Raw genomic sequence first — 144,179 nt, forward strand, 5'->3', positions numbered from 1 at the left:
GTTGTCAGTATCGGCCTATAAGTATTGAATCGGCAGAAGATCGATATGATATTAATCGATTCACTTGAGAATAGGAATCGGGATGATTCATTGGCCAAACGATTCAGGGCCGATACGGATGCTGGTTTTCATCTTTTATCATCATTCATCTGCAGGGCCTCTAAACACAACATTTTTTGTTTATGTTGAGCGATCTATTTTGTATGCTCTAGATGCCCTTAGTCTAGAGCATCAATGGCTCAAAAAGAAACTTTTGATACCCGTTTAAGATACAAAGAACCCCATTATTGTGTTTGATAGACCATTCATCTTGTAGATGAACGGTACCAGTGAGAGCTATAGATTGGAAGTGGAAATCGTGACAGAAGCTTTTCATGTGCATCCAGAATGTTCCCAAGGGTAGTGACGCATCATGATTGTAAGTTCTGAAAGTACTGCAAAGGACTAATGCATAGCACTAAAGATTAGTACGACCGATTTTCTTTCAATATTGTTTGATTCTATGCAACACAATAATCACTTTAGAAAATTTTAAGACCCTAAAATTACGAACAAAAATAAAGAAAATTTTAAGTCCCTAAAATTACTATATGAAAAATAAAGACTTCAAGACCTGTATTAACTACATAAATGTAATCCACAAATTCTAATTGGAAGAAAGTTAGATACAAGAACACAAATGGAAGGTCAAGGAGCAAGCCAATGTGGAAACCGAAACAAATTTCCAAAAGCCCGAAAAAACCCCCACAGAATATTGCAAGTTTGCAAGGGGTATCGTACCCGCAGGTGGCATCCTCCAGCATGGACAAAGACAAATTGTTGTCATTGCCAAATACCTCCAAAATAAGAGGAAGCAGGCTAAGGTTAATAAGTTGGTAAACAAATAAATAATATATATATATACACACACCAGAAGATGTTAATTAACTAAAAATATGTGAATGGAGTGTGAGCTGGGCATTTTCGATGTTTTTTTGGTAAATCCAACCTTGCAGATGCATTTAGCATGGTTTATTTGCTAGGAATAGACTATTAGATCATGTACTTTAAATGAAAATGTGATTGAAATGCTTGAATATTTATGAAAATTCTGAGTTAGGTGATTTTAAAACCTTAAAAGATCCTTCCTATGCATTGCAATTGGATGATCCAAAAGTCTATTTCTATAAAACCAAGCATCTAGACAGTGGTGTAGCTAGGATTCATGTGAGGGGGGGGGGGGGGGGGACAAACAGAGGTGTAGAAAAAAAAATATATTTGTGACAATTATTAATAAAAATCTATTTCATATGGACAAATCAAACTATTGTTGCAGTCAGCGTTGGGTTGGGTTGGGCTAGGGTGGGCTACAAAAATGGATAAAAATCTATTTCATATGGAATTAGGGCTGGGCTAGGCTTGGGCTTAATTTTTTTTTTAACTATTTCGGGAGGCAGGACTGGGCTACAACCTGGTCAGAGTATAGACCATAGCATACATCAACGAACCTACTGTCGAAGCATAGAGAATTTTCTGCAGCTCGATTCCTTCTTCATCATTTGCAGGATATTGACTTGACTAAGTTTAAAATGGCCTGCAAGTAGACAATTAACAGACTTTGCTTTGTCCATGTTGAACTTCTCAAGAACCTTTCTGATATACTTTTCTTGAGATAATCAGATCAACCCATGCGATCTGTCACGAACGATTCTCATCCCAAAAATCTGTTTTGCTGGACCTAAATCATTCATGACAAAGGTCTCACTTAGCTCCAACTTTAACTTGCTAATCCTGCTGATGTCTTGGCTCACAATCAACATATTCACATAAAGCAAAAGAATGATAAAATTACCATCTGAATTTTTTTTCACAAATACACAATGGTCCGTGGAGGTTCTTGAGTATCCATGCTCAGTCATAAAGAAATCAAATTTCTTATACCACTGCCTTGGTGCTTGCTTCAATCCATACAAGTTCTTTCTCAGCTTGTAGACTAACTGCTCTTTACCCTTGTCAATGAAGCCCTTAGGTTGCTCCATATAAATTTCTTCATCTAAGTCACCATGCAGAAAAACAGTCTTCACATCAAGCTGCTCAACTTTCAAATTCATGCTTGCAGCTATACCGAGCACATTTTTTAATTTTTTCATATTTTTATCGGTCAAATATCGACAAAATATACAAATTAAAAATTGAAATATATATAAAAAAACTAATATATATATATATATATAAGGATTATTTTCCTTGAAATATGTTAAATACGTTGATATTTTCAAAATATCACAAAATGTCAACGTTTTGAACAAGTGGCAGAATGGGTTAATATTTGGTACTATTGAGGGCATGAAACTACTGAACTGAAAATCACAGGTTCAAATTTTTTTTTTAGAGAGAGAAATAGGTTTAGGCTTTATTGACTCGATCTGACCATATAGATGTGATTAGCATGGTTTGTTTGCTAAGATTCAAATCTTAGATCGTGTTATTTCATCTAAAAATATGATCTTTTTGAGTGGTTGGATTTTAGTGTATTATAAACCAATGATTTTTGAAGCGTTTAGAAAACCTATCTACAGGTTAACATCATACAAAACTCAAAACTGATTTCCTATTAAACAAACCTTGTAGATCGCATCCATATGAATTTATAAAAACAAAAAAAAGATGAAAAATGGTGATTTATATACTCAATGGTTTTGTGCCTACAATAACGCCAAATATTAACCTTGGCAGAACATACTGATATTTTTTAAAATAACACTTTATCACACAATTATCAGTTATCAATCAGTAGCAGCAGTTATCCTTTCTCGTTGAGGGAAATCCCATCGTTGCTTCTATAAAGATGAATAAACTCTGTAAGCCAGCTGTTTATGTCTTAATGATCAACGAAACTGATTACTGGGATGAAAGAAAAAGCAATATACATCCATACAGGAAAAATGATATATTGGCTCACAAATGAAACTGGACTTAATAAAATTCATTGTTATTTGATGCCAAGTAGAAAGTTCTGAAGGTTCTCTACCCAAAAGTGCAGTTAAATCCTTGTTCTTTCACTTAAAATAAATTTGAAGCCTTTTTTGTCAGATGTATTGTACTGTGTATGTAGATCTTACATTGGAAATATAAATTTGAAAAAGAAAGTACATTCCTCACAAAGCTTTGAAAGAATCGTAGAACTGTTAGTTTCATGCTTTAATTGAAAGCATCTTTATTCGGAAGTTTTTTTTAATAAGCTTCCAATAACTTTTTTTTTTTTTTTTACGAAGGAACCCTCACCAAGAACTGGGTCACTTAATAGTCATGCCTCTCGCCGAGGTAAAACTCAGGGTTGAGAACACGACCAACTCAGCCTTACATGCCCCAACCATGATAAAGCTACAACAGCTCACATGCGCCAGCTGCTGGATTTGATCCTGGGTCTTCGGCTTGGCATAAGACCCACCTGACCACATGGGTAACCACCATGGTGGTAAGAAGCTTCCAATAACTATGGTTCAGAAATAATTAATAATTCATGATATAACAAACGTTGCTCAATACAACAAAAAATGATCGCGTTTAAAAAGAACACAGGTCAAATTCATTAATTTGTTAGTCTTTTTTTTTCATAATTCGCCTTCTGACTTGGGAGGTTTGTCCCGGACTGGAGACAATGTCACCATCCTGGCGGTGGAAAACACCATGGCTAGGACCTTCACCCCCAGGGCCTATGCTAGGCTTCGGCTTATGCAAGGGGATAGCGCCCACAGTAGTGGAACCTGGACTGCCCATCTGACAGGAGAGGCCCGCTCCAACAAAGCTAATCCTTTTGGGGTAGAATTTATTACTCATCTGAGCTAGGTGTTTTCTAGGATTGACAACTCGGAGGCACATATGCAAACACCCTAAGAACCTTTTCACCTGGATTTTTTTTTTCAAGGAGACGGATGGGGAACACTTTTTGCAAGAAAAATCTCACATGAAAATTTTGAGTCATTTGTTTGTGGGAAACAGAATATTTGCAAACTCTGAGAAAGATTTTCACCTAGAAAATGCCTAATTTTACGAGGTGAAAGATGTTCATAGCTACGTAGGCTTACAGGCATGCCTTAAGGTGAGCCGCAGCTGTTTGATCCAAGAATCCAAGGGTCTTGAACTTTGCTACCTATCCTTTGTAGTTAATTTAGCAGAAATTTTAAACTTTCAGGGAAACATAGGAGTAAATCTCGATTCTATCTGCGAGAAATATCCTACTGGGCGTTGACAAAGACAGCTTTTCTCTCTCTCTCTCTCTCAGAAATTTTAAACTTGGAAACATTACATCTTTGAGAAATATCCTACTCGGAGTTGACAAAGACAGCCTCTCTCTCTCTCTCTCTCTCTCTCACACACACACACACACACACACACACACACACACATAAAAAAAAAAGAGGAGAAAAAGGGTCATGATCTAAAGCGTCAATATGAAAAAACAACAAACTTGATAAAAGGGCATACAAGGCTTTTGGATCCAGACTTGAAAAACGTCCCCACCTTAAATCATGTCGTCTTGGTGATTAGAAGACATTTTTTCTTCTCCAATGAATATAAAAACATGCAAATAAAGCACACATATCAGGTCATTTACTTCTAATCCTGGTTTTGGCATCATTTTTGTATAGAATGCCTTTTCATCTATGATTCTATTATTTTATACAGCAAATGCAGCGAACATGTTCAAAACCTCATAAAATTACAAGAAAGCATCGACTGCCATGGCAGGTAATTCACACATACAAATTAGCACACCACCCAAAAATACAACAAAATGCATGACTTCATACCAACTACAGTTCAATTTATTAGAGCTTCTTTTGCTGGACTCCCCTCGTAACAGGCATCTATAAAATGATATGCACAGCTTCTTGAACAAGGTCTTCCTGTATATTTGAACGTGGTTTCAGCAAACTTCAGACAAGGAAGCAGTTATCCACTGGTTCTAACAGATTATGTAGTAAATGAGAGAGCTTGGCACCAATATCAAGACCTCTCTCTGACATCTTCTCTTTCCGCATGCATAGCGTTGGTTTCATCAGATACGGCAGTGCTGCTCTCATCTGTAAATGAAAATTCTGTCTTATCTTGCCTAAACAAGTCACCGTTTTCCAAATTTGACAGCTTTTCTCTCTGCTCACCCTTGAGAAACTCCACAACCTCAGGCATTGTGGGTCTCTTCTCTGGTTTGCTCTGTGCACATAGTAATCCCACAAGCACAACTCTTTTAAGCTCTTCCGGATTATATTTCCGGTTCAACTTTGGGTCAGCCACTACATTATACCTCTTCTCAGAAGCCAAAGGCAACACCCACTCTACGATTGAGTGTTTCACTGTGCCATTCTTCGCTATGGGCTTCCTGCCACTAGCAAGCTCAAGCAGCAGAATACCAAAGCTGTACACATCACAGCTCTCTGATGCCTTCCCAAACATGGCATACTCAGGGGCAAGGTAACCATGTGTGCCTTTCACCCGAGTTGTAACATGACTTGCACCATCTGGGATCAATCTTGCAAACCCAAAATCAGCTACCTGCGCCTCGAAGACTGAATTTAAAAGAATGTTGCTTGCTTTGATGTCTCTGTGAATAATATGGGGTGTATAGTGGTGAAGATAGCTGTTCAGAACGAAGTTCGGAGATTTCAACCATCAGTCTCGTAGTCTCATACCAAAAAAAAGGAGAAAAAGCAAAGACAAATGTAAAAGAGATTTACGCAATCCCCTCAGAAGATCCAATAGCAATCTTCATCCGCTTATCCCAATCAAGGAGGCACTTGATTGAGTGCTCCCCATGAAGATGTGACATCAAGCTCGATTTGGGCATGTAGTCATACACAACAAGACGCTCTTGTTCTTCTGCACCGTAGCCACGTAAACTCAGTAGATTTTTATGCCTGACTCTACCCAGGACCTCAACCTCAACAGCAAACTCCATTTCTGCCTTACTGCTCCAAACCTTCAATCTTTTAACAGCAATCTGCAAAGGAAAAGTTACTGTTACAAGGATCATTTCAATAACAAAAATCAAAACTTATAAAGGAGGCACAATCCAGAACTTGGGTGAATTGACCCAACTTGGCCCAAGTTGCTAAACAAGCAAAGGGAGCCAAGTAACAAAGTCCAAGCCTCTGCAGACTTGGGCGACTTTTAGGTACAGCACGAATACGGAAGACAGTCCAACTCAAATCCATCATTGATTCAAAATTTTAATGAGAATATGCAAATAAATGGGAGCTATAGAACAGCAATTACCACTCACAACTAGAGCATATTGTTTCACAAGGAAACAGAAATTAGGAGCACGTCTGCTTGGCCCCAAATGTGAATTAATTCTCATGTGCCCCATTTCTCACGTGCAAGCAAACGTGAGAAAGTGGGCAGAGAGGTTTCGAGCTTTCAGAATCACATTAGCGTCCATCTACTCACTTCTCATGTGATTCCAAATCACATTGTCCACCTTGTGGTTTCAAATCACATGAGATGGAATCACATGTGATTTTGAATCACATGGGATGCAAGCAAGCATGCCCCTGATGCGCATAGGCAAAGTTTCAGCGTCACACCGACCAGATGAAAGCAAAGGTACTTCATAGGTTCATCAGTTCCGCTATTGGCACCATAAGCATAATTACCCTCATGTTCTCCAGTTGGCATGCATCAATCACAACCGAAGCTTAACATAAACCAGTTATAAAAATCAGAGCTGCTCAAAAATCATAATGCAAGCTTACACTAGTGAACGAATATTATGCATGTAATGAACACAGTGCATGATGAGGAAGAAAAATGAGGTTGCAGATAGGAGTAATAAGGTAGTTACACACGTTATGATCCTAGGGCCCTAAAGAGGATGATCGTAACAAGTTTAGCCTGTTTCAAAAAATATGGATGATGATCATCGGTGGCAGCTGCAACAGTACACATCTTCAGCTCATATTGGAACAACTAATCTAAAAATACGCGACCAAAGCTCTCTCCCTCTCTCTCTCTCTTACTCTTTAAATATATAATCACAGACATCAATATTTTCTAAACTATCAATTTGTTGTTGCAATCAACAACAAAGTTTCTAATCATGGACAAAAGGCAGATGTTTGACACACCCTTCAAACATTTGAAATGGTATCTGATGAAGCGAGATCGGAGCCCCAAGACACCTTAATTCGATTATTGAAAGACAACGAATTACAATGAAGAATAAAGAAAACTTTGGGAAATGGAAATAACGGCTCCAGTGGAAAAACAAATGCTGACAGAAAGAAAAAAAACAAATCCACAATCTCCTCCTATGTAACCCTAAGGCTGGGTATTTATAGACTGCATAATGGATCTGGATCTAGGGTCCAGTCCCTGGATCCGAGATTAAATCGATGCTACTGATGTGCTGGATCACCCATGTGTTGGAACGCTGTCGACGTGTGTGCTTCAGACCTTCGCTCGCTTGGAATAGGTACGCAGGGGCACGTCCCTGCATCATGGTACTGGACTCGCGATCGGATCCATCATCTGGGTCCGATCGTCCATCCCATTGGTGCCGAGATCCCTGGCCATGCTCGGGTCACTCTGTATAGGCCTGGCCCGGTCTTGCTCTGCATCATTCTCCCCTGGTTGGGAAGAAGTCGGCTCTGACGACTTATTGTCACCACAGTAAGCATATAGATCAAACACATTGAAGATGAAATGAAATGGGGATCTTCGAAACACGAGCTTAGATTAACAAGGGCAAGTGTCAAGAATGACACTAAAGCATAACCCTTAAAAAGGGTATAACTGGAAACAAAATAAAAATAAAAATGTATTCTTTATTGATATGAAAAACCAATTGCTTAAGAAGCATTGGAATAAAATACAAGAGGGGCTGCACCCCTTTATATACACAGCTGAAAGAGGACTCAATAGAGCTGTTGGACACAGTCCAACAACTCTATTTAGAGCTGTTGGAATGTGTCAGTCCAACAGCTCTATTAAGAGTTGTTGGACTGTGTCAGTCCAACAGCTCTATTGCTAGTCAAGTCTGGACAGGACTTGACTAGCAACAGTCATTCTAGTTCAAACTGAACTAGATGACATAAAGACAAAAAATAAAAATAAAGGAAAAAAATTACAGAAAAGAAAGAAATGAAAAATATATTTATATATATATATAATAATATAATATTATTATATATACATATATGTACAGTTTTACATTTTAACACTCCCCTCAAACTTACGGTACAATGAGCGAAAGTTTGTCTAAGAGAAAGTGAAATCGGGGAGCAACGAGAGGCTTTGTAAAGAAGTCTGCTAACTGATATTCTGAAGTGACATATGGCAGATCAATTATCCCGTGTAGATATTCCTCTCTGACGTAGTGAAAATCCATTTCGATGTGTTTGGTGCGTTCGTGGAATGTTCTGTTACTGGCAATGTAGATCGCACTTTTGTTGTCACAACACATTTGTGAAGCCTTTGTTGCTTCAGCTCCCATGTCAGCAAGCAGTCGTCGGAGCCAAACTACTTCTATGGTCGTGGTTGCCATGGCTCTGTATTCAGCTTCGGTGGATGAGAGAGATACATTCTGCTGCTTTTTACACCTCCACGAGATCAATGATTTCCCTAAAAAGACACAAAAGCCAGTGGTTGAGTGTCTGTTATTGGGATCACCTCCCCAATCAGCATCAGTATATGCAATTAAATCAAGAGAAGAGGAGGAAGATAAGAAAAGTCCTCATGAAAGAGATGACTTGATGTATCTGATAATACGCATGACTGCTCCCATATGAACAGAAGTAGGAGCATGTTGAAATTGACTTGCTGTATGAACAACATGTGCTATATCTGGTCGGGTAATGGATAGATAGGAAAGTGCCCCGACAAGCTGTCTGTAAGGAGTAGGGTCTGCAAGAAGTTCTCCATCATCAATCTTCATTTTAACATTAACAACTTCTAGAGTGTCAACTTTCTTATCATCAGTAATACAAGACCTGAAAACAATATCAAAAGCAAATTTAGTCTGAGATTATAAATATCCTCTAGGAGAATAAGCAACTTCAATGCCTAAAAAATATCTCAACAAGCTCAAATCAGTCATTTCAAAATGAGATTTAAGAAGTGTTTTGATTGTTTCAACTCCCTATTTATCGCTTCCGGTGATGATCATATCATCCACATAGAGAAGAAGCACAATGATCTCTGCATCAGAATTCTTAATAAACAAAGCAGTGTCAGTTAAACAGAATTGAAAACCAATATCAATCATAACACGACTAAACCTATCATACCAAGCTTTTGGTGCTTGTTTAAGTCCATAAAGAGCTTTTTCTAAGCGAATGACTTTACCCTTAGGAATACTTAGACCAGGAGGGGGTTCCATATATACTTCTTCAACTAGCTTTCCATTTAAAAAAGCATTTTTGACATCCATTTGAAAAATAGACCATTTTTTGATAGAAGCTAAGGCAATTAAGGTTCGGACAATAGTCATACGAGCCACCGGAGCAAAGGTTTCTTCATAATCAATCTCATATTCTTGAGCATAACCTTTGGCTACTAAACGGGCTTTATATCTTTCAAGAGTACCATCATTCTTGGTTTTAATTTTATAAACCCATCGACATCCTATAGTTTTCTTTCCTAGAGGAAGATCTTGAATATTCCATGTAGAAGCCTTTTCAAGTGCATCTAATTCAGCTTTCATGGCTTCTATCCATTTGATATCATTTTTTGCTTGAAAATATGTGGATGGTTCTTCATATGAATGAATTAATGCAATAACTGCCCTATATGTGGGTGAGAAAGACTCGTATGATACAAACTTTCCTGGAGGCCTCGAGATTCGGGATGATTGTCTAGTTAGAATGTTAGAATATTTCTCAAGTGCACATGGAGGATTAGACTCTTGTCGCCTGGAATATTGAATACTAGTATCTCTATGAACTTCTTCATTTTCAACATTAAGATCAGTAATTCTTTGATCATCATCAAAGTTACAGTCAAGGTCATATTCATCAGATGTTGATGTTAGATCTAGCAAAAAGGAGTACTCAGTGACGTCTTTTAATTTTCTAAAATCAAAGAAGCTCTCCTTTTCAAGAAAGGAAACATTTCTAGACACATATAGTTTATTATTTTTTAAGTCAAAACATCTATAACCTTTCTGGTTTTCAGCATATCCTAAAAAGGCATAGGGAATCGCACGAGGGGAAAGTTTATCATTTTTGTCAGTAAATATGAAACATTTGCACCCAAATATTCTTAGTCTAGAGTAGTTTGGAGAAATGTTCATAAGTTTTTCAATGGGAGTGATATTTTGTAACGAAGAAGATGACATCCTATTAATGAGATAGGTGGCAGTTAAGGCAGCTTCTGCCCAAAAGTCTTTCGGGACTTGATTTGCTATTAATAAAGTCCTAGTGGTTTCTATAATATGACGATGTTTTCGTTCTGCCAGTCCATTTTGTTGAGGTGTATAAGGACAAGATCTTTGATGTGTGATGCCATGCAATTTAAGATAATTTTGAAAATCTATGGATAAAAACTCTCCCCCTGAATCTGTGCAAAAAATAGTAATATCATTTTGAAACTTGTTTTTAACCATATTATGAAAAGTTTGAAAGTATGAAAATACTTCAGACTTATGTTTGAGAAAGTACATCCACGTATGTCGGGAGAAATCATCGACAAAAATAACATAGTAAACAAATCCTCCTTTAGAAATTACTGGTGCAGGACCCCAAACATCCGAGTGTATTAATTCAAGTGGTCTTGAAGAGAAAAAGGTTCTGTTCTGAAATGGTAATCTTTTCATTTTGCCGAGAATACAATCTTTACAATCAAATGATTCAGAGTTACAAAATTTTCCTAGATTTGGAAAATGTTGGATTTTGGCTATATGTGGGTGACCAAGTCTCTTATGCCACAGTTCCAACTCTATTTTTTGAATATTATAACAAAAAGTTTTCTTCGGCATTTCCAAAAAATCCATGTAATAGAGTCCTCCTTCTCTATGGCCTTCCCCAATCAGCTTGCCTGACTGGCGATCCTGTACCCAACAACCATGAGAAGAAAAAGAAATATTACACCCATAATCAGAAATTTGAGATACATATAAAAGATTTAAATTTAATTTGGGAACATGTCTAATTTCTAGAATAAATTTTTTTTTTGTTTTATAAATTTTTTTAAAATTTCCTATTCCTTCTATTTCAAGAGAAGTCCCATCATCAGTAAAGACCTTTGACACACTTGTTTTATTTTTAACACATTTGGATAGACTTTGATTATTTGGGGTCATATGAAAAGATGCACCAGAGTCAAGAAGCCAATAAACTTTACCTAGATCAGAAAAAGATGAGGTTGCTGCGCCGGTTGAAGCTTCAGATGAGGAAGAGGCACCTTTGATGAGAGGCTGAAGAATCTCCATTAGTTGGGCCAGGGAAACTGGTGCATCCTGATCTTTAGGCTCCGATCCAGCAATTGCAGCTCTTTTTTCTCTCAGCTCCTTAAGTTTGGGACATTGTGGCTTGTAGTGTCCCGGTTCATGACAGTGATGACAAATAACTTTCTTCTTATCATAGTCACCATTTTGTCGGTTAAAGTGAGGAGGCCTATATGATCGAACATGATTCCCTGGTCTAGACACGGCTAAAACGGAATCATCTTCAATTTTTAAAGAACCTTTCCGGAGACGATTTTCTTCCATTGTTAACTCTTCAATAGTTTCAACAATAGAAGGAATTTTTCCCCGGTGAAGTAGGGCCGATTTAGTGGTTTCAAATTCCGGCCTTAATCCAGTGATAAACTGGTAAAAATGTTCAGCATCGAGTTGTTTCTGACGAAGCTCGATGTCTTCGGCACAATGCCACTTTGGTTCTAAAAGGGAAAGTTCTTTCCAAAGTTCGGACAACACATTGTAATATTCACGAATAGTTTTGTCTCCTTGTGTCATCATTCAAACTTTTTCTTGGAGGTTGCACACGTGTGCAATATCTTTAAGGGAATACATATTCTTAAGGTATTCCCATGCCTTATCGGCATGATCAAATTTGGCAAGACTTGAGCATTTTTTAATGTCAACGCTATTGATAAGCCATGACATTATCTTCGCATGAGATATTCTTCATTCTTTCCATTTCTTCTCATATGAGGCAATAGCCTTGATTTTCTCTTCTTCCGATAGAGGGACCTCTTTATCTCCCTCCTTTTTAGTAAGAGATAGCTTAGGTTCCGAATCGGAACCATCCACAATCCCCCATAAGCCTTTTCCCCATATATGGTGCTTCATGATTGAAGCCCATGTTACATAGTTCGTATCACTTAGTTTCGTAGGCATGATGGTGACTTTATCATTGTCATCCAACGATTATAAGGAGAGAAAGAATAGGGATAAAAGAGAAACAAGAAGGAAAATGAAAAAGAAAAAAACAATACAACAAGATGTGAAATCTTCTCCAATGAAGTGATAAAACACTTCTCTTCAACTGGCGAACACTTTTGCAAACAGGCACGGAAACCGAGGCAGCTTTTCCTCAAGATTTAGTACTTTCGCGGCTCTGATACCATGAAATGAAGATCTTCGAAACACGAGCTTAGATTAACAAGGGCAAGTGTCAAGAATGACACTAAAGCATAACCCTTAAAAAGGGTATAACTGGAAACAAAATAAAAATAAAAATGTATTCTTTATTGATATGAAAAACCAATTGCTTAAGAAGCATTGGAATAAAATACAAGAGGGGCTGCACCCCTTTATATATACAGCTGAAAGAGGACTCAATAGAGCTGTTGGACTGTGTCAGTCCAATAGCTCTATTACTAGTCAAGTCTGGACTGGACAGGACTTGACTAGCAACAGTCATTCTAGTTCAAACTGAACTAGATGACATAAAGACAAAAAATAAAAATAAAGGAAAAAAATTACAGAAAAGAAAGAAATGAAAAATGTATTTATATATATATATAATAATATAATATTATTATGTATACATATATGTACAATTTTATATTTTAACAAAAGATAGGCGAAATGTGTCAATCGTCGGGCAGTTCAAGGAGGTAGGCATTCAGACCCGATCGCTAGAGGATCTTGAAAGGGCCATGCTTCTTAGGGCTCAACTTACCATAAGTACCTACTGGAAAACGCTCAGGACGCAGGTAAACCCATACTAACTGACCTACTTGAAACTGGACATCACGACGACCTTGGTCCACAAAAGCTTTGTAAGCTTCGTAACTTTCAACAAGTTTGGCTTGAAGTTGTTTGTGAATATCACACATGTACTCAACGGCATCAAATGCGTCTGGGGATGGGTCTTGGAGACTAGACACAGGTGCTACATCTACTACATGGGTTGGTGAACGCCCATAAACCACTTGAAAAGGAGACTTGCCCGTGGACCGGTTGATGAAACTATTGTAGGAGAGCTCGGCTTGCGGCAAGACTAGGTCCCATGTTTTGACATTCTCCCCAACTAGACTCCTCAGTAGGTTCCCTAAAGTGTGGTTCACGACTTCGGTTTGGCCATCGGTTTGCGGGTGGTATACAATGCTGAACTGGAGCTTGGTTTTCAATAAGGCCCATAACGATTTCCAAAAATGACTCATAAAGCGAGTGTCACGATCTGAGGTGATCGTGTGAGGCAATCCATGAAAGCAGACCACGTCCTTGAAGTAGTACGAGGCTACTAACGAGGCGTCAATGGTTCGCTTACACGGGACAAAGATAACCATTTTGGAAAACCGGTCAACCACGACTAGGATGGAGTCAAAACGACGCGAGGTTCTGGGAAGACTCACAATAAAATCCATGGAGACATGTTCCCAAGGCCGCTTAGGGATGGGCAAAGGAGTATAAAGACCGTTATTCTGACGTCGACCCTTGGACACTTGACACACTCGACAACTCTGGACAAACTTGACGTCTTTACGCATTTTGGGCCAAAAGTAGCATTCATCTAACAGTGTGAACGCCTTATCGTGTCCAAAATGCCCAACTAGTCCCCCTTCGTGTAACTCAGAAATCAATTGTAGCCTAAGGGAGAATGTAGACACACATAGCTTATTACCTCGAAACAGGTAACCGTTATGTATAGTGAATCATGGGTCTGTCGTGATGGTAGACGAGAGGCACCCTTCCCAGACCTGCTGAAAATCAGGGTCCGTCGGGTATAACTCCTTGCACTGCTCAAACCCAATGACCTGCACGGACATAGTCATTAAAAAACTATTATTCCTGCTAAGTGTGTCAGCTACCTTGTTCAGAGTACCTAATTAATGGCGAATCGTAAAAGTGTACTCTTGCAAGTAGGGGTGGCAATTTCTGACACGATCCGCCAACCCGACCCGCCAACCCGCCTCTTAGGCGGGTTCGGGTTGGGGGTATGCCAACCCGCCAACCCGGCTGACCCGTTTAATAAACGGGTTAGGCGGGTGGGTCAACCCGCCAACCCGTCTGCCCGACCCGTCAACCCGCCAACCCGACCCGTCAACCCGACCCGCCAACCTGCCTACCTGCCAACCCGATCCGTCAACCCGCCAACCCGACCCGCCAAACTGACCCGCGAACCTGAAAACCCGTTTACCCGACCCAACCCATTTATTAAATGGGTTGGCGGGTCGTGTCGGGTTACCCGTTTATTAAACGAGTCGGGTTCGTGTTTGCCACAGCCGACCCGTTTAATAAACGGGTCAGGTTAGGGTTGAGGTATGCTGATACGCCAACCCGCCAACCCGACCCGATTGCCACCCCTACTTGCAAGAAGTTGACCCACTTGGCGTGCCTCGCACTCAACTTCTTTTGACTGTTTAAATACTTCAATGCCTCATGATCCGTGTACAAGACGAACTCCTTATAAATGAGATAATGCCTCCAATAACAAAGGGCTTGTACAACGGCGTAAAACTCAACATCATAAGTAGAATATTGGCATTTCGACTGAGTCAGTTTTTCACTAAAGAATGCAATAGGCATGCGGTTCTGACTCAGGACGACACCAATCCCCACTTTAGAGGTGTCGCACTCAACCCCAAAAACTGCGCTAAAATCAGGAAGGGCTAGGATGGGGGCACTAGTCATTTTCTTTTTGATAAGCGTGAAAGCTTTGCCTGCGGCTGGGTCCAATGGAAACTAGTACCCTTTAGGAACTTCGTGATAGGGGCCATAAGGGTGCTAAAATTCCTCACAAAACGACGGTAGAAGGTGGCCAACCCATGGAAACTACGGATCTCTCCTATAGTCCGCGGGGTAGGCCATTCTACAATCGCTCGGACTTTGGCGGGATCAACCTTCACTCCATCAGACGACACTATAAAACCCCAAAACACCACGTTTGACGTCATGAACTCACACTTTTTGGCATTAACATAAAGCTTTTCTTTCCTCAAAATCTCTAGGACTTGACGCAAGTGACTCAAATGATCAGACACAGATGAACTGTAAACCAAAATGTCATCAAAATAGACAACGACAAACCGCCTGATACAAGGACACAACACTTGGGTCATCATATTCATGAAAGTACTTGGGGCATTCGATAACCCAAATGACATGACTAACCACTTATACAATCCATCCCGTGTCTTGAATGTTGTTTTTCACTCATCACTCTCTCAGATACGAATTTGGTGGTACCCACTTTTTAAATAGATTTTCGAGAAACTGGAGGCACCGGCCAACATATCGAACATGTCATCCAACCGAATAATGGAAAAACAGTATTTAACAGTTATGCGATTGATCGCCCTACTGCCAACACACATGCGCATGGACCCATCTTTCTTAGGAGTGAGCAGGGCGGGTATTGCGCAAGGGCTCACACTCTCACAAATGAATCCCTTTTGCAGTAGCTCTTGGACCTGCCTCAACAATTCGGCATGCTCGGATGGGTTCATGCGGTACGCGGGGAGGTTAGGTAGACTCGACCCTGGGACAAAATCTATGGCATGTTGCACCGCCCTCATCGAAAGTAGGTCATCAAGAAGTTCGTCTGGCATAACATCGCAGAAGTCCTCGACAAAGGGCACGATGTCCGCAGGAACGGGCAACGACGTACTCATAGACGGTTTGGCCACCAAGGCATAGCAATAACTGTCCTCCCTACAATGACTCAAGAAAGTCCGGTATGATAGGCCCGCGAGCAGAGGAACTCGCTCGGGTTTATCCACAGTAGAAAAACTGATCTCCTTGATAGGGAGGAGGATTATTTTATGCCCCTTAAAAACAAAAGAGTATGTGTTCCTGCGACTATCGTGAATGGTCTTGCGATCAAACTGCCAGAGACGTCCCAAAAAAATATGACATGCATTCATAGGGGCTACATTACACCACACCTCATTATGATAATGCTCCCCCATAGAGAATCTAACTAGACATCGTTGGGTAATGGGAACCTCATTTCCTCTTTTGAACAACGCCATCTTGTATGGTTGTGCCAGTTTTTCTGTTTTCAAATTTAGGGTGGACACGACACTGTCAGAAACCATGTTCTCACAAGCTCCATTGTCAATGATAACATCACACGCATGACTCTCACAATTGCACTTGGTTCTGAAGATGTTTTGCAACCATTTTGCAGGGGTCGACTCTCAGGGTGTGGTCAGGACATGACGAATGGACAACAAATTCTCGATGTTACCGTCGAACTCTACGACTTCGCCTTCATGCTCCCCCTCAACCGAGGACTCGCCCTCACTCTCACTATTTGACACTGACTCGACGATACCCTTTATGAGATGGGCATTCCTATTCATGGTGGGACACTTTGAGGCCACATGCCCTAACTCTTGACACCTAAAACAACAGATGGTTGACTCACTACGTTTGGAATTGGACTGGGTATGGTAGGTTGGCCCAGACTGGTCAGGCTTGCTGGGATCTACTTTTGGGGTAAGCCTTGAGTCTTCTTTCCTTGGGGAGCTCGCTCCCCTAGTTCGGAAACTCGACTTGGGTCGACTGGATGGGTCACTCCGTGAAACTCTATAGTCCTGCCTCCTTTTCAATTTTTCCTCCACATTCATGGCATAACTGCTAGCCTGATCCAATGACTCGAATGTGACGCAACTAAAATCATCAGAAATAGCAGGGCGGAGACCAGAAATATACCTCGTGACCAGTTGTCGGGTGGTCTCCTCGATCTGCACTCGCAGGGATAGGCGATGAAACTCAACAATGTACTCTGCCATGGTACGGGTGCCTTGACGCAGGGTCAGGTACTCCTTGTAGGCTCTCTCAGCGTGGTCTGATGGCACAAACTTAGTCTGCATCAATCTCTGCATCTCTTCCCATGTCTGCACACGTTGTTGCCCCTGTCGTTCCCTCGACCTTTGTAGCTCAACCCACCATGTCTGCGCTAGGCCCCTCAATCAAGTGGATGCTAGAGAGACACAACGGTGCAAAGCCACAGAGTGATAGTCGAAGAAAAACTACACGACATAGGCCCAGTCGAAGAACTGCTTGGCGTCGAATTGTCTCGCGAACTCTGGGAAGTTCAGCTTCACCCCGTAGGTGGAGGGGTGCTCTGGCGCTCTTTGCTGTCGAGGTTCTACCATTCCTGCAGGGTGTTCGTTCCAGAAGGCTTCATCGTCCATCATGGCAGCGTCATCTTCGTCACGGTACTGCTTGACTGGAGGCTGATGCTGACAGATTCCATTGACATGTGGTCGGCACTCAAGTTGCGCTGGCCCCTGCGGGATCTATGTAGCCACTGCTTGAAGTTGTCTCGGTCTGACCCTCCCTTGGGTGGGAGCCATCTGCGGTCGGCGTTGAGGCACCAGTATAGTAGGGGGTCCCGTCAACAGCGGAAGGACTGGTCGGTTAACTGGGTCTGGATTGGTAGGAGTGGGGTAGTATGGGTTTGGGTTAGGGGCTACGTCACACGGACTCGGCTAGGGAGGCGCCGCACCCGAGTCGACACGCCCCGACACGGGTGCGGCTTAGGACACATCCCGGACTCGGTCAACGAATTAAGGCTGAGTTCGTCCTTGTTTTAGACTCGATCAATGTTGACCGAGTCCAAAAATGTCCATTTTAGGGCAAAAAACAAAAAAAAAGATCTTTTTATATATTTTTTAAAAAATATATATAGCATGAGTCTCAAACATAAGCCCCAGAAAAAAAAATTCTGGGGGCACCGCCGGGGGGAGCACCCGGACCCCCGTTTCTGCAGGGGCAAAAGTACAATTTGCAAAGTTTGTAAAAACACTCATGCTGGTGCCAAACTTTAGAGGACAATATCTACATATATGCACACACTGGATATATATATAGCCATGTCGTCGTGTCCAAAATTTTTGAAATTGCGCCGCACCCGTATCGCACCCGCACCCATGTGACATAGGTTAGGGGTTGGGTTATGGTAGAAGTAGTGGGTCGGATATGGGGCAGGATTCTGGATCGGGGACGGTATAGCGGGTTGGGTAAGGTTTGGGGTCTGGTATAGGTAGTGGGTATGGTTCATGTAATACTGGGACGTCTCACCCGATTGGATCTGGATCGGGTCTAAACCTACACTATTCGTCGGACCCAGAATGGGATAGGTAGGATCATGGATCAAGTGGTGGTGGGTAAAGGCTTGGTTAGAACTCGATCCTTGATCCATAATATGATGGGTCTGGTTTTGACCCGACTCAAAATCAAACTAGAGCTCCGTCCGGGTCTGTTGTAAGATTGGGTCGGTCTTGGATCTCAATTGGGGTTCAAAATTATTTGGTTGGATCTGGTTCGGGATAGCCCGCGAACCAGACCCAACTGGGTAGGTTGGATAATGGGGCTCGAGGCTCGGACCCGCTCCTTGGGACCCAAAGAATGGTCCCCGAGAGTCAGGTATGGGCCCTGTTACCATAGGCTCCGGGCCGAACCCTGTCGGGTTTGGTCCGATCCACAAGGGACCACACCCCCCTACTGGTTGGTGGGTTGTGATCGAGCCCCCACGCACGAGCTCCGGGAGGGGCAATAGGTCAGCCCGGACTGACGCAGTCGCGCCTGCAGCCTGGCCCAACGTCACGCTCGGGCCTTGCAGGCCATGTTTGGCCTGCAGCCCCTTTGTCGTGGCTCGAGGCTAGGCCTGCGCACCCAGGCCGGTGCTGGGAGGTCCTTCAACGACCACCTGGTTCGGTTGGAAGGCACTGACCACCTGAACTGCAGCCATTACCGGGATGGGATTCAGAAAAGGTACTGTTTGCGGGGTGTTAGTGCGACCAACATCCCTGTGCAGACCCATCTCGATGCCATCCCCTTGCACGACAGACTGATGAAAGGTCGGTTGGACTGGGTTGATCGTTGTGGCATCTGCGGGACCGGCTGCACCGTCGCCCACTCTTGTTCCCGTCTTCAGCATATGTGTAACGTGCGTCTCCACCGGCGACTCGAGGACAACGATCCGACCTTCGATCCCATCCAATCGCTTTGACGCCGGCTACGTCCTTGCTTACACACAGCATATTTTCTTGGATCTTTGTCATCACGTCGATCATCCGCATCATGGGATCTTCATTGCCGGTACCCGATCCCTCTTGCTCCTTTCCGCTTGTATCGCTTCTTGCACCATACCGTCGACCAAGGAGGAGGGGCTGCGCTCTGATACCACTTTGATGCAACGAGATCGGAGTCCCGACACACCTTAATTCGATTATTGAAAGACAACAAATTACAATGAAGAATAAAGAAAACTTTAGGAAATGGAAATAACGGCTGCAGTGGAAAAACAAATGCTGACAGAAAGAAAAAAAATACACAATCTCCTCCTACGTAACCCTAAGGCTGGGTATTTATAGACTGCATAATGGATCTGGATCTCGAGTCCAGTCCCTGGACCCGAGATTAAATCGATGCTGCTGACATGCTGGATCACCCATGTGTTGGAACGCTGTCGATGTGTGTGCTTTAGACCTTCGCTCGCCTGGAATAGGTACGCAGGGGCACGTCCCTGCATCGTGGTATCAGACTCGCGATCGGATCCATCATCTGGGTCCGATTGTCCATCCCATTGGTGCCGAGATCCCTGGCCACGCCCGGGTCACTCTGTATAGGCCTGGCCTGGTCTTGCTCTGCATCAGTATCCTTGAAGTATATCATGCCATAGTAATCCTCTTGGGCACTTGCATGGAAGTGATTCTTTGAGCATGCATGAGCTGAATGCACTTGCTCATCCTAGTTGGTATAAAACATGAATAGGCAACAATATTGTAGAGGCATTCTCACAGATATAGGTGGCATTTTGAAAATACAATGATACTATAATGAAAAATAATTACAAATAAAAAATATTTTTATTATTTCAAAATATTAATTTAATAATATCATGATGTTATCTCATAGTCACAAGTATCGTTCAAGGTAATGTTTCGTTGAAGGTCTTTCTCGGAGAGAGTTTTAATAAGTGGTTTTTCTCAAGAAAATCTTGGGAGTTGTAAAATTTTAAGACATAAAAAAATAATGAAAAAGATAAGAAAATAATAAGTTTTGTATCATTTTCTAGGAAAAATATAAGGAAATAAGTCTGAAAAGTCTTTAAAATGTAAAAAATACAAAAATTGGGCTTATATAAAAATAAGAATATTTCAAAATTATTGTCATAATATTGTGATATTATCATGATATCTTTATTTCTGAAGATATTTTGCCAATATTATCAGCTGACATGAAATTACTGATAACATCACAATATTTTCAAAATATCGACGACATCGGTGACTCTGTGTTATCTATGGTTATATTATTACGATATTTTTTAAACTTTTCTATGTTTTTGTTGGCATTTTTTTAAAATAAAAATCTTGTTTTTGTTTTATTATTTTGTATAAATTTTCTTTTTTTACATGCCAAGATTTTCCCAATAGATTTATCAAAAAAACCTATAACATCCCAAAATTTTGCTTTCTAAGATATAGCCAAGAGCAGTTTGACTCTGTAGAGGTTCGATGATACCACAAATCAAGGACGAAAACATTATCAGTTAAACATGAGCAAGATAAGCAGAGAACAAAAAGTTGGATACAAAATGCCTCAAAGCAAAAGGGTCCTGGTGTTGGCACAATGAGATGTACAATCTTATGATTGGCACACTTTTATCATTGACAAAAAGAAACTAAAAAAAAAACTTACATAGCTACAATCTTTTATAATGAACGTTAAAGATCCAAGGCTTTTAAATGACTGTGGAAATAAAATGCATAACAAGAAATATCCAGCAGGATGCGTTAAGCATTTCTTAAAAAGTGATTCCTGCTAAAGCTTAATTCCAGGTTAGCTTAAAGCCCTAAAAAACAATCTCAGTAACTTCAAAAGCATAATTCAGGATCATGATTTTGTAACAGCAGTGACAGTTGATTATTCTCTACTCACACACAGGTAACTAAACGTGATGTTACGACTTTACGTTGACAGCATACCCTCATATAAAAGGACAAAATGAAGAAAATAAAGTTCTCATAAATATCTATCAGAAGTAAAAAAAATTGAATTGAAACAATGGTTTTCACAGGATAAGTATGACGGAGACATTGTAAATTCTTTCAATTACCAATATCTCAATATATTGTTAAAGATGGTAACGGACCACAATGCCATGTGTTCAGTTAAGTATCAAATGAGTAATAATGAACTCACAGGAACCACCAAATGCACTACTAAATATGCTACTTCCCATATATTAACTGTTCTCCAAAGCTTGCTCCTTCCACATGCAAACTCACTTTAAACCCTACTTGATTCACTACATGCCTTGCGTGAAACTTCATCCTTCAGTAGGAAGATCAGGCTACCAAGGGCTGGGCTGTTCACCCATTAAAGCAGTATGTGAGCTGTGTGCGCATGAACTAACCCAACAAACAAGGAAAGGATGCCTCTTGAGGCATCCGAGAATGATTTAAACCATATGAAGGGAAACCTTATATAGAGTTTATAACTTTATATGTCTTCATTTCCTGGTTGTTGTTTTTTTTGCGGGGCAGGGGGAGGGGAATGGCAACCAGCACAAGCACCTCTTTTTAACTCAAAAAGAAAAGCTTAAGAATGATCTTACTGAAACATACAATATTCTTGCAATAGCATCATGTAATGTGGAAAACCTGACAGTTCCTTCAGGGAACCCTGTGCTGCCGCTATACGAGAATATCTATTGAAATATTAATAATAATTCGCACTTACACTGTGAATTATGTCATTTATGAACCTGTAAACCCCTAACATTAGATGACAATATGACATTGATTATGCATCCATTGAAAATGAGACTATATTTGTCTTCACGATAATATCTGATTCATTTCTCAATCTATGCATGATTCCAGCATCTACCTATAGCATCGGGCATCCCTGAGACAAACAGGCAAGACTAGATTAACAGAAAAGAAGTCAGAAGGCACATGCAGTGTATCAAAATATGGTATTAGATCCACGCGTTACTAGCAATAAAACATGTACTCATTGGGCAACAAACCCATCATTATTGATTCATCTCAGATGGGAACTGATAAGGTTAAGGATTATAAACACAATTCACTACTTGGAAACACTCGAGCTTCCAACAGGTTTAGCATTTTATTGCCTCCTAAACCTTGTCAATATGATTGACCTCTAAATGTGCCTTCTGAAAAACGGACCACAACAGATACCCCTGATTAATTGGTTTCATTATGTAGCTATAATCGTGATTTTCGCATTAAGACCAACTATGGAGAGTTAGACAAAGTTACTTGTAACGAACTCTTCTAATAACAACAAGAGACAGCTAGCTGGTGGCTAACCCCGGAGTATATCACAGTTTCACAATAGTTTCTTCACCAGCCTAATTCTATCTTGATCATACTGTATGACCAATATGAAAAGGCTTATACACTAGATTACATGGCTTGGATATGAAACCAAGAAACAAGGAAATTTTGCTTATAAAGTGCAAATATTAATATTTATTCAGTGCAAATATTAATATTTATTCAATTTAGTTACTATTATCTTAAATGATTTCATATCATGTATATCCTTCCAGCAACAGCATCATACAATTAATGAAACCCAACTAACTCCATCAAACACCAAAAAAGAATGAGAGAAAAAAACACTGAAACAATGACACCCACAACAAGAGAGAGAGAGAGAGAGAGAGAGAGAGAGAGAGAGAGAGAGAGAGAGAGAGAGAGAGATCACCTGCGATCTATCCCGCAACACTCCCAAGTAGACGCTACCGAAGGCGCCTTCCCCGAGCTTGTTATCGTAATGGAAGTTGTTGGTAGCGGCGTGCAACTCCTCCAACGAGAATATCCTCCACGTTGTCTGCTTCTTCTTCTTCTGATTCTCCCCATCTCTCCTGCACGGCTCCAACCGCCCCTCAACGTCAATAACCAAAACCAGAAAATCCTCCTCTCCCCACCCCCACCCCCACCCCCACCCCCAACAAAACAAAACAACCCAATTCCCTTTCATCCATCAGAACCCAAACAACAAAAACCCAACTTCCAAACACCATTCAATCACTAGAACAGAGTGAGAGAGAGATTACCGCGAGGAAGATTTAACTCCACAAAATTTGAGACAAAATGCCATCTTCTTCAGCAGGGAGGAGTGGTTTGAGGGTGATCAAGAGTCTGAAGGGCGGGTTCTTCTTGAGGGCATACCCGTGGAATTCCAGAAGAGCATTTATGAGAGAGAGAGAGAGAGAGAGAGAGATGTCTTTCTTTGTTTCCGTGGAGGGAGGGTTTAACGGTAGTTGGAACTTGAATTCTCACCATAAGTCGTCTATTCCAACCACGGCAGTGTATTTCTCAACGTGGAAGTCAGACTTGATTAGGGGTATCGACGGGTTTGGTTGGGACCCAGGTGAAACCAGACTTGGATCAGATTTTCGGGTATGGTATCAGGTCTGGACCTGGGTCTAATTGGGTCTACTATAAGAGAAATCATACCCGGACTCGATAAAAACCACACGAACCAGACCTGAACCATACCTGGTAAAATAATAATTTTTATCATTTTTACATTGAAATTTCGTGGGTCTTAATCGAAAATCAGGCCAGGCCCGGGTCTGGTATAAAATTTCACAAACTATAATAGGGTCCATGTATTAATTGGATATTTGAGTCTGAACCCTAGTCTTAATCGAGTCTTCCTTTTGGTCACCATACCCGGACCTAGGGTTTGATCCGGGTTGGGACCAGGTAAATCTGGCCCATTGACACCACTAGTCTTGCTCAAGGAATTACCATGATAAATATAGATCTAGGTGGGGTCCCGAATGGGTTCCCATCTATTTGGGCCTTAATGGGTCTTACGAAATTCAGGATCAGGTATGAAATTGGATAGTTTGATCGGAGTTTTGTAAAGTCGATATACTTTTTCCAGTTCTCACCAAATTATGTTTGGTTGGATCGGATATGAATTTGTATCGTTTGGACGGAGCTGGTAACTTTTTTCTTTTTGGAGTAATCTTTCCAAATGGTTGCAAGGTTGGGAAGCTAATGGGCTCACCCCGGTCTTATTAGGTATTACTGAATCTTACATAATTGGTTGGATCTGGTTTGATTGGAATCAGACTTGGGTCTGGACATAGATGAAAAGGAATTTATGAAATCTGGATCAGGTAGCCTATTTGTCTTATCAACTACAAATTTTAACATTTAAATGTGTTTGGATGTTAATTGGATATGGATGTAAAGACCAAAAACTGGTATGACTAAATGGGTCTAGGAAGCCTTGCCAAACAAGACTGAGCGGGTTTGGTTGGTAGAATATATAATCCAAACCCATACCAATAACATCAATACTGCCAAATTACATTGAGCTAACAAACTCCTCGGATACCCCAACCGATGTCATTGCTCTTGTACTATGAATTGGCTTTGCCTTTTCTTCTTCTTCTTTCTTAACTATGTTAATATCAATTTTAATTATCTCTTTTTTTTTAAAAATTAAAGTTTTTTTAATCTCAGGAAATATCAGCATGTAGCAAAAAAATAAAAAGTGCTAAACTATATATATAACTGTAAAAATAATTAAATTATGAAAATATAAAGTAAATGCTTTGTCATGTGAATGCCACAATAAAATCTTGATTCTTTCAAAACATAGAAAAGTCAAACTTCGACCTTGACTTTCTTTTCAAAGAGTCCTATTAGTTTTTTTTGCCTGTTCTTACAAGCAGCAAGGACCATGGAAGGTCAAGTCTTGGTCCTAGGGATCCTATTAAAAAACCAGACTATTGAACTTAATTAAGTCCCTCTTGAGACTAAAGAAACCTAGATTGAGGTCCAGAGTCCAGGCCCCAATGGCCATGGGCTTGGGAATCCATGACTGACCCTGAACGGTCTCAGATTAGTCTTGTTAAACCAGTCTAGACTCTAGCTTGGATAGAGCTTAGCATCCCATCCATTGACAGCTCTGCTGCAGTGGGCCCTTGACCTCAAATACATGGGGATGTGTCCTAAACTCTATAGGACAACCACCTGCCAATGACATTTACTAGTGGGGACCACATGTAATTGAGAAAGCAAAAATGTCTAAAAAGTTTCCTGATATTTCACTTTTTAGATATTATTGAGAACTTTTAGGTTTAACTTCCACCGGACATGTGGGTATCTGATGCAAGAGCGGAGCAGAAGAACCGGGTTCATAAAGATCTAATTGGATCTTTGCTTTTTTTTCTAGCTTTTCTTCTGTTAATGGTTGAGATAGTTGTAGTTTTATAGCTTTTTTTAGTAAATTTGACAACAAATTTACGTCAGTGTCGATTACCCCACCTGGGGTTACCTCGCAGGGGGTGGTCTCAGTGAGAGTCCCTCATTAATATATATATATATATATATATATATATATATATATATATATATATATATATATATATATATATATATATATATATATATATATATATATATATATATATATATATATATATATATATATATATATATATATATATAGGAAATCTTTTAATACCCTTGATATGGAATCCAAGGATCTCTAGCCTAACACCCCAACCCGAAACATATCCAGAGAGCCTTGATGTTAAGGGCTTTCTTGGGGATCTCAGAGCAGGGTCCATTTGGAGAGTGCCAGGATCTGGCATGGTACCACGCCTAATTAGATGTTGATCCTTGAATGTGGGTTATTGGTGTGTCCGACCCCTTAAGTCTTTTTGGCAATAACCACTGAAGTCTTCCTTGACTAAGGCAAGCCCTTACTTGACCCTGACTAGCCTCTGACTCCTCAGAGTTCCAATGCATCACTTTAGCTTGATTCAGGGGGATGGTCACAATTAAGTCTTCAGAAAATTTATGAATATTATGTCTAATGTACGAATGTTTGAAAAATATGCAAATGAAGCATAAGTTCTGTACACACAAGTCTAATGTGAGAATGTTTGAAAAGTATGCAAATGAAGCATAAGTTCTGTGTATATATATATAGAGAGAGAGAGAGAAAGAGAGAGAGAGAGAAATTGGTAGTTGCTCATACGTTAGGTGCTAAATGGGGTTTTCATCTTCTCTGGCCCTATAAATGTGTTGGGAATGGTAAATTTACTAAGAATCCACACCTCAATGAAAAAAATGATGTTTGGAAACTCGAAAATTGACAAAGATTTTGGACCGTTAAATTTTCAAACCTTATAAAAACCCACCCATGTGTCGGAATTGAACGCTTCACAAGCTGATCCCTATAAAATCAAGTACATATCACATTTGTACAGTCAGAATTTATAAATAAAATGAAAAAATGTTGAAAAACCCATTTAGCACCTAACGTGTGAGCAGCTACCAATCAGTATATATATATATATAGTATTTGTAAATATAAGCATACATTTGCAGATCTCTGCGATGAGTATTTACTTAACAGAAGTCTGCATGTTATATTCACGAAGTTTATATTATAATTATGAAGGTCATACTATAATTGTGGTCTATTTACTTAAAGAAGCTTCACAGGTTATATTAGTGAACTTCATACTATATACGCGAATTTAATATAATATTTATGAAGTTTCTATGATTTCAGTTACAGGAAATTTGCAAATATAGTTATGCAAACTTTTTATGGTCCAACAAAATAAATTGTGTGAATTTACCATTTAGTGAGAGTCTTTTATACAAGAAGAGTGTATCGATATATCGTACGAAATTGATAAAATTTAGTTGTGTGAATGTTAAAACGGTCTTTTTACAATTGAATATTCATGAATTTAAATATCAGACATATTTCAAAATTTATAGGGCATTTTAGAAAACACATCATTTTTATCGTACAGTACGACCATTTTCTATTATAAATATTTAACATTATATTGTTTGTATGGTTGTAGCCACTAAACATTATATTTCCCATATATATAAGTTAATATACCATTAAACCAATTAGGTTTAATATTAGATAAATTAAACCTTATGAAAATGACAAACACACAAAAAATGATACGGTTGAAAATGCAAGGTTACTTTTAGAGGTCAAAAAGGTAATTTTGATAGCTTCATAAAGTTACTTTTTTGGAAAAGGTATTTGACTTTTGATGCAAACCAAGTCTCGAGTGAGCCAGATCCAGCTCCAAGGGTCTAAATCATGCAAATGGGTCTAAGTATGAGCGATCCAAATCCATTATCAAAGCTCCATGTGATGCAAGTCACCTCAACCACATGGGACCCCATGTCAAGTGTCACTCTATCAACCATATAAGCCACCTCAACCAGCAACCACACCACATCAGTAGTGTGGGACCCACCCTTGGTCACCCTCTTTAATGAAGACCATAAGTACAAGTGGGACCCACAATGGGTGTCCCCTCTAGATGGCTCTAAGGGGACGTGTGAGCCCCATGCTCTACGCCCCCCCCCCCCCCCCAAGGTCATTAAGCCTTTCCAGGGAACTCGTGTAACCTTTTAAGGTTTCCTCCTTAATGAACCTTGAAAACTCAAGTGACTTTTGTGAAGTTGATCTCTTATCAACTGAATTAGGGAAGATAATACCTAACCACTGAAATAGGTTTTACCTAAGTAGGTGTTATTGTTTTAATTATACTATGTTATTTGTAATGATTTTATGAGAGATCCATTAGTTTATAAAATGAACTCATTTTGATGTATTTGAATATGTTGAATGAAATAGACTATTCTCTTATTTCTCTCTCTCTAGTTAATGTCTCCTTATCTATCTTGTGGACGTCTCTCTCTTTTCTTACCCCAATGAGTCTACCCACTAACTAGTTCAACATTCTTTAAAGGCTCTTCTCTTTATCAATGAAAGGTGGTTTAGACCTTGCTTGGGTTTAAATTTTCCAATGTACAAAGTAAGATTGCTTTTATTTTGAGTTTGTGTGAATTGCATTAACATCGCGGAGGGCTCGACCCAACCCAACCATGAATGTGGTCCCTTGGCCAACCTCGGATGGACCAAACCTTTCTCCAGTCTTATAACATTCATCCTGAAATGTGTAAGTCATTGGAACCCTTCTCCTAAGCCTCACTTAAGCATTAACTCCTCCTAAGTCCCAACTTGTCCAGAATCTATTTTCTAACGTAATTGAATTTTCATTAGATTTGCAGAAGTTGCTGGGACCAAACTATTAGTCATTTGAGTCTAAAACTTTAATTCAAGTACCCTTAGGATACCTATATTAGACCTTTTAAAAATCAAAATTTTATCATATCTCTATATAGAGATATTGATTTTACAAACTAAGCCTATTTTACCCAAACTCAATCCAGTATGTAGAAAACTTAATCCCGACCTGCAACTTGTTCAATTTTTATTTTTCAAAATACAAATCCCCTAACCTAAAAATTTGACACGTACATTCATTATGGTGTTTATAATCATCTCCTAAATTTTGAGTTTTTTATGTCATCCTGTTTAGGAGTACCAGATTTTATACTGAACCCTGTAAGAATTGGCCTACCATGTTACTTGAATTGACTTTTTTACTTAACCCTAAACCTAACCTAGCTCACTTACACCCTAAAACCCAATAGACTCATCAAAATGCATCAAGTGGTATCAGAATAAAGTTTTTATCATTCTTAAAAAGCTCTGAGATCAAACTTTTAAATTAATTGTTGAAACCTTTAACCAATTTGCGAAAGACACCAACTTAAAAATTGGAGGTGTCAAAATTTGGATGACTACCTTAGAGACCAACATAGCCAACTTTACCCAAATGGTGCAGCAACTTCATACCACCATGCAAGACACCACCCAGCTCTTGCATAGCAACATCAGAAGTGGAGACGACAACAATCACGAGGAGAATGATAATCGTGATGAAGAAGTAGGGCACAATTTTATCCTCGAGCGGCACTCGAAAGGTCATGGATCTGGTTTGAGAACTTCCAACTTTGGATTCTCTCTCTCGCGCACGACCCATGAAGATTCTTTTTCTTATTTTTTTGAAGAAGGGCCTCCATGATTGGTTGTATAAGTCGAAACAATACTATGCAAACCAAGGAATCTCTCGCAAGAGTAGATTAGGATGTTCCATTACTCACCTTGAAGGTGAAGCACTCTTATGGTACCGTTAGCACAAACAATGTCACAAAACATCAACTTAGATAGAATTCAAAAACTTGGACACTCTTTATATATAAATCATAATGTGGGGATGAAAAACTTGAGTAAAAAAGCGTTCATTCAAGAATATCAAGCCAAGTTTGAAGACCTAAGCACAATGTGTGGTGATTGGTCTGACCCAACTTGATTGCCGCATTCATGAGAGGTCTTAAAGAAGAAATTTGAATTGAGCTTATGGCTCTAGACCCCTAATCATTGAAAGAGTGTTTTGTTAAAGAACAAATAATGGAAGAAAGGTGAAATAAAGTATGTCATATAAAGAGGTCTAATCGACCCCTCGACAGGCCAGTATCATGCACCCAAGTTAAGGAAAAGGGTGCTAAAAGCAAATTCACACCCTCCTGGTCAAAACCGAGTTTGTTACTAAATCTCAAATGGTGGATCGGTGCAGAAAGGAACTATGCTATAATTACAATGAGAAGTGGAGCCCACGGAATAGAAGCAAGGCTCTCAAAATGTATGTTGTATATGTCAAGCCAACAATTACGAGACAATCAAGCATGTCAGCTACCTCCACCCATTGCTCATCACATACCAAACTTTGAATGACATCACCATGGATTTCATAGAAGATCTTCCTCCCTCCAACAAGAAAGATGTCATCTACATTGTAGTTGCTCGATTCACCAAGTTCGCTCACTGCATGGCCTTACTCCACAAGTACACCATTTAAACTGTTGTCGAAAACCTTTCACCACCATGTAGGAAAACTTTATGGAATGCCCAAATCCATCGTATGTGACCGAGACAATTCACCAACCATTTTTTGAATGAATATTTCTGCCTCTTAGGAACCAAAATAAAATAGTGTATAACCTACCACCCCCAAACCAATAGTCAAACCAAAGTAGTAAATTGAATCATTGAAACATACCTTTGTTGTTTTGCCTAAGAGAATCCCAAGTCATGGGCTGACTATCTACCTTAAGCCGAATGGTCTTATAACACCTCATTTCACTCCTCAACACAAATAACACTCTATTAAGTTTTTTATGGTCAGCCCTCTCCTAAAACCTTATTTTATGAGGAATGATACATCATGTTCCGAGAGGTAGACTAACAATTGAGGACGAGAGATAAACTTTTTCATCTCTTGAAGAATAATTTAGTAAGAGCCCAAAATAGAATGTGGCAACTTCATAACAAGAATCAGAAGGATAGAGAGTTTAAGATTGAGGATTGGGTATAGTTCAAAAGGAGATCTAAAAAGCAACTACCCGAGCAGGAGTGAGAGTGCACAAACTTACTCACCGCTATTATGGCCTTTACCAAGTCTTGAAGCAGATTGAACCCATTGCTTACAAACTCAAGCTGCCCCCGTCAATCTAAATCCACCCGGTGTTTCATGTGTCTAGGCTTAAGGCACACAATGGGGATCCTCCTGAAGGAGTTGCAACCTCTCCCAATTCGGTTGAATCTCGAAGGCCGATTCAAATTCTAAAAACTCAAAAAATACATGATCGCCAAGTGAAGAAGCACCTTATCGAATGTGATGGATAAGAAACTTTCACTTGGGAGTTTGATTATGATCTTCGAAGAAAATTTGGTTTTACCTAAGCAAGTGTTATTATTTTAATTATGCCTTGTTATTTGTAATGCTTTTATGAGAGCTCTTTTAGTCTATAAAAACAACTCATTTTGATGTATTTGAATGTGTTGAATGAAATATATTTTTCTCTCTTTTCTCTTCTTTCTTTGGTTAATGCCCCTCCCTCTTTTGTAAATATTCTTGTTTTCTTTGTGAAAAATATATGGTAGTGTTGTACAGTGATATCTTATGGTGGTATACACTATTGTTTGTATGGATCTAGTAATTAAACATTAAATCCAACCGCACATGTGTTTAACATGATTTATTTACTAAGTGAGAAGCTATTATCATGTTTAATACGGCATAAGATTTCAATTGTGAGACGCTGAAAATCAATGCCTCGTAATTCATGAAAACAAGGGTGGTTTAAAAATGGTATGAACACATTAAAGTAATAATAGAATATGCTAAACATGATCCAGATTTTGCTTTGGGACTTAAGATCTATGTGGGTGTACGGTGGTACAATGCCAATATATATATATAGTAGAAAGTGGATGTCCTTGTGTCTTATTTTGCATGCAGATTACATAGATCTATGTCATATCTTGAACCATGTGACAAGAAAATTGGGACGTCTTGATTTTAATAGGACAAAAATCAGTCAACTTCTATTGGTCAACTCAACAAATCAGTATTTAATGCTTTAATCTTCAAAATCAAGATTCTGTAGTAATTTAAATGTTAAACTGATTAATCATTTATAATAATAATAATGAAAGTCACCTTTCTTGAGCCAAGTTGGCATTCGTCCAATTGTGCCAACTTTGTTACAGCACCCGGATGCCAAGAAATAGAAAATGACAATGATCATGCCTATCTTTGGATCAGTCCAGGTGCCCAGAAAAGATGATCAGTAAGTGAAGAGATTGTGGAAAAAAAAAAGCCTGTTGAGGAAGAAAATTTGCCACCAATTATCATGCCAGTGAAAAGAAAAATGCATCGTTTTCATCATCAAGAGTGAATTTTCACAATATGGATTACATAATAGACATAACTTTATTGGGGTGGTTACTCATGTGGTCAGTGGGGTCCTGTGTCAAGTTGAAGGCCCAAGATCGAATCCTACTTGGCGGATAAGGTCTCAGCACAAGAAGGCAGACCCATTTGTTGACTTGGTTCTAGGTGAGGTTTTTCCTTATAAAAAAAATAACAATATCGAGGAATTGGGCATGTACCCTGACTTTAAGAGTAAATGGATCTTGGGACAAGGCTTTAATGACGATAAAGATTGGAGCCATGGTTGGTGATCTTGAAACTCGGTTTTGTATTGGCCAAAGTTGACTGACTGACTCTGGCAAGATGACTCGATAACTCAAACAGGCCACCTTAATTAAATGCACACATGGGATCTGCTTATTTCATATGTAAAAGAATTTGGGGGTGTCCTAGAACCATCCAGACATTGACCCAGTCCTGACCGAACAAGACCAACGTAAGTAGTGCAAAGTCAAAGGATGTTTCCTAGAGATTTTCTCAAGGAAAATAAAAATTTTCAATTTTTTGCAAGACTTATATTTACTGAGAAAATCTGAATGCTAGATTTGTGACTACGCTTAGGTGATTGGAGACCGAGCTGGGTAGGAAAGCAGATCAGGTCATACTGAACATGAGCGTTTTTGCTCATGCTGGCATCGTGGCCATCCAATTTGCATTTTAAAAAGCTCAAAAGTCAACAAAACCACGTGGCATTCATCCAAAATGCAAACAGACGGCCACGATGTCGGCATGAGAAAAAATGCCCATGTTCTGCATGACCTGATCTGCTTCCGCTGAGTAGGGCTGCTAAACAAGCTGAATGAGTGGAGCTTGAAGTTTTCAACCTTGTCTCATTCTTGTGGTGAGCCAAGCCGAACTCGAGCTCATAATGAGCCTCAGTTATATGAGCCAAACTCGAGCTCATAATGAGCCTCAGTTATATGAGCCGAACTCGAGCTAGCTTGTTTCCTAATACATTGTTTTAGAGCTAAAAAAATAGGATTATAGAAAAAAAAACATTGGTTTAAAAAGCTAGAAGCAATAAGATTTTATTTCTAAATCTATTTTTTGCAAATCAAATAGTTCAATCATATGTTCTATATTACATTATATGATGTAAAACATATCTAAAATATATCTTACTGCTTAACAAGCTTATACAAGTTGCACCGAGCAGAGTACCTATAGTTCATGTTCAGCTTGCTGAGCCTACTTTACGACTTTGAATGAGTTCTTTACAAGCTGAACACGAGCGGCTGAGTTTGTTTCTCAGCCGTAGATCCGGGGCAGTTCAAGCAGCAGTTTATAGATTTATTTTTCATGAGAACAATTGGAGGACAGGATAGACAAAGAAAGCGTCAGTTAAGAGATGGGAAGTGAGAGTCCATGTGCAAGGGAGAGTTGAGCTTTTAGCTTACATCCACGGACAAAGGAGAGTTGAGAAAAAAATTATAAATCCATAATCAGAACACAAGGATAAATTATAAAACAGGGCATCATACTACATTGAAAATTACCTTCAAAGTTTTCCCCACATTTGATGGAACAAGTCATAAAACAAGGCATGCTAAGAATTCATGACACACATAGCACTGGGGATTTCAAGAAGTGCAGTGAGCTACATCACAAAGATTCGCAGAGACGAGGACACGCGACACAAGTTCAACTCACAAGACATGGATTTTTTTTAAAAAAAAAATCAATAAAGATCTAATTATTTATAATTTAATAGTAAAAAATATAATTTTCTTAAAAAATATCGAATAGTATTAAAATATTATAAAAACTATTAAAATGATACATGTCGGTGTCCGAGCGTGTCACTCATGTCACCAAGGGCCCATGAACAAAACAGCATGTCCATGTCATAGTGCCAAGTGTTAAAAGCAGCAAAATCCCTTTTTTTAAAAACTCACGAGAAATTGAAATTTTTTTTATAAATCTTGCATTCTTTTCGACAAAATATTGGCAATAAAAAAATAAATTAAAAAATATAAAAAATATTTTTATAATACAATATTGATAAAAAATATTTAAAAATAAAAAACACACTGATTTTTCAGGATAAATAGTTGTTTAAAAAGTAAATATCATGTTTAAATCGCAGTATTTATATTTTTCATAAATCTTGCGATATTTTGAAAATCTCACAAGAAATTGCCGTTTTAAACTTTTAGGCAATTTCTTGCGATCCGATATTTGTCACATGGACCCGTAACATATGTAGAGAGGAGGTAAAAGCCATGCATACCTTAAGATGAGACAAAAAATGATGTGGGGTTTGGAAATATGTGACATTGAAGATATTGGAGAGAGGAAAATGACAACCCTGCGAAAAGGAGAGCAGAGAGCAGATCAGGTTAGTAAAGTGATCTAAGATCCTCACGGTTGAGCCCCACAGCTAACCGGCTGTATGCTGCAGGTGGTAGGTGATTAGGTGCAGCACCACACAAAAAGTGTGAAAACACATTGCACCTGTTCTTCCCTCCTAAAAAGGGGGGGAGGAGAAGTCAAAATCCATTCAGACCTTCCCATGTGAAAGGATTTTCATTGACATGCGGGCAAGTGCTTTAAGAAATTCATGCCATTCACACGAGGTGGTATCCCATGTGTTTAGCGGGGTCTCGTGTCAAGCTGAAGGCCTAGGATCGAATCCTCTGACACATGGGGCAGCTGTTGTTCTGGTAAGGGTCCTCCTAACCCTAGCTTGCCTTTAAAAAAAAAAAAAAACTCATGTCCTTTCCCATGAAAGGGCCTTTCCTTCCCTCGACCCGTTTGTTTATAGGCATTTTGATGGAAAAATGTTCAGTTGACAGGAAAGTCTAGTCTTTACCATTGATGAAACAAGCACCACACCCAGTGGCGGAGCCATGTTCATGGGAAGGTGGGCATGTACCCACCCTGACCTGGAGAAATTTCTTAAGAGGGATATGGGTCTATTAGAAAAGTTTTAAAATTAAAATCTTGGTGATTTTGTTTACTACCAAAAGTGCCTTGAAAAAGTTTAGTCCCATATCTAAGAGAGAAAAGTTTTTTAAGAGGTCTAAATAGAGAGTTTGTTATCTATTCTCTACTTTAGTATGCCTTGAGTCTTTAGGTGGTTTGCGGACGTTGTTGCGCATCGTGCATCAATGGACGTGCACGCGTGTGTGCGCAAGGGCGCTTGAGGCGCAATGTGCATTTTGATGGCGCACTTTGCACTTCGGTGCGAGGTGCATATGAGGCGCAAATGTCCGTTTTGACTTTTCGGTTTTGAGATATCTGGCCGTTTGAAAGATTTTAATAACATTTATATTGAGTTTATGGTGATTTGTGGTTGTTGGACAGTTTTGAAGGTCTTTGATTGACAGTCAAAGGTGGGTGACCGTTCAAGGACCTTTTCATCCTAATTTCAAACCGTCAGGATTATGGCCATTAATCTCATTTATCTCAAAACATTTTGGCCTGGCTAGTCTATAAATTTCTTCCCTTTTCGTCTTTTGTATCATCAGATTTTCTGACTCTCCAGTTTTCTCCTTTCTTTCTTCCCGGTTTGGCTTGCAGAGTTCATGTGCGGGAGAGGTCATCTGTTCTTGCAAAGCAGTGACTCTCTTAAGGTTCAAGCCTAGTTGTATCATGGGAACTCAGTCGTAACAAAACCCTTTTTCGCATCTTCGAAATTCCCGGAGTGGGGCGATTGAAGTTCTAAAGATAGCAATCTTACGAACGTGCCTCTAGGCTTGAGATCTCTTTTCTGAAATCCATTTTATCACAAGGTTGGAATAACAATTTTAGAACTTCAATATGGCCTCTGGTTCAACATCCAACTCCATCAATCTGCTTAGTCGTGACCTTGAAAAACTAGATCGATTTATTGGGTTAAACTTCAAGCGGTGGCAATCAAAGGTCTCTTTCTTGTTGTCCGAGCTGCATATCGACTATGTCCTTAAAAAGGCTTATTCCATTGTCGTTGCTGGAGACGTTGAGACAGAAGAAAGAGCGAGAGAAGTGGCATACTGACAACTACCGACGCAAAGGACATATCCTGAACACTTTAGCTGATTCTCTCTTTGATTTATATTCTCCATTGGAGTCGGCTAGAGAGTTGTGGAATGCTTCTGAGATCAAGTACAATGCAGAAGATGCTGGTAACAAAACGTTTATCGTAAATCAGTATGTTAATTTTTCTATTGTTGATGATAAGCCTATACTTGCTCAAATTCATGAGATGCAAATAATGGCCTATAAGATCAAATGAGAAGATATGTATCTTGATGATGACTTCCAAGTTGTTGTCATAATTGGAAAACTACCGGATTCCTGGAAAGAATATAGGAATCACCTAAAACATAAAAATGAGAAACTCACTTTAGATGGTCTTATTAAAGACATCCGAATTGAGGAGGAGACTTGTCTTTGTGACAAAAAGAATTCGAGTCCTAAAGAGAGTTATTCTAAAGTGAATTTTGTTAGTAACAAGGGTGGCAAAATCATGAAAACCCCAAAAAACAAAAAGAATTTTGTGAAAGGAAAAAAGCCAACTGATAAAAAGAAAATTAGTTGCTATGTTTATGGCAAGTTTGGCCATTTTGCTAGAGAATGCAGAGAAAGGAAGAGCATTAGTCCTAAGCCAAATGATTCAGAGGAGAGACTTGTTACTGTAATCTCTGAAACCTTTATGGTGGCTGCAAATAAGAATTGATACCTGGATACTAGAAGCATTGTTCATATGGCTAATGACAAGAACTTATTCAAGTTGTATGAAGTAGTGGGGGAGGGATGCAATCTCTTTATGGGAAACTCTTCCTCAACTAAAGTGCTGGGAAAAGAGAGTGTGGAAATTAAGTTCACCTCCAGGAAAGTCCTAACACTTGAGAATGTCCACTATGCTCCAGAAGTTCGAAAAAATTTAATCTCTGCAGATCTACTGTCATGAAATGGTTTTAAGATTGTTATTGAGTCCGGGATTGAAACTGTGACCAAAGAAAAAAACTTTGTACGAAAAGGGTTTTCCACTGGTGGTATGTTCAAGATGAGCATAAATGAAGCTACTACTTCTGTTTATATGGTTGACTCCTATTTTCTTTGGCATTCACGATTAGGACATATAAATTCTCGTTGCATTCATAATATGAATAACTTTGGTCTTCTTCCTTGTCATGTTAGAATAGAACATAATCATAAGTGTGAGACATGCATTCAAACAAAGCTAACTAGACTCTCATTTTCTAGTGTAGAAAAGAATTATAAATTGCTTGAATTAGTGCATTCTGATGTGTGTACGATGGATAATGTTTTGAGTCGTGGTGGCAATAGGTACTTTATTAGCTTTATAGATGATTACTCGAAATTTTGTTATGTTTATTTGATGAAACATAAATCTGAAGCATTTTCCAAATTTCTTCTTTATCTTGCTGAAGTACAAAATAGGTTTAAAACAATGATTGTGCATTTAAGAACAGATAGAGGAGGTGAATACTTAGAAGGAGAATTTGATAAATTCTGTGGAGATAATGATATTATCCATCAAACTTCAGCGCCTAGAACTCCTGAACAAAATAGAGTAGCAGAAAGGAAAAACAGAACACTTGTAGAAATAATGAATGCTATGCTTCTTAATACGGGTTTGCATTCCAACTTGTGGGGCGAGACTATACTTACTGCTTGCTATATTCTTAACCGAGTTCCTTATTCCAAATCTGAAAAATCACCTTATGAATTGTGCTTTGGTAAGAAACCTAATCTTAGTTATTTTTGTGTTTGGGGTTGTTTAGCATATATTAAAATTTCATAAAATAAAAGAAAGAAGGTTGAACCTAAAGCATTTAAATGTGCATTTATTGGATATGCTGATCATAGTAAAACATATAGATTTTTAGACATTGTTAATGATGTTATTGTTGAATCTAGAGATACATCTTTCATAGAACATAAAAAAACATTTGATTCTCTTCTTGATGACAGTCGTATTATAGTAGATGAACATCCTGTTAATGACATGATTGAATATTCTAATGATTGTGCTGCTGAACCAAAAACTGAAGTTAAGCACAGTAAACGCATTAGAAAACCAACCAATTTTGATTCTGACTTTTATACATTTCTAATTGAGAATGATCCTGTGTCTTTTCAAGAGACGATGTCTTCTCAAGATGCTGCATTTTAGAAAGAAACTATTAATGATGAAATAGAATCAATTATGTATAATAATGTTTGGAAATTAGTGGATTTACCTGTTGGTTGCAAAATTATTGACTGCAAATGAATTTTCAAAAAGAAATTAAAAGTTGATGGTACAATCGATAAATTTAAAGCTCCTTTGGTTGCAAAAGGTTTTAAACAAAAAGAAGGTATTGATTATTTTGATACTTTTGCTCCTGTAACCAGAATATCTACTATTAGAATTCTGATTGTCATGGCTGCCATATATAAGCTTCAAATCCATCAAATAGACGTAAAAATGACTTTTTTGAATGGAGAATTAGATGAAGAGATATATATGAAGCAACCTGAAGGTTTTGTAGTGCTAGGGCAAGAGTGCAAAGTTTGCAAACTTGAGAAATCCTTATATAGATTAAAGCAAGCCCCTAATCAATGGCATGAAAAATTTGATAGTTCTTTGGTACATAATGGTTTTAAAATTCATGATGCTGACAAATGTGTCTACAGTAAAGTAGATAGTAGCTCAATTATTATTATTTGTTTATATATTGATGATATGCTTATTTTAGGTAACAATAGTGAATACATAAATCAAATAAAAAGATTTTTATCTTCCTTGTTTTGTATGAAAGACTTAGGTGTTGCAGATGTTATTTTAAGAATCAAAATTGTAAGAAATAATAATGGCATTGTATTATGTCAATCATATTATATTGAGAAAATTCTTACAAAGTATGGATATCTTAATAGTTCACCAGCATGCACCCCATATGATCCAAATATGAAATTGACTCCTAATGTTGGTGCAAGTGTTCAACAATTAAAATATGTCAGTGTTGTAGGTAGCCTTATGTATGCAATAAACTGCACAAGGCCTGATATTGCCTATGCAATGAGTAAAGTGTGTAAATACACTAATAATCCTGGTCATCAACACTGGAATGCAGTGAACAAGATTCTTAGATATCTTAAGCATACTTTAGACTATGAAATTCACTATACCGAGTTTTCTGCTATTATTGAAGGGTGTAGTGATGCAAGTTGAAATACCGACTTTGAAGATTCCAAGTCTACGAGTGGTTGGGTTTTTACTCTTGGTGGAGGAATAGTTGCATGGGGATCTAAGAAACAGACCTGTATAACTCATTCTACAATGGAATCTAAATTTATTGCTTTGGCATCTGCTTGTAGAGAAGTTAAATGGCTTAAGAATATGCTAGTGGATATTCCACTAGGTGAGAAGCTTATACCTGCTATATCAATCTTTTGTAATAGCCAATCAGTTATATGTAAAGCAGGTAATATGAAATACAATGGGAAGTCTAGACATATTAGTCTAAAACACAGTTTTATAAGACAAATGATTGATGACAATATTATATCATTGAAATATGTGAAGTCATGTCAAAATTTGGCAGACCCATTTACGAAAGGCCCTTCGAGGGATGTCATCAGTAAAACATCGAGGGGAATGAGAATTAAGCCAATTAAGTCATCACCTAAGGATACCCAACCTAGAACGCTGGAGATCCCACATGCATAGGTTCAATGAAAAATGAATTGGTGAATGACAGATATTGAACATATTTATGTAAGCCCATTACTGATGTGTACTCATGAGCTGTAACTAATGTGAGGGTTGAGCTAATAGCGCTTAATGAGTTTGTAGGCCTTAAGGCTAGGGTGTGTGTTACAGTACACCTAGACAAACTCACCTATATGAGTGTAGAAGTGTGAGTCATTTCTTATGAGAATTGGCAATTCTCTAGAGCACTCATGAATCTAGGGAAGCACAAGGCTCTAAATGTGCCAACATGAAATCCACACAATTAAACTTTTGGAAACCTATATATGATTGAAAAAATCCGTTAATAATATAAGGAGTTAAGTTTAAGGTAAGTCCACTTAGCACCTTGGTTAATTTAGGTTTTCTTTCAAAAAGTGGGGGTTCAAGTCTTGCAGACACTCTCACTAAAGCATGAGTTTCTATGCAAGCCAAATATATTTTAAAACAAGTGGGGGATTGTTAGAAAAGTTTTAAAATTAAAATCTTGGTGATTTTGTTTACTATCAAAAGTGCCTTGAAAAAGTTTAGTCCCATATCTAAGAGAGAAAAGTTTTTTAAGAGGTTTAAATAGAGAGTTTGTTATCTATTCTTTACTTTGGTATGCCTTGAGTCTTTAGGTGGTTTGTGGATGTTGTTGTGCATCATCAAGCAACGGACGCGTCGTTCGCGTGCACGCACGCGCGCATGTTTGTGCGCAAGGGTGCTTGAGGCGCAATGTGGCATTTTGATGGCGCACTTCACACGCTCGCAGCGGTGCAAGGTGCATATGAGGCACAAATGTTCGTTTTGAGATATCTGGCCGTTTGAAAGGTTTTAATAGTATTTATATTGAGTTTATGATGCTTTGTGGCTGTTAGACGGTTTTGAAGGTCTTTGATTGACAGTCAAAGGTGGGTGACCGTTCAAGGACATTTTCATCCTAATTTCAAACTGTCAGGATTATGGCCATTAATCTCATTTATCTCAAAACATTTTGGCCTGGCTAGTCTATAAATTTCTTCCTTTTCCGTCTTTTGGATCATCAGAATTTCTGACTCTCCAGTTTTCTCCTTTCTTTTTTCCCGGTTTGGCTTGCAGAGTTCATGTGTGGAAGAGGTCATCTGTTCTTGCGAAGTAGTGACTCTCTTGAGGTTCAAGCCTAGTTGTATCCTGAAAACTCAATCGTAACAAAACCCTTTTTCACATCTTCGGAATTTCCGGAGTGGGGCAATTGAAGTTCTAAAGATAGCGATCTTAAGAACGTGCCTCTAGGCTTAAGATCTCTTTTCTGAAATCCATTTTATCACAAGGTTGGAATAACAGAGTCACGGTAGGCAGTGCCCACCCTAACCCGTGTATGCCATGGGCAGTAATCAGGGTGGGCACTGGTGCCTGACCCAATCCCCCCCTTCCCCTTTTGTAACTTCTCACATAATCCCTTTTTTCTTCCCTATTTTGACTTAGACTAACAAAGCTCTCTCTCTCTCTCTCTCTCTCTCTCTCTCTCTCTCTCTCTCTCTCTCTCTGAGGCTAGAGCACTGAGTCACTGACCCCACCCAGGCATTGCGAGGCTCTGTAGCCTGAGTCGCTTGAGTCCTAACTCCAACCATGTTCAATTAGCATGTATTTGTTTTTTTATTTCAATTAATATGTATTTGTTTCAATTAACATGTATTTTTTTTGTTTCAATTATCATTTATTTGTTTCAATTAATTCAGTTCTTATTCACTTATTAAATATTTATTAGTAATCATTAATATATGATTTTTTTATAAGTTATTTGGAAAACTTATGATAAAGATAAATTGGTGAAAAACATAAAATTTATTAAATATGTTTTATGTGTTTCTTAGTTTAGAGAGACTTGTACTTGTTTTAGTTATTAATAAAACATTTATGATGTGCTTTGTAGATTTTTTGAAGGATTAACTAATTAATTGACTATTTATTTGTCCCTTTGTCACATTTTCGTGAATGCATTTCAAGGTCGAAGCTCACATTGCATCATTCATGAAAAGTATTTTCTTTGATCTATAAATCAAACAAAGTTAAATTTTGAAGTATAAATGCATGTTATAAATAATTTTTTATTACTGAAAACATATTATTTAGTTTTAATTAAGTTTCCTAATTGACACTATGTAGTTCTTCAAAAAAAAATTGTACTTGCTGATGTAGTTTGTTGTCATAAAATTTTTTAATTTTTATTTTGCATTTGTGCCCACTCTAGCTTGCATTTGTGGCTCGGCCACTGGCCACACTAATGGGGAGACGAAAAGCTGAACTGGCAGGTGTAGTTCTAAACTTTTCTCACCCTTTGCCCCTGGTTTTCAGTCACACCCTCCCCTTGTGAAACATTTTTCTCACCAGCCATCTTCATCGGCATCCCTGTCTAAAAACTCATACAAAGGGATGGGAAAGGTCATTCCCATCACTTCTCGTGAAACAAACTCTCTCTTTGGGCACGTTCGTTTCCAGCAACGTGGATGCGTCAAAGGCGTTTTGTGCAAAACAGTGCGAAAATGCCTCCTAAGACCCAGTTTGGCTGTAGGCGAAGAAAGTTGGATAAACTTTACATGGGTAAAGTTTATCCGGTTAAAAAAGTCTGACGTCTGTACACCGAATTCTTTTTCCCCTCCTAAAAAAGTTGATAAAACTTATCCATATAGTCAAGTTTTAAGAAACTTTTCCCTGTTTTATTTCGCACCTGGTGAAATGCCTGAGCTCCAGCTATCACAGGAAGGCCTCTTTTTCCAAAAGTTTCTCCTGAAATCAAACGGGCCTTCATGGTAGCCAAACTCATCCTCGGCGATTCCTCGAGAATTGTTCTCATCATCAAATCATGATTAATCGCCAAAAAAATCGATCAACTTTGGCCTTTGGATTCATCGGCAAATCGTGATTAATCTACAAAATAGAAAAACCATGATTAATCGTCACAAAAACAGCTATTTGCGATTTTCACAATTGGAAAGTGGAATTGAAATTATCAATTGCAAATCCAAAAATTCAAAATCTCTGATTTTCTGGTTTTCATATTTTTTAAATTTCAAGCTAGATGCACTTGAAATTCTGACAAAAAAATTATTCAGATTAAGGGGTCAATTTGTTAGGCTCCAACTCAGGGGATGCCTCTTTTCTTCGAAAGGGCCACTTTGGAGGGAAAGTTCTTTCTCAGGAGAAAGGTGTCGACCTTTTTCTTGACCAAAAAGTTGTTTTGGGCATTAATTAAGCGGGTCCCACCATATATTTCCCATAGACATATTTGTTTCACCCAAGGTATGAAAGAGGCCATATTTCCTATGAAAAAGACGCTCTTTCGTAAGAAAGGGCTTGAAACAAGTGCCCCCTAAGTGAATGGGAGGTAAGGAAAACGTAAACATGGACCAGGAGCTTCATTCTTCATGTGTTGGTCCCTTGTAATAATTACTGTTAACCACGATCATTAATCACAAATTTTTGCATAAATTTTAAGTTGGCTACTTCACGTTAGTCAGCTGGGCTACAATCCTCTTTTCATTTTTTATTTTCTTATTCATGTTGCGTATTTTAGAGTGGATCAGGATCCATTCCGCTTCCGATCCATTTTCAGCACTGGTGTCAAGCGAATTGTGGCCGGTTCGTCTCCCCACGTCCCACCGAGTCTACCCGTTACACCATTAAATGCTGAAACTGGCGAATAAACCCCATCAGTCACACCCGATTCATCATATTAATGACACGAAAACAAAGCATTTTGTGTAGACCTTCGACTCCGACTCGGGCGAGTTTATCGCTCTCTACATGAGAATGACCCATAAGGACTCGTCAGCCCAACACTTTGTTACCCAAAAGATAATTAACAAGCATTTGATCAAACCCATCTATACACTACAACCTAGGTCCAGCTGGGTAGGCTTAATTAAAGAGAACCGATCCAATTCAGTGCAAAGTAGGGATAAATCTATTGGTTTTCTAGGATACTACCATTTAACCAAATAATTAAGTGAGAAAAGTTGTGATATTGTTCACAATATTTATTTTTTTATGATAAATTAAAATCCTCACCGAGAATAGGGTCACTTAATGGGTGCACCTTCCTGCAAGGTAAAACTCGGGGTTGAGGACATAGCCTCTCGTGCCCCAATCATGATAAAGCAATAGCAGCCCCATGCTCTAGCGGCATCCAATCCTAAGCCTGCTTGACACAGAGCCTTGGCAACCAAGGTTCGATTCTCATGAGCGTCGTCCCTCTGCGTAAGTCAACGCGTAGCATAGGCATAGGGACAGGGGCCCTAGTCTCGGAATTTTAGGCTGTCAGCACCACGACAGTAAGTATGTCAAGCTGAGCCAGCACAATCAGGCCTTGGGTGCGGTTTATTCGGGTTATAAAAAAAAAAAAAACTAAACCAAGACCCGAGTCAAACCGAATAGACACAGGCCTTAATAAAAAGCCCAACCTTAATGCTAATAACCACCCACGTTGCATGGCTGCATGGACTCCCCCACCTTCTCGACGTTAGTTTAATTCTCTTTCTATATAAGGCACTATATGACAGATCAAGCTGAAAACCTCAAAGAGAGAGACAGATCACGCAAGCAAAATGGGTGCGAGTCTCGCGACCAAGCTGGCAATCGTCGTCGTCGTCCTCGCGCTTGCGGCACTGTTGGGGCCCATCTCCGGGCGGGAGATGGCGGAGTTCGGGCCGGGCATGATGATGGAGGAGGAGGGAGGGTTCCTGGTGTGCCTGGATGCCCTGGGCGAGCTGCGGGCCTGCACGTCGGAGATCATCCTCTTCTTCCTCAACGGCGAGTCGTACCTCAGTCTCGAGTGCTGCCGAGCCATCCGGGTCGTGACCCGCCAGTGCTGGCCTTCCTTGCTTTCCCCCTTCGGCTTCACCGCCGAGGAGAGCGACATCCTCCGCGGCTACTGCGACGCCACCACCTCCTCCCCACCTTTTTCCGCCGGGGGACCGGCCGTGCCACCGGTCTCCGCTGCTCGAGTGGTGACGGTGGTGCCCTAGCTAGCGTTCTCTCTCTGTTGGCGTTGGGTCTGTAATTGCTCCGTGTGGAGCGTCTGCCTCTTCCTTTTTTTTTTTGTTTTCCTCTCTTTTTCCTGCTTGTTCAGTGTGAGTCTTCGCACCTGCCGGACTGTTTCTTGGTGCTTGTGTCGCCACCGTTGGATCTGGATATATAGTTTTCAATCTCCATGAAACGGGTCGTTTATTGAAACGGTCACCTCATAAATGATTGGTGCAAGTACACTATTTGAACCAATGTTTTTTTAAAGTCAAGCTGGGGTTAGGCAGACCCCTGCCAATTATTCAACTATACCATTGGGTTTTGAACCTGCAACCTCTCAACACAAGACAAGCGGTATCAGAAGATGAATTTTTAACATTTATTAAAAAAATAGCCGATTCAGGTTAGTATCATATTGATTTTCTAGCTGTACAAAAAGTATCAGCCTATTCAGGCGGATACTCACCGATGCTGACAACACTGATTTGAATCAATATGAAACATGACCAAGTTCGTGAACTCCTGTTACATCTTGAGGTTGGTTTCTCACAGAAGTCAGGCACATTTCCTACTTTTTTAATCACAAAAAAATGCTGGTTGTGATCAGGATGGAGGCCTGCATTAATGAATATTGTTAGGCGCTTGGGTTGCCAATGGGCTCGTCGGCAATTTTCGAAAAACAGTCAGACAGACCTGGTGGCCAGAATCAAACATCTTATCACAGTAACTCCCCTCTCCAACTTTCCCATCAGGTTTGGTTGCTGCTTTGTACAGTTTTACTAAGTTTTGTAACCAAAAAGCTAAATTCAATTCTTATATGATACCTAGACAGCTTGACAAATTGACGGAAATGGGACTTTTAAAATGATCTCTTAGAGGGTGTAACACAATCTTATATTTAATGATATCTGGTAGGGGTCAACAAACCCCAGCTTGCCTTTCAAAATAAAATAGACAATTCCAAAATCCATGGCAATGAAAACACTAAAATTTTATATTTTAAAAAGATCATGCTGTTTCATAAAAAAAACACTACCAAGTTGTTCAAAACAATGACGATAGGGATGATTTCAGGGATTACTCGATCCTGCTTCAAATATACACTATGAATAGCGCAGTTTTAGAAGATTCAAGTTCGAATAACTTCGCCCACATTAAATAATCTGTCAGGCTTGGGTTGCAGTGGATTCACTTAAACAAAGTTATGTTATCGCTACCATCGGGGTTCCACTTGTCTGGTAGGAGCAGCTAGTGCACGTCACCTTGTGCTGGGATGTTGCAAGTTCAAATCCCAATGGTATCATTGTATAACTGGTAGGGGTCCGACTAACCCCAGCTTGCCTTTCAAAAAAAAAAGTTGTGTTATCTCTTAAAAATAACTTCTAAGTAAAAATTCTGCAATCGAAAAAGAAAAAACACATGCAATGTCTGACTTAGCCAACATCATATATTATATGAGTTCAATGTTTACATTGGAAGAACAAAGCTCATAGGCACAGCCTGCTTGATGCTTTTTTTGACTCCTTGCATCTCAGTTCTCTCCTCCACACAAGTTCCTAAAGCTATTTAAAGTCGGGCATAACAAGGAACATAAGCCACCCACCACCTAAAAGCAGACAGCCTTTAGGGCTCAGATATTTACACTGAACTTTTCCTCAGCACAAGCAGCGATCAGGAGATTGCTATCGGTTCAGAAAACTGTGGACCCACTTACTGAAACCACTTGAGTCTTCAATGTGATCAGCAGGCTCGTTAATCTGATCCATCATAATGCAAAATAATGATCACAAGATTGTCACTGAAAATGAATCGCAAATGAGCAACAATAGCAACGTATACGAGCATTGCATCCACAACCATCTTCCACGCCGCATGAGATGAGAGAAATCATATTGACATAATTGCAAATTTTTTAACTTGACATTCTGAGTGGCTCAAGGTGAGGCAATAGATATGAAACAGATTCAATGGTTTGACAGGTCGAGCAACTAATGGCTGGCAACGCATGAGCAGAAGAATTTACACAAATAGAGTTCGAGCATCAATGGTTCAATAATGAACCAGACAATATGCTGGGACTGCAGAATTATATCCCACATGCACTCTGCTCTGGGTAAATGCATCGAAATCAAATGTTAAGGTGGCAGCCAAAAGAAACATAATGATGTTCATGCATCCAAAGAAAAGCAGGGCGCTTTCCACAGGGTCTGTACTGTGCACTGACCCACACAAATGTAGGGCTCACCTCCGGGAAGGAAAATAGCCTCTTTTCATTGTAACTTCCTGTGGACTTGTTCATTGATGGGAGTTTAAAAACCGCCTAGGCAACCTGAGCTATCATTTCTCATAAAATAAAGCTTCTCCAGTACATAGATGCAAATGTTAACATACCACTGTTGGCTCTTTCTGAACTCGGTAAGCACTGGATAGATATTCTCGAAAGCAGCATATGTTTCATCTCTCACCTATGCAAAAGAAACATACAAATCCAGATTAACACACAAGACCCAGAAAGCAAAAAAAATGGAAGAGACATAAGCCTCGGAATCACCTTAGCACCGGTTAGAACAATCTTCCCTGAAACAAATATAAGCAGAACAATTTTGGGCTGCTTCATACGATAAATCAATCCAGGGAATAACTCTGGTTCGTACTGTTCAGGTTAAAAAATAAAAACATGATAAGCAGCAGCAGCAGATTGTGTGTGTATGTGTGTGTGTGAGAGATGTTCCATAACAAAAGAAAAATTAGAACATACACTGGAGAAAGCACCATGAGAATACGCAAGGCCTTCCAATCTTATGGGAAATTTGACATCACAAGAACCTACAATATTCTGGATCTTAAAATCCTATGAAACAGAAGATATGTTCCCTCTTGAGTGTTAAGTTCTTATAGCAGTTAGAAATATAAATGTGATGAAAAGTATCAAGAAAGCATTTGATAGGAGAAAAAGATAAGACCCGGACCTTGAATCTGGCAGGAAACCCGAGCTTTTGGATGATGCGAGCATACTAAACAACAGATGACATGTCAGCTCACAGATTTTTTGGAATATCAACTTAAATTTAATTGCAAAGATGAAAACAAAATGCCAGGCAAGCATAAATTCATTTTCATGGTGTAACTGGTGGAATGCCGATCAAGGTAGTATATACCTTTCTTGCTGCCAGTTTAGACTGTTGCTCACTCTTTGCTCCAGTGCAAACCTATGTATGCATCAATCACATAACCGATCAGTGAAGATGGTGATATAGAATTCCGCAAAATAAGCCCACAGATCAGTTTCAATTTTCAATGGAACCTTATGCCATGAAAACAGTGACGTCTCTCTCATCTGCAGTACCTTTAAAAGGTATGTTTGTTTAAAAAATCCAGAAAGACTGGAACTTATAACAGCTGAAACATATATCTTGAAAAATTAAAAAATATATTATTGTGATGTCGAAAATTAAAAAATAAAATGAAAACTTGAAAAAAAGGAAAAATATATCTTAAGCAAAGAAGCGCTAATATGATGGAAAGAACGTGATAGACAACCTAAACATGCAACAATTTTACGTATTGCATTAGACTAGATATTCTAGAACTAGCAAATCACAAATATTACCTAAATAGTAGCAATCACTATATTATCATAATGATATTATCGTGACACCATCGCAATCATATCACGATAAATATAAATATCCAATATAAATTGTATTTTATTTTAAAGCTTTAGTGTTGTGATATTTTCAAGTTACCACCTATATCTCTAACTATGCTTTTAATATATTTAACAAAATCTATTGTTACATCTCTTGGATTTGAGCAAAGCTATCATGATCCAACTTTGTTTGTGTTTTCTTCTTCTCATGGTAAGTAAATATAACTCTTAAATATTGATGATATGATTATTACAAGAGATGATTTGCAGAAAGTGGAGGATACCAAGAAGGGGTTGGGTAATATCTTTGAGATGAAAGATCTAAGACATTTGAAATATTTCTTTGCTTTAGAGGTTGCATACTCAAAAATGGGACTTTGTTTGTCACAAGATATGCATGCAACTGATCTTGTTGTGAAGGCAAGACTAACATATGATTCTAAGAAAGTTTTTTTATGGAAGCAAACATGAAGTTGAGTGTTATAGACGGGGAGGAGCTAGAAGGCCTAATTGTATACAGACAATTGATTTGAAGCCTGATATACTTTACTATATCCCGAACAAATATCACTCATATTGTTCATGTTAGTCAGTTCATGAGTTCTCCCACATTAATTCACCTTGATACTATACTCAGGACTATTCAATATGTGAAAGACACTATACATTTTGGGGTGTGCTTCTCATTGTCTTCTTCCATAGATCTTAAAGCCATTTGTGATGCAGATTTTGGAGGATCCACTCAAGATCATCTCTCTAATATAGGGTTTTGTGTTTTTTATTTGGCTCTTTGATTTTTTGAAAGAGCAAAAAGCAACAAAGATTTGCACTATCCACAGCTGAAGCAGAGTATAGAGCTATGGCTCAGGTTACAAATGAGATTATTTGGATAAGATGGTTACTGAGAGAGCTCAGGATTCATGTTGGTGGAAAAACCCTCCTTATAACAATGAGTGTCATCCAGATTGCAAAAAGTCCAAAGTTTCACGTAAGGACAAAAGACAAAGCACATTGAGATAGATTACTTTACAAGGAGAGCATATGAAGATGGGATCATTTCTCTGAAGCATGTGAGCTTTAAAGTTCAAATTACGGATGTGTTCACTAAGAGTCTTGCTCCTTTATACTTTAAATCATTCATTTCCAAACTTGGGATGATTCCTCTTACATCATCACAAGTTTGAGGGAGAATATTGAGTTATATCATACAGTGTATAACATGTATTTGGTCATACCCTCACTATATGTAGTTTGTCATTATTTATGAGGGCAATATTGTCCACTTGCATGTAATTGTTTAAAGTCAAAAAGTCTAGCAGTCATTGTTGTCCATTTTAGAATAGGAAGTTAGAATGGAGGTTGGATTCTATTGTTTTGCTTAATAAAGATTCCTTTGTGCTTTTGCCTCTCACTTTCTTTCTTCTTCTACCTCTTCATTTTGTTCTAATATATAATTGTACACCTGTATTCTTGTACATATTTTGTACTTAAGGGGCATTTTCATATTTTTGTATTTTCTCTAGGGTCAGGCTTCTAATTAGCCAATTAGGATAGAGTTGTCTTAGGGATCATTTGTATTCTTTTGTAATAGCCCTGTGATATGAGGGTATTATTGTCAAGATTAATTGTATGACATGACCATCGTATTTCTCACCTTATTAAAGGTATCTTAAGAGTTAATGGAATAGATCCATTTCCATTCATGAAAAACCCAGAACTTATAAAATGGTATCAAAGCAAAGGGGCAACCTAGTCCTCTAGGTATGTTTAGGAAGATTACCACATAGAGACAATCCCTAACACCCTCTTCTCGAGTGACATCAGGTACTATCATCATCTGTGGATAAGTTGAACTTCCATCAAGTTTTGTGCCCCTCCTCTCTCATGCCCAGAGATTCGCATTGGGTCATCAGTTGCAGCACTTTGGTGGTGTTTAGAATCCTTACAAGGTTTGCCTTGACAAAAAGAGGCTATACGGCTGAGAACATCTTTCAGTTATTTTATATTAGCATGAGGCTGAAAGAGGGATTCATTCATTTCAATCCGATAGAGGAACTATTCCAGGTGCCTTTGAAGCCTATTGGCATGTTCTTAGCTTCCTTTCACTACTGAAATTGTTAGTTGATTTACAAGTATTGACAAAAAGACGCAAAAGACCGAGACTGACTTGTCCCTACAAGATGATTGAAGAAAAAGGAAGAAAGCAGAAAACTTTGGCATTTGTCTCTTTCATTTTGCCCCTTTGATGAATAAAGTTTTCTTGTTGGATCCTTGACCGGTGAACCCCAACCCTCCGTTGGTCAAGTGTCGAGTGGGGATGATTGGCTCCACTCTGCCATCCTCATTCTTACCCATCCCTCGGAAAGGCGGGTAACCATGTTTGAGCAGAAGATCAAATCCCTTTTTAGCTTTGGCAAACTGAGGAAATAAGGGATGATCTTTGAAGATGTGGTAGTTGACACATCCTCCCAACTTGAAGAACTGTGATCCCTGTCATTGGACCGTTGCCATATTTTCTGTAGGTTGGACCCCTTTCAGCTTGAGCATTTTCAGGCTCTCGCTGAGATTGATTTCGTCACTTTCCTTGATGCTGAGAATATCTGCGATAAATGTGGGACGATGAATCATTGGTTGTGAGAGCCTTTCTTCGGGGTCTTCACCCATGATGGTAGTGATTGTTTCTCCTCTCGACCACTTGATGCACTGATGCAAAGTTGAAGGAACGACATTGGCATTGTGGATCCAAGTGCGCCCAAGTAAGAGATTGTAGGTGGGTGACACATTGACCACGTGGAAAAACACATTATGCACCGAGTAATTGATGAAAATCTCGAGGAAGATCTTCCCTTTAGCTGTTCGGCCATGATTGTCAAAGCCATAAATGTTGATTGGGTCTGGCATGTATTCTTCATTTTTCAGGCTCAATGCTTTTGTTGTTATCTCTGGATGCCTGATTGACGATTTGTGCCATGTCCTCCAGGGTGGTACTCGACTTCACCTTGATTTTTCTCAGCAAGTCATCTAGAGTTTTCTGGTGTTTTGCAAAAGCACGTGCCAATTCCAAAATGGATATGTTGGACAGGGCTGTGATCGGCCTCTGGACCGAGTTTGCACATTCTCCTGATGCTTTCTTTTCAAGGACTTGCCTTTTGATGAATTTTTAAGGAAAGGCCGATCTGAAACTCTTTCTACAATATGACTTTATTTGATGGGTTCTCAGAATCAACTTCTGGCAAAACCCGTAATCCGAAGCTCCTCCCAAGAGTATTTTGATTGAGATAGTGTTGTTTAATGAGATTTAACAGCCTGATGTTATCCGGTTGCTTCTATAAATCACTTGGCTGCCTGCTGGCAATATTTCTTTGCTGATATACCTGACACGGACTGTCTGATTCAGAAGTTTTAGGAAAAAACAGATGGCATGATGTTGATGATTTATGCTTTTAACTGTATTCCTAAAGCACAACAAATTCTAAGAATTATAGGATTTTAGGATTGTGACAACATAAATACCAAACGAGGGATTTTTAAATTTTTTAAAATCTTCTAAACCTAGGATTCTAGTCCTAGAGCAAACCCAAAATCCTAAAACCAAATAGCCCTAAAAAACCTTTGAATCTAGATTTTTTTAACCATGGACACATTAACAAATTTAGTCTAGATGTAAGAACATTTCAATTGTTAAGATCATAGATGTTTTTTCTGCCAGTGTTTTTTTCTCGTCTTTAAGGTGTGCATTGGACATTCACGCTGTTGCGTATATCTTTGAAATCATTCAAGAAAAAAGAGAAGTTCATATCTTTGAAATCCAAGCACACCTTTTCTGTTTAACTGTTTCCTTCCTTTCAGGTTAACTTTTAGCATGATGCCACGGATTCTGTAACACAGTAAGGCTACACAAACTGGAAGGACCTCCAAAATACACTCATCATATCAATATCTTCCATGGCTAGAAATCTTGTCTTGAATATCAATGACAAAGGTATTATTTCCCTGAGGATATATGAGCATTCAAAATAGACCTTTTGTTTCTTCTTTTTTTTCTTTGCACTTTACCTTTTATTATTTTTCTATCCATGAATTTGCAATTTCTAGAATGCATCAACATGTGTATGTATATATAATATTCTGTAACACCATAAGGCCAAAATACTCCAAAAACCTCCAAGATTTACACATATATCAGTTTCTCTCCCCACTTGAACAAAGGTGTTGCTCACATAAAAGACAAGAAACTTCTCTGAGTAAAACAAAATCCACCCACAAAATATTCATATACACTTAAACAAAAAATAAAGAATATAAAAAGAAACTATCCATATCAACTTGAAAACAAAAGTTAGAAAGACCCCTTTTACTCCAGTAATCACAAATTCAGAGAAATACTTCTGAAGATGAGAATTTCACAATAAATCAACACAGTAACACACAAGGAAACCGGAAAAACAAAAATCTATAGAGCAAGGAAGATCTGTGGCAGTCAAGATCAAAATTGCTTTGGCTTCCCCTAAAAACACAGTTAGTCTTAAAAAATCTTCATTTTCTTTATACACTCCCTACCATCTTAGCTTCCAAGAAATATGCTGATACAATATCAGTAGTCCTGGCAACAAGATGCAGATAATAGATAACACAGCAATAAAACACAACCATAAACACAATAACCTACTAAAGGCATAAAATTAGTGTCCACGTGATCAAAGGTAGAGGTTGTCCATATGATCAAAGATAATGGAGGTTATGTACAAACAAATTTTATACCAGCATCAAAACCGACATGTTCAATCGATGATTCTAAAAATACAGAGAAGTTATTACTGGACAAGAAAACATGAGAAATTTCTAAGGAATCATCTCACCATCTTTCCAGAAGCAAATATCAAGGCAGTAGTCTTTGGTTCCCTTATTCTCATGATAACAGCAGCAAAACGCTGTTGAAAACAATTGTAAAAGAGAGAAAAAACAGTACGCATAAGTAACAAAAAGATACATTAAAAAAAAGTAACTGTAATTTACAAAAGCATACATAAATATAACATCCAATCAAATTTCAATCATCTACCTTGGGGTTGTATTCGGCATTTCGGGCTTGCAAAGCAATGGCCTTAAGATCCAGCTTGCAATCCAAGTTGACCGTCGAGACAATGTTCCTGCACATTCAAACTATATTACAATATGCGATAAATATTGCAGCAAATGACAGCAAAAGTTGCCACAAAGACAGCTATAAGAAATGCATACTATTAAAAGAGAAAGTCTACAATCTGTACCAACTGCACAAAAGAAACGACTGCCACAGCAAGCGTGAGAATAACTAAAAGCACAGACCACTTTCAACAGTCAACATGGCAAGCACCTGTCCCAATACCCTTATGCCTAAACTTCCATCTTCACAGTGAAAGGCATACACAACCAAACAATGATGTTATGTACTTAAGTTCAGGAACTGAAAATGCAGAAATTCTGCCTGAAGAACTATGTCATGATGACCTTTGCTTCTCAAAAAACTTTAGTGCAAGAGTGTACTATGAACAATGACTAGATACATGTTAATAAGCTAACCTCAGTTCCCATCTCACACCTAATTCAAGAAAAAGTCAATGCTCTATATTTCTTCCACTGATTGGAAGCTACAAGAGAATACTAGAGCTCTCTCTCTCTCATGCACACATGGAGATCACAAGCATACTGGATTTTTTTTCAAAATAAACTAAGGGATAAATCATAACTATAAAATAGAAGAGGATGGCCAAATCAGTTATGGCATTATATATATATATATAATCCTCTGGTTTATCTTACAGTTTAGCATTCACTGTGAAAAGAAGTACTTGAAGCATCACACAGAAGCTTAATATGCACACATAGAGAGCACATGCATGCTGGATTTTTTTCAAAATAAACTAAGGGATACCTATAAAATAGAACAAGATGGCCAAATCAGTTATGGCATATATATATATATATATATATATATATATATATATAGCTACTAATGTATAATCATCTGGTTTATCTTAGTGTTGTTTATCATTTACTGTGAAAAGAAGAAATTGAAGAATCACACAGAAGCTTAAGTTCCATGTGAATCCATACATGCACAGAGTTGCAGACAGATATAAACTCAAACTCACAACACTGCTTGCCTAATAAGCATCACTTCTAAAAAGAAAACTTTGCATATTCAGACATAATATGCAACTTGAAAGAGGGGGCTTAGATATTAATGATTGCTTCTGTAACAAGTATTGCAGCTTTACAAGCAATTGTCAGTTATGTGCACCCTAAGACACCATGTTACATAGAAATGGTATCCAAGTGATTGAAAATCAGGTTGATGCCTTTGCAAATGCTATCTCATCTCATCAAAGACACCAGTCTCCCATCTTTTTTGTCTTTTAACCATGTTACTGTTTTGATCCACAGGTTAGATATTTCAGTAACAGTTAAGGGGCCCAACTTTGAAATCTCATGCTATTAAAAGTGTCCTCTACCACAAAAACTACAAATTCATTAAATCATGAGCTTAACAAATAACTTCACCTTGGATCACTTTATTCTGTATCCATGTTATGCAGACACCTATATTAATGAACTTAAGATTCAGTTATATACTTGCTTCAATGCTCCAAGAATGACTAGCAATTGTTTTCAAGATCGAGTTTGGTTAGAAACTTGGAATATCTATCACTAGCCAGAAAGGCAAGCGAAGAATGCATGACCATGATAAGCAGTAGATGCTAAAACCGTACCACTTAACATGGTACTGTATTAAATGCAGAACATGTTGTAGTGTCATAAGATCAATTTTTTATTTTTTTTATGACGAGAAACCCTCGCCGAAACAAGGAAAACTCCAGGTGGGGCCCCGCGACCACCCGGCTTTACATGGCCCACCTCTAAAAGCTATGGACACACACGTGCACCAGCAGGGTTTGATCTGGTGCCTTCATCTTAGCATCCTCATAACCACCCTGCTGGCCACACAGGCAATTATCAATTATCAGTTGAAAGAACAAGAAGTGACAACTCCTTTCTCATTTTCCTCGTGCCTTACCAGTTACCACCCAACTTAGTTTCCCATAACATATAGTTGAAGTCTGTCACAATGTTATCAGTATCAGTGTGCATCGACGACAGAAAATAGATAGGATGCAAGCCTGAATCGGCTATTTTTTAATAAATGTAAAAAATACCAAAAAAAAGTTTTTTTATATTTTTTTAAAATTATTTTAATAGTTTTAACAGGCGTCACGTTATGATTGACAAGTAATTTTTTTTTTATTTTTTGGCCCGATACAGAACAATTCACTTGAGTATCGGTATTGGCTGATACAGCTGAATCGGTGGCCAAATGATTCAAGGCTGATACAGATACTGACAGCACTGGTCTGTCATACCATGCTCCCCTAAACAAGCAGTGGTGAAGATAGGGACTTGTAGTGCATACACTCAAAACCATCACATTCACAGATCCAGACCACAGAATTAAATGAAAATTACAAATTAATGAATTGTAGCATCTAGACACAAAGGACTTGTCTCTAGGACACTGTCCTTTTAATGGCAAAGAAGAGTCCACACGACATGCGCTGTGATGAGGTAATGGAATGCCCAATTTCAGGATTTTGGTAAGTTATATAAGCACCCCAATTCCTCGTTCGTGAATTCTACCACTTTCTAAAGGTGGAACAATATGCAACATCTTCCTGTCTATATAAAATGTCAAACTAGGGTCTAACAATGATCACTCACGCCTTTGTAAATTACTCATTATTAACTATGCATTACATTAAGAAATTGCTCATTGAAAGGGCACCATCTTCCACTAAACACAATTTTCCCATCTCAATCGGCCATTCATATCTCCACTTCGCATCCCAGACTATTCTTGCCAGCACTATATTTAACTATCATCACCCATATGAGCAGAAAGAAGGAAAATTGAATCGATCAGGCAAAAATAAGCAATGTTGTGCATGCCAGACTTGCGCAAACACCAGCAAGCTAGTTTAACACGTTGAGAAAGTCAAATAGATATACAAAATCAAGAAACCACGAAGATAACTTGATGCAGAGCATCCTGAAGATCCGAGCTTTGAAGACAAATTGGATCCAAATCCAATTCCCAAGATCCAATCCAGAATGCGATCCAGGACAGATCCAATCATGCAGGACTATCAGGGTCCAATTGGATCTTTGTCAACCCAGACCCATTTGGATTATCGTGCTACAATATCTGAGATATCCTGTATCTTTCTCAAAGATTGTATTTTTATTATTCGATTTCATTTTGGCATGTAACGAATCGTGTTAAATATATTTTTATTTGTAATCTTTTTTTTTAGGAGTCGGATTCTACGGATCCGGATAGTTCTGGTGCCCCGTAGGATTCTTTTGTGGTACTAGAGGGTGTATGGAGAACGCGGGTAGTTTTTTCTTTTTTCGTATTTGCAATTTTCTAATGCGTTTCATGCAGGATCCAGTTCACTGACTGTTTTGGATCTGGATCGGGATCAAGATCCGTTTTCAAAGGGGGTCCTAGTTGGCGCCATTTTGGAGTGGACCATCTTGGACCTCATTCAAAATCTCAGCCTTGACTAGTCCAAGTCAAATATAGTTGTTGCACCTTTTAATGCTCATGGCCAAAAATAGCCTAGTCAAAATCGTGGGTTGTGCTATGCTTGGGAAGATCATTTTTCTCTTTAATGTGGTTCTTCCCCAAGCTTCAAGGCTATTAATGAAGGAAGGTCGACAAGGGAAGATGGCTTTTTGTTTTTTGAAAATTTCAAAAATTTTCTTGGTGGAGAAAAAGTGTTTTGAAGGGTGAAGACAGTCTCAATATTTTGACCGTATCTCCCTAGATATCGGTCCAAATTGCATAATCTTTAGCTTGTTGGAAATCTAAGATCTTGTCCTACAAGTTTGTTGTTTATCATTTTGTGTGATTCGGCTTGGTTAAGCCTCTAAAATCCCTGACAAGTGTTCTGCTGACGGCATCAAGCCATCTGGTTGGTGGAAAAGCTCGAGTTTGTGATCTTTGAGAAGATCGACCTTAACGTGGTTGTGTAAGCATTTTTTGATTCGTGTTGGCTGCTGGTTCGAGCTGCGGTTTGAGAGACTTCTTCCCGATGTTGGCTGCTTCTCAACGACATCCATTGGCATCTTCATCCGGATATTATTCACTGGTTCATGTGTTTCATTTGTGTTGTTTTATCTTATGTATTTTGTCTCCTTAGTAGCAAATTGCCTGAAAGTTGCAAGTAAATCATTTGTTGTTTGTTTGGAATGAATGTTTGAAGTACTTTCATTAAGAAGTGATTCTATTATTCATAAAATATTCAGTTTTATTGCTTATTATATAACTAAAATTTTTTGTCAAAACTCGGATTCCAGAATCCCGAGTTGTCTAAAACGACTGCATGTAGCGGCCTCAATACTGGTCGGATTCCTACGTTCTTTAGCTTCCCGAAAAGCTAAAACATTTTCCTACAACTTTGTATTTGAAGTCATTTCGTGAATCGGCCTTCTGAGTTCTTGAAAAATGTTGTCAAAGTCTCAGACTAACAGGAATCCACTGTCACTAGTTTGGTTCAAAACACTCCTAGTGGTGTTCGGTATTTTTTCGTTATCTCGAGATTCCCTGCATGAAAATTCATTTTTTTTATTCTGTGGAAAGCTAGAACCTAGATCTACAATTTTCATGTTTTGAGTTTTAATCGAATCTTCATTTAACTACCTTAAAAATATCAATCTTTTTTGTTGTCCAATAGTAGAAAATTTAGTTCTGTTATTAATAATTCACACCATTTTCAAAAATTCAAAAATTTGTAGAGCCTTATAGAAAACTCAGAAAATTCTGAATTTTAGTTCGTTGGAAAGGTCTGGATCTGACCTTTGATTTCACAGTTGGGAGTTTTCGTAAACTCCACTGTTTGCAGGGTTGGAACCCCTGTCGAATAGGTTGTCCACAGAATCCGAAAGTCTGTCATAACCTTGTTTGTCAGTCCCAGCTTTGGGTTCGTAAAATGAACACCGCTGATCTGAATCCAGTGATTTCAAATTCGTTAGAAAGTTGTGTGAGTGGCAGACAACTTTTATTTGAGCTGCATCTATCGAAGCAGAGTGCATGGGTCCCGAAATTCTGTTTTTCCACATCATGTGTGTCAATGATTTCGGATTCATTGTCGTATAAGCTTCCACGCGTGTCAAGATCTGTTTGGATGGTGGATCGGTGTGCACTGAGTCCACATCGTGAAATCCACATCATAATTGGCATTGCGCACAACGCCAACACTGAATCTCCCCTTCCGATGCAACCGTAATAGGTAAGGTTATAGATGAATTCAGTCTTACAAAATCTTGATATTTAGACAGCACTAGGAATTGCTAAATCTACGTCCGTGTTACTTGAAAGAAACATAAAATATGGTAGGAGGACAGAAATTGGATGGCAGTAAATCCCCACAAAATGGTTGAACATCAATCAATTAGAAAAGGAAGAAGGCACAACTTGATTGAAAGAAGATTAAGAACGATGGATTCAGTAAATTCAGTCGCTCTACAAATCAATCGATTGCTCCTCCCATACGTGCGTGTCGAAGAAAAAAAACTTCCGAGAAAAAACCAAATCCCCTACATCAACCTAAAAGAGAAGGAATAAACGAACTTTTTCCTTTTTCCGAAACAACCATCCCCCCCCCCCCCAAAAAAAAAAGGTAACAAACGAAAGAAACCCATCTCCAGAAAGACAATAAAAACGACGACGTCGAAACCAAGAACAGAGCACCACCAACTCCCAAACTCGGACAAAGAAAACCCACGAAAAATGCAAAAGAGACTCACTGTAACGTCGGCACTATGCCAGAAGGATGCTTAGAGAGATCTACAGGCTGACTTCCTTCTAGACCCTGATCCGTCATCTTCCGCGACCTCAGATCACCCTCTCTCCGGTCATCAACCACCGATCCGACCCAAAGAAATCCCCCACACAAGAATCCTCAATTCTCTTCTTCCCGAATACCGATTCCCACACAAAAGCCCCCGAATTCAAATCGGGCAGGCGATCGAGGAGGGAAAAAATTGAATTCGATGGTTTTTATAGCGGGACGATCGCTATATATACGAGAGAGGGGGGTCTTCTTGTCTCAATATAAAGAGGGGAGAGCGAATCAGCGATAGAGAGAGAGGGAGAGGGAGAGAGAGGGAGAGGGAGAGAGAGGAGAAAAAGGGAAGCCAGGTGATGGTCGATGCCTATTTCTATCCCCTCCCTTCCCATTTATACTGCCTGACCGGCTCGAGCCGTAACCCTAACCTGATTGCCACTGGCTATCACAGGTTTCCTGTAAACGGCGTTGGGGACGCGGACACCTATATTTATGTCTAGAACGTTCCTCGTCGTCCTCTTTTCAAAACGGGCTTTAGCGCGTTGGTTCACGCTGTGGGTTGGGCGAACCTGGTTGGTCTAATGTGCCGGACCTAGTGCTTGGGTTGGGTTGGCTTGACCTGGTGCAGTGGACTTGGTTCGGCTGTTTATGGTATTTTAGGCCGGTTCGGCAAGGTTGCAACAATGTGGTCATAATATTGCATGCAAATGCGTTTGTGCAGGCCTTCGCTTGACTTGAACGTAGATGACTTGTGTTGGTGGATCTTCGCATGCTTGAAGCTAGGGCTGGTCTGCTTCAAGGCTTAAGCAAAACATATTATGTACAGTGAACTCGGTTTGATATTGGGAACAAGTTATGTTTTCTTTTTTTTGTAAGGTAAGCTGGGATTTGGCGGATCCCACCAGTATTCCACGTACCACTGGGTATTGAACCTGCAACGTCCCACCACAAGGAGACCTTCATTGACAGCTCCTACCAACCAGGCGGAGCCCCGGGTTGGTTGGAACGAGTCACGGTTAAATGAACTAAGCAAATGACGATGAGCAGCTTGGGTTTCTGTTAAAGAAGGCATTTGATCCTGCGAACAGCGATGCCAGGATGGCTACAGTGTGGGGCTGTTGATAAAAATTTTGAGACTTACCTTTAATCGTCAAAAACTCTTTTTAAAAGATACAGGGATGTCCCTCAAGTCTTTGTCATCCTTCTCTAGAGAGAAGGTAAAGTGAAGATAGAATTTTTGAATTTGTAGCACGAATCACACAACCAGGTCATACAAATAAAACAAAAGAATATGTATAAGTATCTATTCTAAGATAATAATGATTTAATAAATAAATAAAATACAAATGAATCGAACTAGGAAGTACCTTTTTTGGACTCGAAAGTCTATTTTTTTAGCTTTAAGTTCTCTCCTCTTCGTCCAACAACACCTTCGCTAGGATATGGTAGCCTCTTGCGATGGTTCTGGTAGTACTCTTGCACTGGTAGGATATTTAGAGATAAGAGGGTATGGTAAAGCTCGTGTTCATTCTCCACTGTATCAGCACTCAGACATTTAAAGTTTGGATCCCTAAACCTTAAAGGTGAGCCCCTATTTATAGCTTTTTGAACAAGATCCGGGTTGCAAGATCTTTGAATTAAGATCCGACCCCAAACAGATTCATGTCTGTCCTCAAATGGAGGATGAGACTGATCCAGAAAAGCCCACTTCCCCAAAAATTTAAAAAATAGGCAAAAAAGATAAGGATAAGCCATTTGGTTTATCCAAATCATTGAATTGTGGGACAACTAAAAGGGTTTTGGTCATTTCAGGTGGGACGGTCGTCCTTTTTTAGTCATCCAGGGTGGACAGCCTAATTTTGGTCCTCCAAGGGTGGACGGCCATCCTGGGTTGGTCGTTCAGAGGGAATGGCTGTCCTGATTTGGCCGTCCAAGGGGGGCGATCGTCATGGTTTGGTCGTCCTCGTTTGGCCATCCCGGAATGCTTTGTAGGATCTACCTATTTTTCTTTTTCGTATACACATTTTTTCAATGAGAAAAAATTAAGTGTTCATAGATGCTCATCTTTATCATTAATCGATGTAATTCTACTTATGTCAAAGAAATAGGCACACTCAAATTTTGAAAATAACTAGGTTGCCAAAACCATACTTGGTTTTGCTGAACATGGTCATGTCACTGTGTTGAAAGAAAAAATGAGTTGTTGAGACCATGCTTGTCTCAACGAATGTGGTTGGGCTAGTGTGTTGAGGAGAAAACTAGGTTATCGAGATCATGCTTAGTCTCGCCAAACGAGGTCGGGCCAGTTTGAAAACCACTCGATTGTGGAGATTGTTTGGATTTCACCAAATGAGGTTGTGTTAGTGTTTTGAGAAAAAATTGGGTTGCCAAAACTGTTCTTGGTTGCGTCGAAAGAGGTTGGACCAGTTTAAAAAACACTCAGTTGCCGAGACCATTTGGGTCTCGTCGAACGATGTCAGACCAGTATTTTTTAGAAGAAAACTGGGTTGCTAAGACCGTAATTGGTCTCGCGAAACGAGGTCAAGCCAGTGTTTTTGAGAAAAAAATTAGGTTGTTGAAACCGTACTTGATCTCACTAAACGAGGTCGGGCTAGTTTAAAAGTTACTGAGATTTAATCCAGGCTTTTCTTAAAAGTTGATGACTCTGAAGGTTGTTAGGCAGGCTACACCATCTAATGAGGCATGATATTGTTGACTTGGTGAAAACCTACAACGATTCTTGACTCTCCTCGACAAACTGTATTCAAATGCACGAGAAGATAAAATGTTGGCATCATACGAGGATAACATAAGATATATGTAGATTCCTTTTATGCCTTTTAGGCTCATCTTAATTTTTTATTCCTTTTGAATGATTTTTTAAAATTTTGCAAAAAGCTTGCGAGAGCAAATACCAGGAATCCTACACCTTTTGTGAGTTTATGGATAGGGTAAAGTTATCCCAATAAGGCTTTAGGGTGAAGATACTCTTCCTAAGATGATCAATTTAGACATGAGATTTCCTGCCCCTAGTGAGGAGAGTCATGCATACTTCAGTCATTGAACAAATTTTTTTGGGTATTCTTTAAACTCAGGATCCTTATAGCTAGACTATTTGGTATCTCATGATGCATGCATTGAACTTTTATTTTGTAAGACTTATGCATTTGTAGTAGAGTTGGCAGCTTAAAAAAGCCATGAATGATTAATCATTTAGGGTCAAGGATTTTTTTTCATTACTCTCTTTTCACAAATTAGGACATTTCTGATAAGTTTAATCCTACACTTAAGATTCTTACACTTTAGACATTTCTCGCCTTAGATTGATATAAGGTAGTGACACTCGGCTTCATCGAGATTTTTTTTCTCTAATTCCGCTTTGGTTTCAATCGACTAGTTATAGGAATATAAAAATAAGTCTCAAGGTACTCCTGTTGGGTTTAATGATCCCCATTGAGGCTTAAACTCTGAAGGATGAGCGTTTAAAGAGAATATATTCAATTGCGCCATCTACCTCAAGGTAAGTTTCATTGAGTCTTTGTCTTTAGCTCGGAGGAGCTTTATTCCTCACTCTTGCCATCATTTAACCTGAAGCCTAACAACCATGGGTCTCATGGGTTTTCGGTCCAGGAGAGATGCCCCTAACTATCAAACATATGCCTCCAAAAAACAATATGACCAAAGTCTGCCACCTTGTCATAGGTCTAGATATAAGTATTAGCTTTCTTTTAGCACACATTTTTCTATTCCAACATCTACCTCTAAAGCAGCCTTATAATTGGAGTTTGTCACCTCATCATGGGCTCATAGTAGGTGTTAGTCTAAAATGCACTGCTATTTTTTGTGCTTTTTTTTAACAAAATTTTTTATACTTTTTATCTTTTTCAATATTTTTGCCTATCGAAAAAAAAGAAAAGAACTTCTCAGGGGGGGCAACCTATTAAGAAGATTTGCATCGAAGGTATTCAACACCTAATTGTTTTTCTGTAGAGTTGGTTACATAGGTGGGTTCCACATGCTTTACTCACATGCATTGATAATGATCTCATGCCCTTATAATTCGTTTTTATATGCTTATGAGCTATAATCATTGGGCTAAAGTCTCTTGGCCTCACTGTATCGCTACATTATTTTATTTTAAGGACAACTGGGATGTGGCGACCATTGTGCGTCTCGCCGAATGAGCTCGAGGTAGTGTCAATAGGTAAATCAGACTTTCAAGATCACTTGGGTCTCACCAAATGAGGTCAGGCCGATTTGATATATGTATGCTTGGATGATAAGGGTTCCTTCTTGCTTAAGATATTTAGACTTAAGATGGCTTTACAATACCCCATCTATAGGTTCTGGATAGGTTCAAACTCTTTTGATGTGCCCCCATATGATTTTAACAGAAATGCATCATTAGAAATAGTCTGAAAAAATAAAAGAAAAGGGTTTGACAAAAGCTTCCTTAGTCTTGTCAATAGGAATAGTACGTTCATGCAATGAAGATGATGGCTTGAAGAAAGGAAAATCTTTTTAAATTTTTTTGTCTTTTTTTAGAATATTTCATTTTTTTGGATTTTTAAAATATTTTTAATTTTCTGAGATTTTTTATTTTTTGGAAAACTATTTACAAAGTTCAGGTCTTGGAGGCTCACCTGGGGCTAGGGGACGACGATCCACGCTAGACGTCCTTTTCCTTTCATAATGCTGTGAATCTGCTCTCATTTGTCGCAACCTTGCTTTGAGCACGACACTTCTTTGTAGGAGAAAAGATAGTAGAGTTTAGGTTGACTTTTAATGCCTGAGGTTCAATGTTGAGTTCATGCCATGGTAATGCCAATCTTGTATTGTTAGATATCGTTGGACCCTCTACTAAGCTGATTATAGTGGTCATCTTCTTGAAGTGCTTCACCATGACCCATATAAGCTCGTTTTGGTCTTTCTTCTCTTTGGGCCTCTTGTAACCCAAACTCTAAGTTCTCACTCTTGGTGTTGCACCGAGGGGTGTCTTTATTCCTTGTTGGTACTTTCCCAATCCCTTAAAAGGTTAATATCCCATATACAGAGCAATCTTCCACCCCTTAATATATTTCATGAATTGTTGATACTAGGGGTGAGATATGAGATAAGAGTCATCTATCAAACCTTTTAGCCAAAAAACCTTGGGCCTTTTAGAAAGATTCATGATTGATACTTTGTTTGGTTGAGATGATGTCCTATTCATGATTAAGTTAGATGATGAGGTCACTTTTTCTTTTGACCACACAGTCGGCATATCAATTTGTCATTTGGGTCTGGACAACATGGACTATACTGTATGAATGGTAGACTTATCAACATACACTACCACGATCTGATCCTACCGCAGTATTTTCACACACGGGTGGAATATTGAAGGGACAACCTTCAAATGACTACCCAACAACAGTTCGTAGGAAGGTGGCATATCTACCATGTGGAAGAGGGTTTTCTAGACAATGTGGCCAATTCCGACATCCAATATTACAGACTCCATTGTAATTGTGGCATTGGTGTTATATTCGCTAATCTAGATCACATGTTTCTCTAGTTTTGGTTTTGATATATCTAGTCACTTAGCAGTAATTACCAGACAAATATTCATTCCACCCCCACCATCCATGAGACAGTTTGTAACTGACATCCCCTTAATTTGTACAGTGATGTACAATGACTTAGTGTGGGAAGTCATAGGCTTAGGCACATCGTCCTTCAAAAATGAGGCTGACATCTCAGTCATGGCTTGTGAAATTAGAGAAGCCAATACTTTTGGTTGAGTATTGAGAGGAACCTTGACCTTCTTCATATTATCTTCTATTGTTTCTTTGTGTTCACTAGAAACCCTTATCATATCCAATATTGAGATACTGGAAGGTGTCTTTGCTAGTTGAGTTTCAATATTATGTTCTCTTTTTAGTTTTCATGGATTTCTTTAGGACTTCTTTACTAGTCTTGGAATGGGTGGCAATCTAGTGAGGCATCAAAGGAGCTGGTTTCCTCATGGCTTCTGCTTGATAGGTCTTTCCTAAACATATGACCTGACTCACATTACCTTCGAGCCGCTTCTTCTTTAAGGAGAGTACTGAGAGATTGTCCATTTTGGTACTTGTGTCTCTATTATAGAATGTTGGGGGAGGAGCCCCAGTATAATTCTTGTCTGGTAGGTCCAATGGATCACACTTATCTTAGAGGCATTTCTTGAGATCTCTTCACTCTTTTCTCATAGAACTTGCCTTTTATTCACCCTCCTTCCTCCTTGATGGCATACTTGTCTGACGATAGGCAACTGATGAGCTTTGCTTACAAGGGCTTAGGGAAAACAAACTATTGTGTTGGTGGATGGTCCTTGCTCAATGGTTTGTTCCAGAGACCAATTGTCCCTTTGTTCACAAGCTTGAACATCTCTTTATGTATCATGTGGTGGAAAAGGCTTTGTAAAAATGCCTTAGTCATCATTTTTTCAATTTTGTTGTTTCTCATCAATGAACAATTCTCCACTCTCAATATTGTTCTATATGATGTGCTTGAGGACAAAGCATTCTTTGGTATCGTGACCCACTACTTTATGGTATCGATAATGTTTTGACGGGTCCTTTCCCTTCATTTATGGTGGATTTTGCACTTCAGGCAATTTTATTATGTTATTTTATAATAAGAGGTTCAGAACCTATGATCAGGGTTGTTTGAATTTTGTGAACCTTCAGTCCTTGGTCCATTTTGGGTTTCCACCATATTCGCTTTCATTTTTGTTCTGTTTGTTAAGGGCACCTCTTTGCTTTTCTGTCTTCTAGCCCTGGTAGCCCTACTTCTGACCCTGATAGTCCTGCTTTTGGGGATCCTATCCTGAGACTTGGGCTACATTGACTTGGCTCTTAGACGAGTTTGACTTCCTATAGATATTGTTGTTATTGTTGCTCTTCAATAACCCATCATACACTCTCCTTTTTATACTCACTTCAAAGGAAGTAGCTTTCTATATGAGCTCGACATATGTCTCTACTTGAGACATGATGATAAGGCTCCTTAATAGTTGGGAGAAATCATCCATAATTATAACCAGCGCATGCAAGTCTGAGATCAGCTTCTTCATTTTGCTGGTTATAGACCTCCATCGGTTTATAAACTTGTGGGCACCCTCCTCTTTTTTTTTCTGCTTGAACTCTTGGAGGTTCTAGAGATTCAGGGTGGCAGACCAATCAAATGACTCTTCTTTCAAGCTCTTGGAGAACAAATTGTTTAGTCTCTTATCGTTATTTCAATATTTGGCCATGATTCTCATAAATAGTGCTAGGTGAGTTCTTAGATCACCTTTCTCGTCAAATTTTAGAAACTTAGAAAGAGCCTTATTGTCTTCATCATCATACCCTTCAGGTAAGACAACCTCCCTAGAATACTTCCTTCGGTTCATATCCACATATCTCATTGTGGTGTTGAGATTCTGGACCATGTCTTCTAGGGTTTTGATTTTCTTGTCTGACTCTGAGGATCTAGTGTGGACCGAGTGAGTTACATGGTGTCTATGAGCTCTCCTCCCTCGACCGAACGTTTGGGATTCACCCCAATATTTTTGTTCTTAGGGCGTCTCTAGCTTTTTCCTCTTTCCATGCCTCTTGGGCCCGCTGGTATTTTTCTCTCCATTGTATTTTCATCCACTCAAGTCTTTGTCATCCTTGTCCAGAGGGAAGGTAAAGCCAAGATAGGTTTTTCAAACTCGTAACATAAATTACACGAGCGGGTTATGCAAATAAGACAATAGAATATGTACAATTTTCTATTTTAAGTTAATAATGATTGAATAAATAATTAAAATACAAATGAACCAAACTAAGAAGTACCTTCTTCGAACTCGAAAGTCTATTTTTTTAGCTTTAAGTTCTTTCTTCTTCGTTCGACAACACCTTCGCTAGGATATGGTAGCTTCTTGCGATGGTTCCGACAACACTCCTGCACAGTTAGGATATTTAGAGAGAAGAAGGTATGGTAAAGCTCATGTTCGTTCTCTATTGTATCAATGCTCAGTCGTCTAAAGTTCGAATCTCCCAACCTTAGGGGTGAGCCCCTATTTATAGCTTTTTGAACAAGATCCGCGTCATGAGACCTTTGGATTCAGATCCAACCCCAAACAGATCTATATCTATCCCCTGATGGGGGATGAGACTGATCCAAAAGAGCCTTTTTTCTCGAAAATTTTAAAAATGGTGAAGAAAGGACGAAAAAGATAAGAATAAATCATTTGGCTTATCCGAACCTTCAAATTGCGGGAGAAGTAAAAGGGTTTTGGCCGTTCTAAGTGGGACGGCTGTCCTATTTTAGCCATCCAAGGTGGGATGACCTAATTTTGGTCATCCAAGGGTGGATGATCGTCCAGTGGGACGACCATTCTAGTTTGGTCATCCAGGGGGGGGATGATCGTCCTGGAATGCTTGGTAGGATCTACTTGTTTTTTCCTTTTTGTATGCACATCAAGGTCAGGTTTGGAAACAATTCATTGGATGTAGTAGATTGGAAGTGGGGAATACCCAGTGTTGGAATAGATGCAATAGTAGGAAATAATGGAACTAGAATAGTATTTGACGACTTCAGTTTTAAGTTTGACTTCCCACTTAGATGAGGTGGTAGTTACCAGGTATTATACAAGTTCCCACAATGTTGACTGCTCCAGACGACCTTCCTAGTGCTTAGGGATGGCAATGGATCAAGGCAGGGGCGGGGGATGGGTCTCCACCCTGCTCTGTCTCAAGATTAGAACCTCAATCCCAGCCTCCATCCCCGCACGGGAATGGATTTTAACCTCCACCCCGCCTTCATCCTCGTTTCATGCCCTCCATCCCCGGTTCAAACGGGGATGAGACAGGGCGGGGACCCGTTTCCCCGTAGTCTATTGCCATCCTTTAGAAGGGCCAGGGATGAGGCTAGGCGGGGACGGGGCGGGGCGGGGAAAATTGTAAGTCCATCCCCGAACGGGGATGGATTTTAACCTTCGTCCCCGCCTCCATCCCTGTTTCATACCCTTCATCCCCGGTCCACTGCCATCCCTACTAGTGCTCTTATTGGTTAAATTTCAGCTTTTCAGCTACATTCCAAACAGACACACAAGTGAAAGTGGTAATTCCTTAGCTAAATCGTTTCACTTATCCCAAACAACCTTGTGGATTTGTTAAAATCACAAATTTAGGTGATTTAAGAGATTCGATACCTAAAACTCATAGGCTATGTCACAATTGCTGATGTGAGCCAACTTATAAGATCATATATTGTCTTATGGCCTTGCTTGGCCACAATCATTTCGACCTTTTTTTTCTATAACGTTTTGCATATAAGGCTTTGCTTGTGAGCCTAAGTGGTTTTTATTAAGGTAGTGCAACACTGTAATTTGTAAGGGAACTCAACTCGGCTAAGTGATTGAGGTCCTATCTTGCCCAATTAGATTAGTGAGAACATGATGTATGCTAACAATCCCAAGCAAAAATATACTAATACTTTCTCTATATCCTCTTATACAAGCATCCTCCAAATGTTCAACATACATGTGCAATAAAATTACTATAACTTATTAGATTAATTCGGAACTCAATTTGAAAGTCATATTTTGATGTGGAATCTCATCAACAACTTCTTTATTTCATAGATATTGGGCTGCAATTGACAAACACATGATACTTGGGGCCTCCAGTGAATAAAGACGACATTCCTTTTTTCCCTCGTCAGGCAGATTCCTTCTTTTGCTCCTCAACCTACTGGGTATTAGCAGCGGTTTTAAGTTGTTGTTCCCCTCCCAAGGGGGTTGGCTATGGTAAATCAAAAGGCTTCTCAACTGAGTTATATCCCCCAAGCCAAGTGGAGCATGCATGAAAGAGTCAGATGCTTCTTATATTCTTTTTCCTGGCACAGCTGTGCCATTCTGGACTTGAACTAGAGACCTCTCCCCCGTAAAGTAAATCATCGCACCTCTCCGCAAGAAATCGGGATCTAATCCCATAGAGATGATAAATCCTTCTCCATATATTTTTTCACATGTACAAGTCCACATATAGTTATTTTTTATATTTACACGGAAAAATCATCCTCGGGATCAGAGTTCTAGCCGTGTTAGCTTTGCCTGCCGTACTTACGATCATTGTCCTAACAGCTTAAAATCATGCGGGCTTATCCCTTGCCCCCAGTGAATCGTCACGCTTCAACTTGTGCAAGGGGTGACCTCCTTGAGATTTGAACCTAGACCGCCTGCCTAGAGGCGTAGGCCTCATCCCACTGCGCCAAACCCCTTTGGGGTCACATATCGTTGGTTTACTACTGAGAACTCAGAGTAATAAAATTGTAGTAGAAACGACCCTTGAGCAAACAATGAAACAATGGCTTTTGAAAACTGCCTAAAAAAATAACCAGGATATTTTTTGAAGGAGCCTTACGGTTTACCTAACATTCCATATCAGAGACTACCTTTCTAAAAATCCTGATACAAATAGGACTTTCTATGAAACTGCCTGTGTTAACATAAGTTTTTTTTTAAATGCCAATAATACCTTTCATCCACTGAACTGGAACTCAAACCCAAAACAAATTAGATAGGGTTCAAATCCAAATTTTAGACCTAATTAGGAAACACATCCATTTAAGACCTGACTTGTTTACATCTGACCTGATTCACCCAAGATGCTCACATGAACGAGTCATTTTTTTTTTCAACTTTTGAAAGATGAGAATATTTATTTTTTCAAACTTTTAAGAGGATTTTCTAAGTGATCCACAATATTTATATAATGATGAAAATAATAATTGGATTTTATATATGATTTGATAATGTGTTTGTACCTTTTAGGCAAATAACCTATAGGTCGGTGTATTTCAATTTAAAAAATCATAAATTTTGACAAATTCATCTTGGTAGCGCTATCATTATTTACCTAATTGTGATAGACTAATTGATCATAAGTTGCATTGTGGAAATTCATAAAATAAAGTAGATGTGAGATCTACTTGTTAAGACCTTGTATTAATATTGAGAGATTTTGTGAGTAGATATGTTTTATGAAAATCCTAATATATGAAGAAATGCTGAGAAAATATATAATCATTTGATTATAAATCTATTATATAATTATAATGTTATTAATGCTGGAAGAGATATATCCCAATTAAAACATGTGTGTCATTGACAATTTTATGTATGCTAAGGATCGTCTAACCAAACATAGCAATAATCATAAGCTGGGGTGAGCTAATTAATGTATTCAAAATTCAAGCAAGAGCATTGACATTTCATCTAATCTTGTATAATTCAATATATGTATGAGATATTTATAAGAGTAAATCCATTGTACTCGAAAAAGGTACAATGATGAAAAACGAAAATATGATTTCTGTCCAAAGTTGAGTGAATTTGTCATCCTTAGACATAGATCACCTGCTTGATGATTGAAGAAGAAAATTGTGACAACCCACTTTGCAGTAGATGCTAAGTTGACAACTCAGACTCTGGCTAGTATTAAAGCTAAATTGCTTGAAAATTCTTAAATTGATATACTATTTTGGCAATAATCTTATGTTCACAAAGTTTTGTGTAAACACTATGATCACTTGAAGTGAAAGTGTCTATTATAGAGTTTAAAATGCCAAATAAGATTCTTAATTCAAAGCTCACACTGTTTGAGGTCTTAGACTGACTATGAGTAAGGTCTTGTTCTTTTCATTCCCATGTAAAGAAAAGTCTTCACATGAGAATGACAGATTTCTGAAAAATTATGCCAACTCAAATTTTCATGTGAAAGCTTTCACAAGGAAAGAGATCAAAGATTTACACACAAATAAATGGTAAGTGGCGAGTAAAAATTAATGAGCCAACTTGTGCCAGCATGGTACTTTGTCACCATGATGATTTGATGTTTGTTTCATTCATGGTGGAAAAAAATTACATCATGTAAGTTGCATGAGACAAACTAGGCCTAAGTAACCCTATGGAGGTTCAAACTCAAAAAGTACATTTACTTATGCACTAGAATTTAACAAATAGCCTCTTATTTTGTTGTTTCATAATTTTGACCTAGGTGGGAGATTGTTGTTTTCTTTTTCTCAAAATTATGTGGTTATACCTAGTATTTCTAACCCCTTATTACATTTTTTTATGTTTATTTTTATAAAAAACAATAACATAAAGACAAATGTATAAAAGTATTGTGTTGACCCCGGATCAAACCCTGTGTATATGTAGCCTTTAGAGGTGGGCTACGTAAACCAGGGTGGTCGTAGAGCTCACCTGAGGTTTTCCCTCACTTCGGCAAGGGTTCCTCTTCGTAAAAAAAAGGTCTTAATGTATTGGTTTGGTTGGGAAGCCACCTCCCCTTTTTATTGGCCTTGTTGAGTGGTCATATAATATTGATTTTGTTGGGTGATCACCTCTCCTTCTTATTGGACTAGCTGAGTAGCTACCTCCTATTGGTTTTGTTGGATGGGAAGTGGCTAGCTCTTTTTTTATTGACTTTGTTTGATGACTATAGGGCTGTCAATCAGTTGGGTTAAGCTTAAGTTGGGGATGATCAAGACCCACTTATATAAGTGATAAGTGGGTTCTGGTTTGGGTTTGAGTTTTGTGAGGTCACTAAACTAGAATCCTAAACTTGGGCTCACAATTTGACACACACACACACATATATTACTTAGGTCGGGTCGAGTACCCGGCAAAAATCATGAGCCAAATAACTCGACTTGCATATTGCTCGGGTCGGTTACGGGTTGACCCAAATATTATTTGCATAGGCACTTTCCATGCCCATACCCGAAAATTCAGGTTCGAGTTGGGCCGGGTTCACAAACTAGACTTGTTGACAGCCCTACATAACTGCTACCTATTGGTTTTGTTAGGTGGCCATCTCTCCTTACAATTGGTCTTGTTGGTAGTCACCACCCACCATGCACCTATTAGTTTTGTTTGGACAATAGGCTTGGTCATGTAAATGCCGGGCCATTGATCGGGCCGGCCGTCCCGATGGCCCAGTTCTTAATGAGCTTGGGTTTGAAGAGAAGTAGGCCGGGTCCGGCCTGACCCAATTTTAAAATGCATAAAATGCTCGACTGAAATTACGAGTTAATGAAAGAATAGTAAGTTTCCATGCAGCTAATTCTTAATTAGTGCAACTAATTAGGTAAAAAGTAATAATTAACAAATAACAAGTTCTTATGCAACTATTTAAGTAAATAATAATAGTTATTCAATAAATTTTTAGAATATTTATATTATTAAAAAAAATAATAACTCAGGCTCATAGGACCAGCTCGATAGCCCGCAGGCCGACCCGAGCTCGGCCACGTATATAACGGTTTCGACCCAGTACCTAACAGGCTTGGACCTAAAATCATGGCCCAAACCCGACCCATGGCGGGCTGAGACGGCCGCCGGGCCTGTTGCCCACCCCTATCTGCAACAACCCATTATCGGATCCCTACGAGAAACCCGATCCGGATCTGACGAACGGCGTGTCGTCAAGCTCCCGCCCTTTCTGCATTCCGCTGCGTTGTAGGAAACCCTAGAGCAGAGTCGGAGGGAGACGCACAGAGGCATCAGGAAGTTCACCCTCCGCATCCACTCCATCGACGTCCCGAAGGAGGGAGGAGACGCCAGAAACCCTAGGGCGGACGGGAGGGACTCGGCTGGCCATGGTTTTTCCGGCGGGTGCTCTCCTTCCACCGCCCCTCCCGCCTTCCCCTTCTCCCTCGGCGGCCCTAAAATCGAAGAGACCAGAGGGATCCTCCATCACTTCCGCAATGTCTCCGAGCCGCCCGCCTCCGTCTGCTCGCTTCCCGTAAGCCTCAGACCCTCTCTTCCTAACGTGTCTGTTCTGAGCCAGAACCTTCTGGGACGAAGATTTTGTGCTAGAGAGTTTCGATGATCGGGAAATGCCGATATTATGAAATTACGTGTTTGTGATTTCTTTACTAGCGCTTTTGGATGAAAGTAATGAAGTTTTTCGAGTTCTACCTATCTTTTTCTCTTCAGGTTGGGCGTAGCACTCTCGTGTGCATTCTCGCGGTGGCGAAATACATGAGCTACGCGGATTTCTGTAACTTTTGTGGTTCTCATGTCGAGCACATGGTCGAGATGCATGTCATTAGGTATTGTTCTCGATCGCGATACTTTTTTAGTTTGGATTTCATTCTGTTCGATTTGGATTTGTTTCATTCTGTTCGATTTGGGTTTGAGTTATTTCGTTGATGTTCGTTCGGATGCCCGATTACGGATCTAACATGGTTTCTTGCTGGATTGAGATTAAAAGACAATGATTTTGGTGTGTTCGTATGACGAGTTGGGATTTTGGTCTTGATTTTGAATGGATTTGAACGCAGGGATGATGCAATGGACGATCGGTGTAGTATTTTGATTACTTTTGATGATCAGAGCAACACGGATGTTTTCTGTTTCCGCTTCAATGGCAAGAAATTCCCATCCGCTGAGGTTTGCTTGGCAAATGCTACCATATTCTAGTACTCTTTAATTAATTAAATCCAGTAATTCTTAGACGTGAGCGAACACCTCTCTCTCTCTCTCTATGCGCGCGTGTGTGTGCATGTGTGGGAAAATATAGTGTTTGGAGCACTGGTTTCAAAGTGTCAACCTGCCCTGGTGAGTTACAGACATCAACCCTTGCAGGCTGAAGTGTGTCATATTATTTTCTCAGTGGATGTGCAATATACCGAATCAACTGAGCTCGCAGGAACTCCTCCACCAGGATTAACAGAATTGCCGTCGTGTCCAGTTTGCCTTGGTGAGCGAGATTTTTTATCCTTTTCTTCTTTTAAAGGCTTTCTTCTTGCTGGAAGTGCACATCCACATGAAAATTTATGCAGTACGCGATGAATCCCAAAACAAACACCTTTGCTATGATATTCTGATGCAAGAATGATCCGAACAATCATTAAGTTCTTCTAAAAGGAAATTTTAGTGCTGGAAGCAAATGGTCTTTTTACATTCCAAATTCATAAGTTTTAAACCCTTATTTATCTTAAAAGAAAAATCTCTTCCAAAAGAGAAAATAAGTTTCAACTTTTAAGCCCTCCTTTTACCTTGAGGCGGGATGGTTTTTGCAAGAATCAAGATAATCTATCTGGTGTTAATTTCCATTTTAAATTTAATAATTCCAGTGATACATGAGCTCAATATGTGCATTCAGCCGATTCTTTGTTCCTGGGCATTTGTTATTGCAGCTGTAAGTGACAAGGTGATTGTTTTGTTACCTGACAACCCTTTGAAGTGATATATGATTAACAAAGCAGTTTGGTGTTGGCACCCCAAAACGGGGCCCATAAGGACAAGCAAGGCCCCTAGACTGTGGACCACTAAAGCTCCATTAGTCATTTATTCAAAACTTAAGGAATAACCAAAATTGAGAACATTGGTAGCATGATGTATGGAGGGAGGGAGGGAGATCTCTGTTATTCATCATTCTTCTGAAGGCAAGAATGGACCTTTACTGCAGGCTGTCTCCTTGCTTTTGGCTCATTCTGTTCACTCTCAATTGACAACACTTGATAACCTACAAGCTAGAGGCTTCAATCTTGGGGGTTGCTTGCCTTGCATGTAAGTGTTGGTTTGGTTATTCCTGTATTTGCTCACTTTACATTATTTGATTTCTGCCATCAAAGGAGGCAAATGGACTGCAAGATGTCCAAATCGTAGGCAATTTCATTTGGGATTGGCAGAAGTGGATAGAGTTAAGTAATGGAATAAAAAGGTCATCACCATTAGGACTGGTCCAAGGTCTAGCAAATGATCAACCGTCTGCTGTATCTTCAAGAAAAGTTGCACATTTGTGTGCCCTTCTACTTTCATGGCATTTCTTAAAAAACAACAGTTTAAAAATATGATCAAGCAGGGAAAGACAAAACTCACTGCAAGATATGTCCTTCAGGCATTCAGCATTGTCCCATTTTGCACTTCTGCTTCAGCTATGCAGTTGTGAAAATTGTATTATGCCTAAATCCCTTAAAAATACAATAATAGCAAACCTTTTAAATATGAAATGATGCACCTTCCAGAACATTTTAGACAGTGTACTCTTCATATAACACATATAAAGTTGTAAATGTTAAGATTTTATATATATATATATATATATATATATATATATATATATATATATATATATATATATATATATATATATATATATATATATATATATATATATATATATATATATATATATATATATATAAAAACTGAAATACCCATCCGGGGTATTTCAGTCATTTCCTGTAATAGGCGTCAGCCCATTAGGGGCTGACTAACTTTTAGTTCTTTTTGTTTTTTTATTTACAGCTGAAAATCTTTTTCAGTGATGGGACAGCTCCAACTAGCTTTTGGAGCTATGTGACCGTTGGGAGCAGCCCAACTGCCCATTGGAGCTTTCCCCTCTTGGCTCATTTGCTTTATAAAAAGGCCTTGAAGGCCATTGTAATTCTAATCTCTTGGACAGTTTCTCCACTCAATAATATTTATATTTTGACCCTTGTGTGGGTGGTTTGTATTATTCAATCAAGTATTCTACTTGATTGAAGTGTGTTCTTGTTTGTCCATAAGCGACGACTTTGGATTTAGCTCATTTCGTTACCTGGTATCAAAGTTTTGATGCTCCAAAAGCAATCTTTCAAGAGAGAGATCGTGATAACATCAAGAAGAGGATCATGAGCTTGACGAGTATAACAAATCGTGGATTGCTGCATCGGGAAGCGCATCATCTTTCAAGCAATTGTGTATTACATTCATTTCCTCTTCCTCTTTTATTTTTTTCTTTTCTCCTCATTGTAAAAGAATGGAGAATGAAAGACAATGATGTAGGCATCCATAGTAAAACACAAAATTTCGGAAAAGGAATTATGGGGTTTGGTGGATGGCTTCGAAAAGAAACCTAAACTCATTTTTACTAAAATTGAGAATGGGAAGAAAGTTGCCCTCAGAGAGAGGAAATGACTAAAGTTGTTTTCAATTAGGAAAAAAGATGGAAAGAATGGAGGATGGGTCATTATAAGATTATTGGATGACTCATCAATAGTGTGGATATTCATAAATGTTTTAGCTTAACAAAATTTGATTTCGCTAGTGATGCATGAAAATATCTGAAAGACATGTATAGTCTTAAAGATATTGCCCGCATATGCAATGTTCAAAATAAGGTGAGAACAACGACTCAAGGAGAGATGCGTATTAGAGAATATTACAATGCACTCTCTTTTCTTTGGGATGAATTGGCTCTTCTTGAGCCAAAATGACATTGTTCTCAAGATGTAGAACTCCGTGAAAACCAAATTAAAATGAAGTATTTTTATCAATTTGTGAATGAGCTTAGGCCTGAATTTGAGAGAATTAAGTCGGCTCTCCTTCATAGAGGAGGTGTGCCATCCATAGTCGAAACTCTTGAGGAATTGATTATGGAAGAAAATAGATTTAAGAAGTCATCCACCTCAAAGGATGAAGAAACTGTATTTGTTATGTCAAAGCTCGGTAATCATACTAAGAGTTACAAACCTCCTCATTTTTTTTAAAATGAGAATGAGATAAACCCCAACAACTATGAAAGGAGCGATAAAAGGAGTAATCATGAGTACAAAAAGGGTGGTAAAATTATATGTTATCATTGTTATGAACCGGGACACATCAAACCCTTTTGTCTAAAAAGAAAGAAAGAAGATCATCGAGATGATAAGAGAGTTATTTTCGTTGAAAGAAGTCATGTAGACAACTCCAAATACATTGGCTCACTATCCTTGGCTCAACTAATGGAGGCGCTACAACTAATATTCAAAACTCAAGCCTCTTCCTTCTTGGGGGCGGCTGTATCCACAAATGGTGACCCTGGGAAGACTTCTTGGATCTTAGATTTCGGTGCTTCTTTTCATATGACTCCAAATGAGTTCATATTATCTGAATGTTACTCTAACCCAAAAAACTCTTATATTTCAATCGTCGATGGAATATCCTTAAAAATTAAAAGTCTTGGGATTTTTAAAAAACAACTAAACTTTCACATGTCAAATATTAGAGTTGTGCCAAAATTAAATTTGAATCTTTTATCTGTTTCACAAATTGTGGACCATAGTTGCAAAATATTATTTTCATCTAATGATTGTTTAATACAAGATCTTTAGTCCAAGAAGCCGATTGGGCAAGACCATAGAAGCAGAGATCTTTATGTGATGGACAATCTTGAGTTATCAAAAAAATATTTTTGTAATTTTGTGGAAAAGAAAGATATAAAAATTTGACACAGAAGACTAGAACATCTTAGCGTGTCCAAATTACAGTTGTTTCCATTTCTTACTAGTTATAAAGAAAAAGATTTGGTTTGTGAAGATTGCATTCTTGGCAAAATGAAGACTTTACCCCTTTGAGCAAAGACACTTTATATCCAAAAATTCATTTGAGTTAGTACATTCGGACGTATGGGGACCGACTCCGGTTATATCCAAAGGCGGGTATCATACTATGTTGTGTTTGTGGATGACTATAGTAGACATTCTTGGATCTTTTTCTTTAAGCAAAAGTCAGAAGTATTTGCTTCCTTTAAAAAAATTCATTACTATGTAAAGACTCAATTCAAAACCAACATTCAAATGTTTAGATCTAACTCCGGGGGGAAATTTGTATCAAAAGAATTAAAAAAAAAATCATTTAAATGGGATTATTCATAAAAAATCTTGCCCATACACTCCTCAACAAATTGGACTAACTGAAAGAAAGCATAAACATATTGTTGAGACTACTAGAACACTTCTTATATCAAAACATGTTTCAAAAATGTTTTGGGCTGAAGCTGCTTTTACGGTAGTTTATTTAATAAATATAATGCCCTAAAAAAATATTGAAAATATATCCCCTAATGAAAAAGTGTTTAAAACATCTCTCGATTATAAAATGTTGAGTCTTTAGATGTAAATGTTTTATTCTTACCCATAAGAATGACAAACTTTCTCAAAAAGCAATCCCTTGTGTCTTTTTAGGCTATGCCGAAAATCAAAAGGGATATGAATGTTATGTCATATAAAGGAACAAATTATATGTTTCACGAAATGCTACTTTTCTTGAAAATAAAAATGGTTTTTGCAAACAAAAGATTCAAGAGAACTATGATTATTCATTTCTTTTTTACCTTATCAACGAACATGAAAGATGTGAAAACATTCATAATGAGCATGAGAGTGACAATGAAGACACTCATGATGCAAGTGAGAATGTAAATAATGATTTATTTCATGGTAACATACAAACCTATACTCAACGTACCGAAGATCACCCACCATGTGCTTTAGAAAGACATTCTCAAAATCATGATGGAGACCCTACTAGTATTAGAAAATCAGTAAAAATTTTAAAAGCTCCTAGTAGATTTGTGTCTTATAATTCCTTTGAACCTAGCTATAGATCATGTCTCATGGTTATACACTCATATACAAAACCATCATCCTATCATGAAGTTAAAAATCATCAAGAATGGGTTAAAGCAATGAATGATAAATTAGAAGTTTTAGAAAAGGCAAAATCTTGGGAAATCCAAACGTTACCTAAATGAAGAAAAACTATAGGATGTAGATGGGTCTACAAAATGAAAACTATATGAGATGAGACATTAGAAAGATATAAAGTTAGACTGGTAGCTAAGGGATACAATCAAGAATATAGAATTAACTACGATGAGACCTTTGCCCCAGTTGCTCGAATGACAACTGTTAGAACTCTTATATCTATAGCATCCATTAAAAAATGACATATCTTTCAAATAAACGTAAAAAATACCTTTTTGAATGGTAATCTGCACGAAGAGGTCTATATGGATTCTCTACCAGGTTTGAGTTTAGCACATGAAAAATTCTTCGACTACGAAAAGCCCTGTATGGCTTAAAATAAGCTCTCAAAGCTTGATATGATAAGTTTAGTAATGTGATGACACAACTTCATTTTAAATCTTGTTTTACTGACACTGCATTGTTTGTTAAGTCTTTCAATGCATGAATGATTATGCTACTACTCTACGTAGATGATATGATAATCACAAGAGGTGATAAGCAGAGAGTTAATCATATCAAAGATACTCTTAAAGATAACTTTGATATGACAAATCTTGGCTTTTTATGATATTTTCTTGGAATTGAAATAGCTTACTCACGTCGTGGTTACTTTTTGTCACAGACTAAATATGCAACAAAAATCATTGAGCGATCAGGACTATCAGATGAAAAACGGGTTGACACTTCAAGGGTCATAAATGCAAAAATGAAGAAAGATGATGGAGAACCTCTGCAAGATGCAGCCTCATACAGACAAATGATTAGAGCTTTGTCTTACCTTTTTATTACTTGTCCTGATATTTCTTATGTTATTCACTGTGTTAGTCAATTTCATCATGCTCTCACTGCAATACATATGAGTGCTCTAATGATAATTATTAAATATATTAAGAATTTCATAAGTCATAGATTGTTTTTATCACCTTCTTGCTCGTTAGAAGTCATTGCATATTATGATTCTAACTGGGGAGGAGATGTAAATGATAGACGCTCAACTACTGGTTTGTGTGTCTTTGTAGGTGATTCTCTCATCTCATGGCGACGTAAGAAATAATAGAAGATGTCTCTTTCCTCCACTAAAGCTGAGTATCGCGCATTGGCAACAACTATATCTGAATTAGCGTGATTGCGATAACTGCTGGAGGATTTGGGGATTCACATCTCAAGACCTTCCAGACTATGTTATGACAACAAGAATGTTGTATACATTGCGAGCAATCATAAGTTCCATGAGAGGACAACACACATTGAAATGGATTGCCACTATGTTCGTTAAGAATTCCTGAAGAAGACTATCAATTTGCCTTATGTTCCATCAGAGTATTAACTTGCGAACTTCTTCACCAAAGCATTTTCGTCACTTAGATTTCACTTTCTACTTGGCAAACTCTAAGTTGTTCCACCGTGAGTTTGAGGAGGGTGTTAAGATATATATATAAGTATATATATCAACATATATATATTTGTGTAAACAGAAATACTCGTTCGGAGTATTTCAAAATGCCCATTAGGGGCTGACTAACCTTTAGTTCTTTTTTGTTTTTTTATTTTCTGCTTTTTGAACTTAAGTTTCAGCTTTTTCTCTGCCCCGGGTCACATATGTGACCGTTGGGAACAGCCCAACATAATTGAGTTTGCCTTATGGATGTAGGGATAATGACTGAATAATTGTCAAGATAAGGTGACACAAAGTCAGCTAGATAATATTACAAGAAAACCCCTACAAATAATGATATTTCTGTTACATTATTTGCATTATATGTTTGTTACGAGTGTTTGTTGAATTTCCCAAGTCAAATAGAGGGAAAATGTTTCTGCTTGTTTTTGGCACAATTGGTTTGTCGAGAACACTCTGTTCATTTGTGCCTTACAGGTATGACCTACATATGTAAGTAGTTAGAAACATATTCTGAATCAAGCGACTGAGTGTATAATGGGTTTCTTAAGTGCTTCACAGGTAAGTTAATTGTATATGGTTTTTAAATGCTTTTGAATTTGGATAATACCAGTCGGGCTAAAATTTTGACAAGTATCCAAAATCCAAATCTGATTATGAATTAGATATGGCTTGTTCCATCACATCTGACTGAACGATTTGGGATCTGGTCAGATGTTCGAACGGAATCCGAACAGTTAGAATTTCTATTGTAATGAATACAAATTTGATCAGAATGGGTATCAAGCTTGAATTCAATTTTCAAAGTGATTCAAAGAATCAACCAATTGGGACAATCAAGCTGAATTGGCCATTTTTTAACTAGTAAATGGACGTATGTCAATAAAATATAAAAATAATATTAAAATTATTTTGAAAATATTTGAAAAATAAATCAAATAAGCTTGTTTCATATTGTTTATTTGCTGATACGGTACTAAATTGATTCGCCGATTCGCAACTATACTGACAATAATGGATAATACCAAAATTATTGCATACTTTATCGAGGGTTTTGCTTAATTAAATTAAATACAGGTGGAATAGGACATTAATTCAAGTCGATCGTGTAAATAAAAAGGAACATTCCAATAATACCCTCAGCATTTTATTAAATCCCAGGACACCCAAAGGAACTCGAAGACGTGGACGGTAATTCTTGCTATGGCTTAATTTATGGGTTTATCACTCCTCTTAGCCATTCTCCACCATGGCTGAATACATTATGACGTGCTGACACAGAGTTTCTTGGTCTGAAAATGTTCTTGCCCTAATTTGTGACATGCTGGTCATTTAAATGATTTACACTATTAACGGTAATTAATAATTCAAATAAAAAATTAAGACAACCAAACTATGAACTACTGTAAATTAAGCTGAGAATAATCTAAGTCTCTCTAGGAAACTAACAAAAACTAAACATTACAAAAACACAAGGAAATAAATAAAATCAGGTTTAACTAATTAATCTCAATACCTAGTTTTCTATATATTTTGGATGTAAATCTAAAATTAGATCCAAATGTAATCTTGCTCCATACATTTGATAGACCTAGATCTTTAAGTTTCAACCATCATCAGGTGTTCTACTCGTAATTTGTATCAGTTTAGCTAAGTTCGATGTTAATGTTGTTGTTGCTGTTGTGTAAAACAAACACTATCACCCACACCCCCCTCTCAAATGGGAAACGTGTTCGTTGAGAGGGGGGGGGGGTCTGACGTTGATTTTTGGGCTTCTTGCTGTGGTGGGCCATGCAAAAATGCATAGAATGTTGTGCATTTCTGCGAGCACTTCGAACTGACCCTGTAGTGCTTGAAAAAAAAAAAACTTCCACAGCTTCTGTTAGATGCCCATTATGCCATTATGAAAAAAAAAAGGATGCACTAATTGTAAATGCAAGAGGACACACAGCATAGCACATAGACACGCACTGTGTCAAGCTGACACTAGTCAAACACATTTTGCACTTTTAATTGTATGTTTTAGTTTTCATTTTTAATGTTATTTGTACGCTTTCTTAATAACACTTGAGTTTAGTATTAATTTGTACATGCACACCTAATATATTTTTTAGATATTTATAATATAAGACTGCTTAAAATGTTTGTCCTTATGTACCACTTTTGTTAAACTGGATAAATCTAACTTTAAGCCTTTTATATTATCATTTACAATATTAAATTGATTGAAATGATTAAAACATCTTCAGAAGTAGTGATAATTTAAAAAATATTAAGTTGTTTTTAAAAGTGAAAAAATTCACCCCTACTTTTTAAAATATATAAAAAATATATTTTCACTTTTTAAAAAACTATGCTTAACTCTTTTTTTTTTTCAAAACAAATGACATACCATATTCCCAAGTGTGACTAGGGGTGGCAAAACCTGACAGGACCCGCCAACCCGCCTCTTAGGCGGGTTCGGGTTGGGCTTAAGCCAACCCGTTTAATAAACGGGTCGACCCGCCTAACCCGTTTATTAAACGGGTCGGGTTTGGGTTGGGGGTATGCCAACCCGCCAACCCGGTTGACCCGTTTAATAAACGGGTTAGGCAGGCGGGTCAACCCGCCAACCCGACTTGCCAACCCGTCCACCAACCCGCCAACCTGCCCGCTACCCGCCAACCCGTTTTCCTGACCCAACCCATTTATTAAACGGGTTGGCGGGTCATGTCGGGTTACCCGTTTATTAAATGGGTTGGGTTAGTGTTTGCCACAGCCGCCCCGTTTAATAAACGGGTCAGGTTCGGGTTGAGGTATGCTGACACGCCAACACGCCAACCCGACCCGATTGCCACCCCTAAGTGTGACTTAATATTTTCAAAAATATCATCGTTTTTTAGAATGCAATTAGGAGTAATGTTATCAGTCAAGGCCATGAGTTTGGGGACGTGAGGACCAGATGGTGTCCCCAATTTGGCAGTGTGGGTCGCGGTTGGTGGAGGGCGTGGTGGTGGCGGGTGTCCCCTACCCACCCACCCACCGTGGGGTTGGCGAAAGGTCGCAATCCTTTACTTGTTGAGATGCAACCACCCAATCTCTCTCTCTCTCCACCACTTCCATAAATACCAAACTCACCTCCACTATCAAACCAGGAGCCATTACCCACCAAAGATTTAGGGAGACAGGAGAGAGAGAGCCGAAAGTAATTCAACATTACCACTCATGAAGATCAACAAAATGTTGAACCCATGAATTGAACAAGAGCAAAAGCCAAAACAAATAAAGAAAGCACAACAGAAAAGAACATCAGACAGATAAACGGGCTCACGCCGAAGCCGCTTGCCCAGATTGCGGCAAAAGAGAGGTAGCATTAGCAGGAGGGAGCGGAAGATCAGTAAGATGCATACACAAGATCGCATAAACATCTACCAAGATTTTATGCACCAAGTTATTAATGTTAACTGGAATTTGACGAAAATGAGCATCATTTCACGCCATCCAAACAAACCACCAAGAAGTAAGCAACCACGTCCGCCAGATGAACCTTCACCTCTTGTTGCGCCTAATACAAACCGGCCCCAAGATCAGATGTAGAGCAAATGACTCGTCCTTAACAAGCACTTCCGGATGCCTCCAGGTCCTGCTAAAGAGTTCCACAAATATTGGACAAGACCAGAACAAGTGAAACATAGATTCTTCTACAGCTTGACAAAGCACGCACCAACTCGGGAGTTGAATGCCCCAGTTCTTTAAATTACTGTGGGTCTGGATCCTATCGTGCAGAATTAACCAAGCCAGGACTCGAGAACGGGGAGAAGGACCCTTCGTCCAAAGCACATCCTCGGGCAACCAATCAGCCCCCGGCGAGAGCAACGATCTATAGACTTTTTTTGTGAGAAACTCTCCGCTTGGCGCCAACGCCCACTGACCAAAATTTCTGGAGTCCTCAAAATGGTCTTTAAAGCCCTCAACCACGATTTACGCAAGTGCGAGAGCGCCAAACCCCGGGTTCCCAGACGAACCGGGATAAGAGCTAGAGCCCCATATTTAGCAAGAAGCAAACTAGCACAAGGGTTATCCGGTTGGTGGGCCAACCAACATTGCTTGGCGACAACAACAATGCTTCGCAGTCTGGGTGCAGGAATGCCTAAACCAGCCATACGTCGAGGTAAGACCACTGAACTCCAACCAATCAAGTGACGCTTACCCTTGAGTTGACACCCAGATCATAGAAAAACCTGCCAGCAAGCGCGTCAGCTGCTTCTCTACTCTTACAGGCATCGCAAACATAGACATGAAAAATTCTGGAATAGTTAAAAGAACATGTCTGACTAAGGTTAGACGGCCAGCGATGGAGAGATAAGACAACTGCCACGAAAGCAATTTGCGCTTCACTTTTTGAAGCGTCGGAGCCCAAGCAGCAGAAGATAGGTGCTTCACTTGTAACAACAAGCCCAGATACATAATAGGCAAGTCAGAAATAGTGCAATTAAAAATTTTCTTTTCAACTGCACGCATATTGGATTAACATTGAACATGGTAATAGAGCATTTGGTCTTATTTAGAGAAAACCCAGATAGGGAGAGAAAGAACTGAATGCTAAGCTTGAACCTAAGCACATGTTGAACATTTGCACGACCAAAAATGATCATATCATCAGCATAAGTAAGAATATGACCCGGAAAGTCGGAAACCTGCAAAGTATCAATGAAACACGATACAACAGCCCGCTTAAGCAAGACCACAAGACCCTCAGCAATTGCATTGAACAACAAAGGCGATAGTGGGCACCCTTGCCGCAAACCCCGCCCCAGCTTGAACCGGTCTCCTCTAACACCATTGATATTTAACATGGCCTGGGCATTTGAGACCAGCTCTCTCACCCAACCAGAAAAACGATGACCAATACCGAAATTTGCTAACATTTGAAATAAGAATGGCCAATGCTCAGAGTCAAAAGCTTTATGAAAGTCTAATTTAAGGACAAAGTAAGGTTGACCGCTATGCTGCAAGGAATGAACAACCTCGGACGCTATGATGAACGAGTGTTGGACCCTCTTATTACGGATAAAGGCGAGAGAGAGAGAGAGAGAGAGAGAGAGAAGAATGACAACCAAGCAAGAGGAGCAACAAACAGAGGGACTCCACCAGGAGCTTGGCCACAAGAGCCTCTTGCAGAGTGATGCTCTCTATCAGGTACCCATTTCTCTCACCACCGCATTGTGTTTTCCCCCCTCATTTGTTGATTGAATTCTCCAGTCTCTTGGGCTTAATTTGTTTTTTTTTTTCCATGGCATCATTTGCAGTACATCTTGGAGACTAGTGTGTACCCAAGAGAGCCTGAGGCCATAAAAGAGCTCCGAGAAATTACCGCAAAGCATCCATGGTAAAATTTCTCAGGATTTGTTGTGCCTTGATTGAAGAATGGGAATTCTGTTTGGATTCTTTGGGTTTGTTTTGATATTTTTTGGGGATTTTATTAGGAACATTATGATGTCATCCGCGGACCAAGGGCAATTTCTGAACATGCTGTTGAAGCTTATTAATGCAAAGAACACCATGGAGATTGGTGTTTACACTGGCTACTCTCTTCTTGCAACTGCTCTTGCCCTGCCAGATGATGGGACGGTGACCCTTCTCTTACCTTCTCTTTCTCTTTTTGAATTTTTAGATTTTGTTTTAAAATCTTTGATCAAGATATGGTTCTTCTTATTTGAAGGATCATTGCCTTTTAAAATTGCCATTGCCACATGATGCCTATTTATTTTCCCTTTTTTTTTGGTGACGGATTTTTTGTTAATTTGGTTTTCCTTGTGGGAAGAATCAGTCTCTTTTTTTCTGTGATCCTTGTGCAAAATTTTATGCACTCCTATTCAAATTATTAGTACTCTTACGAAATCCTTAGCCTAGTGTTATGGATGAAGCTTGTACATATAATCGATCATTGGCTTAAGTTGATTTTTTTTATTTCTTATTCTAATTATACGGAACATTGTGCAAATCTTGGCCATGGACATCAACCGTGAGAATTATGAGCTTGGTTTGCCGGTCATTCAAAAGGCCGGGGTTGCTCACAAGATCGATTTCCGCGTAGGCCCTGCCTTGCCAGTTCTCGACCAAATGATTGAAGATGTATGCTCGCAACCAAGAAGCTCTAATCTTCTTCCTCTAAAATGTCATAGTTCATTTACAAGGCTACAGTATGTTTCATAATTTAGGATGCCAAATCCGAAAAAAATGTAGTGTGGTATATTCTGTTAGCATTTTTCCCTTGAAAGAAGCAGGCTTTTCATCATGTCTAATAGAGAAATAATGCTACCCCACGAATTCACCTTATTCCATCTTGACATGATGACTAGAATAAGCTTTGGCTTTGTATTTTTGGATTCTTTTTCTAATTTTAATTACAAATAGGTGGGGTAGTAGTTATTTTTTGGGTTATATTATACAACCATTTCGTTAGCTAATACCACAAGTTAGCCTGAGTTTCAGTTAAGAAATCTCCTGATCCTATTTTTGGCTTCTCAGCTTTAGCTAATCATTTACTTGTTCTTGGTGCAGAAGAGCAATCATGGATCATTTGATTTCATCTTTGTGGATGCGGACAAGCACAATTACCTCAATTACCACATGAGGTTGATTGATTTGGTTAAGGTGGGAGGGGTAATTGGCTACGACGACACCCTCTGGGACGGATCATTGGTAGCGCCGCCAGATGCACCACTGTGTGAGTTTGTAAGGTACTACAGAGACTTTATTTTAGAGCTCAACAGTGCATTGGCTGCTGACCCTCGCATTGAGATCTGCCAACTTCCCGTTGGTGATGGCATCACCCTCTGTCGTCGCCTATACTAAGTGAAAAATACCACCATTATTTGAAGATGTTCTGCGTAATTGTTGGGCTACTGTCATCCTTCTTTCCTCGGTTCTTTTTTCTTTTTTTTCCTATTGGGATTTATAGTGTATGAGCATTAAGGCAAGAGGCTGCAATGTACTACTTTGGTTGTTATTCAATTACAGTTGCTCAAATGCCTGTATGAAAAACAGGGCATATATATTGAAGTTACAATGCCTGTATGTTGTGAATCGATGCATATGAAATTGGAATTTGGATTATCTTGGTTCAGTAAAGTTTTGATCTGAATAATGCAACTTGGTCATGGATAAGTTGTTCACCAACTCCAACAATTGGTTGACCTTGGCATTGAAGACCAGCGAGAAAACAATTGAGCCTCGAGGGGGGTTGGCATAGTGGGGTGAGGCCTTGGCTGCTAGACAGGCAGTCAAGGTTCGATTTTCATGGGCCCCCTCTGCGTAAGCCAATGCGTAGCATAGGCCCCGGGGGCAGTAGTCCTAGCCTCGGAGTTTTGTGCTGCCGGCACGATGACCGTAGGTATGGCAGGCTGAGCCAGCATGACCAGGTCTTCCTGCTGGGTGCGGTTTCTTCGGGTTTTAAATAAAAAAAAAAAGCAAGGACAATTGAGCTTGAGTAACATTTGGATTTTTTCCAGCATTAAACTATACAATCATATTCATAGTGCTGTAACTTTATAGAGGTAGGTCTCAGTTTGGATTTGGCTCTGTATGTCCCTGTACTCCCTCAAAGCTGGTGATCCTGTTTAAGTGGGACCTAAGCCCTGTACAAGCCAGGTCCAACCTGAGTGTGCCCTTACATGGATAATCATATTCCACACCAGGATCAAGCTGATCTACAATCTGGGTCAGGGTTTGTTATGGGTTCATAGCTTATCTTACCAGATCTGAAAACTTGGTGGCTCCCCTTGATAGGTCTGTGTCCAGCATTATCGGGTTAAAAGCTCATGGGATATGTTCCAACTGGCTAACAGCCCTACAAAATAGTTTCTCCATTACAAGTGATATCATTTTTAGCCACTCTTGATAGGGCCGACTCATGTCTGATTTGATCCAGTCGACACATATATGAGGCAAAGACAGTCATTGACTGATCAGGCAGCATTTACATTAAAATTAAAGGGTCAGAAATAGTCTCTGTAACGTCAGATGGGGAAAGCCTAATAGTGGTCAGTCAGACTCGAGCCTAAAGCCGTCAAGTTTGGGCCTGCTTAGTATTTACCACCAATCTTCTTCTTACCCAAATGCACCCTCAAATTTGTACACAAGTCACCATCATAGGTGGTAGCCACTAGGGGTGTCAATGGGTCTGGTTTGGTTCGGACCCAGATAGAACCAGACTTGGATTAGATTTTGGGTATGGTATCAGGTCTGCTATAAGAGAAATCATACCCAGACCCGATAAGAATTACATGAACTAGACCCAGACTATACTTGGTAAAATAATATTTTTTATCATTTTTACATTGAAAATTTGCGGGTCTTAATCGGAATTCAAGTTGGGCCCGGGTCTGATATAAAATTTTACAAACTATACCCAGACCCATATATTAATCGGACCTTCGACTCTGAACACGAGTCTTAATGGGGTTTTCTTATTTATCACCATACCCGAACCCTATAGAGTTTGGTTCGGGTAAACCCGACCCGTTGACACCCCTAGAGGCCACAGTCCAAATCGCATGTTTGTGGTTACCTTATTTCCAAATGTCATTTCTTTGCAATTTTCTTCAAAAAGTGCATTGCCAGTTATCACACAAGGCTAGCTTGGCACACCCGCTACCGCTAGGTGGTTGGCTTAAAGCATTCAAGTTGAAGCAATGTTGTCTGTATCAGAATCGGACCTGTATTATCAACGATTCGGGTGTACCGATACTCAAGTGTATTGTTTTAAATAGCAAAAAAAATAATTAAAAAATATTACATGTCACATGTTAAAACTATTAAAAAAATCATTCTAAATTATTTTTTATATTTATTAAAAAATAGCCGATTCAGGTAATATCGTATCAATTTCTAGCGATACAATACTTATGGGCCGATATGCACCGATACTGTCATTGAGTTAAGAATGATGAGTTTGGTACTCGAGGTGTATGCGTCGTTGAAGGACATCCTTACCTCTTTTCATGGATTAAAGGTCGGCATTAGGGCTAGTTGGGTTTTTTTTTCGTGAACGGGAAAGTAACCCCAAAGTAGGGTGGGCAACCGGCCTGGTGGCCCGATGAGCCAAGCCGACCTGGCCTACCATGGGCCATAATTTTAAGCCTGAGCCCGTTATATACATGAGCTGGGCTCGGGCCAGCCTGGTAGCCTGAGTTATTTATTAATTTTTTTAATAATATAAATTTTAAAAATTAACTATTACATATTACCTTGAATAACTATTTTTATTTACCTAATTAGTTGCATGAGAACTTACTATTTGTTAATTATTACTGTATACCAAATTAGTTACAGTAATTAAGAATTAGTTGCATGACAACTTGCAATTCTCTCATTAACCCATAATTTCAGTCAAGCATTTATGCATTTTAGGATTGAGCCAGATCGGGCTTCTCTTCAAACCCAGGCTTCTCTTCAAACCCGAGCCCGTTAAGAACCGGGCCAAAATCCAGCCCATTAGCCGGTCGGCCCAATGCCCAACCCTACCCCAAAAGAAGAGATCTGGTTGCAGTGGACTCGCTCCTCCGATGGTGTAAACTATGGTGCACCCCCTCACCCCAAAGAGCCACCAGCTTCCACTTGTGCAAGGAGGTGTTGTTTATGGGATTTGAACCTAAACCATTTGTCTAGCGGCCTAGGCCCCATCCAACTATGCCAAACCCTTTGGGGCTTAGGACCACCTAGTTTACAAACAGGGGTTTTTTTTCCTTGGCTTAGACCAAAAAAAGGAAAACAAATGTTGCAAAACACTTTTGAAATCAGGTTTTCTTGTTGACGTGATCACATACAAAGTGCAGGTCAACCATCAAGATGCCAAGTTTTTTGAGAAGATAAGATATTCATAATGTTTCAGCAGCAGCAGAAGCAAGAGCTCGATATTCAACCTCTGTAGTAGATCGGACAACAGTAGGTTGCTTGCGAGCCAAGCAAAAAATAAGATAGGATCCAAAAAAAAAAAATCGCAAAAATCACAAGTAAACTTGCGATCATCAATTAAGACAACTAACCCAGTATGTATTTGAAAATGTGGCCATTTGGAACAACTTTTCTTTGGATAACAAGACCATGAAAAAATGGTGTGTTTTAGATAAAGAAGGATCCTTTTGATTGTCGTCCAATGAGTAGTAGTGGAGTTATGCATGAACTGATACGCTTTAGTGACAGCAAAGGATAAATCAGGTCTTGTCAATATAACATATTGCAGAAACCCCACAACCTGATGACACTTGGTTTGATCTGAAAACGAGTTACCATCAAATATATTCCAACACCCCCAAACACAATTTCTAAATAGGTGAGCCTTTTATAACGTAATAGGAGGATTTGAACCTAAGACCTCTTGGCTATGATAATGCTACTTAACCATCAAGATATTTCATTCCATCGGCACCATGAATCATGAATGATTACATGTTCATTAGGGATTAAAATAGAACGATAACATAATTGTTAGAACAATGCGTTAGTATTGGTGACCGAGTAAAAGTGTAGAAAGAGAAAATTTCATTTGGGGACAACCATTTGCCTCTAATTCAAAAAATTGACTCATATTTCTGAATTTCTAGATAAGAACCATTTTCCTGAAAACTAGGGGTGGCAAAACCTGACACGACCCGCCAAGCCGCCTCTTAGGCGGGTTCGGGTTTGGCTATAAACTGGTTCGTGTCATAAACGGGTCGACCCGCCTAACCCGTTTATTAAACGGGTCGGGTTCGTGTTAGGGGTATGCCAACCCGGCTGACCCGTTTAATAAATCTTGACCGTACAAATGTGATCTATGTACTTGATTTTATAGCGATCAGCTGTTGAAGTGTTCGATTGTGACACATGTGTGAGTTTTTATAAAGTTTGAAAAATCAACTATCCAAAATCTTTGTAAATTTTTGAAGCTCCAAATATTATTTTTTTCATGATCCAGGTGTGTATTCCTTGTAAATCGACCATGCCCAACACATTTATGGGATTAGAACTACGAAAAAACACAGGACGGGCAAAAAAAAACCCATTTAGCATGTATCAATTTTACACCTACCCATTTCTTTGCCCGCACACACACAGTGATCGCCCACCAAGAATATTCGATCAGTGGGAAAATGTACAAAGCATGTTTTATAGCTTTAAGATATAATGTGCTGCTAAGGGTGTGCCTCAGATCTCTCGCCCTCTCCCTTTAAAGCCCGTTTATAAAGATTATGATGCATAAATGGGATTTTTTAAGGCATTAAAATCAATAGCATAATCTTTATAAATATTCAAGCATTCAAAAATCATATTTTTTATTAAAAATACACTATCCAGCAGCTGATTCCAAACAAATGCACCAAGCCCAACACATCTACATGGTTAGATATGTAAAAAGAGCATTGAAAATGCCCATATTTTTAGTTCTCATATTCTAGTAACTCTCTCTCTCTCTTTATATATATATATATACACACTAGAATATGAGAACTAGAAATATGAGCATTTCTAACACTCTTTTTACAAATCCAACCATGTAGATGTATGAGCAGGGCATTTTCAATACTTTTTTTTGTAAATCCAACCATCTATATGTGTTTGGCATGGTGAATTTGCTAGAAATCGATTGTTTAATCATGCATTTTTTTTATGAAAAAATACGACTTTTGGATGCTTGAATATTTATAAAGATTATGAGCGGTTGATTTTAAAAACTTAAAAAATCTCATTTACATAATCTGTTGATTTAAGAATTGGTCCTTATAAAACCAAGCATGTAGATCACATTCTTGTATTTAGATTCAAGAGAAGAAAAAAATCATGAAAATTGTGGTTCACAAGGTAATTCTTATATTTTCAGTTCTTGCATTCTAATATATATATATATATATATATATATATATATATATATATATATATATATATATATATATATTAGTAGAATTAGTTTCTACATTGAGTTGGTTTTTAAAAAAGATCCAAACAATCAGCTTGAATCATTTTGAATCAGTCTTCAAAAATTTGCTTTTCAATTTAAAAACAAAAAAAAATAGACAAGTTCAAGAAAATTTATCTAAACATAATAAAACAAAGTAAGGTATGATTTTGTAGGGTTTAATCAGATTCTAAAAAACACATTCGATGCTTAAACTAAAACTAATTTACTATGAACAAAAATTTTTAAAAACCAAATACTATTCAGCTGCATCGGCCTCTAAATCCATCAATCCAAACTGACTATTGACAGGATTGATGTGCATACGTGCACATGTGTGTATCTGTGTAGACACCTCAGTTAAACCATAATTACCATGCAAATTAAAGCACACTACGTATTATTGTAAATTTAGTAACATGCTAAAAAATATAAAATCATGTAGATATATCTAAAACTCATATATGGACCGATAAAATAGAAATCCATAAATGGTGTTATAATCAGTCCATTGGCACTAATAAATTAAACTCCACTCTAAATGAATGGCATTATCCTAAATATGTTTTTTCTAATCCTTTCCTATTTTTGGTATGAGCTTAAACAAATATAATGTGTATATATGTAAGGCCTTGAGATTTTTTACCTTTTGAAAAACATGAGAAAATTAAATTTTTTTAATGAATAATCATTAGCGAAAACCTTTTTAAACTTGAGTTCAAAATCACAGGTGGGTTACGTTTCACACAAAAATGATTATATTGAATTCAAATGCGGATAACATAACTTATTTAAGGTATTTCAATTGCAAAATGACAAAGTGTTACAAAAGCTAAAACAATAGTAACATGTATCTGAATTCAGTAAAATAGAAAGGAAAATGATTATCTCGTCGACATTATCGCAATATCTCGCATCCACTCTGCAGTTAAACCTATAATTACTTGTATGCCTATAAAGTAGGTCAGACTCGTGAAAACCTGGTAGGTCTACTCCAGAATACATGGTAATTGTACAAAGTTAATAATATCACATTAATGACATCATAATTTACTTAAGCAGATATCTATGATATACATTAATCATGGTACACGTACCTGATATTTTTCAATCAAATAAAACACAATGCAATCAACAAGACTAAGTAGATGTAATGTGTCATTGACCTAATAAGTTCACATATTCATTTGTAGGCGTGATGTTTTATTCACCTATATGCTATCATAAATGCTTCAATCCTACCTCATCCCATAATCTGAAATTAATAAGAATATGATTCTCATAGAGTTCAACCTATAATCATGCTACTACAATAGAAGGAAAGTCAAATCCATAGTTTTCTCAAATGAGCTATTACAACAAGCTCATGTAATTCATACAATCTAGCAGAATCATTTTATTTAACCTATTCATTTTCACATGATTTTACCACATCTCGAAACAAGTCCCTCATCAAATTACCTAGTTTTGAACATGTACACCTCCACAAGGGGTAGACTGCCCGCATCCTTTGATCTTGGACATGTACATCTTCAAAGAGACCGGACTGACCGCATCACCTGGTCTTAGACTTATCTTCACAAAGATCATCCTCTGGCGAACCGTTCCTCGACAGGTTACCTGATCTTCATTAAGTAAATTCTGGTATCATACATGCATAAACACAGTAGACTGCTCATAGGGTCAAATGCCGCTATTCGGGCACATACATGTATAAATACAATTAGCTACTCACCAGATTATCGGTCACCACTTTAAGGTACCAACACATATTAATTCAATTGACTGTATACATGATCATGAGCCACCTTTTTGGGCTTGAACATTCAATAGATCACATATCTAAAAAAAATCATCACACATTTCATTTTCATCATAATGCAATTTAATCATTACAAGCATTCAACATATATCACGTCATATATCACATCACATGGTGTTTCATTCATATAGTCGCATGTTCAATAGGGTTTCGTTACCCATCGCTCCATTACTAACTCCAACATACATCGCATGCATCAATCAAATCATGTAGCATTTACACATCACATAAAAGAGAATTATCACATGCATTTGACATTACATCATGGCTACATGAAATATTGCATTTACAATTCATACATTCATAAACTAAACCTTCAAGCATGCACCAATAAGATATGTAATTCCATCTAAATCTCAACACGTATTTCCTATGCAGTTTAAGTCATACATACATCATCAGGCATTTTCTAAAGTGAAAATAACCACACGCATGCACTATACCTATTTAACAAACCATACAACTTTTATTTAGGAAATATGCATTTTAGACACACACACACACAAATATATATATATATATATATATATATATATTTGTCTATTTGTCTATTAGTTTTAGTGAGGTTTGGTGCGTTGGATTTGTATCAAAGAGAGGAATCTATTTGTCTATTAGTTTTCGTTAAATTAGTGATACAAAAATTGAGGCTTCATGAGTCAATTTGGTGGGGGTATTTTGGTACTTATACAAGAAGTTTTGTGCATTAATACAAATATATTGGTGTAATGACCAGATCCTACTGTTAGAGCACCTTGAGTCTCGATTGCAGTGAAAGCACAGTGTTCACACTTGAGGTAAGAGATATTATAAGTAATTTTAGATGTGAATAAATATTATTTTTATGTTGCATGTTATTGTAATGTTGTGAATAAATATGAGTAGCATGATAGTTTTCAAGTAAGATCATGACATGCATAAAATTTTATGCTTGACATTATGAGTTGAATTCATAAACATGTCGGTTGTGATATGCATGTTAGTTGTGGTTTGTCATGCATGTTAGAAGTGAATAGATTTGTGAATGCATGTCTATGTGGTTATTAATATCATGCACTATGATGAGATTATATTTAGATTGGAGTCTCATTTATTCTATTCATGGTATGTGAAAGGATATTGAGATCATCATGCATAACCCCTTAAATCCTGGAAGTGGTGACCTGTTGCAAGGGCTACCTGGTTCGCAACCAGAGTGCATCCACCACGGAGAGTGGGCCGCCAGTGATTTAATGATGTAGAGACACTACAACATTACGTGCTTAGTGAGAGATAGTGTGAGTCCTATTGTCATTATGAGATTAAATATTAAAATCTATCGTGACCAGTTTACGACATCACTCGTGAGAGAATGAGTGAATTATGAGTTTGAGAATGTGGTTCAATGTGTTGAGCTTAGATATGACTTAGGGTTACACTCACACTGAGTTGGGACTTTGGAGGACCATTGATGGTTGATAACCATCGTGGTTAGGATGTAACATGAACCATACCGAGATTGAGAGCTTGACCTCTCGGCTAGCTATCGGTGGAGTCCCCGTGGTGGTTCACTACATTGTCTGGTGGTCCGGGGTCTACTGGAAGTATATGGTTTATTGTCTAGCCAACATATAGAATTAGGGTGTTCTACGAAGTTGCTATGTCCATAAAAGACTATGACCGGTATAGCCGACCTAATGATAGTTGTTTTGAGAGAGTGTTGAGAAAGTTAATGGGGATAATTAAAATATATAAACTTGTGTGATGTATCAAAAACTAAACTAAGACTAGGGGCTTAGAGCCTACTACAGTTGTAAGTTTACGTGTTTATTTGCTTATAATTATTCTTTATTAGGTTGTAGACTCACTCGTATGTTTAATTACAACTGTAGGTTTCAGGCACACTAGCACAAACAAAAGTTGATTAGATTCTTCTTTTTCGGTAATACATTTGGTAGTTTTTAATTTTATGTCATTGAATAATAAAGTATCTGTTATTTGTTTTTGTTATGAATGATGAACATTGTAAGGAAAGTGATTGTTGGAATAAAAAATAAAGGAAAAAAATTAGCCATGCTTTTTCTGTGTGAACTTTGTACTCTTTTTCTCTGAAAAGTGATACCAACCGAACTCGGACTCTCGAGATCCCAGATCGGGGTATTACAATATTTGGCATTAAGATTTCAATTTTCAAAGAAAATGCTCATAATTAGGTGGCTCTGGTTGTCTTTTGAGGTCTGCCGTTTTTGTCGACTAGAGATTGAAAGGGCTACATGTTCTATTTGTGAAATATCAGAGAGTCCATGGATTTGTGTCATATGTGGTTTTGTTGGCTGTGGAAGGTAGGGACAATGCTTTATTGCAGTTTTCTGAAGTAATTAAATGTCAGTCTTTCTGATTTTCTCGTGTTAACTTATTGATTTTTGTTGCCATTTTCTTTCAGGTATAAAGAAGGTCATGCTATTAGGCACTGGAAGGACACTAGCCACAGCTACTCACTTGATTTGGAGAATCAACGTGTTTAGGATTATGTTGGAGACAGCTATGTTCATCGATTCATTCAGTCAAAAAGTGATGGAAAGTTGGTTGAGTTGAATTCCCCCTATGGAGCTATTAACAATGATTGTGAAAGTTGTGCATGCAATGAAGATTCTGGCATTAGCAGAGCTCTGTTTATCAGTAAAGTTGAAGCGGTAATCATGTCTTGTTCAAAGCGCAAATTACCATGTTCTTAAATGCTTCCCTTTTATTTTAATTGCCTATGATATTATTTACTGCTTTATGAATAATTGCCCCCCTTATTGACCTTCATTCTCACCAACTGCAGATTGTGGATTAGTACAACCGCCTATTGGCAAGTCAACTTGAGAATCAAAGACAAGTATGGTAGCTTTTTGGTTATCTGGATGATGGGCATGTCTTGTGTATTATTGACTTTTATTCTCTTATTGTATTTGTTATGGCCATATATTAGCTTAGTAATTTGTATTTGTTGTTAAGGAAATATTCTCTGGTGACTTTAGATGTTCAAGCGGCGACACATTAATTTGCTGTAACCATATATGTATTGATAATATGAATGAAGGGGTTAAGTCTATCTCTCCATCAGCATCATCAAACTTAACATGGAGGGACTGACTGCACCGGCTTGTGGTTTCTATGATTGATATGCTGGACGATTTCATGGTGTGTGTGTGTGTGTTTTGTGCGTGTGTGTTTGTGCATGTGTTTTTGTAAATAGGTTGGTTTGGGAAGTGAGGATGCTTTTTTCTTTTTCATATTATCAACTTTTTTTTTGAGAGGATGAAGAAATTTTACTAAAAGCCACTAAATAAAAATAAAAGTACATTAGGGTGACACGAGTCATCCCTCGCCCAGACCTTATCATCCTATTCTAGGTTTGCCATTTGAATAATGCACTTTAGTCTTTTAATAAAAAATAAAAAGTAAATGTGCTAACTATCAACTGAGAAACCCTATGATTGTAGGACTCCTTTTGTTTGAAGTACTTTTTCGGTGGCTTGTTATAGTACTCCTTTTTTACTCATTTAATATAAAGGTTGCTATTGTGTCATGAAAGATCATTGTTTACTTGTTTTTGGTTATCATATTGTCATTTTGGTAATACTATGAGGCTCTACTTGCGGAGGCTAAGGAACAAAGAGGTAAGACCATTTCTGAAGCTGTGGAGAAGGCTGTCAATGTAAAATTACAAAAGATGCAACTTGAATATGAAAAATGTGTTGAAGAGAAAAAAGTTGTTTAACTGATGTAAGTGCTGTTATCTTTCCACTTGTGCAGAGGATTGGGTTTATTTACTTTTATTAATGTGAATTTAAGCTTGTTCTTCTTCTAGATCATTGAGCCACTGATTCACAGTTTATTTCCATTTTCTGCCTTCAGATCAATGAGAATCTCATTAGATACCAATAGTTCTGGAAGAAGAGAATTCAGGAAGCTGAAGAAAGGTACATTTCTGCTGATTTTGTTATGCTGTGCTTAAATTATGTGTACATAGTTGTTGATGTAACTAGAACTGTCATTGAGTAATTATGGGTTTATCAATCCTCTTAGCCATTCTCCACCATGGCTGAATATGTTATGACGCGCTGACACAAGGTTTTTTTCGGATTTATTAAGGAAAAAATTGCATCCTGCATGAAGACCTGGTCGTGCTGGCTCAGCCTGCCATATCTACGGTCATGGTGCCGACATCGTAAAACTCTGATGCTATGACCCCTGCCCCTAAGGCCCATCTAGGGGTGGCAAAACCTGACACGACCCTCCAACCCGCCTCTTAGGCGGGTTCGGGTTTGGAAAAAATGAACCCGTTTAATAAACGGGTCGACCCGCCTAACCCGTTTATTAAACGGGTCAGGTTCGTGTTAGGGGTATGCCAACCCGCCAACCCGCCAACCCGCCTGACCCGTTTAATAAACAGGTTAGGCGGGTGGATCGACCCGCCAACCCGACCCGTGAACCTGAAAACCCGTTTACCCGACCCAACCCATTTATTAAATGGGTTGGCGGGTCGTGTCGGGTTACCCGTTTATTAAACGGGTCGGATTCGTGTTTGCCACAGCCGACCCGTTTAATAAACGGGTCTGGTTCGGGTTGAGGTATGCTGACACGCCAACCCGACCCGATTGCCACCCCTAGGCCCATCCTAGGGGTTGGCTTGCATAGAATGGCAACGCCCATGAAGATCGAACCTTGACTGCCCGTCTAGCAGCCAAGGTCCCACCCACTATGCCAACTCTCCTTGGTGTTGCTGAAGCGAGGTTAAAACATTATCTTAAAGTTCTTAAGTATGGGTTAATATTTGCAACTCTCGTGGGTAAGGAGCGTTTGAGTAAAAAAACTAATAATTTAAGTTTTTTAATGTTTTTAAAACATCTAACCCTCGAGATGTGATCTATATGTTTGGGTTAATAGAGATCGGTGTGTTGATTATGTTATTCCAATGTGTACATAAGATTTTATGGGTTTGGAAAAAATTAATGGCTTACAATGTACTAAGTTTTCAATACTCATAAAATCGTAGTTTTACATTAAAAAAAACTATAACCCAAGAGTCGATTCATATTATTTTGACCATGATGGAGACTAAGTGCGCACAAGATCCGGGTTTGAGATTAACTTGGGCTGGCTCGACTTGTCAAACAAATGTGGGTGTTCATGCTCAGCTCGAGACTAGCTTGAACACTCTTTGTCTAAAACTTGCCTGAGTCCAGCTCGAGCTAAGCTTGGCTTGCCTCCAACTGAACAACTTAAATTTTTTATTTTTTGAAGAGGGTGACAAGTCTGACAGATGGGTTGGAATTCAAATAGCGTGGGAGACGGACTGGAAGTCGAACTCACCAACACCCATGTAAATGGCCCAGGCATGTAACAATGCTTCTGTTTGTCATTTGATTAAAAGAATCTATATATATATATATATATATATATATATATATATATATATATATATATATATATATATATATACCTACGAGCTTAATCAAGCCAAACAAGTTTAACAGAACTCGATTGCTTGTTCAAGCTTGACTCATTTACATGAATCAGGCTTCAAAATTTGCTCAAGCTCGACTCATTTATTTTCTAAGATGAGTTTGAGCGAGCTTAAATGGGTTGTTCTGGTAAAGGTTCGTTGACTTAAAAAAAAGGCAAAAAATGACACTGACATAGAATTTTTTACAAACCTGCGATGTGCCTAACTAGTATGACCAGTCTAATTAACGAACAAAGGTCGCACACCAACACTTTTTCATGTGCTGAATCATTTCATTGGCCCTACGCACCACCTCGTGCACAAATGTCTAGCGGAAGCTGATTAAGCGCATTTTCAAATACGAATTTCATCTAGTCCATGTCACTTAGTGCATAGTCGTTTCATACCGGCTATCACTTTCGAAAGGAGCACAAACTTACCTTAGCCTTGCATGATATGGAGCGTATTGCAATTCCATGTGCATGTTGCGACAAAACTTCTTCATTGAAGGAACTGTGGCCCCCAGTCCGAAGACCATTTGATGATTGAACACCATAGCAAAGAGCATCACTCAGACTCATTCACCGATGCCTAGGCATTCACTCGCTTAGCTCCGAGTCATCATACTCGGTTGGAATCACCTAATGTGATCCCTAAAGGAATTAACCCTAACCCATGCTTACCTCTGTGCGTCCAACCATTACGCATGAAAAAGTCTTGCAAGCTGAGAGGTCCTTCACCAATCTCCAAAGGCAACATTCTTTGATCCGCTGACACTGCTTAATCAAACAACGCTCCACGTCTGTGCCACCACACAACGATGCACTAATGATGATATCGTTGCTTATCGTGTGTTATGCTATCACCGCATATCACCGATCAAGCCAACACATGCCGCACATTCTTGCACTCGATGCATTTTCTGTGGCGTTCTTGCACTCGATGCATTTTTCACTTAGTAAAGCTCCGCACTGCGCATGCCCCATTCTGAAAGCTCGATCTGAGACATAAAATGTTATATATTTTAATATAATAAAATACTAAAAATAATTTTTATTTATTAATAAACAAGAATAGCATTACGTGATGGCATAAGTTCGAAACCTAGCATCTCTTTTCATGCACTCTTCAAAGGGTAGGGAGGACCGCATGTAGGGAGAGGTGGGCAATGGGCCAGGCGACCTGATAGGGACAAGATGACATGATCCATCCAAGCCCACCATGGGTCGGGTTTGGTCAAAGATTTTAAGTTTGGGCCCGGATCGATATGATGAGCTTGAGTTATTTATTATTTTTAATAATATAAATTAAAAAAAAAACTATTGCATAATAATTTCGTAACTACACCTCGAGCTTAATCAAGCCAAACAAGTTTAACAGAACTTGATTGCTTGTCCAAGTTTGACTCATTTACATGAATCAAGCTTCAAAATTTGCTCAAGCTCGACTCATTTATTTTCTAAGGAGTTTGAGCGAGCTTAAATGGGTTGTTCTGGTAAAGGTTCGTTGACTTAAAAAAAAATGCAGAAAATGACATTGGCATAAAATTTTTTATAAACCTGCGACGTGCCTGACTGCCCAGTATGACCAGTCTAACGGGCAAAGGCCGCACACCAACACTTTTTCATGTGTTGAATAATTTCATTGACTCTATGCACCACCTCGTAAGTAAATGTCTAGCGGAAGCTGATTAAGCACATTTTCAAATACGAATTTCATCTAATCCATGCCACTTAGTACATAGTAGTTTCATACCGGCTATCACTTTTGAAAAGAGCACAAACTTACCTTAGCCTTGCGTGATATGGAGCGTATTGCAATTCCATGTGCATGTTACAACAAAACCTCCTCATTAAATGAACAAGATCTTGCAGCCCCCGGTCCGAAGACCAGTTGATGATTGAATACAATAGCAAAGAGCACCACCCAGACTCATTCACCGATGCCTAGGCATTCACTCGCCTAACCCCGAGTCATCATACTCGATTGAAATCACCTAATGTGATCCCTAGAGGAATTAACCCTAACCCATATGCACCTCTGTGCGTCCAACCATTACGCATGAAAAAGTCTTGCAAGCTGAGAGGTCCTTAACCAATCTCCAAAGGTAACATCCTCAGATCCACTAACACTGCTTAATCAAACAACGCTCCACGTCTGTGCCACCACACAACAATGCACTAACGATGATATCGTTGCTTATCGTGTGTTGTGCTATCACCGCATATCACTGATCAAGCCAACACATGCCGCACATTCTTGCACTCGATGCATTTTTTGCGGCGTTCTTGCACTCGATGCATTTTTCACTCACTAAAGCTTCGTACTGCGCATGCGCCATTCTGAAAGCTCGATTCGGGACATAAAATGCTATATATTTTAATATAATAAAATACTGAAATTAATTTTTATTTATTAATAAACAAGAATAGCATTACATGATGGCATAAGTTTGAAACCTAGCACCTCTTTTCATGCACTCTTCAAAGGGTAGGGAGGACCGCATGAAGGGAGGAGTGGGCAACGGGCCGGACGACCTGATAGGGCCAAGATGACCCGATCCATCCAAGCCCACCATGGGCCGAGTTTGGTCAAAGATTTTAAGTTTGGGCTTGTTAATTAAGTACCAGTCTAAAACCTGACCCATTATATACCTGGTGGGCCCGAATCTATATGATGAGCTTGAGTTATTTATTATTTTTAATAATATAAAAATTTTAAAATAAACTATTGCATAATAATTTGGTAACTATTATTATTTACCTAATTAGTTGTATTAATTTTATAAAAAACTAGAAAGATAATTAGTTGGGTACTTGTTAATTATTACTATTTGTAAATAGATTTGGGCCGGGTCAGGCCAAACCCGGCCCACTTCACATTGGCCCGTTGAGCCAATGACCTGGGTCATGAGCTGCTCTTCAAACCCAAGCTCTCTTAAGAACCGAAGCAAAATCCGGCTCGTAAGTAAACGGATCGGGCCATCTCTATGCTGGACCGCACTTAAAGCCTTATGGGACGAGCTCTAAACGGTCCCCGGCCCGATGCCCACCCCAATATGTGTGGGGGCGTTTTTTGGTTTTGTACTATAAAAAACCGAAAGTTGTTTAGGCTTATCGTGTCATGTAAGATGACGTGTCGGTCCTATTCCGCCTTTAATTTCTCGGAAACCTGGAGCTGGCGCCGAAGTTGGGCGGGAAGGCAAGAAGGGAAGGAGAGAGAGAGAGATGGAGATGGCGAAGAAAGGCGGGGAGGTGAGGAGGGCGAGGGTGCGGGACTTGGTTGGTGCGAAGCGGCGGCTGGTGGAGGTGCCGTACACGGCGTCGCTGAGGGACACGGTGAACGCCATGGTGGCCAACGGGGTGGTGGCGGTGCCCGTGGCGGCGCCGCCGGGTCAGTGGATCGGGGCGGGGGGATCGATGATAGTGGAGCACGACCAGGTGACGGGGGAGGCCCGGAAGCAGTACATCGGCATGGTGAGCATGCTGGATGTTCTCGCCTACGTCGCCGACCACCCCGACGGCGAGCGCCTCGACGACCGGATGGCCGCTCCTGTCTCCACCGTGATCGGTCACTGCCTCGAGGGCCTCAGCCTCTGGACCTTCAATCCCAACACCAGGTGCGTCTTTCTCTCTCTCTCTGTGTGTGTGCCCCGATTCCTCGTTTTCTTTCTCTTCAGTTTAGGTTTTTTGCTTGCTTGGGCGTGTTTCGTTTTAGCTGGCATTCGCACTCCCGGAGGATGGAATTCCTGTGAGATGGTGTTATCGATTAGGAAATCTCGTGGATCAATTTCTTTAGTTAATTACTCGACTTCCGTGACGAGCAATTTGATGGAATGAGATTTCAATTCCAATGAAGTCCCTGAATCCAAAGACACCCCAATGGTCGTGGTTTGGTTTGTTGGGATTGGCTTGATGTCGGGAGTTTAATTTGGCGGTGGGTTCTGTAAATACCTGAATTCCAGGTTTACGTTCAGTTTAGAGTTTGCAACACTCAACTTTGATCCGGAATGCTGAACAATCTATTGGATGGATATCCAAGTTGAAGAAATTGTTCAATTAGGTATCCTGTCCTGGGTTGTGGGTGCTTGGTTTATATTGTGTGTTTGGAGTCAATGGAAACTGTATCATCATGGACGGTGAGCTCAATTTTTCTTAGTTCGTGAGGATCCCTTTTCTACTCAAGGTTGAGGGGACAAATTTCTCTGTTGCCACAGCAAAAACATTATATTGAGAGACACCATGGAGGAAGAGAGTGAGTTAATATTTTCATTGATTATGTAATGTGGCCGCTAGTGTCACGGGCCTATTTCCTTCAATGGGCCAGCGCGACGCGATGGTCCTTCCTTACGGTCGCAAGCCTACTTGTCAGCTCGCTTGCCAGTCGTGGAAGCTTGTAATCAGAGTGCAAGAGAGCAAGAGAGAATAGAGAGAGAAGAATTGCAATCACAAGAAGCAATCACAACGAGTGTGAACAAAAGAAAGCTCAACGCATTTAATTCATTCACAATTTTGCTCGAGGGCGATTACAGTTCAAGCATACGGGCTGCCCTTTCGGGGTATTGATTCACCTGAACCGGGCAGCTTACATCAGACTCAATAAAAGCAAAACAGACTCTAAGCGCAACTTTACAATGTAAGTCGAAAGGGAATATACTCCCCCCCTTCAAATCATGCGCCGTCCTCGGCGCCATCTTTTAATGGTAAGCCTTAACTTCAGCCGGATAACGGCTGTTCATTCGGAATGCAGACTCCTATGTTGGTTCCGCTGTTTCCTCCCACTACACTAGATATTTCTTCGCTTCGTCCAAGTAGTTGACCTTGTGACGAAGGATCTTACTGAGGTGCTTCTCAGACTGTTGTGCTGCCGGGGCCTTTTGCATAATGAGAGCGCGTTGTGGCACACTGTGTTTCAGATCTCCATCGTCTGGATGGAACTGCTTGAGGTTGCACACGTGGAACACCGGGTGCACCTTGAAGTCTGAGGCAACTCCAGCTTATACACCAGCTTGCCCACTGATGCAGTGAGGCAACCGTGATCGACCCTCATGTAATGGGTATCGACGTGGACACGTTTTTGGTGCAGCTAAAGGGGCGACATTGATACAATAATGGGGCTGACGCTAAGGCTACTCGGTCAGCACACAACCCACGTTCTTGGGTACCGATGTGCTGCAGGGAGGAATCAGTGTTGTTCCGTTAACAAGCTGCCGTGGCTGCTCCTTCAATGTACAGTCGTGCAACATATAATAACGCAAGAACAACGTGAAGCAAAGAAAGGCTCGGTTTCACGTATCCAAACAACAGGGGATTAAGGACTGGAAATGTTTACAACTTGATAATACTAACAGTGAAATTAAAAGCCACGACTAATAGAAAAATCAACAAAGCAATGAAACTGACAAAAGAAAAGGAAAACGCAGTAAAGAACGTGCGTCTGAAGCAAAGGCAAGAAGCTTTTTTCAAAAAAAATCCAATAGTCTGCTGTAGGCTGAATGTGACAGAGCAACGACAAAATAATCAAACGGAAGCAAAGAAATAACAATGAAAGTAAATGAAAATGAGACCAACAATAGACAGAATAAAACAAAATCAAAGGGAAGCTGCTGAAGAAAAAGGGCTGCTGCCAAATTCAATATTCTCTCCACCTGCACGCAACCCTAAGAAGTTTATTTAAAGGCTTCAACTGGATTTGGGTCTCGGGTCCGGTCCCAGACCCGAAACACGTCTCTGTGTTTTTGGGTATGGGACGTGCTCTGCATCATTGTTCTGGATATGCCCTGCATCATTCTCCTCGGGTTGGAAAGAAGTTGGCTCCGACGACTGATCTTCTCCACAGTAAGCATATAGATCAGACACATCGAAGATAGGTGCTTCCATTTAAAATTGTGATCTGCTCCTGACTCTGCAAACTTACCAATGACCACATCTCCAGCTTGCAAGTTGACACCAATAAATGAGAATTCATCATCATCAAGGCTGGCCACCCTATCATACCCACAGAGCGTTTTTCCAAAATCTACCGCCCCTTTCATTTTGCAACGCTTCCCTGTCTCCTTCACAACGTCAACTTCAGATTTATAACTTCTGATATGCTCAGCCATGAACATGCCACACTGTAATGAAGCTTGATTCAATACCAAAGAGACTTCTTGAATGCCTCCAAGATGAACATTAACAACCACAATTGTATCCAGACCCGTCCACCCGGGTCCCCTGTGCTCCCACTCGTGGGTTTGCCGCCTTATGGCTCCCACGCACGGGTTTAAGGGGGAAGGTTACTGCCTTCCCGGGTCGGACAAAGGTACCCGGGTCCCCAGCAAGGCCCACTGGGAAGCTGGGGCCCTGCAGGTTTGACCCACACTGTGGCGCGATTCCCATGGTGCGAGGCTACGAGCCCAAGGCTTGGACAGGACCCAGCGTAATGTTGTGGTCCTGCAACTCAGGCCCGACCAGCGACGCAGTTGCCGGGACCCGCTGCGCCCCTTGGCGGTTCGGTTGGAGGGTACCTGGACATGGGCGACCCGGGGTCGCTGCTGACTCGAGATGGGGAGAACTGCCGCAACCTGCATCCCTGTGCAAGGTTTCCTCGACACCTTCTCATCGCGTCGTGTGCTGGAGCGCCATCGGGGCTGAATCAATGACGGTAGTATCAACAGGGTTAATCGCGCGTGTGCCTAACTGATTCAATTGCATTGCGTGCGCATCCACCTTGGATTCAAGCACATCCATCCGCGCTTCGACCCCGTCCATATGCTTCGACAGACCGATTACCTCCTTTTCTAGGCATAGCATATCTTCCTGCATCTCCGTCAACTTGTTGATTAGCCGCTTCATGATCTCCTCTCGTGCCTTTCCGCTCATAGGACCGTTCCTCGCTTCTTGCGTCATGCCGTTGACGAAGGAGGAGGGGCTGGGCTTTGATACCATTTTGATGCAGTGGAACAACCGGCGTCGCGTGCGTGGTCTTGGCAAACGAGAACACGATCCACACGGTCGTGCGCTACTCAGCGATGAGAAGGACAACCACCACTTGACGCAGTGGTGGAAACTGCAACCTTCACGCACCGGCGTTGGTGTGAAGCCTGCTGGTGTAGTGAGGATGCCAATAGCCTTGTTAATGGAATGACGTAGGCTGTATCCTCCCAATGCACGACTGTGCAACACGATAATCCAATGGCAGCGTGAAGACAGGAAAGCTCCGATCAATGTATTCGAGCCATAATGCATTAAAAGACTGATAACATTTACAAACTGAGAGTACTAACAATGAAAAAGACAAAGACTGACAAAGATTAAATAGACTGATTGAAAAGGAATAAAGAAATAAACAAAACAGTAATAACGTGCGGCTGAAGCAAAAGTGGCAGTCAAACTTTTCAGAACTCCAGTGCAAAGAATCTAATATAATTAAACTACTGATAGGAAGAAGACAAAGAGGGAAAAAAATGCTGAAAGGGAAAAGTTGCTGCTGCGATTTTTTCAATGTTCTCCCCCCTGCACGCAACCCTAAGAAGTTTATTTAAAGGCTTCAATTGGATCCGGGTCTCGGGTTCGGTCCCAGACCCGAAACACGTCTGTGTGCTGTTGGGTATGGGACATGATCTGCATCATTGTTCTGGGTTTGCTCTGCATCATTCTCTCCGGGTTGGGAAGAAGTCGGCTCCGATGACTGATCTTCTCCATAGTAAGCATATAGATCAGACACATCGAAGATAGGCGTTTCCATTTAAAATTGTGATCTGCTCCTGACTCTGTAAACTTACCAATGACCACATCTCCAACTTGCAAGTTGACACCAATAAATGAAAATCCATCAAGGCTAGCCACCCTACCATACCCACAGAGCGTTTTTCCAAAATCTACCGCCCCTTTCATTTTGCAACGCTTCCCTGTCTCCTTCACAACGTCAACTTCAGATTTATAACTTCTAATATGCTCAACCCTGAACATGCCACGCTGTAATGAAGCTTGATTCAATATCAAAGAGATTTCTTGAATGTCGCCAAGATGAACATTAACAACCATAATTGCATCCAGACCTGTCCACTCGGGTCCCCCTGCTCCCACTCGTGGGTTTGCCGCCTTATGACTCCCACGCACAGGTTCAAGGGGGAAGGTTACTGCCTTTCCGGGTCGGACAGTGGTACCCAGGTCCCCAGCAAGGCCCAGTGGGACACCGGGGCTCTGCAGGTCTGACCCACACTGTGGCGCGATTCCCATGGTGCGAGGCCACGAGCCCAGGCCTGGGACAGGACCCAACGTAACGTTGTGGTCCTGCAACTCAGGCCCGACCTGCGACACAGTCGCCGGGACCTGCTGCGCCCCTTGGCGGTTCGGTTGGAGGGTACCCTAACATGGGCGACCCGGGGTTGCTGCTGACTCGAGATGGGGAGAACTACCGCAACCTGTATCCCTGTGCAAGGTTTCCTCAATGCCTTCTCGTTGCGCCGTGTGCTGGAGCGTCATCGGGGCTGAATCGACGACGATAGTATCAACAGGGTTAATCGCGCGCGCGCCTAACTGATTCAATTGCATTGCGTGCCCATCCACCTTGGATTCAAGCGCATCCATCCGCGCTTCGACCCCGTCCATATGCTTCGACAGACCGACTACCTCCTTTTCTAGGCATAACATATCTTCCTGCATCTCCGCCAACTTGTTGAGTAACCACTTCATGATCTCCTCTCGTGCCTTTCCGCTCATAGGACCGTTCCTCGCTTCTTGCGTCATGCCGTTGACGAAGGAGGAGGGGCTGGGCTCTGATATCATTTTGATGCAGTGAGGCAACCGTGATCGACCCTCACGTAATGAGTACCGGCGTGGACACATTTTCGGTGCAGCTAAAGGGGCGACACTGATACAATAATGGGGCTGACGTTGAGGCTACTCGGTCAGCACACAACCCACGTTCCTAGGTACCGATGTGCTGCAGGAAGGAATCAGTGTCGTCCCGTTAACAGGCTGTCGTGGCTACTCCTTCAATGCACAATCGTGCAACATATAATAACGCAGGAACAACGTGAAGCAAAGAAAGGCTCGGTTTCACGTATCCAAGCAACAAGAGATTAAGCACAGGAAATGTTTACAACTTGATAATACTAACAGTGAAATGAAAAACCACGACTAATAGAAAAATCAACAAAGCAATGAAACTGACAGAAGAAAAGGAAAACGCAGTAAAGAACGTGCGTCTAAAGCAAAGGCAAAAAGCTTTTTTCAAAAAAAATCCAATAGTCTGCTGTAGGCTGAATGTGACAGAGCAACGATAAAATAGTTAGACGGAAGCAAAAAAATAACAATGAAAGTATATGAAAATGAGACCAACCTATGTCACATGGGTGCGGGTGCGGGGATTCGGCACTTCCAAAAAACCCGGGTGCGGGGGTGCGGCAGGGGCAAAAATGTAAATATATATATATATATATATATATATAAGAGAGAAAATCCTTTACGAAAAAAGGATTTGAAAGGCAGCTGACAACTCCTGTCAGCAGAGAAAACCCTTTACGAAAAAAAGGAGCTGACAACAAAAAGGAGCTGTCAGCAGAGTCAGCAGCGGAAAGCAGAGTCAGCAGCTGACAGCAGAATTTTTTTTAAAAAAAATTTCACAGCTCAGCAGCTGACAGAAGCTGCTGTTTCAGTTGTCAGCAGATTTTTTTTTTTAAAATTTCGCAGCTCAGCAGCTGACAGGAGCTGTCAGCAGCTGACAGGAGCTGTCAGCAGCTGACAGGAGCTGTCAGCAGCTGACAGGAGCTGTCAGCAGTAATTTTTTTTTTTAAAATTTTGCAGCCAATTTCAAAGGGAAAATTTTTTTAAATAAAAAAATCCAAAAAAGAAAATGGACCTAAATGATCTTGGGTGCGGTCAACGCACCCAGGATCGTGTTGACCGCTCCCGCGTCGAGTCGCGTCGACGCGGGTGCGGCACCCTTTTAGCCGAATCCCTGTGGCATAGAGACCAACAATAGACGGAATAAAAAAAATCAAAGGAAAGCTGCTGAAGAAAAAGCAGTTGCTGTCAAATTCAATATTCTCTCCACCTGCACGCAACCCTAAGAAGTTTATTTAAAGGCTTCAACTGGATCCGGGTCTCGGGTCCGGTCCCAGACCCAAAACACGTTTGTGTGCTGTTGGGTATGGGACGTGCTCTGCATCTTTGTTTTGGGCCTGCTCTGCATCTTTGTTTTGGGCCTGCTCTGCATCACCCACCTTCTTTGTGATGGTGAAGGGTCTCTCAACCTTTTTTAGCAGTCCACGGTGCTGCCCGCGAAAGATGCCTGTGCGTCCTAGATATAACTTCACCAACGCTTGGTCCCCAACTTGGAACCCAGCGGGCCGACGATGCTTGTCTGCTCACTTCTTCATTCTCTTTGCCGCCTTGTGTAATAATGCCTTCCTCAACTTATTCTGTTCGTGCCAGTCGCGAACAAACTGATAGGCGAATGATGACCTTCTCTTTTTTTGTGCGACAAGAGTGTGCGGGGTCACTGGCTGCTGCCTTGTGGCTATCTCAAACGGGCTGTGGCCTGAAGACTCGCTCTTCTGCAGATTGTAACAAAACTGTGCTACGTCAAGGAGCTTCACCCAATTTTTTCTGATTGACACTAACAAAATGCCTAAGGTACTGTTCAAGTATCCCGTTGATGCGCTCTGTCTGCGGATGGAAGCTTGGTGAAAATAGCAAATCAGAGCCAAGTAGCCGAAATACTTCACGCCAGAACTTGCCCGTGAAGCGAGCATCGCGGTCACTCACAATGCTCTTTGGTATGCCCCAGTGCTTCACCACATGTTTTACGAACAATTCTGCAGTCTTCTCTGCAGGACACTCCTTAGAAGCTGGGATGAAGGTGACATACTTTGAAAAACGATCCACCACAACCAAAATAGAACTGAGGCCCTCTACCTTTGGCAGACTAACAATAAAGTCCATGAAGATGCTATCCCAAGGACGTTCTGGAATTGGTAGAGGCTCAAGGAGACCGGCAACCTTCTGGTTTGTCCCCTTATCTTGCTGGCAGATGAGGCATGTCCCCGGATATCCCTCAACGTCGTCTCTCATCTGCGGCCAATAGTAGCTGCGCTCAAGGAGTGCTAAGGTCCGCTCCTGACCAGGATGGCCGGCCCATAGTGTATCATGGCACTCTTTAAGCAGTTCTCGGCGGAGGCTTCCCCAACGTGGCACGAAGATGCGTCCCCCTTTTGTCACGAGGAGGCCATCCTGTAGCCAAAATCACCGAGTATTCCCTGCCTGCGCCAGAGAAACAAGGTGTTGTGCAGTCGGATCCTATTACGTACCTTCGCGGATGCGGCTCAGCAATGCACCCTTCAAGTGCACTTCAGAAGGCTCCGTGTGCGCAACTGCCAGTTCAGCCCTACGGCTCAGGGCGTCCGCCACAACATTGGTCTTTCCAACCTTGTACTCCAAGGCAAAGTCGAACTCAGCCAAAAACATCTGCTACCGAGTTTGTTTAGGCGTCAACTTCTGCTGTGTCTGAAAATAGCTCGTGGCCACATTGTCCATCTTGACGACGAACTCGGCACCCAAGAGGTAGTGCCGTCAGGTTCTGAGGCAATACACAATGGCGGTCATTTCACGTTTATGCACTCTGTAACGCTTCTCTGCATCCTTCAGCTTGCAACTCTCATATGCGATCGGATGACTATCTTATATAATAACTTCGCCAATGGCAAAGTCTGAGGCATCCGTGTGGACTTCAAAGGGTCTTGAATGATCGGGCAGTTGCAGCACTGACTCCCTCACTAAGGCTTTATTTAAGCCATCGAAGGCATCTTGACACGCTCCTGTCCAAAGTCTTACCCGATTTTTCTTTAACAAATCGGTGAAGGGCGCAACAATGAGGGAATAGCCTTCGATGAAACACCGATAATAGTTTGCCAAACCAAGGAATGACCTTAATTCTGGCACTTTGCTTGGCGGAACCCATTCGTGGATGACCTTTATCTTTTGCCCATCCATACGCAGCACACCACGCCCCACAACGTGGCCAAGGAAGTTGATATCCTCATGCCCGAAAAGACACTTGTCTCGTTTGACACAAAGGTCATTCTCCTTTAACACCTGAAACACTGTTCGCAAGTGTCCGACATGTTCCTCTATGTTGCTGCTGTAGATCACGATATCATCCAGGTAGACTACCACGAACTTGTCTAACTAAGGGTAGAAGATCTGGTTCATTAAAGTCGTGAATGTGGTTGAAGCATTTGTCAACCCGAATGGCATTACTAAGAATTTGTAAGCACCATAGCGGGTGACGCAAGTTAGATGAAGGCATGCGGTTGATCATATAACAAACACTGATAATCGCATCACCCCAATATATCGCAGGAACATTGGATTGAATCATAAGGGTACGTGCGACATCAATGAGGTGCCTGTGTTTTCGCTCAGCTATGCCATTTTGTTGAGAACAGTGTTATTAAAAACGCGCCTCAAGGCGCAAAAAGTGTGCCTCGCCTCAAGGCGAGGGGCTTTATGCCTTGAGGCGCATGAATAAAGCGCAAAAACTCCAAGGCGTGCGCCTCATACGCCTCGAGGCGCACGCCTCAAGGCGAGGCGCGCCTCAAAATGAAGCGTATACGCCTTTACTCCTTTACTGCTTTTGGTCAAATTAGGGTCAAAGCCCTATTTGACTAAAAGTTGGGGTATAAACAAAGAGGGCCCAACCCTAATTAGGGTTTTATTTTTGCATTTTGTTTCTCTCTCTCTCTCTCTCACGCAACTTCTCTCTCTCTCGTCATTCACACGAAGGCTCTCTCTCTCGTGGTTGAGCCCAGAAAATAGGTATGTTCTCTCTCTCGTCTCGTCTCTCACATGCATGTACTCTCTCTCGTCTCTCATGTATGTGACTGTGTGTATCACGCAACTTCTCTCTCTCGTTGTTCACACGCAGGCTCTCTCTCGTGGTTGAGCCCAGAAAATAGGTACGTTGTCTCCCATCTCTCACAAAAAAAAATCTACGATATGCCAACATAATGATGGTAGACACTAGCCAGCATTACGAAAACAATTATAAATTCTGAGAAAAATGTTGGCAAGCAACCAACAATTAGACCGCCCCATGCCAAGAAATCAGCTACCAGTTCGTAAATATTCTGGCGGTGTATAAGCAAGGTTCATGCTATAACTCTTTCCATCTCTGCTGTTTTTCATAAGACCAAAGCAAGAAAGTCTTGGATCACCATCCTGCAAGTAAAAATAAGAATATAAGCTGAAACACAGCCACAGCCATGTGTGCGTGCATGCCCTACTAATGTTCTCAGGAAATTCTTGACAGGAGAGTATTTAGGGATAAAACTCATTTCTCCTGGAAAATATTGTGAGCAAGTCGTGAAGTTGTATGTGCATCTGTGCATGCTCCACTAATGTTGGTCTCAAGAAATTCGTAGGGAGATTTTAAAATTCACTTCTCCTAGAGAAAAAAATTGCGAACAAATCAATGATGCTGTACAGGGACTCTGCAAGCTATAAACAAAGTCCAAAATTTCCAGCTATTTCCAGACTCTTCCAGTTGAGAGAAGGGCACGTTCTCTCAATTAAACAACTCAGACTAAATGGGACCAACAAACTTTTCTAATACAGGATTCTTGCTGCACTTGAGACAAGCATAGGTTATTTCCTGATCAAAGAGAACTCTGTATGCATTGAGATCATGATACAATGGATGACCTTCACTACTACAATAGTCCAAAGCCTCGCCCATATAAAGAGCAACTCGTAGGCGCATAGCCCACTCAATTGTCTTTGTTTCCCCTAAAACAAAACAAACAAACAATCATGAGAGAGCATCAGAGATGAAAACCATCTTGAAGATAAACTCATTAATAGAGTTCTAAAACTAAGAGAATACAACAAATATCACACACATACACACACAAAATTAACATTGCAGTGCCTAAAATCTGTGTACTTTTGTATAGTCCTGCAGTACACAAATATTGAAATTTATGCTTGACATCACAAGTGGGAAAAGATCACTGAGTATACAAACCAAATTGACATGGATTTAGAATAGGGATAATAAATAAACACGAAATTTTGAAATTAATTAAATATCCTAATACACACTTTTAATCATGGTTATTTAAGCCATTGAATTTATCAAAGCACATTAATCATTGAAATATCAAAAACTATGGAAACATAAAAAGAAGCAACAGAAGTTGCTGCAGGAAGAAATATGCTCTTTAAAATGACTGACTTCTTGAAGTAAGATTCTAACCTGACATCTAGGTTTCCTTCCAATGATGGTAAGAGATCAAATAAACAGACATCAGTTTGCTTATTTGTAGGAAACTTGAGCTTATGCTTCCTAAATCCTAGTTATTGGAGCTCATGCCTGTACTCTCTCTCGTCTCTCACAAAAAAAATCTACAATATATGATCAACATACTGTTACTCTGTCTCAAGTTTGCATTCTGTTGCTCTGTTTTATTATTTAAATATGTTGATTCATGTTGGACTGTTACTCCCTCTGATCTTTTAAGCTGATTTTTATATTGAATTTAGATGGGAGATAAATACTTTCTATCTCCCCCTTTTAGTTTTTCCATGGGTTCTTTCTTTCTTCTTACTTCTTTTCTTGATGCTATTTTTTACTCTCATTTTGAAGAGTTTGAGTTGTAATTATGAATGTTAACACTTTCATTTTGAAGAGTTTTGGATAATTATATTAACATTTGGTTGTTAATGTTAACATGCATTTTCTAATTATGACATGATGTTGCTAGTTGCATTTTGTTGTTAATGTTATTTTTTTATTGAATGATTGCTCATATTTTATTTCTTAGATACTTACATAGATCAAGTTGTTGCATTAATGTTACTTTTACATGTTAATCTCATATTTTTTTCGTATTTATTTGAGATTTTTTGTTTTTTGTTGGTTGTTGCTTCATCAATAAAGCATTTCTTATTTATTTATAATGTTAGATAATTTTTATAGTTTTTTTTTAAGTTTTAATAAATTTTTTTTTGAGGCTTACGCTTTGCGCCTCGAGGCTTACGCCTCGCCTCAGATTTTGGTGGAGCGCCTCGCTACGCCTCAACGCTTTTCACAACACTGGTTGAGAGGAATAGGCACAAGTAGTTTGGGGTTGAATACCATGGTCTTGATAAAATTGCAACAAGGCTTTGGTTTTGAACTCAAGAGCATTATCAGTGCGAACAATCTTGACAACAGATTTAAACTGAGTTTTTATTTCAAGAATTAAGGATTTGATAATACTTGGAACTTCAGATCTTTCTTTTATTAAAAACACCCACGACAACTTAGAAAAATCATCAACAATAACAAGATAATATCGACACTGAGTCCTGGTAGGAATCTTACTAGGGCCCCATACATCTGCATGAAGAAGTTCAAAAACTTTATGACTGGACTGACTCTGACTAGAAGGGAATGAACTCCGATGATGCTTGCCCAACTGACATGCTTTGCACTGAAATAATGTAGTAAATGGAATTTGAGGGAAGACATAACAAAGCTTTGACAATGAAGGATGACCAAGACGGCGATGCCACTGAACAAGACTGGATGAGTGTTCTACTGAAGCATAAACATTGCCCACTGGATGATGTAGGAAGTAGACTTCATTTTCTTCATAGCCTCCACCAATCTTTTTCCCCGTCAGCAAATCCTGAAAATGACAACCCATTGGGTCGAATATCACTCTACAGTTTAGTTCTTTGGTAAGACAACTAACAGAGAGTAAACTTTGAGGGAATGAGGGAGCATGAAGAACATTTTTCAACTGCAGGGAAGAGGATATAGAAATATTTCCCTGACCAACAACTGGTGAGGAACTTCCATCTGCTAATGAGACTCCTCGATGAACAGTAATATCCTTTAGATCTGAAAAGAAAAACGAATTCCCACACAGATGTCTGGATGCACCAGAGTCAATAATCCACTTACTATCATTCAGATAAAGATGATCCCCTGTTGAGTAGGCCACACCAGCTACAGGAGAAGAGGAGCTTGAAGGACGACAAACTATCAACTCATCATATTCTGCTCGACTAAAGGTGATACTGTCACTTGCAGAAGTGTTATCATTTGCATTTGCTACCTCTAGTGTAGTAACATTCACTTTTGGAACATTAGGCTTTGATGCAGAAGAGGTTGGCCGTCCATGCTTATCCCAACAACGATCTTCTAAATGTCCAGATTTTCCACAGAAAGTACATTGAAGTTTGCCTCTGCCTCCCATACCTCTTCCACGACCTCGTCCTCTAATAGTCTGAAAATTTTCACGTCCATAACCTGATGGGATAGCTAGAGCAGATGACTGGGACATCGGTTGAGATTGTGGAAGAGAAATCACAAGTCTACTCAGACGATTATATGCATCAGCAAGAGTAGGTACATCGGATCTAGTCAACATTTGGACTTTTGCAACAGAGAATTCTGAAGATAAACCTGTGACAAACCGAGCAACCATAGTCTGTTCTTGATGATCCTTGTGCTGCGAACAACAAAAAGGCCTAAGGGCATTGAGTCTTTCAAATGCTACTTTGACGGAGGCATAATACTGAGCCAAGGTCTGATCTCCTTGCTGCAAATTATATATCTCCTGTTCGACTTGCAGGATACAACTCACATTAGTCTCTTGAGAGTACGTATCTCAAAGGTTGTCCCACATCTGTTTGGCTGTATTATAGTAAATTAGACCATCTGCAATATGAGGTTCGACACTATTCATGATCCATGACATAACGATGTCATTATCTTCGTCCCAAGTAATATATTTTTCCACCTTTTCATTTGGTTCAGTTTCCAACAGAATATGTTTTTTACGATGTCCAGATACCGACATCATAAAAGTTCTGGACCACCTGGCATAGTTAGTTTCATTCAATCTCACTGAAGAACCATACGAGAAGGGATTTGCAAATGCCTTATACTCCCTAATAGCATCATTTTTAGAATCAAGTTTCAAAGCTTCACCCATACTGAGTAGTATTAACAAGATAAGAGATATATTTGATGCTAATACAGCTGCAAAAAAAAAAGGCTCACTTTCTTAATCACTCAGATTTTGAATCTGGGATGTTCATCAAGCACACGGTAGTTGACACAGGAACAACGTGTTTGATGATCACGCGTCAGCCAATTCCACGACCACATAATACTGTTTCACCATATCAGAAACCAGTTCACGCCAGCAGAGCAAGAAAAACAGTGTGTTTCACGATCATACGACAACCTAATTCACGGTTTCATTAGGTTATTCAACCCACATCAGAAGCAATTAAAAATTAGATCAGAAATGTAGTTCTGAGAAAACCAGAACAACATCGAACACGATCTCCAAGGACAAGATTACTTTGTTCAACTGCATACGACACAGACATCCCACGACTGCTTCATATAAAAAAAAACTTTCACGATCTGATATGAGCAACTGCACACGATACAGAAATCACACCGGCCTCCAAAAAAATTTTTTTAACACCTGCTCCTACGAAACATGATTTACGGCAAGTCAACAAAAGAAAAAATAATTTTCCCGACATCCAAATCCTTGGTCTGATAGAAACACCCTACTCTACCGCAATCGGATTCAGTTGACACGCTGTCACGTGACCCAACTCTGCCGCAACCAGATTCAGTTGACACCACCATCACCGTGACCTTTAGATCTGGTTACAGATCTGTGTCATGACACAGATCTGTAATCAGATCTATGCAATTAGAAGAAGAAGAAGAAATACACACACCTCTTTACTGTATATAATTTTTTTTCGAGCCTTTTTGGTGTAGGTCGATCACGTGCTCACGCTCCCGAGATCCACGACTCTATACCATGTGGAAACTTATCTGAGGTGTGCCAGAATCGAGGCAGAGAGAGAGAGAGAGAGAGAGAGAGGAGAAAACTCGTTAAATTCTATTAGGGCTAATCTCCTTGTTAAATAGAGAGACGCCACTATAAAAAATTACTTACAAGTCCCTCTTTATTTATGAAATATCAAATAACCTACCTTTTAGAAAACTTACGCTTAAAACCTCAATAGGACAATTAATTTTAACACATATATATATATATATATATATATATATATATATATATATATATATATATATATCCGTGTCCCCGTGTCCAAAAATTTTGAAATTCAGCCGCACCCGTGTCGCACCCGCACTCGCACCCGCACCCGCACCCATTTGATATAGGATAGGATCCAACCCATATAGGCTGCCCAACTCTAGATCCACTTTGGTGGGACGCCCCCCCTTGGACTCCCACTTGGCTTTGGACTCTCCTACATGGCCCCCCCCCTTGGTCTCCCACATAAATTAAGAGTTATTTTTTCTCATTTACCCCTAGTGTAGCCTATAATAGCTTATTGTTTCTTTAATGAATTTTTAAGAGGTTTTTCTCTCAAGAGTTCATTCTTGGTTCTGGTTTGTGCTTTCTTCTGAGGGTCAAATTGCTCTCCCTCCCTCGTTCGTTTGCCATCTGCCATCTTTGGTTTGTCGGGACGAATTGCTCTCCCTTCCAGCTGCACCTCCGCCACTGCCTCTAACCTCGTTGCCTGTGTCCGCATGGTGAGACTCTCTCTCTCCTTGCTGTTTTGCCCCTTGGCCAAATCCCTCTTGGGACTCGCCCAAGCCCGCACGGCCTCCCTGCCCTACTCGACTCCCCTGATTGTGTCCCCCACCGAACACGCCCTTTCCTCCCTTCATCACTGTGGTTGTGTCCCCTCCTTTGGGACACACCCTGCTGCACACCGCCCTAGGCATCCCCTCTGATCGTGTCCCTGCCTTGAGACATGGCCCAGGGCCCTTGCCTAGCCGCACACCCCTGCAGATCCGTGGTGCCTCCACCCCGCTTGCTCCCCTCTTCAGTGCCTTGCCCCGCTCCCTGCGCCTGAATTCGCAGAACCGACTCCTACGAGGAATCGGACACTGACAAACATCACCACTTGTGACAATCATATCATCTACATACAAAGGGAATATACATTTTCCTTTATTTGATGATGATACAAACAAGGTCGAATCATGGTGACTTTAGTCAAATCCCAATGACTTTACAACTGTGACATTTAAGAAACAGAACATGTTGGCTACCTGAAACAGATTTTCAGATTAATGTTATTAAATGTGTTTATGCACCTTAGACATCCACTCCTGACATTTTAATCTGATTGCACCTTCCACATCATTTTCATCAAAAGGTGCTGTTTTGTCATCCTCAATCCAAATGACAGTAACCCCGTCAGCTTAATTGGAAAAGAAGTGATTAGTTTTGTTTGCCATAGATGCAGGTGCCTATGATGCTAGGGAGATTATTTGTACATAATAAAGTTTCAGTTATCTCATGTTGTGAGGCAAGCGAGGAAGCTTGTTTCCAAGCAACCACGTTGGTAATTTAGTTTAAAGTTTGTAACCTAGTTGATGTGTCCTACTGCTATTTGCTGAAAGTAAGGACACACTGATTAGCAATTGCTTTTATGAAGAAATGTTTAGATCAGCTCTAGGAGCTAGAGCACATCAGCACTGTTGTCACTGTTATTGGTGGCATTTTGAAAATGTCATTATATTAATGCTCTAAAATAAAAAAATGATTTAAAAACTAAAATATTACGGTATTTTAAAAATATTGGATATTTATATTTATCGTGATAATATCAGGATATTATCATGATTATATCTTGATGCAGCTGCGTTGGAGAAGGAGCGTAAACTAATGACCCACCGTGAATCGGTGGCTGAACTTCTTTATTAATTCAGAAAATTCAATAAAAACAATGGGAAGTGCAATAACAGTAAGGAAAAAAAACAAAGGAAAAAAAACAGCAATCAAATGAAGAATAGAAAAAAACTGCAGAAGAGAAGTCGGCTGGGGTTCTTTTCAATATTCAATGATCTTCACGCAACCCTAGACAGGCCTCTTAAAGACTGTCTACTGGACCGGGTCGTGGGTCCAGATTTGGATCCGACCCACGATCCGGTTCGGTCTCTCTTTGCTGCTGGTTCTGGGGCGTGCGAGCTCCACCACGCCTGACGTATGTGCGCAAGGGTACCTCCCTGCGTTGCAGTTCCGTCCCTGCAGGTGAGTCATATTCACGGGGTCTTTCATCTGCCCTGTGTGGTGGATCGAGTGGCACGATGGGCCCAATCGGGTCCTGCCCTGCATCATTCTCCCCTGGTTGAGAAGAAGTCGGCTCTGTCGACTTGTTGTTGCCACAGTAAGCATATAGATCAGCCACGTTGAAAATAGGGGAAATATGCCAATCATCGGGTAGCTCAAGGAGGTAAGCATTCGAACCTAACCGCTGAAGGATCCTAAAGGGGCCATACTTCTTAGGACTTAATTTGCTATAGGTACCTACGGGAAAACGCTCTGGACGCAGGTACACCCAGACAAGTTGACCAACTTCGAAATGGACATCACGACGACCCTGATCTACGAAAGCTTTGTAGGTCTCGTAGCTTTCAACAAGTTTGGCCCTGACTTGTCTGTGAATGTCACGCATATATTCAATGGCATCAAAGGCATCCGGAGCGGGAGTTGAGAGATCAGACACAGGGGCGAGGTCAACGACATGGGTGGGGGACCGACCATACACTACCTGGAACGGAGATTTACCAGTGGACCGGTTAATGGAGTTGTTATAGGCGAACTCGGCTTGAGGCAAAACAAGATCCCAAGTTTTGACATTTTCGCCCACTAAACTCCGTAACAAATTTCCTAAGGTGCGGTTCACAACTTCGGTTTGGCCATCAGTCTGGGGGAGTCTGGGGGTGATACGCGCTACTGAACTGGAGCTTAGTTTTCAACAGGGTCCATAACGACTTCCAAAAGTGGCTCATAAAACGCGTGTCGCGATCGGAAGTGATTGTGTGAGGTAGACCGTGGAAACGGGCAACATCTTTGAAATAATAGGAAGCGACTAAAGATGCATCAGTGGTGCGTTTGCACGGAATAAAGATAGCCATTTTGGAGAACCGGTCAACAACTACTAAAATTGAATCAAAACGACGTGGTGTGCGGGGCAGGCCCACGATAAAATCCATGGACACATGCTCCCACGGTCGTTCAGGAATGGGTAACGGGGTGTACAGACCACTATTCTGACGATGACCCTTGGACACTTGACACACATGACAACCTTGGATAAACTTGACAACATCTTTGCGCATTTTGGGCCAAAAGTATCGTTCATCTAAGAGAGCGAACGTCTTATCATGCCCGAAATGCCCTGCTAACCCTCCTTCATGTAATTTAGAAATCAACTGAAGCCTGAGGGAGAAATTGGGTACACATAATTGGTTACCACGGAAGAGGTAACCATTATGAATACTAAAACGGGGGTCGAGGTTGCGAGCGGAGGAGGTGCACCCTTCCCAGACTTTGTGAAAATCAGGGTCCGTAGGGTATAACTCTTTGCATTGTTCAAAACCTATGACCTGCACCGACATAGTCATCAACAGGCTGTTCTTCCTACTAAGAGCGTCAGCCACCTTGTTCAGGGTACCCGATTGATGCCGGAGCGAAAAGGTGTACTCTTGCAAGAAGCTGACCCACTTGGCATGACGAACACTCAACTTTTTCTGACTGTTCAGGTACTTCAATGCCTCATGATCCGTGTACAAGACAAATTCCTTATAAATGAGATAATGCCTCCAATAACGAAGGGCTTGTACAACGGCATAAAACTCCACATCGTAAGTGGAATATTGGCACCTGGCTTGAGTCAGCTTCTCGTTAAAGAAGGCGACAGGCCTACGATTCTGACTCAAGACGGCGCCAATCCCCACTTTAGAGGCATCACATTCAACCTCAAAGACTGCACTAAAATCGGGGAGGGCTAAGACAGGGGCACTGGTCATTTTGTCCTTGATGATCGTGAAGGCTTTGCTAGCCGCTGGCGTCCAATGAAAGCTAGTACCTTTTAGGCACTCCGTGATGGGAGCCATAAGGGTACTAAAATTCCTCACGAAACGTCGGTAAAAGGTGGCTAACCCGTGGAAACTACAGATCTCTCCTATAGTCTTTGGGGTAGGCCAATCGACAATCGCTCGGACTTTAGCAGGGTCGGCCTTGACGCCATCAGAAGACACAATAAACCCTAAGAACACGACACTGGATGTCATAAACTCACACTTCTTGGCATTGGCATACAATTTTTCCTTTCACAAAATATCTAAGACTTGACACAGGTGACTCAAATGATCAGACAATGAAGAGCTATAGATCAAGATGTCGTCAAAGTAGACGACAACAAACTTCCCAAGACACGGACGCAAGACTTGGGTCATCATGTTCATGAAGGTACTGGGGGCATTAGACAACCCAAACGGCATAACTAACCACTCGTACAATCCATCACGTGTCTTAAATGCCGTTTTCCACTCGTCTCCCTCGCGTATACAAATCTGATGATATCCGCTTTTTAAATCAATTTTAGAGAAAATGGAGGCCCCGGATAACATATCAAACATATCATCTAAACGAGGAATGGGAAAACGGTATTTGACTGTGATGCGATTGATCGCACGGCTATCGACACACATGCGCATGGACCCATCTTTCTTAGGAGTGAGTAAGGCAGGCACGACACAAGGACTAACACTCTCACGAATGAAACCCTTTTGCAGTAATTCCTGAACCTGTCTTAACAACTCAGTGTGCTCGGAGGGGTTCATGCGATAAGCGGGAAGATTGGGTAGACTCGACCCGGGCACAAAATCAATGGCATGCTGAACCACCCTTGTCGAAGGTAATCCATCAGGAAGGTCATCAGGCATAACGTCGCGGAATTCCTCGAGAAGAGGGGCAACAACAGCGGGAATGGACACATGCGAACTCATCACTGGCTTAGCCACCAGGGCATAACAATAGCCATCTTCCTGGCAGTGGTCCAGGAAAAGCCGGTATGAGAGGCCTGCGAGTCGGGGGACTCGCTCGGGTTTGTCAACTGTGGGGAAACCTGTCTCCCGGATAGGTAGAAGGACGATCTTATGGCCGTTAAAGATAAAAGAGTAAGTGTTCTTGCGGCCATCGTGAGTGGTCTGGCGATCAAACTGCTAGGGACGTCCCAAAAGAATGTGACACGCATGCATAGGGGCCACATCACACCACACCTCATCGTGGTAGTGTTCCCCCGTGGAAAACCGGACTAGGCAACGCTGAGTGATGGGAACCTCATTTCCTTTCTTGAACCAGGCCATCTTATAGGGTTGGGACAACTTTTCGGTGTTGAGTTTCAAGGTAGACACCACACTCTCAGATACCATGTTCTCACATGCTCCGGTGTCAATGATGACATCACAAGCGTGACCTTCACAGTTACATCGAGTCCTAAAAATGTTATTCCTTAGCCATTTCGATGGGGTCAATTCTCGGGGTGTGGTCAACACATGACGGATGGACAACAAACTTTCGACGTTGCCGTCGAACTCTATAACTCCCCGCTCATCCTCAACCTCCACTAATGAATTGTCCTCACTATCACTCTCACTTGCAGACTCGACAATCCCTTCAACCAGGTGGGTGTTCTTGCTCACGGTCGGACACTTGGACGCGACATGTCCTAACTCTTGACACCTAAAGCAACGAAGGGTCGACTCAGTAGGTTTGGTTTTGGACCGGGTGTGGAAAGCTGGACCTGACTGGTCAGGTTTGCTAAGGTCGGTCCTAGGTTTTGAATCACTAGGGGAGCTTGCTCCCCTGGTTGGGAAACTCGGCTTGGGTCGGCTAGAGGGCTCATTACGGGTCGTCCTATATTCCTGCCTCCGCTTCAGCTTGTCCTCGATGTTCATGGCATAACTGCTGGCTTGATCTAATGTTTCGACTGTGACACAACTAAAATCATCAGAGATAGCAGGGCGGAGACCCGAAATGTACCTCGTTACCTGCTGACGAGCTGTTTCCTCGATCTGCACACGCAGGGAAAGACGATGGAACTCCGCGGTGTACTCTGCTACAGTTCGGGAACCTTGGCGCAGGGTCAGGTATTCCTTGTAGGCTCGTTCGGCGTGATCCGAAGGCACGAACTTTGACTGCATCAGTCTTTGCATTTTCTCCCACGACTGTACGCGCTCTAATCCCTGCCGCTCCCTTGATTGTTGTAGCTCCACCCACCATGTCTGTGCTAGGCCCCTCAACCGTGTAGAGGCTAACGAGACACGACGATGTTCAACAACTGTGTGATAATCGAAGAAGAACTGCACGGCATAAGACCAGTCGAAAAACTGCTCCGCGTCGAATCGCCCCGCAAACTCCGGAAGATCCAATTTCACGCCATAGGTGGAAGAGTGGTCTGGGGGTCTCTGTTGTCGCGGTTCCACCATTCCTGCAGGATGCTCGTTCCAGAAAATGTCGTCGTCCCAAGCTGCTTCATTGCCCATATGGTGGTATTGTTCGCCGGGATGCTGGTGCTGTCGAACTCTCCTGATGGGGGGTCGGCGATCAGGGCGCGCCGGTTCCTGCTGACATTGCCTCGGTAGGGTTTGCCCGTGGGCGGGCACCATCTGCTGCCGATATTGTGGTATTGGAATGACGGGAAGTCCAGGGTTCGGGGGAAGGTTCGGTTGAGGTTCTGGTTCCGGACGGGTAGAATTGGTATAATATGGTTGTGGGTTAGGAATATGATGTTGGGCCGGATATTGGGTTGGGTTTTGGGTCAGGTTTGGGTAAACGGGTTGGTTTGGATTTGGGTTTGGGTATGGGCCTTGGGGGGTATATGGATGGGTTGACTCGCCCGACGGAATGTGAATCGGGCCCACTCCTATACTACTCGTCGGACCCAGATATGGATGGGAGGGATCGAGGTTCGAGTTTTGGGGATAATAGGCTTGATCTGAACTCGATCCCCGATCCAAGAGATTATGGGTCTGGTTCTGACCCGGCTCAAATCCAAACTGGAGCTCCGTCCGGGTCCGATATGGGTCTGGGTCGGTATTGGATTCGTTTTGGGGTTCGAAATTAATGGGTTGGGTTTGGTTCGGGATGAACCGCAAACCAAACCCATTTGGATTGGCTGGGTAAGGGGGTTCGGATCCTGGACCCGCTCCCAGGGACCCAAAGGATGGTCCCCGAAATCCAGGCCTGGGTCCTGCTGAAAACTGTTCCGGCCCGGACCCTCTCGGGTTCGGACCCATCCACACGGGTCCACCAGGTTCCGCCCGCTGGTTGGTCATCGCAATGTTTCTGCGTGCGGGACCAGGAGGGAGAAACAACTCTTTCCGGGGTCGGGTCGCTGCGCTGGGGCTCGCAGCGGGGTCCTGCGTGCTGCTGGGTTCTTGCGGACCCAACCCCACCTGCGGCAGACCCACAGGAAACCGCACCCTGGGCTGGGGTGCACTCGGACCAAAATTTGCGGCAGGACCCGGCGTGTCGCTGGGTTCCTGCAGGTCCAGCCCTGCCGGCGGCATAGCCCCCATGACTCGAGGCCAGGGCAATACTGCACCAACGACGTGGGATTGCCCTGTCCTAACTTCTTGGTTCAGATGGGGGGTACCTGCTGCGTGTGACGCTGTGGCTGTCGAACCTGGGAATGGAGGAGGAAATGCTGATTGTGGGGCAGCAACACCGTCGGGTTGACAGGACGTCGGCTGGACTGCTGCCACGTCTGCTACGACCTTCAGTGCACCCTCCAGTCTTTGCCTTGAGGTCGCAGTGGGATCCACCGGCGACTCAAGGGCAGCGACCCGGCCTTCGACCCCATCAAGTCGCCGGGATATGGTTGCCACGTCCCGACTGATGCGCAACACATTTTCTTGTATTTTTGTCAACACCTCCATGACACGCAGCATTGGGTCTTCGCTGCTCGCCTTCTCACGCGCTTCGCCTTGTACCGGATCGGTTCCCTCCTCAAGAGCCATACCGCTGATGAAGTTGGAACGCCCGCAGCTCTGATACCACTTTGATGCAGCTGCGTTGGAGAAGGAGCGTAAACTAATGACCCACCGTGAATCGGTGGCTGAACTTCTTTATTAATTCAGAAAATTCAATAAAAACAATGGGAAGTGCAATAACAGTAAGGAAAAAAAACAGCAATCAAATGAAGAATAGAAAAAAACTGCAGAAGAGAAGTCGGCTGGGGTTCTTTTCAATATTCAATGATCTTCACGCAACCCTAGACATGCCTCTTAAAGACTGTCTACTGGACCGGGTCGTGGGTCCAGATTTGGATCCGACCCACGATCCGGTTCGGTCTCTCTTTGCTGCTGGTTCTGGGGCGTGCGAGCTCCACCACGCCTGACGTATGTGCGCAAGGGTACCTCCCTGCGTCGCAGTTCCGTCCCTGCAGGTGAGTCATATTCACGGGGTCTTTCATCTGCCCTGTGTGGTGGATCGAGTGGCACGATGGGCCCAATCGGGTCCTGCCCTGCATCATCAGGAAGATCTCGGATTCTTATGATGATAATGATTTTAATGATGCTTGATCCTCTCTCTCTTTTGGAGACTATGATGATGTTAAGAACCTTGCAAGACATTATCAACTTGGAATTTTGATCCTTACTACTAATCACTCTGATATGTAGTATTTTATTGTTTTGTGACTTTTGTTGGTTGTGTTTGTTAGTTTCATTGTAGTTAATTGTTCGTGAAAATTTGTCATGTTGTAGCTTGTTTACATTTCATTTTTTGTGATTTGCTGCTATTTAGGTAATATTTGTGATTTGCTAGTTCTATGATATCTTGTCTAATGGGATATTTAAGATCAACAATTTGTTGGATATTTGGGTTGTCTATCATGTTCTATCATATTAGGGCTTCTTTGCCTAAGATATATTTTTTCTTATTTTTTCCATTTTTTGTGCACTAACCTTGTGTGTGTGTGTGATCATTCTCCTCAATAGATGCAGTTGCTGATCGTCTGACCAAATAGATGGTAACTGAGTAGACTGATTGGAAAAGAAGTGATTAGGTTTGCCATGGATGGATATGCCTCTGATGCTGGCAAGGTTGTGTGGACATAAAAAGCTTTCAATCTTAACATGCTGTATGGCAAGCCAGGGTGCTTGCTTCCAGTCAACCATGTTGGTGATTTAGTTAAAACTTAGTTGATGTGGCCTTCTGGTATTTGCTGAAAGGACAGGACACACTGATAAAAATTTTCTTTGTGAAGAAATGTTTGGATCAGCTCTGATAGCTAGAACAATGCCTGTGTGTGTGTGTGTGTGTGCATGTGTGTGTGGTGTGTGTGTGTGTGTGTGTGCGCGTCTGCACGTGCCTGTGCCTGTGTGTGTGCATGCACACGCACAAGGCTGTGTTTCAAGTGAGGCCGTCAATGGGACAGATCTGCATAGAATATCCAACCTAAACCTGTGTCTAGGTATAGCCTTTGGATTATGTGGATTAAGTTTGGGCTTCCATTTTCTTGGCTTGATGCAACCCGACATTGAACTGAACTCAACTAGATGTTATATGGGCGGCTTTGGGTGCACACACATGGTTTGGATATCTGACCCATTGACAGCCCTAGCTGCAGGAGATGTCCTCTAGTGCTGTCATTTTTTGAAAAAATGATGAAGCAGCTACTTAACTTTTTGATGCTCAAATAATTCATCATCTGCTCAAATAATTCATCATTTTGAATTCAAATAACGCAAATTGTTTCAAGCACATAAATGTATTATAGTTATTTATGGTGGAAATATCTTCAGTAACAGATCTTCGGAAATTGATCTATTTAAAATGTTTTTTTCTGAAAATTTTGTCTTTTCGGGTATTTGCATGATAATTTGTTCTAACACATTTCTTTTCTGTTTATGGTGTCTTTGATGAACCCCAACATTGCAATATTGGGCATGCTTGGCCTGTGTGTGTGTGTGTGTGTGTGTGTGTGTGTGTGTGTGTGTGTTGGGTAAGTTTTCATTACATACGATTATTAGTAAGAGCTAAGATATTAACATTTGAAATGTAAGTCTAGAATACAGGAAGGCTTTAATAGTAGTAACCCTTTTCTTCCCCCTCTTTTTTTTTGCTTAAAAATATGAAGCTGCATGGCCTGTTTCTCTTCTTGCCAAATAGGAAACAGTTTCTTTCCCTCTTGTTTTTTCTCTTCTTTTACACAGTCATGTTATCTAATATGAAAATGACAAAAATTGTAACATCCTCATGGTAGAAGCTACAACATTACAGTTTTAATATATTCATAGGTTTTAGATGTGTGTTTCTTCAATATTTTTTCTTAAATCAATTCTTTTCAATTGTCCTGCTTTTCCATAGTTTTCTGAATGTTGTCATGTTTCTTTGTGCATGTCTCTTTGTCATGGTGGTTCTGCACTAATTAATTTGTTACATTGTTATGCATGGTGATCATGAACAATTTCTAGTTTTCCGTTCACGAATACTCTGGGAGGGTCATGTTCATTGTTAGGGGAAACATGAGGGATTTCTGGTTTACATTGATCTATATTTGGTTTATGAGTAGATATTCAAATATTATGGTATCAACAGTTTCCCCTTTTTTAGTCATGGAATAATTATTTCCTGAGTGTTACTGTTCTTTTTTCAGCTCCACTGAGCTTTTAACGTGCTATATGGTAATTGGCAAAAGATGGCTAATGGTTAGTCTTATGATTCCTTTTCATATGCAGCATCGTAGACTGCATGGAAGCATTTAGTAAAGGCATCCATAGGGCATTGGTTCCACTAAATAGCTGCACAGATGACATAATTGGTGTAGAATTGGAAGAATCATCACCTGGTTATCAGATGCTCACACAGATGGATGTCCTTAGTTTCTTGAAGACGCATGAAAATGATATTGAGGGCATCATGTCAATTAGCATCAGCAAATTGGGTGCCATCCAAGAAAATGCGTTTGCTGTTCCAGGCCACATGAAAGTCATGCAAGCTGTTAAATGTATGAGGAGTGCTTCCCTAAGTGCTGTTCCTATAATTGAAGCTCCAGAGACTACTTGGACCAAGCCAGATCTTATAAACGTATGCCTTCTGTTTCTTTGTATTTGGCCTTCTATTTTTGCTCTTTTTGGAAATGTTACCTGTGGCCTTTTGTTCTCCTAGTTGGATTTGTCTTCCAATTTCTGCTTGTGATTGTCACCTTTTGTTTTGCTTGTAATTTATCTTCCCCATTTAACAATGCTTAGACATTGACATGCTGTTCTATTTTTACATCCATAAAACTACACATTCTTATTCATTCATCTGACTGCGTATAACATACAAAAATTGTTGGCTTTGTGATGATCTTTTATTATCTCATACATAATTATTGAACTATGTTTTGAATTTGAATGCGGATTTTCTAGATAAAATTAAGTCAAACTTAGTGGCTGTTTAAACTTTAAATATTTATGCTTGCTGAATTGTTCAGTAGTTTTGTCTCAGTTGACTGGCATCATCTTTATGCAACTTGTCATTGACGTGCGTTACCTGACTTGGTGATTAGAACACAATAAAGAGAAGCTCTTCTGTTGGGAGCATGCTCCAAAAAACAGTTCTCGCTCCATCGGGTCAAGAATTTGTATGGGGATTCTCACCCTTAAGAATCTGGCTCGTGAGGTTAGAACTTGGTCACAGACATGTCCTTAACTTCTTCACCATAGATGCTTCTCCAATATGAAGCCCATTATTGATTCCCATCATATGTTGCCATTTGCAAACTGAAGATTTGGCTTCCATCAAAACTTTCTTCCATAATTTGCTGGTTGTTTTTGCTCAGCCTGTCAAGGACATGACCTTGCAGGTATCATCCAATCCATCAGATGAAGATAATCAGTCAAAAGTTGATGCTTATGTATAATCTTATTAAAGAGGATACTTGAAATTCTATCTCCTGGAAGCAATACTAGTGAAGTATTTCTGTTTGTTGGAGCTACAGCTCATCATATGTAGGCCGTGCAAGAGGATACTTGTTTGTTGGAGCTACAGCTCATCATAAGTATTTCTGTTTGTTGGAGCTATATCCTGGATTTTTGCAATGGATAACTTTATGGTACAATTTTGTGAATGGTACTATTTATGTAGGAATGATTTTTTCTTGCTGTGCATGAGAAATCTTGCTGTGTTAGGGTTGAGGATGTAGGCTTTCCAAGGAATAGAATATTGATCTTAGCCATTTCAAGGAATCAAGTACTTAGTAAGAGTTCCTGCATATGTAGTTTTATGTGCAATTCTTTATGATATGGTTTAGAATTTACGGTAACTTGATTCCAACATTTTGCAGGGTAAAGGGAAGAGACTTGTGGGGACTTTTTCTGCAACTGATCTAAGGGGGTGCCCTGTCTCTCTGCTGCAGTCATGGTTGTCTCTCTCTGTAGTTGAATTTACTGCCAAGGTATCAATGGGTACAAGGGTTGGGTGCATTGGCGAAACTGATTCCAGCCTGAAACCAAGGCCGCTCATAACCTGTTATGCTGAGTCTAGCCTTAAGGAAGTATTAACCATGGCTGTGGACCACCATGTTCACAGGGTTTGGGTTGTGGATGAACAGGAATCGCTGGTTGGGCTCGTGACACTCACTGACATGCTGAGAGTTATTAGGCCCTTTTTTCTGTCTACTGATTAATCATTCTGGACTGTTAATGAGAACTTTCAAGGAAAAAAGGTACTCTTTATTCTCTGACAGACTAGGCTAGGTTGACTTAGATGAATGGCTAGGGTATGAATTCTCCACCATTCTTGTGTGTTGGTTCTTAATTAACTTTATGAATTCTGTATTAAATATTTAGAAAAACCTTGTTTTTGGATACACAATTTTCCTGTAAAATTTCCATGTGATTAAGTGCTCTTGAGCTCATACTATGGTTGTTGGTTCCATCACTGCTCTGGAGAATCTGCCAGTATTGACTGCTTCACTGCAAGCCTCTATGTTTCTCTCTAAAAAAAAACACTGCAAGCCTCTATGGGTTCTTGCTGGATTTTGAGGCACTTTTTTTCAAGATTCATTATGTAAAAATTGCATTGTTTCAATTCAATGCCAATGGGCCAGAATTTTGGAACCTGATTGTGAGAAATCAGATGTGGGAGTCACCTTACTATCGTAGCAAGAGATAGAGAGAGAGGTAAGAGGGAAGAGAGAAAAAAATGTTGGGCGGCAATGATGTCTTCTCCCCTTTCCATTGATATTTATATGTTGTACGAGTGGTACAATACAGTACAATAGTACAATACAGTACAATATGCTGTACAATACAGTACAATACAGTATAATAGTACAATAGTACAATACAGTACAATATGCTGTACAAGTGGTACAATACAGTACAGAAATATATTCATTTACATATACATATTTAACAGCCTCCCTCAAGTTGAGGATGATCTTCAATCATGCTCAACTTGCCCTTAAGTAACCAAAATTGATGACTAACCAATCCTTTGGTGAAGATGTCTGCTACTTGGTCTTCTGATCTGACATACGAAGCCTCAATTTCTTCTGTTTCAATCTTTTGTCTAACAAAATGCTGATCAATCTCAATGTGCTTCGTGCGACAATGATGAATAGGGTTAAAAGAAATATTAATGGCACTTTGATTATCACATAAAAGCAGAGAGGAAGAGATAGGTTCATTCAACTCTTGAAGAAGATGCCGTACCCAAGTGACATCAGCTGTCCCTGCTGCCATTGCCCTGTACTCTGCCTCAGTGCTGGATTTAGCAATGGCCTTTTGTTTCTTACTACTCCAAGTGACAATATTTGGGCTAATAAAAACACAATATCCTGAAACCGACCTACGCTCATCAGGGTCCCCACCCCAATCTGCATCACAATATGTAAGTAAACGGTGTCCTGTAGTGAAGCTTTCATCTTTGTGATAGAGCAATCCATCTCCAATAGTCCCTTTCAGATATCTAAGAATACGCTTAATACATTCCATATGACAATCAGTGGGAGCATGCATAAACTGAGATGCTTGATTTACAGCATAAGCAATGTCAGGTCTTGTAAATGTAAGATATTGCAACATACCAACAATGCGGCGATATAAAGTGGAATCATGATATAATTGGCCTTCTTTTGCACTAAACTTATGATTTAAGACAGATGGGGTGCTGAGAGGTTTACAATTAATCATACCAGTGGTGTGAAGAATGTCAAGAGTATACTTGTGTTGACTTAGAGTGAGTCGATCATCTTGTCTATCGACTTCAACTCCCAAGAAGTATCGCAATGGGCCTAAGTCCTTCATCTTGAATTTGGCCATGAGTAAAGACTTGACCAAGGCAATATGTGCATCATCACTCCCAGTGATAATGATGTCATCAACATATATAAGAACCCAAGTAGTAACATGATCATTCTTATACATAAATAAAGAATGATCAAGTATACTCTTAGAAAAGCCATGCTGCTGAATTTCCATGGAGAAACTCTCAAACCAAGACCGAGATGCCTGTTTTAAACCATAAAGAGACCTTCTCAATTTACAAACCCATGTAGCCGCATCATGTTCACTATATCCAGGAGGTTGCTCCATATACACCTCTTCCTTCAAGTCCCCATGTAGGAACGCATTCTTGACATCCAACTGGCTAAGAGACCAACCATGCTGAAGTGCCAAAGTGAGGATCACACGAATGGTGCCAATTTTGACAACAGGGCTAAAAGTTTCCTCATAATCTTGCCCATATTGTTGTGTGAATCCGCGTGCAACAAGGCGAGCTTTATATCTTTCAATGCTACCATCTGGTTTACGCTTGATCTTGTAAACCCATTTGGAACCAACAACATTTCTATCAACAGGTCGAGGAACAATATCCCATGTATGACATTCATGAAGTGCTGCCATTTCTTCGTTCATAGCTTCAACCCAAGCTCGAGAATGGGCTGCCTGATGGAAAGTAGACGGCTCTTTCTCTTTGGCCACATTGGTTAGAAACAACTGAAAGTCAAGAGAAAAATTGTTATAACTAACCCAACGATGGATATGATGCCTTTCACGTGTGGATCGTCGAAGAGGGGGAGCCTCGTGAGATGGAGTTGAAGGGGCTCCTCGACGGGCATAAACCAAACCTGAAAACCGTGAAGGTGCATCCTGGATGATGGAGTTGTCTGCTTCAAACTGAATTGGTTCATCAACAACAGGATCTCTGATAGAGTCATATAGCAAAGTATCACAAAGCCATGGATCATAAGTAGTTTGCTCATATACCTGAGAAGTATCACAAGTGCTGAAATGGTCATCATCAAAAACAACATTTCTAGACACCTTAATCTTACCCAAAATAGGATCATAACATCTATATCCTTTATACCCATCGGCATATCCCAGAAATCTGCACTGAACTGCTCTGTACTGAAACTTGTTACGTAAAGAATGATCCACATGGACATAACAAATGCATCCGAAAGCATGCAAATCATCATAAGAAGGGTGAGAACCGTGAAGCAAATAATAAGGAGACTGATCTCCTAATAATTCCATAGGCAACCTGTTAATGATATGCACTGCAGTGTGAAAGGCCTCAGTCCAAAGAGAGAAAGAAATATCAATATTGTGCATCATATTTAACGCGATTTCAACAATATGCCGATGCTTACGTTCTGCTACTCCATTCTGTTGTGGAGTGTAAGGACAAGAGGAGTTACGTGTGATGCCATGGTCCTTTAAATATTCACTAAAATCATGAGATATGTATTCTCCACCACCATCACACTGGAAATAAGTGATTTGAATTGAAAAGGTTCTGAACAAGAGCATGGAATTGTTTGAAAAGTTTGAACACTTCAGATTTAGATTTCATAAAGTAAATCCAAGTGTAACGAGTGAAAGAGTCAAGAAATAACACATAATAACGAGAGCCAGATAGAGATGAAACAGGAGCTGGGCCCCAAACATCAGAGTGAATAATTTCAAATGGCTTGGAAGCTCTTTTATTGATACTTTGAAAGGGAAGTACATGACTCTTGCAGACATTACAACTAGGACACTTATGATCTAATTTGACTTTGGGAATAAAACCCTGAGAAGACAATTTGTCAAGGAACCCTTGACTACAATGACCTAACCGACGATGCCAAGAAACTGGCTTATTACATTGCATAACAGAAGAAGTCAGATGTGGGAGTCACCTTACTATCGTAGCAAGAGATAGAGAGAGAGGTAAGAGGGAAGAGAGAAAAAAATGTTGGGCGGCAATGATGTCTTCTCCCCTTTCCATTGATATTTATATGTTGTACGAGTGGTACAATACAGTACAATAGTACAATACAGTACAATATGCTGTACAATACAGTATAATAGTACAATACAGTACAATATGCTGTACAAGTGGTACAATACAGTACAGAAATATATTCATTTACATATACATATTTAACACTGATCACATTCCTACATGGAAGTTTCCATGTTCTGGATCATGACAGAAACTGGTAAATCTGGATAAATTCAACATGGTTTGTGTAAATGCATGTTAAATCAAATAGGTTTTGATGTAAATGCATGATTGCTTTTTTCCAATCATGAAATTTCAGTCGGTTGTGTGAATATGATACTTGAGGGTCTTAAAAACCTACTTACAGTGCACGTTCAGATGTTCCGAAACATATTTTTTTAGTAAAGAATCCATGTAAATGACACTTAGAGCTTAAAAGATAATAAATGCAAGGGGCTTCTAGAGAAATTGGAAGACATGCTAAAATCTACGAGGGTCAAAGTGAGCATGTACCCTGAATTGCTTTTTTCTTTGAATTCGGCGGAGCTCGTGAGCAGGCAAAGCTTGTTGGATTAGTTGGTTTATCATGGCTACTGAGCGAGAATCTGTTTTTTGATCAGGATGGAGAGGAAGAATTCCAAGAAAGCATATTACCATTCTGGACGAAATAAGCAAAGGATCCCGTCCCATTCCAGTAGTTATGGTAACCTTTGTTTTTTTCTTTTGACAATAAAAATGAGGTGCACCCCTTTTTAGGTGATGGGGCCTTTTCCGTACATCTAAATGGCCAAAGCCTAGTGGAGTATACCGTAGCCTTAGATGCTGGTCCTTGGATTCTATTCAAATTTTATGGATTAAGATTTTTTTCCGAAATGGTTGCCAATAAGTCTATGTTTGGTGGCCATTTCCCATAGAATGGACGTCACCACTCCTCTATTGCTAACAAGAGAGATCCCCAAATATAATATTTGAGGTTCTTTTACTGGATCTGGATCCACTCAAGATGATATAGATTTTAGTGTCATGGAACAGTGCTAGCTTGATCTATCTAAGGGTGTAAAATGACCCTAAATGTTTCCAAGCCTGACCTGGTTGAGCTCCTCTCAGTTTCATTGGGCAGGCTTGAGCTCAGCTCGAACCCATAACCTGTGTTTTAACACAGCACGAAGGCCAAACAAATTTGTTCCATCCATATACATTCTAAACGAGTTTAAATGAGCCTTAAAGAGCTTAATCCAGTGTTTGAGTTGGGTTGGTGGCAGGGGCTCGAACCTGTGTTTTAAAACAGCACGAAGGCCAAACGAATTTTGTGAGATAAAGTGATGTAGGAGTGGAACCGAGCAACCAGGGATCCATAGGATCATTTTATATCCATTCTTTTTGAAAAAGTTATCAAAATAGGAATATTGTTTCTTTGGGATTAAGAAACTTAATCTTAGAAGTAGGAGGTCTAGGGGTTTAGGGAGAGTTGAATTCTAGAAATTGTTATTTCCCTTCCTGCATTCTCCTACAATTTCCCTTTATTTCTTTCTATTTCCATATTTATTTCCTGTTTTTCCTAGATAATTCATAGTTGGTTAGATTTGGCTAGTAAACCGGGCTTCCAATTTACATCAATTTAATCAATTTATTCTCAACAAAGTAATTCGAAGAACTTGCTTCTACACTATACTCTTCATATGAAGATATTCATATCTTACATGCAATCTTCTTGAAAACCCTGACCTAAAACTCAATGTAGAGTTGCTGACTTGGACAACATTGGAACAAGAAATCAAACACGATGATTAATAATGCATTCCCTGTACATTCACGACATGCAAACTAGGTTAAAGATGTCACATGCATCATCAGATATGTATGAATGTGAACTGATTGTTGATCTTAAATGCAGCTAGCAGCACAGATACAAGTTATTACCGAAGCAGAAATGGACAACTCTACAGTCTTCAAACAGCTGGAACAAGTGGAACACTAGCGGTAGCACTGTTCAGGCGTAACCTCCCAGCTTTGATTTGCAGTGAAGGGCTGATAGAGAGCAAACTGACATAGCAGTCGACTGAAACACTCACTCCCCAAATGTTGATAGATTCAAGTTCATGGCATTTATTTACAAGTGCAATGAGGCCACTTTCAGTTACATGGCGACAGCCCCAAAGAATGATTGCCTGAAAGTAATAGCTAACAAAGTATTACTTTAAAAAATGGCACTTTCAAGTGAGCAAGTGTTTGTGCGTGTGTGAAGCGTGAAGTGAGAGAAGCTTTGTCAAGGAGTTGCAAGCGTGTTCTCATCAGATTCTGTTCAAATATTATCAAATGTATCTGCTTTCATACAATTTCCATTGGCAGACTTACAATTATAATATGCATGATAAAAGATGCAATTCCCCTTTCCTTTTCTAAACAAATGAACTTGATACAACCATGAAATGTTATAAAGAATGTAACGTAAGACATCAGAAATGTTTAAGGGCTTTATCATATCATAACATATTATAATGTATGATACACAAAAGTTGATTTAGAGTAAAATTTTATATTAAAAATATAAATTTGACTTTTTATTTTTACTATAAAAAAGGTTATAATGAGAAGGAAGGGATAAAGGTCGCCCCTTCCAATTCAGCTAAGATATCATCATTCCGTCCCAAGGATGCATGAAGGGCTCATACTGGAGTATTGCCACTGCAGGAATATAATGAAATTCTGAAAATGAAGAGGGAGGTAGTGTGGGAACCAAATCTTTGTTTGTGATATAGAATGTCAAACAAATCAAGGGGAAGGACTGGAACTTATTGTTAAGATATAATAAACAAGCAAAGAAAGAAACAAGCTACTGGTAGACCTTTAGGATGAATCAAAATGAACAAAAACTATCCAATTTATTCTTATGGTGAAGGTGGCAGGATTCAAATATGATAAGAGACTACACTGAGGCTATAGCTCCCTTCTCCTCGTATGGTGCTTATCTTCATTTGCTCTAGGAGCTGGAGCTACATAATCTGGGCCTGTCACACAAATAGTATTCACTAAGACACTTCTAAGAAATGAAACCTTAAGGGGGTGTTTGCCTGCAAGATAAAGTTATCTCCGGAGAGAACTTTATCAGCGACTTTTTCTCTTCAAAAAAGGGGAAGAAAAACCTCCGGCCAATGCAAAAAGCGGGCCCCACACAAAGACCGTACTTTCGGCACTATCAAACGCCCCCTAACTTGCAAGATACTAAACATGGAAAGCCGATGGGGTTCTTGTGCTCTAAAGAATGCCTGAAGCTGTTAGCATAAAATCAAGGTTTTACACATTTAATAGAATAATAAAGTTCTTATGTAAAACATATGCAGAATGAAAGGATCATGGAAATGTTTGAATGCACTTAAGTTGTACAACCATCATGGCATGCTATTGGTACATTTGAATTACTAACTAGATCTGTTTTTCTTTTTTTACTTGTGCAAATGAAAAACAATTCATTAGACCACAACATAAAAAAAAAGAAAATACAAAAATGGTCAGCCTTACCTTCAAATGTGGACAACTGTTTGCGATTGCAAACAAGGACTCATCTGTGATAAATGTGCCACCAATATTCAGGTGACGTAAAGAAACAGCTCTCACTACCTGCAAACCCATGAGGTGCACATAGGTCAATAATAAGAACTAATGATGCCAACAAGCAAATTTTAAATCAATGAGAATCGACTATTGGACAAAAGATACAAACAGAAGTAACAAAATTTGATCTAAAAAACACCACCATCATCAATAAAATGATTGAGGGCAAAGGCATAAATTAAGGTCACAGTTTGAGACTCCCAATCTAAAATATAGCATCGAAGAAAGAGACTCAGTAATGAAGTTGAAGTTGTATGTAAATATTATTATACATACATGCCTATACATCAAATTGTTTGTTGTTGAACATAACTTAATTATGACTCTTAGCATGTAACCTGTTTTTTGCCAATTTATCTTGAAATCTATGCACATTTACAAGCCATGCAAAATAATAAACATCTCACTTGTATAGATGTATATATAAGGTTGTATGAAATTTTATGTAAAACTTTCGCCTTGGAAAACAAAAGCATTCATGAGTTTATTGTAGCAAATTATCCTTGTAATTATATGAAAAAGGAAGTGTTGAAAAACAAAAACATTCATCAGTTTTTTCATATTTTTCCATTGCCATTTCATTGACAGAAAGCCCTGATACTCCAGTCATTCCCTAATGGAAAAATAGAAGTTGTTAATTTTGTTTTACATTTCTGTCTTTTACTTCTTTCTCCTTTCCCAATATGTACATTGAATGTTAAACTGGGAAAGGTTTCTTTCCACCTTTTCTTCTTTCTTTCTTCTTCCATGCATCAAGGCAATACTGAATGACAAGGGAGTGGAATCAATGCTTCTTTTCCCTTAAATCATTTTTTGTTATATCTTCTTATCTTTTCCCTATGATTAGCTAGTCGTAGTCACATTATTCTCCTATAGGTTGTAGTTTCTTAATTTTCATAAACTTTACTTGCAATGATCTTTTGATTTTTTAAAATATTTTATTGAAAAGAATGACTTGCTGAGGCATCAGCCTGTCGCACAATGAGCCATTGGGCCAGGCTTTCTAAACTAAACTTCAAGTTTGTTGCTCATGAGTCGCAGATGACAGACAGCCATAGGCTTCTAACATGTGTTGAATAGGGATGAACAAAAACATTATTATGGGTCTCACTATTGACTATATCAAACAGCCTATTAGGTTTAGACTGAGTTTACCTTGCTGCCATAGGTCAGCTAATCATATATTACATCTTATTGTAAACTTAATTTTAACATACGCTGATGAAAATAACAAGCTGGTTCAGATGCCCCTTTGGGTTCTTCTCAATCACGAGTGCTAATAAAGTTTCAACTCAATGCACTGCATGAAGATTTTTTTTTCGGATGCCAAAGAAATATCAAATAATATACCCATCATGTCATATAAATGCAATGTTTCCTAGCCACCAATGCCAGAGTAGCATTATGCCTGTCATCACTGTATACAAAAATATATAAGTATGTGAATTAAGTTCCTGACCAAATCAAGAATGCAAATAATACATGACTCTAGAGCCAAAAAGACCTTTCTAGGCCTGGACCCATCACAATTCAATCATCACATGCAGCAGAAGAATGATGTCCTATTGTAAATATTATAAAAGCAGAAGGGCAATAGGTGGCAACAATTTGATGCTTCATTACTTTTTTTTAAATGACACGGTTGTCATGTCATGTAACAGTGTAATTAAAAATGTGTTTGGTCATTCTTTATGTAGTTATATAAAAAAAGTTACATGGCATATGGTAATTTCCTAAAAAAAATTCTTTAGTTACCTTGTAACTCTCTCTCTCTCTCTCCCGTTAATATTCCCATCAATTTCCGAATCTTGCATGGCTACTATGCTGAAAACGTAAGAGCTTACCTTTTCATTTCTTGGTAACCAAACCGTTTCAAGCATGACATATGCCTTTTCATTGAGAAAGCGGCTATTATAGAGAACCATTAGTTGTTTTTGTCTATAAATAGAGGGTATGTAAAGCTATTCATCTCTTCAAACTGCTGATTCTGCAGTCCCATATCAACGTTTATATCATCTTCTACTCAGCTCATATCCTTCTCACCTCAATCATATGCAATACAATCAACGGTATGCAGTTTTTTATTTTTATCCATAAAAATATTCTAAAATTAACCTACTTTTTCTTTTTGTTCCTCTCAAATAGGGGTGGACAATGGGTTGGGCGGCCCAATGGGCTAAACCGACCTGGCCCACCATGGGCCGGGTTTGGATCAGGGTTTTAGGCCCTGACCCGTTAGCTACAGGGCCGAAACCCTGCCCATTATGTGCATGGGTCGGTCCCGGGTCGGGCCACAGGTTATCAGACCGACCTATGGGCCTGAGCTACCTGATTAATTTTTTAGTAGCTGGTTGCATAGTAACTTGGTAACTATTACTATTAACATAATTAGTTGCATTGATTATGTGAGAAATAAAAAGATAATTAGATGAGTGCATTAATCTTTCATTTAATTCATTGCTTTTGGTATTATAGGAATTAATTTATAAACTTCATTCGAATTAACCTACAAATGGATTTGGGCAGGGCTAGCCGGGCCCTCTAAATGTTGGCCCATTGGGCTAGTTATGACCCGAGCCCGTTAAGAACCGGGCCAAAACCCGACCCATTAATAAATTGTCTGGGCCATCTCCACGCCGGGCTGCACTTAAAATCCGATGGGCCGAACACTAAATGGGCGTGGACCGGCCTAATGTCCAACCCTACTCTCAAATGTTCACAAGATGCTTGGTTAATCTTTTAGACCTTCTTCCTCAACTACAAGCAGTATAAAAGGTTAGTTGTTATGTCTAATATTTTCCATATACCTTATTTTAAGAAGAATAATTTTATTTTAGATGTATAGTTATTTCTTATTTTCATATATTTATTAGTTTTATTTGTTTTTACATTAACATAAATCTTACCTATCTAGAGCCAGGCCAGATGGACGGACTGCTTAACATTCTAGTTTATCTTAAACAATAAAACTAGTGTATCAAGAGGCAAAATAAGATACACTGACCAAAAAGAGAAAAAGATAAAAGTTAGTATAAATGAAATCCAAAATATGCGGCTTGACATTTTTTCCCTGAACAGCATATAGCATAACTTGATGCCAGTATATGAAAAAGTTGAGATCATAGAAAGTTCATGAGTGAGTTGGTCACTTTCATCCCCACTAAAAGTACCGACAGGAATAAGAGATCATGATGGAGTAAACTGCTTACCAGTTGAACCACACCTCTATCAGTGATTGCTGCCATGCCCCACAAGGAAATTGATGTCAGGCTTCTACAACATTTTGCCAATGATATTTTGTACAGTCCATCATCCGTTATTTGGCAACCCCAACAGCTTCTTGAACTACAAAATCAAGCTAGAATCAGACATAATTAAAGCATTGAAAACACGTTTACAACCTCTATGCATCAGATAGGGGTACGTGGTAACATGAATATCTGAGATTCCACTTAATCATCCATAGGAAGCAGAACTTAAAGAAACTATTCAGCAAACTCTCCTATATATTACAACATACAAGAAGAAGGAAAAAGAATATACTGATGAATTTCATTCCCCTGTTGGCAGGCCTCATGACATTTTGCCAGTCTTTATCAATAACCAACATGCCACTCCTATGCAGATCCCACAGAGAGGTTTAGCAGGTTATTGTTCCAGATCAAAGCTTAGCTCACAGTTACTCCGTCCCTCAGAAACTTTGAAAAAGTGTTTCAATATTGTCCATATGGATACTTGGAACTCATACGAGATTTTATGTGCACTGGACATACACCCAACCTGTGTTACATGGATAAGACTGGGGATGCAACATGGGAATAAAATGGACTTTGACAAGCTAACAAAGTTTAACTCCATTTGCTCCAGGAGTAAAAAGCCAGGAAAGGTATAGATGGTTTCCTGATCCAATTTCTGCCTAAGTTCAGCTCCAGTTCTCATGAAATCATATAAAACCTCTGACAGCATGACTCTGTTTTTAAAAATCAGTTCACTTTATGTGGTGTCCAGTAAATCTAGGAATAGCACGGCACTTGCTAATGACACTTTACGATAAAAAGGTAACATGAAGGGCGATATACATGTGGCACATGAAATCGAAAAGGCAAATGGTGCCTTGAGATTGGATCCTTTTAACATTTTGGTTCCAGACGAGTGATTTATTGAAACAGAGGGTTGTTCAGCTTGCTAGCCTATCTATTACCTAATGGACATTTTCCTAATAAGGATGGGATTTGGTGAACTAATTCAAATTTGCAACTTTTATCCTTGTGGGTGCTGCTGTTGTAGCTAATGACTTTGTAATTTTGGTGATTGAGGGCTTCTAAAGCCAACAAGGAATGCTGCGGTAGAGGATACCTACTTTGTCTCACTTTTTTCCCGTTATCTCATTCTCTGTGTTTTTCAGAATATGATGCTTTGATTTCCTACTGGAAATATCAGACCCACAAAACATCTTGACAAAAATTCTCAACCCTTTGTGATTCTTCAGATGGGTTCCAGATCTTCACATTGACTCATTAAGCATTTTGGTCTATTGAAGGGAATGCCTTTTTTCTTCTTGGATGAACCACGTCCATACTGCCTGCTTTTTATCTTAGACGGTACTTAGGAAGATCACCAAATCCCTTTGTCAAGTTGTTTTGGACAAAATTGGAGATAGATTAAGGAGGCCACAGAGATGAGGGCCCTCCTAACCCTAAGTTCATCTGGACGTAAATTGTCAAATGGAACCAGTGGAAATGGGAAGCATTCCAACACAAGTAGGAAGGCTAGATGCATGCAAACTCTGAAGTTGTTTTGGTTCCAAATAATAAACATGAAGCTATCTGGAAACTAAAATCCAAAGGAAACTTTTGTCTAAATTTAGATTCAAGGATGGCCTTCTCAACTGGCTAACCACCTCCCTCCTTTAAGTCGACTCAACTATCAAAATCATGCTCTACTGGATTCTTCTACATGATTAGGCTATAACTGAGATTCCTTCATCTCTCTTTACCAGAAAGTAGCCCTTCAGTATGCACAAAAATTTCCCTGGATGGACCATACTAATGCCTCATAACGCCAGCAGATTGTCTTTCTCACAACACGAGCATGTGCAGCCCATTTTCCCCTTGCTACCTGTCTCATTTGAATGCACTTGTTGGTGGTGGGGTAAATTAACACAGCTTCTTGTCATTTGTGATGTTAGTGAACTGTGACACCAGCATCAGATTAAGAGTAAATAATTAAGCTAAAGGTGACAGAATTTCACAGATGTCGTCAATGACCGAAGTATATTGAATAACATAAAGTTGATACAAAGTCAATGGGCAGAGAAAGTTTTGAAGGGCACGACATTATAAGCTCGACAACACGGATTTTGAATCAAGGTTCAAGCCTGCCCTTGGGCTCTGACATGGAATTAAGATAAATTTGAAGTGAAAAAATGTGTACATTCTCTTGTAGTTGACACTGGGTGACCAATTATATGCCTTCAACTAAAAACCTTCTTAGTGAAGCATTACCGACGGAAATTGATTGCATCGTTCCATGTTCTGGTGGGATGTCACTGGAAAACGTATATAATTTTTGTATAGACACGAGCAGAGAGGCTTCCACAGAAAGCAACAATATGAGAAAACAGTTGGTTATTGACATTCTACAAAATATTGTCTAGTTGAAAAATTGGTTCTCCAGATAATGCATTGTTGTGTTCCTCAATGAGCTAAGAGACGCCTTTTCCTTCCGATAAACATTTCGAAGTTTTGGTCGTGAAACGTGAGAAAAAAGACCATCGTCATGACACTGCGTTGGTTTATATTTTCACTTATTTTGATGGGTTTGTGCGAATTTGGCAATCAAAGAAGCAGGAAAAAAACCAGAGAGAGAGAGAGAGAGAGGTTCTCACATGTCGAGCTCTCTGAGGTTGAGGGCGGAGTGGACCATCCTGGCGGTGGAGTCGTCGTCCATCTTCCAACCAGCAAAGCTCAACCTCTCCTTCCTCTCCAGGCTCCTCTTCACCCCTTCCCTCCATTTCCTACACACGCCGCTAACCCTACCAGAAGAAGAATTAGAAAAAAAAAAGAGATAGAGGAACTCAGAAACCAAGAACCGAGCATCAAAAATCCAATTTCCGAAATCCTAACAAGAAACCGGAGACAATCGACTAAATCGTTAACTAAAGCAAGAAACAACAAAAAAAACCGAGAAACGAAACGAAACGAAACGAAACGAAGAAAACAACCAGGACAAAAACGAACGAAATGAAAAAGAACGACGTCGATCGAAAGAAGAAAGAAGAGGAGGGGGGAAGATTACATAGCCAATTCCTTGAAGGAGTGAATGAAGCTGAAGCAGTGGGAGAGGATGTCGACGGGGAGACGATCGATCTCTGGAAAATCGGCCATCGACTCCACCGTCCACATTCTCCAACAGAAGCAAGAAGAAGAGAAAGAAGGAGAGAAAGCCCCCCTCTCTCCCTGGCTTCATCAGCATGACGAGGCGATTAAATTTGGGAGGGAAAGAGAGAGAGAAAGAGAAGCGTTGAAGCTCAACCCCGCAGGCGGAGCCATAATGTGGTCATCCTCTCGTCATCTGTCCACTTGTGACTTCTTGGAGGGAATTCAAAGCGGCAGCTAGAGATGCACACGAGCCTGAAGAAAAAACACTTTTAAAGTCAAGGCCGATGCTTGGTTAGGCCACGTTGCATGACAATGGACAAGTTAGGTATTAACTAAAATGTTTTCCAGTTTTTCAGAAGAAGAAGGTCTGACTCTAAACGTGGCAGAAAGATCTTCTTTAGCTTTTTTTTTTTCCATCCACAAATTTTCTCCCTTGACTTGTTCAGCTTGACGCGAAGTTTACCCAAGGCACATCTCATCTGAGCCCTCCATTTTTACGCCATTATGACGGTCGTCCATCCGTATCATCAACGGCATTGAGGATTAAGGTACGTCGTGTCTGTTACAGGTGATCACAGCTACGCATCCCTATGACAGC

At 39.8% G+C, this 144,179-nt stretch overlaps 6 protein-coding genes and 1 pseudogene across 8 annotated transcripts; 4 read left to right on the forward strand and 3 right to left on the reverse strand.

Annotated features, from left to right (window-relative positions):
- Positions 1 to 4,592: 4,592 nt before the first annotated feature.
- LOC149838539 (PTI1-like tyrosine-protein kinase At3g15890) lies at positions 4,593 to 23,636 on the reverse strand. Its single transcript, XM_090007724.1, has 4 exons — positions 23,478 to 23,636; positions 23,126 to 23,285; positions 5,718 to 5,980; positions 4,593 to 5,620 (listed from the first exon to the last, which is right to left on the reverse strand). The coding sequence occupies exons 1-4, from the start codon at positions 23,519 to 23,521 to the stop codon at positions 4,990 to 4,992; spliced, it is 1,098 nt and encodes a 365-aa protein (XP_089863850.1). The 5' UTR covers positions 23,522 to 23,636; the 3' UTR covers positions 4,593 to 4,989.
- Positions 23,637 to 44,366: 20,730 nt separating this feature from the next.
- LOC149838540 (egg cell-secreted protein 1.3 pseudogene) lies at positions 44,367 to 44,786 on the forward strand (annotated as a pseudogene).
- A 1,431-nt stretch (positions 44,787 to 46,217) lies between these two features.
- On the reverse strand, positions 46,218 to 59,667 carry LOC149838541 (TATA-box-binding protein). Its single transcript, XM_090007726.1, has 9 exons — positions 59,279 to 59,667; positions 53,496 to 53,583; positions 53,293 to 53,364; positions 47,943 to 47,993; positions 47,754 to 47,798; positions 47,543 to 47,635; positions 47,336 to 47,437; positions 47,176 to 47,249; positions 46,218 to 46,541 (listed from the first exon to the last, which is right to left on the reverse strand). Coding segments are annotated over exons 1-9 (603 nt in total). The 5' UTR covers positions 59,356 to 59,667; the 3' UTR covers positions 46,218 to 46,540.
- An 830-nt stretch (positions 59,668 to 60,497) lies between these two features.
- LOC149838542 (BRAP2 RING ZnF UBP domain-containing protein 2-like) lies at positions 60,498 to 73,826 on the forward strand. The gene is made up of 4 exons (XM_090008265.1): positions 60,498 to 60,536; positions 72,840 to 73,121; positions 73,316 to 73,431; positions 73,663 to 73,826. Exons 1-4 carry the CDS (start codon positions 60,498 to 60,500, stop codon positions 73,799 to 73,801), a joined length of 576 nt encoding a protein of 191 aa, XP_089864391.1. The 3' UTR covers positions 73,802 to 73,826.
- An 11,534-nt stretch (positions 73,827 to 85,360) lies between these two features.
- Positions 85,361 to 87,367, forward strand: LOC149838543 (caffeoyl-CoA O-methyltransferase-like). Its single transcript, XM_090008266.1, has 5 exons — positions 85,361 to 85,450; positions 85,561 to 85,640; positions 85,738 to 85,880; positions 86,253 to 86,386; positions 86,816 to 87,367. Exons 1-5 carry the CDS (start codon positions 85,361 to 85,363, stop codon positions 87,107 to 87,109), a joined length of 741 nt encoding a protein of 246 aa, XP_089864392.1. The 3' UTR covers positions 87,110 to 87,367.
- A 15,308-nt stretch (positions 87,368 to 102,675) lies between these two features.
- Positions 102,676 to 130,227, forward strand: LOC149838544 (SNF1-related protein kinase regulatory subunit gamma-like PV42b). Of its 2 annotated transcripts, none has more exons than XM_090006656.1 (3): positions 102,676 to 103,100; positions 128,063 to 128,411; positions 129,655 to 130,227. In XM_090006656.1, the coding sequence occupies exons 1-3, from the start codon at positions 102,709 to 102,711 to the stop codon at positions 129,994 to 129,996; spliced, it is 1,083 nt and encodes a 360-aa protein (XP_089862782.1). In that variant the 5' UTR covers positions 102,676 to 102,708; the 3' UTR covers positions 129,997 to 130,227. The 2 variants fall into 2 exon arrangements, with proteins under 2 accessions (XP_089862782.1, XP_089862783.1); XM_090006657.1 differs by lacking the exon at positions 129,655 to 130,227 and adding an exon at positions 128,817 to 129,146.
- A 4,992-nt stretch (positions 130,228 to 135,219) lies between these two features.
- Positions 135,220 to 143,719, reverse strand: LOC149838545 (F-box protein At5g67140-like). 2 transcript variants are annotated; one of them, XM_090006658.1, is made up of 6 exons: positions 143,499 to 143,655; positions 143,089 to 143,235; positions 140,411 to 140,546; positions 137,109 to 137,207; positions 135,510 to 135,757; positions 135,220 to 135,391 (listed from the first exon to the last, which is right to left on the reverse strand). In XM_090006658.1, exons 1-5 carry the CDS (start codon positions 143,603 to 143,605, stop codon positions 135,539 to 135,541), a joined length of 708 nt encoding a protein of 235 aa, XP_089862784.1. In that variant the 5' UTR covers positions 143,606 to 143,655; the 3' UTR covers positions 135,220 to 135,391; positions 135,510 to 135,538. The 2 variants fall into 2 exon arrangements, with proteins under 2 accessions (XP_089862784.1, XP_089862785.1); XM_090006659.1 differs by lacking the exon at positions 135,220 to 135,391 and having other exon boundaries at positions 135,634 to 135,770; positions 143,499 to 143,719.
- Between the last annotated feature and the right edge of the window lie 460 nt (positions 143,720 to 144,179).

Source organism: Nuphar pumila, chromosome 5, assembly GCF_984573655.1.
Source record: "Nuphar pumila chromosome 5, dmNupPumi1.hap1.1, whole genome shotgun sequence".
Classification (NCBI taxonomy): Eukaryota; Viridiplantae; Streptophyta; class Magnoliopsida; order Nymphaeales; family Nymphaeaceae; genus Nuphar; species Nuphar pumila.

Coding starts and splice junctions, on each gene's coding strand:
- LOC149838541 (XM_090007726.1), bottom strand. CDS start 59,355: ATGACGGATCAGGGTCTAGAAGGAAGTCAGCCTGTAGATCTCTCTAAG. Junction 47,636..47,753: donor GGTTTCCTGCCAGATTCAAG/GTCCGGGTCTTA, acceptor TCTGTTTCATAG/GATTTTAAGATCCAGAATAT. Junction 47,250..47,335: donor TTGTTCTAACCGGTGCTAAG/GTGATTCCGAGG, acceptor TCTTTTGCATAG/GTGAGAGATGAAACATATGC.
- LOC149838543 (XM_090008266.1), top strand. CDS start 85,361: ATGACAACCAAGCAAGAGGAGCAACAAACAGAGGGACTCCACCAGGAG. Junction 85,451..85,560: donor AGAGTGATGCTCTCTATCAG/GTACCCATTTCT, acceptor CATCATTTGCAG/TACATCTTGGAGACTAGTGT. Junction 85,641..85,737: donor ATTACCGCAAAGCATCCATG/GTAAAATTTCTC, acceptor GGATTTTATTAG/GAACATTATGATGTCATCCG.
- LOC149838544 (XM_090006656.1), top strand. CDS start 102,709: ATGGAGATGGCGAAGAAAGGCGGGGAGGTGAGGAGGGCGAGGGTGCGG. Junction 103,101..128,062: donor ACCTTCAATCCCAACACCAG/GTGCGTCTTTCT, acceptor TTTCATATGCAG/CATCGTAGACTGCATGGAAG. Junction 128,412..129,654: donor CCAAGCCAGATCTTATAAAC/GTATGCCTTCTG, acceptor AACATTTTGCAG/GGTAAAGGGAAGAGACTTGT.
- LOC149838539 (XM_090007724.1), bottom strand. CDS start 23,521: ATGGCATTTTGTCTCAAATTTTGTGGAGTTAAATCTTCCTCGCG. Junction 23,286..23,477: donor GGAGTTAAATCTTCCTCGCG/GTAATCTCTCTC, acceptor GGAGCCGTGCAG/GAGAGATGGGGAGAATCAGA. Junction 5,621..5,717: donor GGATCTTCTGAGGGGATTGC/GTAAATCTCTTT, acceptor CGTTCTGAACAG/CTATCTTCACCACTATACAC.
- LOC149838542 (XM_090008265.1), top strand. CDS start 60,498: ATGTCCCTCAAGTCTTTGTCATCCTTCTCTAGAGAGAAG. Junction 60,537..72,839: donor CATCCTTCTCTAGAGAGAAG/GTAAAGTGAAGA, acceptor GCTGCGTTGTAG/GAAACCCTAGAGCAGAGTCG. Junction 73,432..73,662: donor GTCGAGATGCATGTCATTAG/GTATTGTTCTCG, acceptor ATTTGAACGCAG/GGATGATGCAATGGACGATC.
- LOC149838545 (XM_090006658.1), bottom strand. CDS start 143,605: ATGTGGACGGTGGAGTCGATGGCCGATTTTCCAGAGATCGATCGTCTC. Junction 143,236..143,498: donor TCCTTCAAGGAATTGGCTAT/GTAATCTTCCCC, acceptor TTCTTCTGGTAG/GGTTAGCGGCGTGTGTAGGA. Junction 135,758..137,108: donor ACAGTTGTCCACATTTGAAG/GTAAGGCTGACC, acceptor TATTACTTTCAG/GCAATCATTCTTTGGGGCTG.